The following is a 144,179-nucleotide window of genomic DNA, read 5'->3' on the forward strand; positions in this document are numbered from 1 at the left end:
AGACGCCGCCGAGGACTCCTCCGCGCACCGTTTCCTTCGTCGAGTACGCTTCTCCACCAAGGCTCCGCGCCTCACACTGCGTTACATACGCTTGAACTACGTTCTAACCTGATCCCACGCACGGGTACGTAGGCAGCTGACACCCAAGGCACAGTCACTCCTCCTCCTCACCCCCTACCTCTCCCGAGAGGCGGGTTGAATGGAGAGAACCTAGCTTGAGACTTTCGAGTTCACACTTTTGGCCCGGGTGCAATCACTTGGTCCGGCCTTGGATCGAACCGCCCGAGGTTTTCAATAGTTGTTCATTTTCGTGCGACAACACTACGCACTTGACGTGTTCATCATCTGCGTACTAGCATTCTCAATCTTCCCCGGTTTCTTAGCCAAAGACACGGGATCTCATAGCTTGGACACATGTTTCACGATCGATATCTCAGAGAGAAGAAGAGATGAAACAAGGGAATCTCGGAAAAGAGTACTGTTTCATTAATTTGAAAAGAAGGGAAGATTACAATATATAATTCCCAGATTACAATAAAAGGAAAAGATATAAAACGCCCTTGTTTAACCTATTTAATGAAGGGCAGAAAATTAAAACAACATAAAAACATAAAGCAGTTTAACGAAGCTAACGTACACTCTAAGCAACTAAACGAAAACTGATAAAACCGTCTAAACTAAACCCTAATTCTCAATATTCCCCCTCAAGGTGGACGAAAGATGTCCTTGAGAGACAGCTTGGATAGGATAAATCTCAAAGCCGGAGTAGGAAGAGGCTTAGTAAAAACATCTACCAGTTGATGGTGAGTACGAATTGGTAACAGCTTCAAAGTCCCACGCTGCACATGGTCACAAACAAAATACAGATTGATTTCGATGTGCTTTGTTCGTTCATGGAAAGCAAGGTTGGAGGCGATGTAGATAGCGGCTTGATTGTCGCAGAACAACACTGTAGGACTTGACTGAACAATGTGAAAGTCACTCAACAGCTGTTGCAACCAAATCAGCTCACTTGTTGCAGATGCCAATGCCCGATATTCTGACTCTGCCGACGATCTTGAGACTGTTTGCTGCTTCTTCGACTTCCATGCCACTAAGGAGTCGCCAATGAACATGCAGAATCCAGTGATTGATCGCCTTGTGTCTGAACATGCTGCCCAGTCAGCATCTGAGAAACCTTTCAAATGTGTTGAAGATTGAGCTGAGAAGAAAAGGCCTTGTCCTGGAGCAGCCTTGATGTACCTGAGAAGACGATGCACTGCCTGTAAGTGAATGTCACAAGGTGATTGTAGAAATTGACTCAATATGTTGACAGTGCAGGTGATATCAGGACGAGAGATGCTCAAATATAACAAACGACCAATGAGGCTCCGATAATGAGTCTTATCAGCCAAGGAAATCCCAGTATCATAATACAATTTCACGTTAGAAGACATATGAGTAGATACAGGTTTTGAATCTAAAAAGCCATAATCCTCAAGTAATTGAAGAGCATATTGCCTCTGGCTAATGACAATGCCAGAAGCAGACCATGCAATTTCAATCCCAAGAAAAAACTTTAGGGGACCTAAATCACAAAGCTTGAATTTGGAATGTAAGAATTTCTTTACATGTCCAATTTCAACCATATTAGGACCAGCAATAATAATGTCATCGACATATAAAAGAATAGCTATAAAATTATTTCCACTGCCATGAGTAAACAAAGAATAATCTGAATGTGATTGTGAAAAACCAAAAGAAAGAATAGCCTGTGTAAAAGTGATGTTCCATTGCCGTGAAGCTTGCTTGAGTCCATAGATTGACTTATGCAGCTTGCAAACCCGTTTAGGAGCCTTCACTTATTGCTCTCCCTGACTATCATAACCCAAGGGTAAGTCCATATAAGCCTCTTCAAATAATTCACCATTTGAAAAAGCATTGTTTATATCCAATTGTGCAAGAAACCAATTTTGAGTGGCAGATAAGGCAAGCAGGACTTTAACAGTAGTGAGTTTAGCCACATGAGAGAAGGTGTCAATGAAATCAACCCCTTCTCTCTGGTTATAACCCTTTGCTACCAGTCGGGCTTTGTGCCTAGCTAAGGATCCATCAGAGTTGAACTTGTTTGTATAGATCCAACGGCAACCAATGGATTTTTTTCCATGTGGTAGGTCGACTATAGACCAGGTTTGAAACAGATAGAATATAGTTTTGAAAGGAACTAGATAAACTATCATAACTGCAAACATGGGATATATGATGTGGGGAAGGAAGTTTTACACCTGGTACTTGTGCAATGATAGTCTTTTAGTCTGGTTGGTGCTACTCTTGTCCTGTCTGATCTCCTGACAAGAATAGAAAGAGTGAGTGAGATGTCTTGATTAGTAGCAGGGCTAACTTCCTCATTTCCATGTGGTAAATCCTCAGCTTGTTGTTGATCCCTCAAATGATATGTACCTGTCTCATCATTGTGATCACTATGTATAACATCTGTGAGATCAAGGTTAGGTAATGGAAGGACAGTGTGAGGAAAAGGGATCTGTAGAGTTAAAATGTGACTGAGTGTCCTGGAAAAGAAATATATTTTCATGAAAAACAACATCTCTAGAGTTGAAGACCTCATAGGTATTCAAATCTACGAGTTTATATCCCTTGACTCCTTGTGGATAGCCAATCATAACACACTTGCATGCTCGTGGCATGAACTTAGTTATGTGTCCCTGCAAGGTAGATGCAAAAGAAAGACATCCAAACACCCTCATAAAGCCATAATCCACATCCTTTTGATACAAAATCTCATAAGGACACTTGTTACGTAAAAGAGGAGTAGGAGTGCGGTTTATAAGATACACAACAGTCATAATGCATTCAGTCCAATATGCAATAGGAATTTGTGATTGAAAATAGAGGTATCTAGCAACATTCAATAAATGTTGATGTTTCCTTTCAACAACAGAGTTTTGTTGAGGGGTTTCAACACAGGAAAACTGATGCAACACTCCCAGTTTTGAAAAAAATTAGTAAAAACTAATTCCTTTGCATTATCAGATCTGAAATGTTTAATGAAACATGAAAATTGATTAGTCACTAAGGCACAAAAATGAGGAATAATATTGTGAACATCATTCTTATTTCTCATGAGGAAAACCCAGCAAAACCTACTACAATCATCAACCAAGGTAAGGAAGTATCTAAAACCTGTGTATGAGGGTACATAATAGGGTCCCCAAACATCACAGTGAACAAGGTCAAAAATCTTATCAGATAGATGATTTTGACTATGAAAAGGAAGTCTTCGTTGCTTGGCAAGAGGACAAATATAGCAGGGTGTGTTTTTATCACAAGAAGAGTAAGACAACTTATTCTTTAAGATTTCCAATCTTTTCAAGGAAAGGTGACCAAGCATGTTATGCCATGTGCGAGCTCTGATCAAATTGACTGTAGAGGTTGATCCATTTGTGAGCACATATAGGCCATTGACGCTATTATCCCTGCCAATCATCTTCTTGGTCAAGACATCCTGTATTATAAAGGAATCATGTGAGAAAGATACCACAATGGATGAGTCTAGTGTCAAAGCATGAACTGACATCAAATTAAACTTGAAATCAGAAACTAGAAGAACATCTTTGATCACTAGACTCTCATTGACACATATGTCACCACTAAAAAACATAGGTATCACCGTATGATTAGGTAAGGTTACAGTAGAATGTTGTAAAGCCTTCAGATTCTTGAAAAGAGATTTATGAGCACATATATGCCGAGTGGCTCCTGAGTCTAAAATCCATATGTTTCTAGAATTAGAAGTACAACCTGAAATGTTGTTAAAACAACAAGAACCTGCATGGAAGGATGTCATGTTGATATCATGATGACCTTCAGAGGCTATTGGAGCCGTGAGTTGAGTCGAAAGTATGTTGATGATCTAGTGAATCTGATCATTGGTCAAGCTTGTTGTAGCTGCAATGCCTGATTCTGATTTGCCTTCTTGATGGTTGACTAATCCCTCAGCCATGTTTGCCTGATTCTTTGACCTTGGTTTGTAACCAATCGGAAAACCATGAAGTTTGTAACACCTGTCCACAGTGTGTCCAGCAATTTTGCAATGAGTGCATATTGGCCGATCCTTCTTGTTGGATTTCCTTTGGTCATTCACAGCCATCGCCATGGGATTGGACTGATCTTGACCACCAATTGAGTCTAGGCTGACAGATCTCTGCTTCTCATCTTGGCACACCATAGAGAAGACCTTGTTGATAGGTGGTAGAGGATCCATGAGGAGGATCTGGCCACGTAGTGTTGAAGGAATCATTGAGTCCGTGATAAACTTCATGACGTACTCACTCAACATATAATTGAGTAGTTCTTTTGATCCTCCACAAGAACCACTGCAGATAGACTTGTAGTTGCTCAATTCTTCCCAGAGGATCTTGAGCTTGGTGTAGTATACGCCCACACTCATCTGCTCTTGAACAAGGCTCATGATCTCGTGTCTGAGCTCGAAGATTCTTGGACCATTGCTCTATTCATACCTTTCTTGTAGGTCTTTCTAGATCTCCACATCAGAATCTCCAAAAGCCACGCTTGAAGCTATCTCCTTAGTGCACGAGTTCAAGATCCACGCGATGACGGTATTGTTGTTCCTTGTCCAGGAAACCACGCGATGACGGTATTGTTGTAACCCTAACTTGTTCTTGATCTACAACGCCATCTTCATCGATCTGCTCCACGAGTGGCAATTCTCTCCATTCATCTGCTGCGTCACCAAGATCATTCCTGGTGAATCTGTGTGATGCAAGAAAAAAGGATCGACCACATCGTCGATCGGAGCCTTTTGCGACCTAATTCCAGTCGCAGACATATCTCCAGTCAATGCTTCTTCGGACGACATATTGAGCACGCCGATTCAGGAAATTGAGAAAGGAGAAGAAAAGAAACTTCAATGGAGATTCGATCAGAAGCGATTAGCGAAAATTCGCTCTGATACCATTTCACGATCGATATCTCAGAGAGAAGAAGAGATGAAACAAGGGAATCTCGGAAAAGAGTACTGTTTCATTAATTTGAAAAGAAGGGAAGATTACAATATATAATTCCCAGATTACAATAAAAGGAAAAGACAGAAAATGCCCTTGTTTAACCTATTTAATGAAGGGCAGAAAAGTAAAACAACATAAAAACAAAAAGCTGTTTAACGAAGCTAACGTACACTCTAAGCAACTAAACCAAAACTGATAAAGCCGTCTAAACTAAACCCCAATTCTCAATAACATGGGGTACGCAAATTTACTTATGTGTATTCACACATAATCTAGAGTCTCGTACCGGCGTTCTACATTAAGGCTCGATGCGGAGGCCAGGGGTGGATAAATATTGCTTACCTCGTTTTGAGGCCTAATTACGACCGGCTATCTCACTCACCGTGTTTGTCCTCACTTCATTTGCTAAAACAACTTACCTGCCCCAGAGAAACATGCGTTGGGAAATCTGCTTCTGTTGTTTCTACTTGGAGCTGTATTTGCTGGAGTATATAGACTACTTGTGTCTTATTGGTAAAGGCTGGTGATATCGTTAGATTTTTTTTTCTCCGGAATCAATGTGTAGATAACGTCGTAACAAATATATATATATATATATATATATATATAAAAAAGAATAATAAAATAATAAAGGCAAAAAAATAGCAGTGGGTTCACGTAAATGCGTTGATTGGGCCGGTAATCGACCTTCAACCCATTATTCAGAGCTTATAGGGAGTTGTATTGACTTTGACGTACCCCCGACTTTGAGCCTGTTATTAATCCTGTTTTTTTTTTTTGGCAATTTGGCCATGCATTGTGATCCAAGTTTTTAAAACAAAATGACGAATTCTAGAAAACGATTAAAACATAATAATGTTTATTTTATACACTTAATGAAGATAAAATACATATTTTCTCGTTAAAAATCGTTCCAAGTAAAATTCTGATGATCGGGGATCAAACCTTAGCAAGGAAACAATTGCGATTCCAAATATAAAAAAAAATGGATTACTCCTAAATTAATACCTCCTCAATATTTTTGGACCAAAATTTAATATGTCAAAATTAATCTAAAAGTATAATTTTCTTATATTTGTTAGTACAAAACTACCCTCAATAAAATATCATTTTTATTTTATATTTCGTCTATCTAATTTATTCAAATGATCGTCAATAATCTAAATAATTTATTGAGACTGTCGACATTATGATACTTTTTTTGGTAAACTTGGAAAATCTGGGAAAAAAAATATTCAAGCAAACCAAACGAAAATCAACAACTACACATGAAATCAATCTCGTTTCGAGCCTCTCTCCATTTATCAGAGATGATTTAGATTTATTTGTCATGGCTTTAATTAACTTTAGCCTTTGGGTTTGAGTTTTGGTGTTTCTTTGTCATTTTGGGTGGAGAAGAACAAAATAAGAAGAAGAAGAAGAAGAAGAAGAAGAAGAAGAAGAAGAAGAAGAAGAAGAAGAAATCATTATGGAGAAGAAGAGGAATTGACGTGGAGAGAGAGAGAGAGAGAGAGAGAGAGAGAGAGAGAGATTTATATCCACATCGACGTATTTCATGATTCCACTCCCTCCAAAGCTTCGTATATATCTAATAATTTGGGAAATCTGAATATATATATATATATATATATATAAATATATATAAATATATATATATATATATTAATTTTAAGAATCTAGAAATTCGTTCGAAGATTTATTGACATCAATATCAATAAATCTTCAAACAATTCTGGAAAATTCTTTGAAGATTTATTGACATCGATGTCAATAAATTTTTTGGATGTCAATAAATCTTCAAACAATTCTGGAAAATTCTTTGAAGATTTATTGACATCGATGTCAATAAATTTTTTGGATGTCAATAAATCTTCAAAGAATTTGGCATGTTGAAGATTTATTAACATGCATAAAATTTATTGACAACGATGTCAATAAATCTTCAAAGATTTTTTCAGAATTATCGTTTGAAGATTTATTGATATTCATGTCAATAGAAAGACAAAATGTCAATAAATCTTCAAACGAATTTTCAAAAATTTTCAAAACAGTTTTATTTTTTCCTTTAGATTTTCAAATTTTCCAAAAAAATTTTAACTGCACATAACAAATGAAAAATGATCTCTAAGTTTGCTTTTGTGACTATTAAGTAAATAACAAAATCAAATACAAGGAAAAAAAAGATATTTCAATTTAGGGTATTTTTGTACTTAATGTTGATGTGAGAAATCACACCAAAGCAGTCACGACAATATGAAAAATTAAATGGGTCGATTTTGATTTGTAAATGGGCCTCAATTCTCCGTTGCAAGACCAAATTAAGGCAGGAATAAAATAAGCTCGGGGTGCTTTTATTATAATCGCTCGAAGTAGTACAAAGATTTGAATGGGAAGGCAAGGATTGCAAGATCGTAGAGTAAAAATGGGAATAAAGTAACGTGTCCGATATAGACTTCATTATTTTATATTTATAGTACTAGAGACGAGGCGCGAGCTCTTGGTTACGAGTGACATATCGTATGCCAGTTGAAACTCACTACTACGTTCGAGACAGCTGTCGTTTGAATACTTGTTCATACGAGGAGTGGTTATGGATCGTCCGGGTTGACTGGCTTTACATCTGCGAGTCTTCAGGGAGTGGTTATCTCGAGCAGATATTTGAATCTCCTATAAGGACGGCGGCTTTCTGTTGGAATAGATCTAGGATTAAGAAAAGTTTTATCGTTTCTAGCAAGCGGCGGAATATAAAATATTTCTATAAAGCGCATGAGCATATAATTTTAAAATTTTAAAACTACATTTAGTTTTTACTCGGTACCAACCTCGAATAGAGCTTGAACGTCGAGAAGCCTTCGGAAGGTTGAAACGTTTGTCTCCGCATGCAGCACGCCTCTCCCACTAGTCTTCTTGAACCTGTTGAGCAACCACGAAAGTTTCTACCACTAGAGTCTTTGAGTGTGGTTAGGATTTAGTGTGTGGGAACTTTTAAACACGATGACTCAAGAACAAGTCTTGGAGCCGAAGAGCTAAAACAAATTATAGGTATAATGAGGACCTAGGTGCCAAAACAAAAGAACAAGAAGGGTTTGAGAGAGAGAGAGAGAGGCGGCCAACAAGTCTAGAGGGAGAAGCTCTAAATCTCTAAAATTGTGTGTTGTGAATTGTGAATGAGGTGGAGTATTTATAGGAGGAGGATTACCTTCAAAAGGTAGTTTCCTATTTTCTATAGAATATAACATATTCATGAGAAAATCTTATTTCCTCTTCTCCCCTTGCTTTAACGTCTAACATGCTTCTAGAAACCCTTGAATTTTTTTCTCATTTGTCTTGCTTCTCTCCTTGGCCGTGTGACTTATTTCCTTCTAGAGGAAATTTGTTTCCTTTTTTCTTTTGGCAAGTATCTTCATACATCAATGCACAAAATAAACTCTATTTCCCTCTCTTGTATGGACGGTTTGGAGCTTCTAGATGTTTCTTTATTTGTTCATGACAACATAAGAAAAGCCCATTAAGAATTTTCACATGAAATTCCATGAAATGAAATTAATTCTCAAGGCCCAAAATCTCATTATGGCCGATTGACATAATCGACAATGTCAAAAAACTTATTTATTGACATTCATACCATCCCATGTCCAAAAGAACCAAATTACCCTTTAAATGTACATAAGTAAATACTACTTTTGTACATAAGCAAGAGTCTTCTGAGACTTAATTATATCAAATGTACATAAGTAAAGACTACTACTCTTCTTGTAGGCACCATTGACAACAAACTCTCACTTGACTAAAAGAAGATGTGAGTAGTCCTTCATGCCTAATCCATCCCGATGCTGGTCGAAGACCTTGTTGGCTAGGGCATTGATGAATGGATCTGCCAAGTTGTCCACCGTTGAGATCTTCTTCACCTCCACATCTCCGCGCTGCACGATCTCTCGAATCAAACGGTATTTCCTCTCAATATACTTCGAGAGTTTATGGCTTCGAGGTTCCTTTGAGTTAGCGACAGCCCCACTGTTATCACAATAAATGGTCATGGGCTCGTCGACGTTTGGAACGACTTCTAAATACTTGAGGAATTTTCTAAGCCATACAGCCTCCTTGGATGTTTCACAAGCAGCCACATATCTGCGTCCATTGTGGAGTCAGCGATGCAAGATTGCTTGATTTTCCTCCACAGAACAGATCCACCATTAAAGATGAACAAAGATCCTGAAGTGGATTTCTTGGTGTCCTTATCCGCTTGAAAATCAGATTCGGTATATTCCGTCATAGTCAGGTCAGTACATGAATATGTAAGCATCAAGTTCCTAGTTCTTCGAAGATACTTAAGAACATGCTTAACAGCAATCAAGTGCCCGGGTCCAGGGTTAGATTGAAAACGGCTAACTACGCCAACTGCAAAGCAGATATCTGGCTTAGTGCAAAGCATAGCATACATGAGACTTCCTGCGGCTGAGGCGAAAGGAATTATTCACATGTCCTCGATCTCTTGTGCAGTCTTGGGAGACTGGTCCTTAGAGAGTGAGACTCCTAAGTATCTAGATGTCAATGATATATTACTCATAGGTAATGATGTTGGTAAGGATCTAGGAGAAGCCGCGTACATTGTGGGGATCCAAATCGGTCGAGATCGGAAGAACCGGACTTTGTTGCTCTCTCAAGCATCTTATATTGATAAGGTGATGGATCGCTTCTCGATGCAAGACTACAAGATGGGCCAAACACCCTTTAGGCATGAAGTCTCACTCTCTAAGGACTAGTCTTCCAAGACTGCACAAGAGATTGTGGACATGTGAATAATTCCTTTCGCCTCAGCCGCAGGAAGTCTCATGTATGCTATGCTTTGCACTAAGCCAGATATCTGCTTTGCAGTTGGCGTAGTTAGCCGTTTTCAATCTAACCCTGGACCCGGGCACTTGATTGCTGTTAAGCATGTTCTTAAGTATCTTCAGAGAACTAGGAACTTGATGCTTACATATTCAGATACTGACCTGATTATGACATGATATACCGACTCTGATTTTCAAGCGCATAAGGACACCAGGAAATCCACTTCAGGATCTTTGTTCATATTTAATGGTGGAGCTGTTGTGTGGAGGAGTATTAAGAAATCTTGCATTGCTGACTCCACAATGGAAGCAGAATATGTGGCTGCTTGTGAAGCATCCAAGGAGGATGTATGGCTTAGAAAATTCCTTAAGTATTTGGAAGTCATTCCAAACGTCGACGAGCACATGACCCTTAATTGTGATAACAGTGGGGCTGTCGCTAACTCAAAGGAACATCGAAACGATAAACGCTCTAAACATATTGAGGGGAAATACCATTTGATTCGAGAGATCGTCCAGTGCAGAGACGTGGAGGTGAAGAAGAGATCAACGGTGGACAACCTGGCAGATCCATTAACCAAGGCCCTAGCGAACAAGGTCCTCTACCAGCATCGGGTGGGATTAGGCATGAAGGACTACTTACATCATCTTTGAGTCAAGTGGGAGTTTGTTGTCAATGGTGCCCGCAAGAAGAGTAGTAGTCTTTCTTTATTTATGTACATTTGATGTAATAAAGTCTCACGAAGACACTTGCTTGTAACTGTTAAATTATTAATAAACGTTGAAACGTTCATTCATTCTTCCTTGTCTGTTTGAAGCTTTAGGATAAACTAAAGTCTTAGTCCTTAAAAAAACCTAACAACAAATGAAGAGTCAAATATAGATTTGCATGAACAAACTCTTCATGATTTGCTTAAAATAGTATGTTCGCAATTTGAGGGTCAAAATGCTATTGATCCCAGTATGATTTTTAGGAGAATATATGATGTCTGGTTATGAGACATTGAGAGTTGGAGACTCTATAGTTCTTCAAGGTATCTTCTGAGGTACTGAATTGACCAGTACACTTCTAGAGACAGAATAAGAACGAACCATTTAACCTCTTTTGTCTCGAAGTCACTACGTATGAATCGCATCGTGCTTACCTCAATCCTGAAATGAGACATGTCATTTCATAGCTTACGTATTCTCATTTGAGAAAGTCATAGTTCTAGATTCATTATGTGATATAGACATGACATATTGGTGAAATACTAAGTTATGAAGACGTCATGAGTAACTTTGTGAAAATCTCATAGATATGGAATTCATGTACAACATTGCTGAAATGCAATGTATATCACCTCATGCTTTGTTCATTGGAATGTGAATAAATGAACTGGCCATTGTCCAAATTGAGTCATGACTCTTTTAGATGAATCAATGTGACTTGTTAGCTCCTCGTCAATACATTGTTTCTAACTTATTCACAAGCGAAAAAGGAGTTGAGGAAATAAAAGCTAGAAGGGTAAAATGGTAATTTTTTAAATCCCAAATAGTTGATGATATTCATGAAGGTTAAACATAGATAATATTCAGTGGATCCACTCATCATAATTAAGTTGAATTGTTGAGTAGAAAATAAATTCATTTGAACCGAGAGATTCTCAGTGTCAACTCTTTAGTGGAGTCAGCTGACATTAAGCTAAACTTGGAAAAGGTTTGTGACTTTTTGAGTCCATGTATGCTAGCTCAAGCTTTATTCATTTGGATCCATGAGGTCACTACCACAAGTCATTAGAGTAGGATTAGTTAAACTAGAAGCTAAGTCAAAACAAGAACGAGACAAGTTTTACGAAAATTGTCAAAAGGGTATTTTTATCTTTTTGGACATTGGATGGTATGAATGTCAATAAATAAGTTTTTTGACATTGTCATATGATGACAATTAATTTGATTCACTCGGCTATAATGATGCATTGGGACTTGAGGATTAATTTCATTTCATGGAATTTTACTTGAAAATTCGTGATGGGATTTTCTTATGTTGTGATGAACAAATGAAGAAACATCTAGAAGCCCCTCTAGTAGCTCCAAACCGTCCATGCAAGAGGAGAGAAAGAGATTTATTTTGTGCATTGATGTATGAAGATATTTGCCAAAAGAAAAAGAGAAAACAAATTTCCTCTACAAGGAAATGGTTTGGGCGGCCAAGGAAAGAGAGCAAACAAAAGAGGAAACAAATCCAAAGCCTTCTAGAAGATGTCTTGGACGTGTGAGATGAGGAAGGGGGAGCAAATATTTACTCATGACTATGTGATATTCTATAGAAAAGAGGAAACTACCTTTTGAAGGTAATCATTCTCCTATAAATAGAGCTCTCATTTTCGTTGTTTCTCATCCCAAATTTTCGAGCTCTCTCTCTCTCTCTAGATAGCCGAAATTCCTCTCCTTCTCTCTCTAGTTGCTCGGTTTTTTTTGGCACCTAGGTCCACATTTTACCTAGCTTTGTGTTTTAGCTCTTCTACTCTAAGACTTGTTCTTGAGTCGTCGTGTTTAAAAGTGCCCACACACTAAATCCTTCTTCTCTCGAGTGATTCATGTGATAGAAACTTTCGTGGTTACTCAAATTCCCGAAGAACGAAAAAATGCGAGCTACGTGGGGAGACGAGTGATTCAACTGTTGTTAATGGTGACCACAAGAAGAGTTGTAATCTTTATATTGTACGTTTGATGTAATAAAGTCTCATGAAGACTCTTGCTTGTAATTGCTTATTCATTAATAAAAAGTTGAAACGTTCATTCATTCTTCCGTGTCTGTTTGAAGCTTTATGATAAAACATTAGTCTTTAGTCCATAAACAAACTAAACAACTTACGAAAAGAAAAATGTAGATTTGCATGAACAAACTCTTCGTAGTTTGCTTAAAACGATATATTCGCAATCTAAGGGTCAAAGGACTATTGACCTCAGTACGATTGTTAGAAGAATCTATGATGTCTGGTTATGAGGCATTGAGAGTTGGAGACTCTATAGTTCTTCTAGGTATCTTCCGAAGGTACTGAATTGACCAGTGCACTTCTAGAGACAAGATAAGAACAAACCATTTAACCTCTTATGTCTCGAAGTCACTACGTATGAATTGCATCGTGCTTACCTTAATCCTGAAATGAGACATGTCATTTCACACCTTAGTATTCTCATTTGAGAAAGTCAGAGTTCGGACTCACTATGTGATTCCGGACAAGGCCTATTGGTGAAGTACTAAGTGGTGATAATGTCATGAGTAACTTTGTGAAGTTCTCATAGATATGGAATTCATGTACAAGATTGCTGAAATGCAATGTATATCACCTCATGCTTTTTTCCTTGGAGTGTGAATAAATGAACTGGCCAGTGTCCAAATTGAGTCTTGACTCTTTTGGATGAAACAGTGTGACTTGTTAGCTCCTCGTCAATACATTGTTTCTAACTTATTCACAAGCGACAAAGGAGTTGAGGAAATAACAGCTAGAAGGGTAAAATGGTAATTTTGTAAATCCCGACTAGCTTATGATATTCATGAAGGGTAAGCACTGATAATATTCTGTGGATCCACTCATTACAATTAGGTTGAATTCTTGAGTAGAGAAAAAATTCATTTGAACCGAGAGATTTTCAGGGTCAACTCTTTAGTGGAGTCAGTTGACATTAAGCTAAACTTGGAAAAGGTTTGTGAACTTTTGAGTCCAAGTATTTTAGCTCAAGATTTGTTCATTTGGATCCATGAGGTCACTGTCACGAATCACATCGAGTAGGAATAGTTAAACTGGAAGCTAAGTCAAAACAAGAACGAAAATTGTCAAAAGGGTATTTTTGTCTTTTGAGACATAGGATGAAATGAATGTCAATAAATTTTTTGACAAGTTCATTTGATGAGTTAATGTCACTCGGCCATATTAAAATAATTGGGACTTGTGAATTAATTTCATTTCATAAGAATTTTATTGAAAATTCTTAATGGGCCTTTTCCATGTTGTCATGAACAAATGGAAAAGCTTCTAGAAGGCCTTTCTAGAGTGTAATAGGCGCCCAACATACCCAAGAGAAAGAGAGAATATTTTGTGCATAAATGTATAAAGATACTTGCCAAAAGAAAAAGAGGAAACAAATTTCCTCTAAGGGAAATGAGGTAGGCGCCCAAGTTGAGAAAGAAGCAAGGCAAGGAACAAAAAAGGAAACAAATCCAAGCCTCTAGAAGGCTGCCTTGGCCGACCAAATGGAATGGGAAATAAGGGATTTTTGCTCATGAATATGTGATATTCTATAGAAGAGGAAACTACCTTATTGAAGGTGAGACCTCTCCTATAAATAGGAGCCTCATTCCACACATTTCATTCATCCAAGTTTAAGAGATTTGAGAGACTTTCTCTCTAGAACTTGGCTGCCCCTCTCCTCTCTCTCTCTCTAGTCAATTTCGTTTTATTATTTTAGCACCTAGATCCTCATTTGGCCTAGAGTTTAGCTCTGCGACTTCAAGACTCGTTCTTAAGTCGTAGTGTTTAAAAGTGTCCACTCACTAATTCCTTTTATTTCGAGTGATTTAGTGATAGAAACTTTCGTGGTTGCTCGAGGTGTCAAGGAAAGAAAGAGAGACGTGCTGCGAGGGAGACGAGCGTTGCAACTTTCCAAAAGCTTCTCAAAGTTCAAGCTTCAAGAAAGGTTAGTAAACTTCTATGCTCATAATAGTTTTTTATATTCTGCCGCTTGAAGAAGCGTTAACCTTTTGTTAATCCTAGATCTATTCCAACATAGTGTCTGCGAAGGTTGTGGGATCCGTGACGCTATTTTTTGAAGACCGCACTTTAAATTTGAATAATGTTTATTATGTTCCTTCATTTAGGAAAAACATAATATCTGTTGCTCGCCTTCGTGAACAAGATTATTATTTGAAGTTTATGAAGAATGGGATTAGAATTTCTTTTCCTGATAACTCTTTTGTCACTGATACATGTATGAAGAATGCTCTTTTTTACATTTATCCCACACAACCTTCGCGTTTAGACACTGAAATATATAACGATCTAGTTAGGCAGCTAAAGAGGATCAAACTTTCTGATTCCTCCGATCTATTAAAATAACCATATCTATGGCCCTTAAGACTGGGTCATATCAGTCTAGATAGCATTAAGAGACTTGTGAGGGACGGTCCACTCCAAGCCTCTGCAATAGGTTAATTACATACTTATGAATCTTGTATAGAAGGAAATATGACTAAGTGATCTTTCTCAGATAAGGGTCGAAGATCCACTGAAATGCTGGAACTTGTACATTCTGATGTATGTGGTGCGCTCAGTACACGGGCACAGAGAGGATACGAATACTTCGTTACCTTCACCGACGATTACTCAAGATACGGTTTTGTCTATTTGCTCAAACACAAATCTGAGACCTTTAATGTATTTAAGGTCTTTCGGGCTTTAGTGGAATAACAAATTGGCAAACATATCAAAACCCTTCGATCTGATCGAGGTGGTGAGTATATGTTTGGATAGTTCGATGACTTTCTTAAAGAAGAAGGTATCGCTTCTCAGCTTATAGCACCTGGCACATCTCAACAAAACGGAGTGTTAGAGAGAAGGAACCGAACTCTAATGGAGATGGTTAGATCAATGATGAGTTACTCATCACTCCTCTTTCCTTTTGGGGATATGCCCTCAAAACAGCAGCTTACATTCTGAACCAAGTTCCGTCTAAAACGATTCCTGGTACTCCTTATGAACGATGGACTGACCGTAAAGTAAATCTAGGCCACATCCGAATTTGGGGTTGCCCTGCACATGTGCTAAGGCAAAAGACTAGCAAGTTGGCTAGTAGGTCAGAATTGTGCCTGTTTATGGGATATCCAAAGGAAATCAAAGGTTTCACATTCTATAGTCCCGATGACGACAAGACTTTCGTTAGCACGAACGTTTGTTTCCTTGAGGAGGACTTCATGAAAGATGTAAAACCTAGAAGCAAAATTGTGCTTGAAGAAAATTTTTGGGTGAGGATGCTTCTACCTCATCTGTAAGAACTCTTCTTACCCCAACTGAAACACAACCTAACTCATCATAACCTACTAAATCCTAATAGGTACATGTCTTACGGAGATACTCTCGTAACCGTCTCTGACATGGATGACCCTGCTTACTACGACCATGCAATGGCTGGTTCTAAATCAAACTGTTGGCTTTACGCCATGAAAGTTGAAATGCACTCGATGTATGTCAACAAAGTCTGTAAACTTGTAGACCTTCCCGAATGGATTGAACCCGTAGGGTGTAAGTGGATATACAAGAAGAAAAGGGGTCTGGATTGGAATGTCGAGACATTCAAAGCACGACTAGTGATTAAGGGTTACACCCAAAAAGAAGCGATTAACTATGAAGAAACCTTCTCGCCAGTCACAATGCTTAATGGCAATCTTGACAAGCGCATTTATATGGCTCAACCATACGGTTTCATGGATGAAGGTCAAGAGACCAAGGTTTGTGAGTTGCTTAAGTCCATTTATGGATTAAAGTAAGCGTCTAGGTCATCGAATATTAGATTCGATGAAATTGTGAAGAGCTTCGGCTTTGAGCAGTCAATAGATGAGCCATCTGTTTACAAGTTAATACACGAAGGCAAAGTTGTGTCTCTGGTACTGTATGTCGATGATATATTACTCATAGTTAATGATGTTGGTAAGTTATATGAGGTTAAGATCTGGCTTGCAAAGCAATTCGATATAAAAGATCTAGGAAAAGCCGCGTACATTCTGGGGATCCAAATCTTTCGAGATTGGAAGAACCGGACTTTGTCGCTCTCAAGCATCTTATATTGATAAGGTGATGGATCACTTCTCGATGCAAGACTCCAAGAAGGGCCAAAAACTTTTTAGGCATGGAGTCTCACTCTCTAAGGACCAGTCTCCCAAGACTGCACAAGTGATTGAGGACATGAGAAAAATTCCTTACGCCTCAGCCGTAGGACGTCTCATGTATGCTACGCTTTGCAGTTGGTGTAGTTAGCCGTTTTCAATCTAACCCTGGACCCGATAACTAGATTGTTGTTAAGCATGTTCTTAAGTGTCTTTGGAGAACTAGGAACTTGATGCTTACATATTCAGGTACATACCTGACTATGAAGGGATATATCGACTCCGATTTTCAAGCGGATAAGGATTCCAAGAAATCAACTTCAGGATCTGTGTTCATCCTTAATGGTGGAGCTCTTGTGTGGAAAGGTATTAAGCAATCTTGCATTGCTAACTCCACAATGGAAGCGGAATATGTTGCTTCTTGTGAAGTATCCAAGGAGGCTGTATCGCTTAGAAAATTCCTTAAGTATTTGGAAGTCGTTCCAAACGTCGACAAGCCGATGACCCTTTATTGTGAAACAGTGGGGCTGTCGCTAACTCAAAGGAACCTCGAAGCCATAAGCGGTCTAAACATATTGAGAGGAAATAACATTTGATTCGAGATATCGTGCATCGCGGAGACGTGGAGGTGAAGAAGATCTCAACGGTGGAAAATCTGGAAGATCCATTCACCAAGGCCGTAGCGAACTCTTTGACCACCATCGGGAGGTATTAGGCATGAAGGACTACTCACATCTTCTTTGTGTCAAGAGGGAGTTTGTTTTCAATGGTGCCCACAAGAAGAGTAGTAGTCTTTCTTTATTTATGCACATTTGATGTAATATAGTCTCACGAAGACTCTTGCTGGTAACTGTTGAATCATTAATAAAAGTTGAAACGTTCATTCATTACTCCTTGTCAGTTTGTAGCTTTATGATAAACTAAAGTCTTAGTCCTTAAAAGAACCTAACAACAAATGAAGAGTCAAATATAGATTTGCATGAACAAATTCTTCATGATTTGCTTAAAATAGTATGTTCGCAATTTGAGGGTCAAAGGGCTATTGATCCTAGTATGATTTTTAGGAGAATCTATGATGTCTGGTTATGGGACATTGAGAGTTGGAGACTCTATAGTTCTTCTAGGTATCTTCTGAAGGTACTGAATTGACCAGTGCACTTTTAGAGACAGAATAAGAACAAACCATTTAACCACTTTTGTCTCAAAGTCACTACCTATGAATCGAATCGTGCTTACCTCAATCCTGAAATTAGACATGTCATTTCATAGCTTACGTATTCTCATTTGAGAAAGTCAGAGTTCGGACTCACTATGTGATTCTAAACAGGATCTATTGGTGAAGTAATAAGTTATGAAGGTGTCATGAGTAACTTTGTGAAGATCTTAGAGATATGGAATTCATGTACAAGATTGCTGAAATGCAATGTATATCACCTCATGCTTTGTTCCTTGGAATGTGAATAAATGAACTGGCAAGGGTCCAAATTGAATCGTGATGATTCTGGATGAATCAATGTGACTTGTTAGCTCATCGCCAATACATTGTTTCTAACTTATTCACAAGCGACAAAGGAGGTTAGAAAATAACAGCTAGAATGGTAAAATGGTAATTTTGTAAATCCCGACTAGCTGATGATATTCATGAAGGGTAAACATAGATAATATTCAATGGATCCACTCATCACAATTAAGTTGAATTCTTGAGTAGAAAATAAATTCATTTGAACTGAGAGATTCTCAGTGTCAACTCTTTAGTGGAGACAGTTGACATTAAGCTAAACTTGGAAAAGGTTTGTGACTTTTTGAGTCCATGTATGCTAGCTCAAGCTTTATTCATTTGGATCCATGAGGTCACTACCACAAGTCATTAGAGTAGGATTAGTTAAACTAGAAGCTAAGTCAAAACAAGAACTAGACAAGTTTTACGAAAATTGTCTAAAGGGTAATTTGGTCCTTTTGGACATAGGATGGTATGAATGTCAATAAATAAGTTTTTTGACATTGTCATATGATGACAATGAGATTACGTCACTCGGCCATAAATAAATTTTTGGACTTTGATGATTAATTTCATTTCATGGAATTTTATGTGAAAATTCTTAATGGGCTTTTCTTATGTTGTCATGAACAAATAAAGAAACATCTAGAAGCTACTTCTAGAAGCTTCAAACCGTCCATACAAGAGAGGAAAATAGAGTTTATTTTGTGCATTTATGTATGAAGATACTTGCCGAAAGAAAAAAGGGGAAACAAATTTCCTCTAAAAGGAAAGCATATTGGGCGGCCAAGAGTGAAGCAAACAAATGAGGAAACAAATCCAAGGCCTTCTAGAAGGAAGCTTGGACGTGTGACATAAGGTAAGGGGAAGCAAATATTTGCTCATGAATATGTGATATCCTATGGAAAAGAGGAAACTACCTTTTGAAGTTAATCCTCCTCCTATAAATACCTCACCTCATTCACAACCACTAGTACAATTGATAGCAACAGGTGCGAGATGCGACAAAGTCGCATCTGAAAGTCCGCACCTGATGATATCAGATGCGACTTGTTGCACCTGAAAGTCATTACTATCAGGTGCGACTAGTCGCACCAAACGCCGCACTTAAATATCCTCCAAAATAAGATATTAAAGCGGGAATTATAGTATCAGATGCGACTAGTCGCATTTGATACCTTCGCGCAAAACGTATCAGATGCGACTAGTCGCATCTGATAGTAATTCTCCGCCTAATATTTTGGCGAGTTACAGTACAATCAGATGCGACTAGTAGCATCTGATACTTTTCCCGCGAAGGTATCAGATGCGACTAGTCGCATCTGATTGTCTGCAGTTTTTTTTTTTAAATTCTGATTCTAATAGAATCAGCCTATTAATTATTTAAAAATTATTATTCAAAAATTATTTAAAAATTAATTAAATAATTTTTTTGTTAAATTTAATAAATAATTTGAATAATATTAATTAGAATAATTATATAAATAATTTAATAGAAATTCTAATATTAAATTCATAAAATTTGATAATTTACGTTCAATAAATTAAAAAAATTACAATCTATTCTTTTTGTTTCCCTTTTTCACTCGAAGTCTGCCAATTCTGGAATGCACGGCCTCCTCTTCCGCCAGATCTTCCTCGTGCGCCTTGGCGGCCTGGTGCGCTGCCGCTCGAACGATGTCGCTGAAATTCTACCGAACCTGGCGTCTGATCAGCATTTGGCATTGAAGCGGATGGCGGCGTCTGAACATTTGGCATTGAAGCGGATGGCGGCGTCTGAACATTCGGCATTGAAGCTGATGGCGGCGTCGTCCCAGGGTGCAGCATCGCGGGGGATGTCTGCATGGGAGACGGATGTTGCTGTGTGTAGGCAAAGAACTGTCGATGAAACGCCTCCATCTGAGCTCGTTGCTCACGCCTCATCTCTTCCATTGCAGCCTGTTGTGCGGCCAACGCTGCTTGTAGTTCGCTAACCACTGGATCTGGAACGCGCTTCGATGAAGAACTTGAGGACGAGTTGTCGTCCTGAGCCTGAGCCAAGAGATACGAGGATCTCGGGATCGAGGGACCTATCCCGACATACCAATCTCGACGTTGCCCGAGAACAGTATCCATCGCGTACTGCTCCGCCTGGTCTATGTCAAACGTTTGGCCTGACTCCGCTGCTTGTCGCTGCATATCCTCGACTTGAGTCATAATTCGCGCCTTCAAACATATGTTAAAAAAATTATTAAGATTATCGAAACTTGATTATTAAGTAATTAACACAAGTAACTTACAAATGCTTGTTGCGCCCAAGCTGTCGTCCAATTGCCTTGATCATCTTGATGATTTTTCTCCCACGTGTTTAACGCCGAGGCCAAAGTCCCATCTTCCATACTCTGCAGTTCTTATGAAAATATGAGTAATGTATTTATTGCAAAAAAAATATTACAAAATTAGAATAAACTTACGTTCAAATCTCGATGAGCCAAAAAAGAAATCGACCCTTGTGTGGACTTCGTTTTCTTGTTCTTTGAATTGTCTCTGTTGCGAGTAGACTTTTTCTGCACATATTAAATTGCGTTATAATTCGATTTCATAGAAGATAACATAATTTTTTTGAATTATACATTACCTTCCAATCGTCAGTTGCGAACTCCTCTATCACCTTCTCCCAATCGTCTTTTTGATATCCTTTTGGGATTTCTTTCTTGGCGATATTCATTTGCCCACAACATTTGCCTAAGAAAGTCCCTGATAATCTAGACTTTTGGTTGCGCCTCATTCGCTTTGCATCGCGAATGATAGTTTGGTCAATCTGATGACGATAGCAATCCGCCGGAAGCAGCTCCTCAGTCTCATCATCCTTGTACACGAAAGTGTACTCGGAATGAAGTGCGCTTAGAATATTGCCCAACATCTGGGGCGTCACTTCGTTCCAATCACGAAGTGTGACCGGGATATGGACTTTCACCAAAGCGCCAACGCGGTTGTTGAATACTCCTACCTTTTTTATTGTTTTCCTTACGTCCTGGTAGAAGGTTTGGTTGATTGGGTTATACCTAACAACTTTCGCATCGGGTACCCCAAGCGCTGCTTTTGCCGAAGTAGAGCCGGTTGTTGGTCCCCTTGTTTTCTTAGGACCTTGGGATCCCGGTGTCTCTAGCGGAGACTCATCTCCACCTGCTCCTGAACGGTGTAGCGGAGACTCATCTCCACCTGCATCTGACATCCTGTATGATGTGAACAATATTAGTAAATAAATATTAGTTTTCTGTTTAAAAAAAAAACGTGGACGGCACCACGGATTTTATTATTAACAAACCTCACATATGGCGGAGGAAAACCGTGGTTACATTATATAGTAAATAAACATACAAAAAAGATATTACTCATTCATCGTCATCTATGCCTATAATGTTAATATCATCTTCTATATCGACATCAACATCTTCTCCCTCAAAAACGACCCGTCTCTCATTTTCATCATTGTCTTCTTCATCATCGTCAACGAGAGTCACTAACTCAGCTTCATCGGTTTCGTGTCGATGATTCAAACGCTCGAGGTTTGACAACTCTATAGTCAACGGGATCGAGGCTGAGTTGGAGGGGTCAACTTCAGGAATGTCCCAAATCCCTCGATGATTGCATTCCTGGACGATTTCCCAGTCGCCGCCTTTAACAAGATCGTCGATGTAAAAAACTTGTTTGACTTGAGTCGCGAGTACGCACGGCTCCTCTTTAAACCACTGTTTCGCAGTATAAGCACTCGTTTCTCCAGTAGTCTTATCGGTGTGCACCAGTCGGTTTGCATGATACTTGTCACCGTACCAAATGCATTTGAACAATACAACACTACAGTTATGCCTATAGTTCACGACGATGACGTCTTCCATTCGACCATAGTAAGTGAAATCATCCACAAGTACACATACACCGCTATTTTGAGTGACTCGTTGATCATCGCGACGACGAGTGATGAACTTCACACCATTTACAAAGCAGCTCGGATATTGATAGGCGACTTGAAGGGAACCGATAGAAAGCGAATAGAGCTCGTCAGACACGTCAGAACCACTAGCTTTCATATCAAAAATCTGATTACGAAAGAAAGCATTGATTAGCACTTGTGCATTTATCAAAAAATTGCATTGATATTGTATTATTACCTTCTTCTCAAACCAAATTTTGAACCTCTTTCTATGCTCCGCTTCAATATCGCGAACTCCAGATTCGCTCAAGAGATCCAAATGCTCGCTGTTATTAAAAACATTACTTCAATAGAAATATATAAAAAGAATGAATTGAAACAGATTCCCAACGATAACTTACGTCAAATATGGATCCACTTCAAGACAGTTGGTATAGATGTACCACTCCGCGTTCTCTTTCTGTTCATCGTCTAATACTATCGGTTTCATCCTCCCATAAGGCACACACATCTCGGATCGAAAAACAGAGAGCTCTCGCACTTGAACTTCATCTACACTTTTTTTTATCTTCAAGATACCTTGCAACGAACGTCAGAGCTTCTTCTACAACATAAGCTTCCGCAATAGAGCCTTCTGGTCTAGCTCTATTTTTGACAAAATGTTTTAACGTCCCAAGGTATCTCTCAAATGGATACATCCACCGCATATGCACCGGGCCGCCATACAACGCTTCCTCTGGTAGATGAATCGCCACGTGAATCATGATCGTGAAAAAAGCTGGTGGAAATATCATCTCAATCTTACACAAGATCTCGATGATAGACTCTTGCGCATTTTCAAGATCTTCTACTCTCAAGGTTCTCGAGCTTATCAGCTTAAAAAAGTTGCAAAGCTCAGAGATCGTCTGATGTATTTCTTTTGGCACAAAAGGACGAATACCAACAGCCAACAACCTCTGCAAGATCACGTGGCAATTGTACGACTTCAAACCTGTGAGCTTTCCATCAGTAGTCACATTTTTCTTCAAATTCCCAGCGACCCCATCTGGGAATTTGACAGATTGGAGGAACTCGGTAAATCGCTGCCTCTGATCAAGGGTTAAGGTGTACGATGCTCGCGGTTTGTACCACGAATCCCCTTGTTTTTTCAAGTGGAGAGCGGTCTTGATGCCCAAGTCCATCAAATCAAACCTCGCCTTATCTGTGTCGTAGTAGACGATCCTGTTTCTGACTTTCAAATACGGCGTGTCAAGGTTGCACGTCGGGCAAGCGAGATACCCTTGGCCACTCCATCCCGATAAATAGGATCGAGCTGGAAAATCGTTAATCGTCCAGAGTAGCGCGGCACACAATCGAAACACTTCATCGTTGGCGCCATCTCGAACGCGGAATCCGGTCTCCCACAGTTCTTTCAGCTCTTCGACAATTGGCTGCAAGAACACGTCCATGTCATTTCCTGGTGAGTGAGGCCCCGGGATCAAAAGCGTCAGCATCAAGTACTCTTTCTTCATGCACAACCAAGGCGGCAAGTTGTACGAAGTTAGTACCACATGCCACATGCTGTACGATAAACTCATTTCTCCGAACGGATTGAATCCATCCGCAGCTAGTCCAAGCCGCACGTTTCGAGGCTCTGCAGCAAAGCCTGGGTATCTCTCGTCCAGGTTTTTCCAAGTCGTACCATCTGCAGGATGTCGTAGAACACCAACTTCTCTGACGCGATCTCTTTCGTGCCACTGCATCAGAAGCGACGTGTGTCGAGACGCGTACAACCGCTTCAATCGATCTTTCAGGGGAAAATATCGCAAAATCTTTTGCGGTATCATTTTCCCAGTTGGCTTCCATCTGCTCTCGTTGCATACTGGGCACACGTCGACTTCCGTGAGATCTTTTCGAAATAGGACACAGTCGTTAATACACGCATCGATCATCTCGTATCCCATGCCAAAACGCTTCAGCTTCGCCTTTGCCTCGTAATGCTTCTCCGGAATTCGATTACCAGCTGGATGAGACTTCTTCAAGAGTTGCAAAAGTTCTGTGAACGACTTGTTCGTCCAATGGTTCGTGACTTTGAGGTGCATCAACGAAACTAAGAAGGACAAAGAAGAAAACTCTTTGCATCCAGGGTACAATTCTGCTTCCAACTCGGCGAAGAGGTCTTCCACTTGCTCCTCTGCACACACCTCGCTTTGGGTCGGCTCCGTAGCATCGTCGAAATCCTTGTTATCCCTGATATCCTCCACGGCACCGTGCAATCCTCCTATTCCTCTCTGATCTGTTCCTCCGATGGAATCTTCTTCATGAGGAAGGACGACACGCTCAAGCTCGCCGTGATGATACCATTTTGTGTAGCCTGGGGTAAACCCCTTGTTCAGCAAATGATTCCTAACAACCCCGATGTCGTGCCATCTCACGTTGTTGCAAGGTTTGCAAGGACACCGATATTTGGCTTTTTCGTTAGGGAATCTTCTTGCAGCGCGAATAAACTCGTTAACACTGGTTTTGTACTGCAATGTCACCCGATTATTCTCCGTGATCCAATCTCTACTTGGATTGGACATTTCGCTGAATGAGAGCGAGAAATGAAAGTTTGGAAGAGTTATTGATAAAGGACGACGAAGAACAAAATGAAAGAGAGATTATGAATTCTATGTTATTTTGAGCTCGGATTGAAAATTGGGAGTTTTTAAACTAATTAATTCGAAACTCTACCGAAATTTCGGCAGAGTTTCCCCTATTATACTGACAAACCAAAAACCTGCAAAATTATTTAAAAACATACACAAACCATGCAGAACTATCCTATAAATTAGCTCAGCCCTAAACCGAACGTCTGTTGTTTGATCACAACATTTATAAATGAAAAATCGAAATAAACAAAATATCACAAACTATCAAAACATGTCACAAACTATCAAAGCATGTCACAAAACTATTTTTCTTATTTAAATTACAATTTCATTACATGTTAAATCAACTACACAAACGAATAACAAATTAATTAACTAATTATAAACTAAGCAACATAAATGTAATTATTAAAGTAATTACAATTTCTAGGTAATAATTTACTTACAATTAATCTAAATTAATTAAAAGCAAAAAATTTAAAAATGTCACAAACTATATATCAAAACATGTCAAAAAACAATTAAAACTTAATTTTAACCTAATTAATTTACAATCATTTTAAACTTTTAACCTAAAATAATAGAATTATTAAACTTAACCAAATCACTAAACCTGTAAAATTATCAAATTAATACTAATTAAGTTACACATTAAATCTTATCTAATCTAATTAAAACTACTTAACACAATATATAAATTATTTATACATATATTATTACACAAATGTATGTAAACTAAACACAAATATATCTAAACTAAACATACACATATATATCTAAACTAAACACAAATATATCTAAACTAAACATACACATATATACATATATTATTACACAAATATACCATATTAATACAAAACATATATATATATATATACACAATACTTATGAAACAGGGAAAAAAATCAGACTAACCTTGCGTCGCGCGTCGGAGATTGAGCAGGGGACGGCGGAGACGGTGAGGTCCAGTGGCTGAGGCGTTGTCGGAGATGGAGCAGCGACGGCGGAGACGGTGGCGGAGCTCCGGCTGATGAAACATAGAAAATTAGTGAGAGAAAGAGAGAGCCAGAGATAGAGTGAAAGAGAGAGAGAGAGAGAGAGAGAGAGAGAGAGAGAGAGAGAGATAACCTGGTGGTCCGATGACTGAGGATGTCGGAGCGGTAGCTTGTGGTGGTCCGGTGGCCGGCTGAGGCAGAGTAACCTGAGACGGGCGCTTGTGGTGGTCGGCGAAGTGTTCTCAGCCAAAGGAAGAGTCGGAGAAGAGAGGGATATGGAGGAGATGGATGTGGAGTCGGCTACTGAGTTTACAACCGGAGAAGAGAAATTAGCAGAGAGGGGGAGAGAAAAACGAGTTTAAAACTTTGTTTCAGCGGCTACTGAGAAGAAGAGTCGACCTGGGTTTTTAAACAAAACCCTAATAATCAGGTGCGACATTATCGCACCTGATAACTCTTCAGGTGCGACTAGTCGCACCGGATTATAATTAAAAAAAATAAAAATTTCATTCGCCACGTCAGATTAATGAAATAAAAGAGGGGGAGATGAGGCCCGCCTAAAATTTTAAAACTATCTGATGCGACACAGTCGCACCTGAAAGTTTCAACATATTTTCAGGTGCGACTAGTCGCATCGGATTGTCAAAATCAAAAGACAATTTGAGCAAATTTTTTCGGCTTCTGATTAACTATCCGATGCGACTAATCGCATCTAAAAGTTATTTAGATGCGACTTTTAGATGCGAATAGTCGCATCTGATAGTCTTGCGCATCAGAAAATCAATTTTGTAGTAGTGAACTCACAACACACAATTTTAGAGATTGAGAGCTTCTCTCTCTAGAATAGTTGACCGCCCTTCTCTCTCTCTCTCTCTCTCTCTCTCTCTCACTCTAACCCATCTTGTTTTTTTGTTTTGGCACCTAGGTCCTCATTAGACATAGCATTTATTTTAGCTCTTTGGCTCCAAGACTTGTTCTTGAGCCATCGTGTTTAAAAGTGCCCACACACTAAATCCAACCATTCTCTTGAGACTCTTGTGGTAGAAGCTTTCTTGGTTGCTCACAGGTTCAAGAAGACTAGTGGGAGATGTGTACTGCATGGGGAGATGAACGTTTCAACCTACCGAAGGTTTCTCAACGTTCAAGCTCCATTCGAGGTTGGTACCGAGTAAAAACTAAATGTAGTTTTGAAAATTTTAAATTATATGTTCATGCACTTTGTCTAGGTTGTAAAAATGTTTTATGTGTTTTAAAGAAATTTTTTATATTCCGCCGCTTGCTAGAAGCGATAAAACTTTTCTTAAACCTAGATCTATTCAAACAGTGTTCGGGTTGGATTCCGCCTACGGGAGACCTACCGCATCGCAATTCCAACGCTCGATTCCTAGAAGTCAGCGTGGAAACTTCTCCCATTACGGTCTAGTATGACAGTTCCTGGACCGCGGCCCTCTCGATTAGAGCCTGCAGCATTGACTTCAGTTCCAGGTTCAGTTCCAAACCGGACGCGGGGGTTGTTGGAGACGATGATGCCATGGGATTAGAAAGATGAAAAAGGAGAGATGATTTTCCCATAGACGGCGCCAAATTGTTGATGTGAGAAATCACACCAAAGCAGTCACGACAACTTGAACAAGTAAATGTGTCGATTTAGATTTATAACTGGGCCTCTAATCTCCGTCGCAAGACCAAATAGAAAAATTGGGCAAATATTATGTATGGTAAAAGTTAACTAAAAGAAAGAACTAAACACAAAACGAGCTCAGGGCTGTTCATTATAATCACTGAAAATAATACAACGATTTGAATTGGAAGATCGCAGAGTCAAGGATAGGAGAATCAAAAGTAACGTGCCATACATAGGCTATATTTTTTTATATTTATAATGCTAGAGTTTAGGTTACGAGCTCCGGGTTGACTGGTGACACGTCTTATGTCAATTGGAGTTTACTACTTTGTTCTAGGACATCTGCCATTCAAAGACTTATTTGTATGGGGAGCGATTGCAGATTGTTTGTGCCGACTGGCTCTGTTCCTGCGAGTCTTCGGGGAGCGGTTATCTCGAACTGATGTTTGAATCTTCCATTGGGCTGGCGCTTTTTCCTGGGCATGTTATCAAAAATTTATGGGCTTGGGCCCAACTTCCTTATGTTGGGCTGAATCCATGTCTTGTTATCTTGAGGACGAAGTCCAACATCAACAATTCATTGTGCTATTTTTCCTGGGTGGGGCAGCACGGTGTTAGTAATTTTCTTTGATATATTCTCATGTGTTATTTTTGTGTGGTGAGCTCGTTTGAGCATAATTTTTTATCTTTGTCAAAAATCTTTGCGGGACAAGACCCGGCTTCCATGTGTGCGAACGAATGGATTTGGCTTTAAGATTCCTAAGTCCCTTTGTCTGGTGATGCGAACTGCGGAGATCGGCTTTGTCTATGCAAAAGGTTCATCTTACAAGAGTGCGGACGTATGACGAATTTGCACTTCAAAGCCTCAAGACGACAAAGTGAAATGGACTTAGGAGAGTTTCGACATGAATAAGGCGGGTTGAGGAACGGGGCGACTGTGCCCTTGCGGGCTGCCTACGTACCCACATAGTGGGATCAAGTCATGACGTAGTTCGATGGGCTGCCAATTAGCAGAAGTACTTCCTTAAATTTGGGCGTTTCAAGAGCGCAATACCGCGATGCTGTTTATTGTTTCTAGCTCATAAACTCCAGGCCTAACCATGCAAGTGACCATGTATAGCCCTTCCCAGTTCGTTCTAAGTTTGCCGGAGTTAGGTTTGGCCGTGCTTTGAAACACGCGCCTAAGGACGAACTTTCCCTCTGAGAATCACTTTTCCCTAAATTTCGAATTGTAGTACCGGGCTACGGCCCATTAGTACCTTGGACGCAGATTAATGCCAGGTCGCGCCTTTCTTCGATGAAATCCAGCTCACCTCGGAGCATTTCACCACTCGTTGGTTGGTTTTGCCAAGCTGATTCTCTCCTTAGGCTTGGCACTTCTATTTCAGCCGGTATTACGGCCTCTATGCCGTATATCAGGGAAAAAGGGGATTCGTCGGTGGCTCGACGGGGACTTGTTCTATATGTCGATAGTGCTCCATGGAGATCATCTTCCCACCGTCCTTTTTTTTCTCTTGGAGCCGCTTTTTGAGATTGCTAATGATGGTTATGTTTGCAGCCTCTGCATGTCCATTCTCTTACGGATAGTGCGTGGTGGACTTGCTTAGCCTTATTCCCCATCTTTTGCCGAATCCTTTGAAGTGGGTTGAGATAAACAGGGATCCATTGTCCCCCACTATCTCCCTCGAGACTCTGTGGCGTGAAATGATATTTTTCCAGATGAAGCCTTCCACGTAAACGTCTTTCCGATTTGGGAAGGCTTCGACTTTGATCCACTTAGAGAAATAATCGGTGAGAATAAGTAGGAACCTCTTCCCACATGGGGCTAGGGGCATAGGTGCTACTATATCCATCGACCATTTTGTAAAGGGATAAGGTGCGGATACGGAAGATAGTTCTTCCGCGGGTTGTCGGACTATGGATGCGTACATTTGGCATTTATCGCATTTCATAGACCATTGCAACGTGTCGGCTAGCATTGTGGACCAAAAATACCCTTGTTATTTGGTTTTAAGAGCGAGGGATCGGCCTCCCGTGTGATTTCCACATTCATCGTCGTGGATTTCACTAAGGACCTGGTCTGCTTCATCTAGCCCTAGGCATCTCATGTATGGTCCGAAGGTACTCCTTTTAAAGAGCTTCCTGTTTATGAGGCAATATCTCGTGCTGATGGATTTCAGTTTGCGAGCTTCTTGCTTATCGTGTGGTAGTTCTCCGTGTAATATGTACCTCGTGATTGGTGTTCGCCAATCTGTTTCTTCTAGTGCTGTGAAATTAACTTCCATAGGTATGTTGGGTGATTCTATCGCTTCCACATGGATAACCCTTTTCACGCCTAGGTCTAATGTGGAGGCAAGCGCGGCTAAGGCGTCAGCGGTTATGTTCTCTCCTCTGGGAATTCTGATGAGTTCAAACTTGTCGAACTGGTCAGCTAGATCTCGGACGATAGTCATGTAGTTCTTCATATGTTCTTCGCGCGCGTCGAACTAGCCACTAAATTGGTTGGATACGAGCTGGGAGTCGCATAATGCTTTTATGTTCTTTGCTCTGATGCCTTTTGTAAGACGTAATCCGTTGATTAGGGCTTCGTATACGGCCTCGCTGTTTGAGGCGGTAAATCCCAATTGGATGGATTATTCCAGTACTTCTCTTGTGGGTGAAATAAGCCGAAGTCCGATTCCGGCACCTTGTTTCGAGGATGCCCTCATCTCCACCACTACCAGAAATATGGGATACAACTACAGTTTTTTTTTTTTTTTTAACTTCAGTTTAGCCTTTTAATGGAGTCTTTGAATACAGACTACGGTCACCTTTTTTTTGGCCTATATTAGACTCTAATCGAATATAAAACTGTAGATAATGGTCTACTTTTCTCTACAGCTTATATAAAAAAGTAGTGGTTTTACTAAAAAAATTAAAAATGATCAAAGTTTCACCATTTTAAAATGGAGGGAAATTTCCCACAAAATTTTGGCACATTTACACTACAGTCAAAGGTAAAGATGGAGTTGTACTACTTAAAATATAAAAAATTAACAAAATTTTACTATTTAAGTGTGGAGGGAAATTTCCCACTAATAATTTTGTTTAACACAGTGTATGAAATCTTCAAATTTGACTAAGTATAGAAACAACACTATATTCACTTAGACAAATTGAATAGTTTCTTTATTTTCTTTGCTTCACCGTAAAAACATCAAAAAGAATAAAAAGAAAAAGAAAGAGAGCTAGAGGGAGCGAGCCAGAGAGATTCTGAGAGTGAGAGCTAGAGAGAGCGAGCAAGTAAGTGAGGGTTGAGCGTCGCCGGACTTGTGTTGGTGAGATCTCGTCCTTCCTCTGTTCTTCGTCTTTCTCTTTCCTTCGTTCATCTTCGTTTCTTTAGTTGAATCGCGTCTAATCTTAGTCTATGGCTCCGTATCATTTCTTTACAAGGTCTTGAGCGCGGATTTCTGGTTAAGGAGAGACAAAGAGTCCGTGGTTCGTTCATTAATAAGAGGTATGAGTTTCTATTTGAAATTTTCTTCGTTCTTTTAGTTCGATTTAGGTTTAGAAATTAGGGGTTTTGGATTTCTCTTGCTTGTTCTGTGATTTTTCGTGGTATATGGGTTAGATTGGGCTCGATTTGTTGTTGTTCTTGATCTGAAATTCTTTGACTTAGGGTTCCTGAATTCGTGGTGTATGTGTAGTTCGTGGCACTTCTGTTTTTACTTTCCTTCTTCGTCATTCTCGGTTTAATTATCATCACATCCCTTGATAATTTGGGGAAGGAAAAAAACTTATTGAATAAAATGAATTTAAATGACCTATGGTTAGTTGAGATTGCTCTGGCATTGTGAGATAATATTTGTTTTTGGGTTCGGTGTGGGTTTTGGATTCGAAGGGTATTTGGTTATAATCAAATTAAGATTGATTTTGACGAAGCTTTGTTGGGTATAGTAAAGTAGGTAGCTTGGAAATGCGCTAATTGGGGGATTCAAATTACACTAACCAAATTCTTGTTCTTTACTTGCGCGTCGCTAAACTGGTGTGTTCTTTCTATAGCTGCATTTATGTACTTGGTTCTTTTGGGTAAAATAAATAAAGAAATAATTTAGGGCACATCATTATAAGTTGTAGAAGTTCAAAACTCGTGTTGAGTTTTGAGTATTTTGATTAAGGGTTGGGTGTTTTTAAGGCTGTTGTGCTGATACTTTCTCCATTGTTACCGGTCCATCTCGGCCTGGTAGAGCAGCGACGGCCGCGATAGCGACCACCCCGGGACTCCCCCGACCCATGGCCGACCCAAGGCCGGCCTCCAGCTCCTTGGCCGACCTCCGGTCTCATGAGCTCGGCCTCCAGCTCCTTGGCCGACCTCGGCCTGATGAGCTCGGCCTCAGCTCGACCTCGGCCTGATGAGCTCGACCTCGGCCTCAGCTCGACCTCGGCCTGATGAGCTCGGCTTCAGCTCGGCCTCCTTAGCTCGGCCCCAGCTTGAGCTCGGCCTCAACTCGGCCTCAGCTCGGCCTCCTTAGCTCGGCCTCAACTCGGTCTCCTAAGCTCGGCCTCAGCTCGACCTCGGCCTCAGCTCAACCTGACGAGCTTGACCTCAGCTCGACCTCTACCTGACGAGCTCGACCTCGGCCTCAGCTCGACCTCGGCATGACGAGCTCGACCTCGCCCTCAGCTCGACCTCAGCTCGACCTCGGCCTGATGAGCTCGACCTCGGCCTCAACTCGACCTCGGCTCATGAGGTCGACCTCGGCCTCAGCTCGACCTGACGAGCTCGACCTCGGCCTCAGCTCGACCTTGGCCTGACGAGCTCAACCTCGGCCTCAGCTCGACCTCGGTGTGACGAGCTCAGCTCGACCTCAGCTCGACCTCGGCCTAACGAGCTCGACCTCGGCCTCAGCTCGACCTCAGCTCGGCCTCCACGTCTCAGAGGCGTCCCTCGCCTCCATGGCCGACTCCGAGCCGGCCTTCCTCCATGGCCGACTCAGAGCCGGCCTTCCTCCATGGCCGACTCAAAGCCGGCCTTCCTCCATGGCCGACTCAGACCCAGCCTTCCTCCATGGCCGACTCAGACCCGGCCTTCCTTCATGGCCGACTCAGGCCCGGCCTTCCTCCATGGCCGACTCAGACCCGGCCTTCCTCCATGGCCGACTCAGACGCGGCCTTCCTCCATGGCCGACTCAGACCCGGCCTTCCTCCATGGCCGACTCAGACCCGGCCTTCGGCCAAGGGGATGCCCAAAATGCTCCTTTGGTCGCGTATAAATACCACGGCCCCTCCCTTGGTCCACGTAATCCAATTTTGAGTCCCGAAACGCTGTTGAACTCGTACTTCACTCATTTCGCTCATCTTTGGCCTCTCACCACCTCTAAAACCTCTATACTCCACCTCAATCCTACTAATGTTAAGCGTCGGAGAGGTAAACAGAGGAACCCCCTCTGTTTTCCCTTCCTAGTTAACCTGTTCTTTACTCCTTTTCAGGTACTCTTACAAACTCAAGGGACATTCACAGATAAGGGACGACTTGGGATACCAAGTCCGACACGCTCGAGCCGAAGTGAGACCACTTGGTCTGGCCTTGGGTCTAACCACTTTGGGCTCCTAAATTGTTGTCCGAAAATCAGCGACAACATTTTGGCGCTAGAAGGAGGGGATCTCTCGACCTTGGCGACGCATTCCCTCTACCCCTCTTCTTCATCCTTTAACGGCAAAACTCTCGAGAGATGAGTCAATTGTCCGTCACCCCCGCGGCCAACCGAGCGACGAGCTCGAGGCACGGCCTCCAAAGCCCCGTGCACCGTCTCGAAGGGCAACCTCATGATAATGAGAGCCAGCCCCGAGACCCGACGAATGACCCCGCGGCCGCAGTCCGAGAGGACACGGCCCGAAGGCTCGCCGAGCTCCTAGACCGCCCCGGCGTCACCGGCGCGCTCATCGCCGACCTCCTCGACTCCAACGACGTCGACGATGTCTACCACGACGAGAAAGACCCCGATTACGTGGCAAAGCCAAGAACCAACGAGACCGACCCCCACCACGCTCTTCATGAAAAGGGACGCACGCGCACGCTTCCAAGGGGACACCCTCGAGCGACTGCGTCTAGACGTCAACTTTCTAATGAGCACGCGCACGCGCCCTCGAGGGGACACCCTCGGGCGACCACGCCGAGGCGTCAAGTGTCGAGTAACACTCGGGGACGCTCGGCCTCTAGGTCCCGAAAGGGACCCTCCAAGCTCACCATCCGCGTCCAAAACCCCCAGGGAGGTGACGACGTCAATGGCCGTGGCGTCTGTCGAGGACGTCACTCGAATGATACCCCCTCGCCTAAAGTAATAGGGATGGCCGCCGGAGACTTGAGAGATCGCCTCAATTCCCGAAGGGAATCTCATGGGAGCGACTTGAGAGAAAAACTCAACGCCCAACGCGGGATCGAGAGAGAAGTCGTCTTGGGACGTCAACCACCCAACGTTGCCGACCGCGCATCCGACAAGAAACGCGCCGCCACACTCATGGCACCGTCCACCGGTCTCGGCTCGCGAAGGAAGAGGCGTAGAAATGGTCGAGTCGCTAACGACCATCCTTCTCCGGCCCCGAAGCAATCCTTCGACCCACTCAACGCGACGCCCGACCGGATCCTGAGCTTACATATGGAGAAGCTAGGCTCGCCGGCCCCCTTAAAGATGGACCCCGCGACGAGAGACAGGAGCAAACAATGCGAATATCATCGAGACCACGGGCACGCAACGACAAAATGCTACCAGCTTAGGAAGCAAATTGATTCCCTAATTCAAAGTGGGCACTTCAAGGAATTCGTCGCATCTGCTAGCAAGCCATGATTGTCGCAGCTTCCACCCTCAAGCTCACGCCCGAGCTCGATCGACTTCGTGATCGCTTTTATTTCAAAAATGTAATTTTCTTTTTTCAAAAAAGGCCAAGTGCCATGACTACCTGTAACGACCCCCTTTATTGCAATAAAGAATTATTCTACACACACTGTTGTATACCTCCAACACGAGAATTTCTTGGCCTTCGTCTCACAAACGCAAGAAACTCGGGGGGCTAATGGGGATCAATGCTTAGGGATCAATGCTTAATAAAAAACAACTAAAAAAAACAAAATAATAATAGAAGCATAACAAAGTCTCAAGGGGCCGGTGGTTAGGCCGGAGGTCCCAAAGAGAGACTCTTCACATAACTCCTCGTGCAGGCTCTACATGAGTCCTCGAGTTGAGTCTGAGTCCACGAGTCGACTGATACTCCTCGTGCCGACCCCTCATGTAACTCCTCGAGATGAGTTCATTCCTCGAGTCGATTTCGAGTCCAAGAGTCGGCCGATACTCCTCGTGCCGACTCTTCACGTAACTTCTCGTGCAGGCTCTACATGAGTCCTCGAGTTGAGTCTGAGTCCACGAGTCGACTGATACTCCTCGTGCCAACCCTTCACGCAACTCCTCGTGCAGGCTCCACATGAGTCCTCGAGTTGAGTCCCGAGTCCACGAGTCGACTGATACTCCTCGTGCCGACTCTACATGTCTCCTCGAGATGAGTTCAGTCCTCGAGTTGAGTTTTGAGTCCGCGAGTCGACTGATACTCCTCGTGCCGACTCTTCACGTAACTCCTCGTGCAGGCTCTACATGAGTCCTCGAGTTGAGTCCCGAGTCCGTGAGTCGACTGATACTCCTCGTGCCGACTCTTCACGTAACTCCTTGTGCAGGCTCTACATGAGTCCTCGAGTTGAGTCCCGAGTCCGCGCTCGCCGCCCAGCTCGTGAGCCGAAAGGCAGCGAGTTTCAAATGGGTTTCAAAGGCTTGCGTCCGCCGGGCGTATCTGGTCTAGCCAGCGTCCACGGGAAACCCCGCCATGCTAAATTTTGCGAATAACTTGAAAAAAAGTGTATAATTTGAGGCTTTAGTTATGTATCTTCATTGTATTATTATACTGCAAGTTTTGGACATATTATTGGAAAAGCTTAGAGGAGATTAGTTGTCAACTTTGTCATTCTCTAGGCTGACCCACCAGAAGACTGAACCAATGATATCATATTTTAAATAATCAAATCTTACAGCATAAGATTCCGACACTCTTAGAAACCGTACACAAAATCAATGACAGTGCAAAGCTGCATTAGTTTTTGCTACTATGTTTTTAAATGCTACTATGTTTAAATTTATCATATTAGTATAAATACTACTATGTTTAAGCTACAAGGTTTGAATGATAAATTGGAACCCCATGGACACTCATATATGAGTCTTTGTTTGTATAAATATGGCCTCTTTAAATTTTATATGGTCAACGCATAATAACAAACGTTCCCCTAATATGCATGTTTATACAAACTGACAACTCTGTTTGTGCTTATCATTTCTTTCCTTCCTTTAGGCCTTCATAAAGGAATTCTGCAAAAACCTGGAAATCATAGGAGTTCTACTAGTTTTTTTTCTTTGATGTCTACTTTTCTTCTCATTCTTGCACTAATTAGTTAATGATTTCTACTCATATGTGTGAGAAGGATCTGATTGTTGTTAGGTTGGGCAGTTATGAGAAGTTGTTGATCTTTATGAGGTAATTCTGAACCTCATATGCCTTTCTTACTGTAATCATGATGCTGAGGCTGTGTATTGCTCTATTGCTTGCTTTGAAGTTGGTATGGGATTTTGGTTTGGTTTGTATTAAATATTATTGAATGATTGCTATAGTGATATTAGTGTTGAGATATTGATATTTATCCAACTATAGTGTGTATATATATTTCCTTAATTTGTTAAGTCCTATCAAGTGTGTAGATTTTATTTTATTGAAAAAGGTCGTTACTTTGCTTACTTCAATTGCTTAGTTTATGTGTATCTTTGCCTTGATTGACTGATTCTTTCAGGCGATGACTCTCTATGCACGTGTTTGGAATCAGAACATTATAGCAGAGCTGCTGGCCTCCTACTAATGGCCGCCACCTCCGACATCGTGTCCTCCATCTCCCGCCATTATTTATTTTTGTGGATGATGTTTTTGTCATTTTCTTGTATAAACAGAGAAGTAAAAGTTGTGACTCCGACTGGGATTTTCGCACGAACTCATTCAAGGTAATTCCTCCGGGTTATTCGACTTAAGACTCCGACTGGGATTTTCGCACGAACTCATGTCTCCCCGGCAGCGTCGCTGTGAAATCTCTGATAAATAACGAGCTCCGAGAAGGTGAGGTCTCCAATTCCATAATGATTTGGTACATTTTGTGAACGTCTTGACTTTTGAATGCCATACTTGTAATTTGTTGTGGAAGTTTTGGAATTTGTTGTGTGTTTGACATACTTGTAATGAAATGAGATTTATGATTGATTTATTGAAATATGAGTTTTTTTTTTTTGGAAATTATTAGGTGTTTTTTGGATATTTATTTATTATAAATGTATTTTATTTATATTTATTTAAATATATATTTTTAGTAAAAAAAATTCTCTACATAAATAAGATGAAGTCTATATTGTTAAAATATAACTTCATGAATATAAATTACACCTAAAAGATGTAGTCTTCAACATAAAAGACTGAAGTTATAGACAAATAGATAAGACTCCAGTGTAATAGATGCCACAAAAACACAGTAGTCTGTCAAATTCAATTAATTAAAACTACTTTCTAAAGCTGTAGTGTTTATACACTCTTAACTTCAACAACTACATTTTACAGATGTAGTCTTCAATAGAAAAGAATGGAGTCATAGGCAAAGAGATAAGACTCCAGTGCAATAGATGCCACAAAAACGCCGTAGTCTGTCTAATTGACTCAATTAAGACTACTTGCTAAAACTGTAGTTTTTTTATCTTATGTAATTGAGTTCTATATAACTACAACATAACGTTGTAGTATTTATAGATGCCACTAGTAAGACTACATCTAAACAATGTAGTTATATATTTTAACTACAGTCTTATAAAACAGATATACTACGGCCAAACACTAGAGTCATAATCAAAGAGATAAGACTCCAGTGCAATAGATGACAGTCAGTAAACTGTAGTGGATTTAAAATGACTACAGCGTTCGGCAGTAGTTAGAGGCCAAATTTCTAGTAGTGCACGTTGAGTGTCCAAACTTTGTATGGCCTTAGGTCTTCCTCATGGTCGGTCGGGAGCTCGATGAGAAAGTCGGCGAGGACTTGTGACTTCGCGCAAGTTCTCATCCAATATTCTATATCGTATTCTGACAGCTCGATCGCCCATTTTGTCAACCTTTAGAACTGGTTTGGACTGTGGAGGATAGTTGGTAATTACGACTATAGGGTGCGACTGAAAGTATGGTCGCAACTTCCTTGCTAATACCACCATGGCCAGTGTCAATTTCTCGATGGCAAGGTATCGAGTTTCCACGTGTTCGAATGTTTTACTGATGTAGAAGATAGGTTTTTGGGTCCTTACTTCTTCCCTTACCAGTACGCCACTAACAGCGGCGGGTGACACATCAACGTAATGATATAAGGGTTCTCCTTCCACGGGCTTCGCCAGCACGGGAGAAGCCACATATTCTTTCAGCTGCTGAAAATATTTTTTAACAAGCATCGTCCCATTTGAAGTCATTCCTGGTATTTTTCTTGATACATTTTGAGAATGGAAGAAACTTATCTGTTGATTTCGAGATGAACCATTTAATGTCGCCACTCTCCCGGTCAATCTTTGTACTTCTCGCTTGTTCCTAGGCGAAGGCATCCCTGTCAGTGCTAAGATCTGGTTGGGGTTCGCCTCGATGCCTCGCTGGGTTATTAGGTAGCCTAGGAATTTTCCTAATGATACCCTGAATGAACACTTCGCATGATTTAGTTTCATCTGATATTGGTTTAGTACCTTGAACCGGACTTCACCAACATATCGTTGATGTAGACCTCCATGGTCTTATCTAGTTTCTGCTCGAACATCTTATTCACGAGTCTTTGGTAAGTGGCGCCCGCGTTTTTTAGACCGAATAGCATCACCCTGTAGCAATAGATTCCTCTATCGGTGATGAAGGTGATTTTATCTTGATCATCGGGGTGCATCAAGATCTGGTTATATCCGGAGAATGCATCCATTAAAGATTACATCTTGTGTCGGCGGTTGGTTCAACCAACCGATCGGTGTGCAGAAGGGGAAAACTGTCTTTCGGGCATGTTTTATTGAGATCTTTGAAATCTATGCACACTCTCCATTTCCTATTCTTTTTCTTTCGAACGACTGTTTTGGCTAACCAGTCTAGGTATTTGATTTCCCGGATTGATCCTGTCTTCAGGAGCCGTTCTACTTCATCGTTGACTGCTTTTGGCCCTGCCCAGGCCGAGCTTGCGTCTCTTCTGCTCTACCAGTTTAAAACTTGGATCGACATTCAGCTGGTGGGATGTGATGTTAACTTCAATCATCGGCATGTCTTCGGTGGTCTAAGAAAAGGCCGACTTATTCGCTTTTAGGAAACGAATGAGCTGACGCCTTATCTCGCCCTTCAGTTATGAATCTATCCTTACTACTCGCTTTGAGTCTGACCCGTCGACTTGAATCGAGGTAGTAAGTTTGAGACGTGGGTGATCTTGAGTCCCACGCTTGTTATCCCCTTCGTCATGCTCAATCGGTGCGCTGGGTTCACTGACAACCATTAATTGCTATTGATTGGGCTGGTGTCCTAGTTTTTACCGCTTAGGTAGCACGATCACGCTACCGATTGATTCCCTTTATTTTCCCTTCACCCCTTTCGAAGTCGGAAAACAAATGCACTGGTAGGACGTTGATGGGACAGCTCTCATGGAGTGAATCCACAGCCTCCCAAAGATCATGTTGAATGCTGAGGGGCAGTTCAACACGACAAATTCCACGAGCTTGTTTTTGCTGCTTGCGTAGACGACCAGCTTTATGGATTCGATTGTAGAAGTTGACATCTCATCGAATCCGGTGAATTCCACCGAATTCGTTTATCCATCTTTTGGAAGGTTCTCACCTAGATGACGTCGACAAAACTTCCATTGTAGATGAGAATTAGAGAGACTCTACAGTTCAATACGTCTAAGGTCAAGACAAGCGCGTCATCATGGGGGCCATCCAACGACCAAGACTCATTATCCTTGAACTCGATCAGGTCGTCGAGCCTGTTTGTGGGATATTTTACGGTACTTGCGATGGCTCGACGTTGGTGAGCCTGTATAGAATTCATTGACTCTTTGCATAGCCAGGATCTCTTTTCTTCGGGGCTTCTGTCGGGGGAGATGATCCTTCCTCGGGGCGTTCACGCTTTCCAAGTGATGGCCCACCTTGAGGAGAGGGAAGCTCATTTAAGCTCACATTTCCTACCTCTCATCAGGTAAACATGGCGGCAAGATAGTCACGTACCGGTCTGCAATCTTCCATTTTGTGTCCCCAATTTTTGTGATGGTTGCAGTAGGCGGACATGTCTTGTGTCCATGTGTTGGTCCTCAGGGCAGTTTCTGGTCATTTGTTTCCCCATGCAACAACATATGCGAACTATGAGGGGAACCTCGGCCTTCCCCCTTGACTTTGGGGGTGATTCCCTTATGGTTGTCTGGGCCCGTCGTGGCGCTTTTTAGGCGCGAATGGGCAACGGTTCTGGTTTGAAGGATTTGTTGTGTTCAAGGTCAACTTCGCGACCGCAAACTTTCTTTCCAGCGCCGCCTTTTCCTCCTCGGAAATGGCCCATTTCGTTGCCCGATGCATAGCATCTTCTATTGTGACGGGCTGGTTTACGATTAGTTCTTCCGGAAACCGTGATTCATGCCAGAGCGTATTCTTACGGCCGCAATCGCTCCCGCGCTGTTGATGGCACTGATTTTTGGCATGACATCTTTGAGTCTATGCATAAAAGTACTCAGTGAGTCTTGAGCCCCTTGCTGAAGCGACCACAGGTCGGCATCTAAAGCACTGGATTCCAGATACATGGAATAATGCTTCAAGAAAACCATCGACAATTGGTCAAAATTATCGATAGATTCTTCTTCAAACTTCGAGAACCATTCCAGGGCAGGGCCAATCAAATGTTCTGCAAAGAGGCGGCAGTGACCTATGTCTCTTTCGTCGTCTTTTAGGTAAGCCCATCTGACAGCGATTCTGAACGCGGTCATATGTGCCTCGGGGTCAGTCTTACTCTTGTAAAAATGGAGTTTGAGTTTACCTGCATCCCTGATCCGAACGCTCGTAATCCGTTCAATGAACAGGGTACGATAAGTTTCTTCGATCAGGCGATCGATTTCGGGGGCTGCGCTCATGGCGTTCTGAACTTGCGTCTGCTACCCTGCATTGGTTTCGACCATGGTCCGTCGTAACAAGGCAATTTCATCACGGTCTTATCGGGTCTCAAGCGGGGTTAGCTCGCGAGCTTTGGCGGACTCAATGTTTGGCTGGTCAGGCCAAAACGGGTTTCAAATTTCTCCGGCTCGATTGGGCGGGATTTGGCGTCCCGCGTTCATGGGCGAGTTAGGTCGACTCATAAAGCGTTCCGCTCACGGGACGCGGGCTCGGTTGAACTCGCGAGTTCTCGACGGGGTAGGAACACCTCCAGGGGTCCTCATGTGTTGCGGGATTTTGCAAGGCGGAGGTGGAAGATCAGTTGGAATTTCCCCTCAGTTAGGGTTGGGAGTCATTTCTATTCCAGAAAAATCCAACTAAATTAAAGGTAGGAATTTCCTTCCCGGCCTGCTGGATCCTGTGGCGTTCGGATTGGATTCAGCCGACGGGAGACCTACCGCGTCGCTACGGAATTCCAATACTCTGTACCTAAGGAAAGTGTTGATACTTCTTGTGTCACGGTCTGGTACGACTGCTCCTGAGTCGCGTCTCTCTCGATTAGGGACTCACGGTCTGGAATCAGTTTGAAGCCGAACGCGGGAGTTGTCGGAGATGACGATAACATGGGGTCGGAAATATAAGAAATAAGGTGTTGTAAGAATTTGGCCTTGAAGTGTAAGGAAAATTGATATGATTCTCACAGACGGCGCCAAACTGTTGATGTGATAAATCACACCAAAGCAGTCACGATAATTTGGAAAATTAAATGGGTCGATTTAGATTTGTAAATGGGCCTCAATTCTCCGTTGCAAGACCAAAACGAAAAGCTAGACGAATTCAGCAATAAATAAAGGCAAGAAAATAATATGTAAATTAAGCTCGTGGCTACTTTATTACAATCGCTCAAAGTATTACAAAGATTTAAATTGGAAGACAAGCATTGCAAGATTGTAGAGTAAAAATGGGAATAAAGTAATCGTGTCCAACATAGACTTGATTATCTTATATTTATAGTACTAGAAATGAGGTCGCAAGCTCCAGATTACGGGTGACACGTCGTATGTGTTGTCAATGATGCCCACAAGAAGAGTAGTAGTTTCTATTTATGTACATTTGATGTAATATAGTCTCACGATGTCTCTTGCTTGTAAATGCTAAATCACTAATAAAAGTTTAAACGTTCATTCATTCTTCCTTGTCTGTTTGAAGCTTTAAGACAATCTATAGTCTTTAGTCCTTAAACAAACCTAACAACATATGAAGAGACAAATGTAGATTTGCATGAACAAGCTCTTCATGGTTTGCTTAAAACTGCATATTCACAATCTAAGGATCAAAGGACTATTGATCTCAGTACGATTGTTATGAGAGTCTATGATGTCTGGTTATGGGACATTGAGAGTTTGAGACTCTATAGTTATTCTAGGTATCTTCTGAAGGTACTGAATTCACTAGTGCACTTCTAGAGACAGAATAAGAACAAACCATTTAACCTCTTATGTCTCAAAGTCACTATGTATGAATTGCATCATGCCTACCTCAATCCTGAAATGAGACATGTCATTTCATAGCTTACATAATCTCATTTGAGAAAGTCACAGTTTGGATTCATTATGTGATTCTAAACATGACCTATTGGTGAAGTACTAAGTTATGAAGATGTCATGAGTAACTTTGTGAAGATCTCATAGATATGGAATTCATGTACAAGATTGTTGAAATGCAATGTATATCACCTCATGCTTTGTTCCTTGGAATGTGAATAAATGAACCTGCCAGTGTCCAAATTGAGTCATGACTCTTTTGGATGAATCAATGTGAGTTGTTAGCTCCTAATCAATACATTGTTTCTAACTTATTCACAAGCGACAAAGGAGTTGAGGAAATAAAAGCTAGAAGGGTAAAATAGTAATTTTGTAAATCCCGATTAGCTGATGATATTCATGAAGGGTAAACATATATAATATTCAGTGGATCCACTCATCACAATTAAGTTGTATTCTTGAGTGGAAAATAAATTCATTTGAACCGAGAGATTCTCAGTGTCAACTCTTTAGTGGAGTCAGTTGACATTAAGCTAAACTTGGACAAGGTTTGTAAATGTTTGAGTCCAAGTATGTTAGCTCAAGCTTTGATTATTTGGATTCATGAAGTCACTGTCACAAATCATATCGAGTAGGATTAGTTAAACTAGAAGCTAAGTCAAAACAAGAACGAGACAAGTTTTACGAAAATTGTCTAAAGGGTATTTTTGTCTTTTTGGACATAGGATGAAATGAATGTCAATAAATTTTTTGACATTGTCATATGATGACAAATAAACCACTCGGGCATGATAAGTTTTTGGGCCTTGAGGATTAATTTCATTTCATGGAATTTTACATGAAAATTATTAATGGGCTTTTCTTATGTTGTCATGAACATATGAAGAAAAATCTAGAAGACACTTCTAGAAGATGTTGCACACCCAAACCCAAGAGAAAGAGAGTTTATTTTGTGCATTGATGTATGAAGATACTTGCCAAAAGAAAAAAAGGAAACAAATTTCCTCTAGAAGGAAATCCATTTGGGCGGCCAAGGCTAAGGGAGAAGAAAGAAGAGGAAACAAATCCAAGGCCTTCTAGAAGGACTTGGCCGTGTGACTTAAAGGGAAGCAGAGCAAATATTTCTCATGAATATGTGATATTCTATAAAAGAGGAAACTACTTTGTTAAAGGTAATTTCTCTCCTATAAATAGAGCGCTCTTTCCTCTCATTTTATTCATCCAAAGTTTTAGAGATTGAGAGCTTCTCTCTCTAGACTTGGCCGCCCCTCTCCCTCTCTCTCTCTCTCTTTCTTGTTCTTTTCATTTTTGTTTTAGCACCTAGGTCCACATTTGACCTAGTGTTTTAGCTCTTCGACTCTTAGACTTGTTCTTGAGTCGTCGTGTTTAAAAGTGTCCACACACTAATTCCTTCTTTTCTCGAGTGATTCATGTGATAGAAACTTTCATGGTTACTCGAGTTCCCGAAGAACGAAGAAAGACGAGCTGCGCGGGGAGGCGAACGCTTCAGCCTTCCTAAGGCTTCTCAACGTTCAAGCTTCACAAAGGTTAGTAAACGAGTAATGCTCTTTAATAGTTTTAATTTAAATATAAACATGTGCTTGCTATTTGTCTAGGCTAGTAAAATCGTTTTACTTGTTTAAAAGAAAAAAAAATTTCCGCCGCTTGCTCGAAGCGTTAATTCCAACAGTATGTCAGTTGAAACTCACTACTACGTCTCGGGACACATGTCGTTTGAAGACTTGTTCATATGAGGAGCGGTTACGGATCGTCCAGGCTGACCGGCTTCGCATCTACGAGTATTCAGGGAGCGGTTATCTCGAGCTGATATTTGAATATCTTATCGGGCTGGCGCCGTTGTTATCACAAATATGTGGGCTTGAGCCCAATTTCCTAGTATTGGCCCGAATCACTCTCTTGTTATCTTGAGGACGAAGCTCAACATCAACACTAAACATATATAGAAGTCATACTTTTAGATTAATTTTGACTTATTGTATTTTGGTTCTAAAGTATTGAGGAGATTATAGTTAAAGAATAATCCTTACTAAAATTATGCCTTACACATGCCAGAAGACATGACATAATCTTTTGTAATTTATGGTTAAAAATAAGGTATAATAGAATCGTAATAACAATTTTTTTTACTATCCTCTCAATATTTTAAATACATTAGGCCTTCCATAATTTTTTTTATTGCATTCTTAATCTTATTTATGGAGTTTCAAGAGCAATGGCGAACAAAAGTCAGTTTTTGCAAAGCATCAAAATTTGCCACAATGGGACTTACTTTGACAGAGAAAGTTAAGTAGATGTTTCTTGAGAATGTCTTTCGTGTTGGCAGCAATCTTTGTAAACGGTTAGTGCCTCGACTATTTCGGGTTCAAGCTCTATCTTTGATCGTCAATGATGCGACCTGAGTTCCTAAATATTGATTCCGATAAAATCGTTGAAACCGGGATCGAATGTACATTTCGGGCCATTGTTGATGCGATTAAAATGGGTCGATTTAGATTTATAGATGGGCCTCAACTCTCTGTAACAAGACTAAATTCGATCTCTAGAAAAACTAGAGATTAAATGCGTAATTTAAATAAAGATGAAAACATAATGTAAGAATAGCCCGGGGCTTTTTGTATTAAGATCGCATGTGAACTGTACAAAGATTGGATTTCGATAACAATGATAATAGCTGGAAAGTATCGTTCCAAAAATGGGCCTAATTGTTGCATATTTATAGTATGAGAAGACGACATTTGATCTCCGGGTTGTTCGGGACACGTCATGTGTCAGTTAGAACTCACTACTGCATATTTGGACACCTGTTTAGGGAGACCTATTCGTGCGAGGGGCAGTTACGGATTGATCTGGCTGACGAGCTCTGGATATTCGGGTCTCAGGAGGCAGTTATCTCGAGCTGGAAATCGATCCTGCCATCGGCTGGTGCGCTGACTAAACCTCCTAAAGCCCATAAGCATAGGCTTGGCCCAATTAACTTGTATTTGGCCAAATTCCTTGTGCGTTAGATGGAGGACGAAGCCCAACATCAACAGTTAGACCCCAGTTTATTTGAAATATAATAATAGATAACCTAAAGACGAAAAGCATATACGAGGTTGTCAAGAAGCGAACTAACTAATTTTCTAGTCTGGAATGGATTACTAGTTATGAATGGAGTACTAGAAATCATTTGAATTTAAGGAACTAAATAATGCACAAATCTACCAAATCCTACATCTTTTACATGTGAAAATGCTTGGTCGGTAGAAACTATATATTTAACAAGTTCTTTTCTAAATTCCAAAGGATCATGTGTACTTACCTGAGAAGAAGACCCGGCCTGGACACACATCCTGTAGTGGTGGTGCAGTCCAGAAGTCCATTGACCCATATCGTCAGCGTTGATGATCTCCCCACATTTTTTCATTTCCACATTTCAAAATGAGATTTTCTTGTTCTCCTTTGTTGTGTAGGTTGGGGATTTTCTTCGGGATTGACTTGTGGATTTTCTTCAGGATTGGCTTGTGGATTTTCTTCGGGTGGAGGAGGTGACTCTCGTTGAAATCTACTAAGTCTTTCTTGATATGTCATATACGTGTCTTCGTAAACTGGAGATCGAGGTGGTTGTGAGGTAGAGGCATGTTGTTGTGGTAGTGGTCGTAGTGGTTGTTGTTGTGTATAATATTGTGGTCGTTTTGGAATGCAAGGGATGATCTGGGCAAATCGGTTTAATTGGGTCATCTCTTCTTGAGTGAAGTTGAATGTTGGTGCTTGATATGAATATGTTGGAGGGATTTCAGTGTCCTCAAAATTGGGATATTGAGAAAGATTCAATCATATAATATGATGACTCAAACTTTGACGAGAGCCTCGGTGATATGATGACTCGCTAGACATGTTATAAAATCAAAACTATATAATATAAAATTGCAATAAAAACTTTAAGTATATATGTTTTTAGAAAATCAAAACTATATAATACAAATTGTAATAAATACGGTATATAATTCTTAAAAAATCAAAGCTATATAATATAAATTGTAATAAATACTTAGGTATATAATTTTTTTTATAAATCTAAGTATATAATATAAATTGTATAACAAAATTTAAGTATATAATTTATATAGAGAGATTTAGTTGTAGATAATTGTAGAGGTAATTGTAGAGAGAATTGATGAGAGTGTTGTGAAAATTGTATTGAAATGAGTTGTATTTAAAAGTGTAAAAAAAACTTGTTATTTTTTAGCTCAAACGGTAAAAAAAAAACGGCCATATTTTTTCAGCCATTGATTTTAAAAAACGGGAACATTTTGGACGGCTGAGATTGAAAGACCAAAAAAAATTAATTGCACGCCATCAATGGTAGCAAACGGCTACCAATATCGCTATACTTGGGTATATGGGACGCGACTTGGTGCTAATTGCTGTGAGATTATGAGGTTGAGAGAGTTTGTTAGGAAGTTAGTTAGAGGAGAGAGAATGAACGAGACTGTAGAAGATTCTCATTAACTATCAATACAGTTGCAACAGGGTATTTATAGCCTAAGTAGAGAATAGTGACGTGGCTAAGTTATATTATCTATATACTCTAACATCCCCCCGCAAGCTCAAGGGCGGTTGAGCACGTAGAGCTTGGTTCGCATCTAAGTGAATAGCTGAGTCGATAATGGCTTAGTGAGTCCATCAGCTAGTTGATTTGCAGAAGGAATGAAGGCAACTCAGAGTGACTTGTTTATGACTTTATCTCTAACAAAAAAGGAAATCAACTTCCACATGTTTTGTGCGAGAATGAAGTACTGGATTGTCTGCTAGATATGTTGCTGAGACATTATCACAGAAGATTGTTGGTGTAGCCGTGCTAGTCACACCAATATCATGAAGTAGTGATTGAATCCACATGATCTCACAGGTCGTTGTAGCAACAGACCTGTATTCTGACGCTGCACTTGAGCGTGAGACCACTCGTTGTTTGTTTGAGGCCCAAGCAACCAGATTTGAAATAAGGAATATACATTGTCCACCAGTACTTTTCCTGTCATCAGGACATCATGCCCAATCTGCGTCTGAGTAGGCATGAAGAGATCAGTCCCTGGTTGAGCTTGAAGTGTGAGCTCATGTGATGACGTTCCTTTCAAGTAACGAAGGAGACGTTTTACAGCCTGCCAGTGAGTATCAGTTGGAGCATGCATGAACTGACATAGCCTGTTTACAACAAAGGCTATATCAGGTCGTGTCATTGTGTAGTATTGAAGACTTCCGACGATGCTTCTATAAGGTGTAGGATCGGAGAGAGGCTTGCCATCTGAGACTGACAACAATGGGCTTGACACCATAGGGGTTGCACTAGGCTTTGAGTCTGCCAGATCTGCCATGTGAAGGAGATCCACAATATGCTTCATTTGAGTGAGATGGAGCTAAGACTTAGTTCTGGTTACTTCAATTCCAAGGAAATACTTCAGTTGACCAAGATCTTTTAGAGCAAACGTCTTCTGAAGGTCATGGACCAATATGTTTATGAGACGATCATTGTTGCCAGTGATGATGATGTTATCTACATATGCCAACAAGATAAGCTTCGTTGTAGCAGACGTATAGATAAACATTGACGTGTCTGCTCTAGATTGATTGAAGCCCCACTGAAGCTAAGACTTAGTTCTGGTTACTTCAATTCCAAGGAAATACTTCAGTTGACCAATATCTTTTAGAGCAAATGTCTTCTGAAGGTCATGGACCAATATGTTTATGAGACGATTATTGTTGCCACTGATGATGATGTCATCTACATATGCCAACAAGATAAGCTTCGTTGTAGTAGAGGTATAGACAAACATTGACGTGTCTGCTCTAGATTGAGTGAAGCCCCATTGAAGTAAAGATGAGCTGAGTTTTTGAAACCACGCTCTTGGTGCCTATTTCAAGCCATATAGTGCCTTCTTCAGTAAGCAAACGTGATATGGGCACTGAGTATTCACAAAGCCTTGTGGCTGACTCGTATATACTGTCTCAGTGAGGTCTCCATTAAGAAAGGCATTGTTTACATCAATTTGACGTAATTGCCAGTTGTTTGTCATAGCCAGAGATAGCACTATACAAATTGTGACTTGCTTGACAACTGGACTGAACGTTTCAAAGTAATCCAACCCATATGTTTGATGAAAACCTTTGGCTACTAACTCGCTTTAAATCTGCCAACTGAGCCATCTAGTCGCTGTTTGGTTTTATACACCCATTTACAGCCAATCACCGTTCCATCTATCGGTGGAGGCACTAGAACCCATGTGTCATTGTCCATAAGCGCGTCATGTTCCTTGATCATAGCATCTTCCCAATGATTGTGTTTGGAAACCTCGGAGAAAGCTGTAGTGTCTAGAATATAGGTAGGGATTTTGGCAATGAAGACCTTGGGTTTAGAGTTGCCAGTTTTCGATCTTGTAAGCATTTTGTGTATTGTGGTGGGTAGCTCAGGATGCGCTATATGTATATTCTTAGTATTGGAGTTTGGATTGGGTATGGGACTTGAGTTGGGTGTGGGACTTTATATCGAGAGGCTAGGTTCAGTGTTTTGATAGGTTGTAGTTGTTGGTATCGACTGTTGTGATTGAGGTATAATTGGTGTATCTGAGACTGGTTGTCGGTCTTGTGAAGGTATCTTGATGTGGTTGTATAGCAGTTGTGGTAGCTGGATTTATGGGAGTAATGGATGTCATTGTAGGTAGGGTAATGAGTGTACTTACAGTTGAGGTTTGTGCGGAAGCTGTTCGAGTAAATGACTCTGTGGACTAGAAAGGAAAAGCCTTTTGTTGAAGATAACATGACGCTAAATGTATATCATGCTCGTGGTAGCATCAAGGCAGAGATACCCTTTATGCTTGTTGTTGTACCCAATAATTGCGTAGTGTATTGATCTTGATTCCAACTTGTGTTTGTTGAACGGCCGTGTGAATGGAAAACACGAGCAACCAAACACCTTGAGATGCTCATATGATGGCAACTTCTGATACAACACTTGATATGGAGACTTGAGATTTGACACCACTGAGGGCATAGAAGCAATAAGTTCATGGCATGTGTGCCTCTGTAAGCATCGTCAATCCCATCTCCACAATATGTCTATTTTTGTGTTCAACTTTCCCATTTTGTTGTGGCGTAGCAGGACACGAGACTCGATGAATTACACCCATCTTCTCTAGGATTGGAGTGAGTGACCTATACTCACCACCCCCCCCCCCCCCCCGTGGCAGTCAGTCTGTAGAGCTTTGATTGATGCATTGAATTGGGTGGCAATTAAAGTTTTGAACTTCAGAAAATTGTTGAGACATTCATCTCTGGTTTTTAACACATACAGCCAAGTAAACTGAGAGTGATCATCAATGAACAACAAATATCTCAATCCATAGTTGTGGTCACTGGACATGGACCCCATATATCAATCCATAGTTCTGTTCTAGAGTTGGACCGAGAAAGGGAAGTCTATGACTTTTAGCTAGTTTACATGAGTTACAAAATTCAGACTCAGTGTCAGACTTGATCTTGCACTCTTGTAACACTTTGTTGACTACGAGGGAGTTAGGATGACCCAACCTTGAATGCCATAAGCTTGTATCTCATGCTGGTGCGCTTTCAGGAAAACACTTCATTATTGAACTTGATTGAGAAACTGGAAACCTGTAGAGTCCATTACTAGTTGCTCCTCAAAGTAGTACATATCTCGTAGTTTTTTCCTTCACAAGAAAGAACTTCTCATGAAATTCAACCATTACATTATTGTTTCCACAGAATCTTTAAACACTAATTAGGTTATGAGACAATTCTAGAACTAATAGTACTTTTTCCAAATTGAATTTACTGAGCTGGCTTTTATCACTATTTTTAAGCACAATTTTTCCAACAATTGATATAGGTAAGTAATTACCATTGCCGAGCATAACGTGGTCTGATCCTGTGAACGGAGAAGCATCTTGAATGTGAGAGCCATCATTGGTGAGATGTTGGTTAGCTCTAGAATCTATATACCAGGCTCCATCGGAGGAGAAGTTGTTTTGTCCAGAGTAGCTGGAGTAGAGAGCTAGATTGTTTTCTGAGTAGTTCTGATAAAATTTGTGATAGCACTTTAGTGCCGTGTGACCAAACTTTCCACATACTTGGCATTGTGGTTTATTCTGACCATTGTTGTTGTAGGCACGTCCTCCAAGGAGGTCCAGAATTTATACGCGGTCTTGAGTCCGATGATCTGAGACATCACACTTTCGGTGAGAGACGAGTAGATCCACGCGCCATGAGAAGACGATTCTGCCTTTGCCAGAGAATATACTCTGGATTCACCGTGACTCCATCCTCAAATTGCATCGCTGGACATGAATATCCTTCATTGAGGTAATTCAATCCATTTGCAATGATAACATTCTCAAGCTGAGTTTTCCAGAGAAGATATTTTGTTCGATCGAGTTTAAAAGACAGGGTTTAATTGAGAGAAGGCATTTGGAGATTTTGATAGAAGGTAACCATTGTTGCGAGACAAGAGTTTGAGGTTTGAGTTGTGTTTGACGAATCTGTAGTTTGTGTGGTTGTGTGAGCTGAATTGATATTGTTGAGATTTTCAGGTTCCGCCATTGTTGAATCTAGAGCTCAAATACCATGTGCGATTATGAGGTTGAGAGAGTTTGTTAGGAAGTTAGCTAGAGGCGAGAGAATGAACGAGACGGTAGAAGATTCTCATTAACTATCAATACCTTACAACAGGGTATTTATAGCCTAAGTAGAGAATAGTGACATGGCTGAGTTATATTATCTATATACTCTTAACAATTGTGAACTGCGTATGGGGTCTTACAGGGAGATACATTCTGGTCTTTAAGATTCTCATGTTCCAGTTTTGAAGAGGACTAAAATTCACAATCTCCTCGGCCTTGTTGGATTATTTGCTCACCTCATTCTTGGGCCTCGCGGTGAGCCAAGTTCATGTGTTTGTTTTCTGTTCATAGGAAATGTTTTGATTAAACTTTATTTAAAAATAAATTATTTAAATTATCATGCTCCGCAGCAAAATGCGCGTTGAGAAATCTGCTGGTGTTGTTTCTAATTGGAGGTTTATTGCTTGACTGGTTTTGGCTGGTTATTCCCCAAAACAAACAAAAACATTACTATCTTATAGTTTTAGAACAATTATTGTTTCTATCTAGACTGGAATCAGTTTTGCTGTTGTTTTTTTTTTTTTTTTTTTGTTACACATTATCTATCCTGTACAAAATATTTGTCACGACTTTGGTGTTTTGCTGTTTATATGCTCTTTTGTCCGACCGAGTTTTCAAACCGAATCCAATCCATTATTAGATGACGACACGAACCTACACAGCTCCTCAGAGGATATTTACAATTAAATAAAATCAACATAAGCGCTTAAATCCTCTACAGCTCACATTTAACAATGGCTTCACGAGAACTTCGAGATTAGACAAAGATTCAACCGCGATTCTCTCCTCTCAAACTGTGAACCCGAATGTACATACTACATATTACATACACATTAAGCCAAGCAATTATATTATTATACTCCCAATGTTGCAAGGGCCGAGAAAACAAGTATACTTCATAGGCCTAGGCTAGCCCTGAAATCTCTCCTTTGTCAACCAACCAATATTTTTTTCCCATCACCCAATAAAAGTTACTTTTGCCCCTTTTATCGTTGATTAAGCAGTTTGGAAAACTGTGGCAAAAGCACAACATTTTTCAGTCATATAGTCAACGGCATCAGTGTCATCGAGTTACAGCTTAGGTTTTTGGTATGGTCCCAAACAATAAACAAATCATTTTAAATGTGCCATTTTAGTTTCTCTCCGGATCAGAAATGAATAATAAAAAATGCAAAACCAAAACATGTTAATATTTGTATTCCTAAATTCGTCAAAAAAAAAAAATGCTGAAAAGATGAGACGAGAGATTTACAGAGGCGGTTGAGGAAAAAAAAAATAAGACAAAAGAAAAAGCAGAGCCCCTAAAAAAGCCCGGATTTCTTTTTTTCCTTTGTCTAGTAGCGTCACGTGACTCGACAGTACACGGCTACGAATCAAAAAAAGGGCAAAAAGGGAATTGTAATCACTACAGGAATAGGCCCCGATGAGGGGTGAGGGAAAAGAGGAGAATGATTAGGGGCAAAAAGGGAAAAGAGAAAAGGAACGTTGAGGGTGAGGACGAGGAGTGATCGGACTTTTCGAACTGGAGCGAGTCAACGGCGAGAGGCATGTTTTCTTGGTCGGGGCTGCAGCGAGACTGGTGAGGCGGGTGAGCGCTGTACATTATGGCTCGGAGGACGGCGGAGACGGTTGGAATGTACGCCGTCTTGTTGCGGGCCAGCAGCCACGTCAGCCCCATGAGCTGGCAGTCCCTGTCGAACATCTTGCTCGCTCTCTCGCTCTGCCCTTTCTCCGTTCCCTTCTTGCCGTACCCTCCTCTCACCTGTCACATCACATCTCACCACACCCATTACTTTTTTTACATACATCAAAGTTAAATATTCAAATAAATAGGATAAAGATAAAGTAAGCTACAATATAAACAAAAATACAAAAAACGCAGCTTTATGAATTATGATGATCATACGATTAAATTACTATTTAAGTTAGTCTCATAAATATTTGTCTTGAATACTAATTTGCTCTCAAAATAAAATAAAATAAAATAAAATAATGGAAGGTTATTTTGTATACAAATATTTTGTATACGTTAGCTTCATATAATATAACCTTTATTATTTAATTACTCTTAAAATAATAAAACTACAATAAACGGTTTTTTATTTTTTAATTTATTAGATCTCAACTTTACAAATCTGCATACTCATAATTATGATATAATTTCACGATAAAGTTGGGTTCGTAGCTGGGAGATTTAATATATTAAAATAAAATGAAAGGGAGTATGTGAATTAGAAACATACTTTGTGGAGGGCGGAGAGGCATTTAGTGCAGCCGGAGTAAGAGGAGTTCCGGCAGTTCCGCTCAAGGTTGCGTACGTCAGCAGTGGGAGTGGCGTTGTGATGAGAGGAGAGGTTAAAGGCGGCGGGGCAGGAGAGGGAAGCGATCTGGTGCAGCCGGATTCCGCAGAAGCACAGCACCGCGTCACACGTGGCGTTCGGCTGGGGGATCCTGATGTTGCGGGTGAGCAGGGAGGTCTGCAGAGAGTTGACGCACTTCTGCGAGTCGTCGGGCCTCATGGGAAGCTCCGAAAGAGAGGATGAGGGTGCGGCGGCGGGTGACGTGGCAGGGAGCTGGAGGGCGGAGCGGGCGTGGGCGGCGAAGAGCCAGGCGGCGAGGACTGGGCAGCAGCGGCTTCGGTCGAGGCTGTGCGAGCAGGCCTCTCTGACTCCGCCGAAGAGCTCGTCGGAGAGGTCGAGGCGGCAGAGTTGGGCCTGGGTTTGGACCGGAAATGCCGGCACTGTGTTTGGGCCTGTGAACTCCCCTGGGTTTACTGGCTGGGCCAGAAGGCTGGCTTCCCCGCGGCGGAGGATAAGGATTACCACCACGGCGTGTATTAGCATTGTTGGTTATGGGGGAAGGAAAGGCAGAGATAGAGAGAGAGAGAGAGGGTTTTAAAGTGGACGACTTTGAGTGTGCATTTTCAAAGGGGAACACTAATCATGAAGAGGAAAGAATAAGAAGAAGAAAGATGTTGTTGGATGTTTGATTGGAATTCCTCTCTTTTTTCTCTCTATAGAACGAGAGAGAGATGAAAGCCGGTTCACGAAGCTAAGCAAGGACTAATCAATGGTTACATTATTTGCTTGTGTATTATGAGAGAGATGGATAAATAAAGTAATAGGGTATGATGTAGAGGATTAGGGGGTCCAGTATAAGGTGAATCAGAGGACAAGAGATTCGTTTGGTTGTTTTGATGAGAGAGAGAGAGAGAGAGGTCTGTTTTGCATGATAGAGGACTCTGTCTCAGGATTTGGCTCCATCTGCCGTCCTTTTCCTTTTCATTCTCTATCTTAGTCACCCTTCTGTTTTAAGCAATTATTCTGTACATGCTGGTCCATCTTAGTCACCCTACTCCCTCCCTATCACTCCAATAGGAATATCTTAATGAGTGAGGAGCCATGAGATTGTTTCATGATTCCATCCTATGTAAGATATTCTTGGCTATTGATTACTGGAATGTGGAAATTGTCATATGTTTTATTTTTTTCCGCTTTATGGGTCAAGGGATTTGAAAATTGTAACCCATACAGCTCGATAAATAATTCGTAATGCATCAGTGTCACAATTGTCCGCTAATAATAATCAACCTTTTTTCTATTAAACCTTTACATATTTATTTGTCAATTTAATGCGCAACTTGTTCAAAGAATTACTAAATGAAGCCACGACAAGTGCAAACCTATGACGTTATAAGGAAAATGGTGTTTACAATTATTCACATGTTTTGAACTCCAAGTCTAACATTCAGACTACGGCACACGAAATCCGTGTAGCTCTACGCATTAGTTTCTTTGTAGATCATTGGCGTTCTTTTATGGCGCCGTAAACCTATCATGATCCCAAGAGCATCTCTTGCTAGTACTATTCATGTCAATGTACTAAAATAATTCCAATTTTTTGCTCAGATTTGATTCCAGTATTTCCACTTTGAAAAACAAAATGCAATATTCTGTAAGTCCATATAATGTTTCACCTTTTAACCGAAAATTAAAAAAAAAAAAAAAAAAAAAAAAAAAATTGGCGACGAAAATACTTAAATGTTTTCGTTTTGATACATTTAAGTACTTTATTTTTACGGCGAAAATACATCATGTTAATAATCGTTTGCACTGCGGATACTCAGGATGTGAAGTCTAGGAATGGACGGTTGAGATTAAATGGACTTATTTAAGCTTCCATAAATTGTTTATAAATCAGTTTTAATTGTTTAAAAATTGAATACTAATTATTTTTCAATTGTTTGTAAATTGATATTCAATTTTAAATCGGTTATATGAAATAAATACCCAAAATCCGTAAAACTTAAATATCGAAGTCTGTAGAATCCCACAAGCAGTCGTCGAAGATGGAAGAAAGTCAACAAGGTGATGAAGAGCAGTGTTGTTTTGAAGAGGAAGAGTACCAAGAGGATGGACAATACAAAGAAGACGTTCAGAACACGAGCGACGAGAACTGACGGTCTGTGGTGACTGAAGCTTTTAACAACGAAGAAGCTCTTGATGATGAATCTGGATGAGTTACGGAGGATAGCGACCTAGATAGTCTCTATAGTGACGATGAGGAGCAGTCGATTAAGAAGACTAGGCGAGAGTACAATCCACGCTCGAATTCATACAATTTCATATTCAAATTAGGTATGGAATTTCCCACGATGGGGCATTTAAGGCATGCGTTGATTGAAGAATTTATAAACACAAGACAGAGAGTTCAAATATGTCGTGAATGACCAAATCAGAGTTAGAGCTAAATGTGAAGGAAAATGATGCAATTGGATTTTGTACGCGAAAGTTCAGAACTCGGACAATAAAACTATCGAGTGAAGACATTGGTCGACGAGCACAGTTGTGGGATTGTGTTTAACAATAGGCTTTTGACTGCTCCATGACTAGCCAACCACTTCATAGAAAAGAATTGAGGTTGAAAAATGGAAACTCTAAGTCGGACAAAGAATATTGGAGCTGATTGAGAAACACCAAAATATTGCCAGGTATTGTCAGAGTACATTAGCATGTGATGGTAAGTTTCAAGCCACTTTTCTTGGAGTTGAGTAGTTTGTTGTAGACCTGAGGACTATGGTTTGTACTTGTAGAGTTTTTGAATTAACTGGAATACCTTGCGGCCATGCACTATCTTTTATTTAGATATTAGATCTAGAAGTCATGGATTTCGTTGATGATTGCTACAAAAAGAGGCACACATGGCTGCCTACATTGGGATAGTTGAGCCTATGACAACTCCAGACAAGTGGCCACAAGCAGGTCTAAATCTGATTATGCCACCAGCTAAGCAAACGCTTCCTGGAAGGCCAAAGAAAAAGCGGAACAAGAGCAATGACGAGCCAACACCGAGTTTTGGTCGATATCCAGATCACAGGACAAAAGCTTTCTAGACGAGGACAAGTCAATCGCTGCAACACGTGTAAGCATATTTATTTATAGTATTATCAGGTTTGTAATTATTGTTCTCAGTTTCTAATTTTGTACTATTGATAAGTTAAACCAGAAAAGAAAAGAGGAAGACCAGCTAAGACTAATCATAATCCCGAGACAATTAAAAGAAAGGAAATGAGGCAGAAGCAACTACGCAAGGAGGGATCTGCAAGTCATGCAACTGAAAGTGAAAGTCAAGCACCATGACAGTTAGGGATTTCAGTTTCAAGACTTAGTTTTGTTATTTTGGGATGAGCAAAACAATATTTTATGCTCTTATTTTGGCAAGTGAATGTTGTTATTTTAGGATGAGCAAAACAATAAATTTACGCTCTTATTTTGGCACATAATCAGTCGATAATGAATGGTTTTTTTATTGTTATGTTCAGACCATTTGAGTACCAAGTAAATGTTTCATACCATTTCATTACCAACCATAAATGCAGTGTTGGAATTGATCTAGGGTAAAGAAAAGATTTATCGCTTCTAGTAAGCGGCGGAAAATAAAAATTTTCTTTAAACAAGTAAAGCGATTTTTACTAACCTAGACAAAGAGCAAGCACATATTATATCAAATTAAAACTATCTAAAAGCAATTACTCATTTACTAACCTTTACGTGGTTTGATCGTTGAGAAGCTTGTGGAGGTTGAATCGCTCGTCTCCCTAAGCAGCTCATCTTTCTTCGTTCTTCGGGAACTCGAGTAACCACGAAAGTTTCTATCACATAAATCACTCAAGGTAAGAAGGAATAAGTGTGTGGGCACTTTTTAAACACAAAGACTAAAGAACAAGTGTTAGAGTCGAAGAGCTAAAGTAAATGCTAGGTCAAATGTCGACCTAGGTGCCAAACAAAACCGAAAAGAGTTAGAGAGAGAGAGAGGGGCGGCCACAAGGTCTAGAGAGAGAAGCTCTCAATCTCTAAATTGTGAGGGATGAGAAACAATGAGAATGAAGGCCCTATTTATAGAAGAGGGATTAACTTCAAAATGTAGTTTTCTCTTCTATAGAATATCACATATTCATGAGCAAATATTGCCCTTCCTTCTCTCCCTTTGGACGTGCAAGGTAGTCTTCATGACACCTTGGATTTGTTTCCTCTTTTGTTTGCCTTCTCTCTTGCCGCCCATGTTGATTCATCATATAGGAAATTTGTTTCCTCTTTTTCTTTTGGCAAGTATCTTCATACATTAATGCACAAAATAATTCTCTCTTTCCTTGCTATGTTGGAGGGCCAAGGGCTTCTAGAAGGTGTTTCTAGATTTTTCTTCATTTTTTCATGACAACATAAGAAAAGCCCATCAAGAATTTTCAAGTAAAATTCCATGAAATGAAATTAATCCTCAAGGCCAAAATACCTAGACTCGGCCGTGTGGATCAATTGCTTATCATCATATGAAAATTTCAAAAAAATTATTTATTGACATTCATTTCATCACATGTCCAAAAAGACAAAAATACCCTTTAGACAATTTTCGTAAAACTTGTCTAGTTCTTGTTTTGACTTAGCTTCTAGTTTAACAATTTCTACTCGATATGACTTTTGACAGTGACCTCATGGATCCAAATGAAACAAAGCTTGAGCTAACATACTTGGACTCAAAAGTTCACAAACCTTTTCCAAGTTTAGCTTAATGTCAACTGACTCCACTAAAGAGTTGACACAGAGAATCTCTCGGTTCAAATGAATTTGTTTTCTACTCAAGAATTCAACTTAATTGTGATGAGTGGATCCACTGAATATTATCTTTGTTTACCCTTCATGAATATCCTCAGCTACACGGGATTTACAAAAATTACCATTTTACCCTTCTAGCCGTTATTTCCTCAACTCATTTGTCGCTTGTGAATAAGTTAGAAACAATGTATTGACGATGAGCTAACAAGTCACATTGATTCATCCAAAAGATCATGACTCAATTTGGACACTGACCAGTTCATTTATACACATTCCAAGGAACAAAGCATGATGTGATATACATTGCATTTCGGCAATCTTGTACATGAATTCCATATCTATAAGATCTTCACAAACTTACTCATGACATCTTCATAACTTAGTACTTCACCAATAGGTCCTATTCAGAATCACATAGTGAATCCGAACTCTGACTTTCTCAAATGAGAATACGTAAGCTATGAAATGACATGTCTCATTTCAGGATTGAGGTAAGCATAATGCAATTCATACGTAGTGACTTTGAGATATAAGAGGTTAAATGGTTTGTTCTTATTCTGTCTCTAGAAGTGCATTGGTCAATTCAGTACCTTTAGAAAATACCTAGAAGAACTATAGAGTCTCCAACTCTCAATTTCCCATAACCAGACGTCATAGATTCTCCTAACAATCGTACTGAGATTTATAGTCCCCTGATCCTTAGATTGCGAATATATTGTTTTAACCAAACCATGAAGAGTTTGTTCATGCAAATCTACATTTGTCTCTTCATATGTTTTTAGGTTTGTTTAAGGACCGAAGACTATAGATTATCATAAAGCTTCAGACAGACAAGGAAGAATGAATGAACGTTTCAACTTTTATAAATAATTCAGCAGTTACAAGCAAGAGTCTTCGTGAGACTATATTACATCAAATGTACATAAATAGAGACTTCTACTCTTCTTGTGGGCACCATTGACAACAAACTCGCACTTGACTCAAAGAAGATGTGAGTAGTCCTTCATACTTAATCCTTCTCGATGCTGATCGAAGACCTTGTTCGTTAGGGCCTTGGTGAACGGATCTGCTAGGTTGTCCACCGTTGAGATCTTCTTCATTTTTACGTCTCCGCGCTGCACGATCTCTCGAATCGAACGGTATTTCCTCTCAATATGTTTAGAGTGCTTATGGCTTCGAGGTTCCTTTGAGTTAGCGACAACCCCACTGTTATCACAATAAAGGGTCATGGGCTCGTCGACGTTTGGAACGACTTCCAAATACTTAAAGAAATTTTCTAAGCCATATATTCTGTTTCCATTGTGGAGTCAGCAATGCAAGATTGCTTAATACTCCTCCACACAACAGCTCCATCATTTAGGATGAACATAGATCCCGAAGTTGATTTCCTGGAATCCTTATCCGCTTGAAAATCGGAGTCGATATATCCCGTCATAGTCAGGTCTATACCTGAATATGTAAGTATCAAGTTCCTAGTTCTCCGAAGATACGAAAGAACATGCTTAACAGAAATCCAGTGCTCGGGTCTTGGGTTGGATTGAAACGGCTAACTACGCTAACGGTAAAGCAGATATCTGGCCAAGTGCAAAGCATAGCATACATGAGACTTCCAACGGCTGAGGCGGAAGGAATTTTTCTCATGTCCTCAATCTCTTGTGCAGCCTTGGGAGACTAGTCCTTAGAGAGTGAGACTCCATGCCTAAAGGGTGTTTGGCCCTTCTTGGAGTCTTGCATCAAGAAGCGATCCATCACCTTATCAATATAAGATGCTTGAGAGAGCGACAAAGTCCGGTTCTTCCGATCTCGAAAGATTTGGATCCCCAGAATGTACACGGCTTCTCCTAGATCCTTCATATGGAATTGCTTTGCAAGCCAGATCTTAACCTCAAATAACTTACCCACATTACCTATGAGTAATATATCATCGACATACAGTACCAGAACCACAACTTTGCCTTCGTCTATTGACTGCGCAAAACCGAAGCTCTTCACAGTTTCATCGAATCTAATATTCCATGACCTAGATGCTTACTTTAATCCATAAATGGACTTAAGCAACTCAAAAACCTTGATCTCTTAACCTTCTTCCACGAAACCGTCTATTTGAGCCATATAAATGTGCTCGTCAAGATTGCCATTCAGGAAGGCAGTCTTGACATCCATTTGCTAGATCTCATAATTGAGAGATGCAGCTATGGATAGAAGTATGCGGATGGATCAAGCATTGCAACTGGCGAGAAAGTTTCTTCATATTCAATCCCTTCTTTATGGATATAACCCTTAGCCACTAGTCATGCTTTGAACGTCTCAACGTTCCCAACTGGACCATTTTTCTTCTTGTATATCCACGTACACCCTACGGGTTTAATCCCTTCGGGAAGGTCTATAAGTTTCCAGACTTTGTTGACATACATCGAGTACATTTCAACTTTCATGGCGTCAAGCCAAAGGTTTGATTCAGAACCAACCATCGCTTGGCTATAGGAAGCAGGGTCATCCATGTCAGAGACGGCTACGAGAGTATCTCCGTAAGACATGTACCTGTCAGGCTTCTGAGTAGCCCTCCCACTACGTCAAAGTACTACTTGACGAGGTTCTAATGAGTTAGGTTGTGTTTTAGTTGGGGTAAGAATAGTTCTTGCAGATGAGGTAGAAGCTTTTGTTGTCAATGGTGCCCACAAGAAGAGTAGTAGTGTCTATTTATATACATTTGATGTAATATAGTCTCACGAAGACTCTTGCTTGTAATTGCTTATTTATTAATAAAAGATGAAACGTTCATTCATTCTTCTTTGTATGTTTGAAGTTTTGATAAAACCTTAGTCTTTATTCCATAAACAAACTTAACAACTAACGAAGCAAATGTAGATTTGCATGAACAAACTCTTCATAGTTTGCTTAAAACGATATATTCGCAATCTAAGTGTCAAAGGACTATTGACCTCAGTATGATTGTTAGGAGAATCTATGATGTCTGGTTATGAGACATTGAGAGTTGGAGACTCTATAGTTCTTCTAGGTATCTTCCGAAGGTACTGAATTGACCAGTACACTTCAAGAGACAAGATAAGAACAAACCATTTAACCCCTTATGTCTCGAAGTCACTGCGTATGAATTGCATCATGCTTACCTTAATCCTGAAATGAGACATGCCATTTCACAGCTTACGTATTCTCATTTGAGAAAGTCAGAGTTCGGACTCACTATGTGATTATGAACATGACCTATTGGTGAAGTACTGAGTTGTGAAGATGTCATGAGTAACTTTGTGAAATTCTCATAGATATGGAATTCATGTACAAGATTGCTGAAATGCAATATATAACATCATGCTTTGTTCCTTGAAATATGAATAAATGAACTGGCCAGTGTCCAAATCGAGTCTTAACTCTTTTGGATGTAACATTATGACTTATTAGCTCCTCGTCAATACATTGTTTTTAACTTATTCACAAGCGACAAAGGAGTTGAGGAAATAACAGCTAGAATGGTAAAATGGTAATTTTGTAAATCCCGACTAGCTGATGATATTCATGAAGGGTAAACATAGATAATATTCAGTTGATCCACACATTACAATTAGGTTGAATTCTTGAGTAGAAAATAAATTTATTTGAACCGAGAGATTTTCAGTGTTAACTCTTTAGCGGAGTCAGTTGACATTAAGCTAAACTTGGAAAAGGTTTGTGAACTTTTGAGTCCAAGTATTTAGCTCAAGCTTTGTTCATTTAGATCCATAAGGTCACTGTCACTAACCATATTAAGTAGGAATAGTTAAACTAGAAGCTATGTTAAAACAAGAACGAGACAAGTTTTACGAAAATTGTCAAAAAGGGTAATTTTATCTTTTTGGACATAACATGAAATGAATGTCAATAAATTTTTTGACATGGTCATATTATGACCTAAATCACTCGGCCATGATGTGTTTAATGGGCCTTGTGGATTAATTTCATTTCAAAGAATTTTACATGAAAATTCTTAATGGGCTTTTCTTATGTTGTCATGAACAAGTGAAGAAAATCTAGAAGGCCTTCTTGGCCGCCCAACCCAAAGGAGAAAAAGGGAGATTATTTTGTGCATAAATGTATCAAGGTACTTGCCAAAAGAAAAAGAGGAAACAAATTTCCTCTATGAGGAAAGAGGGAAATCGGCCAAGCAAGGCAAGGGAGCAAAAGAGGAAACAAATACAAGCCTTCTAGAAGCTCCATTGGCCGCCCAAATGAGGAAGAGAAAGAGGCAATTTTGCTCATTAATATGTGATCTATAGAAGAGGAAACTACCTTATTGAAGGTAAAGCATGTCCTATAAATAGAGTCCTCATTCTTCTCATTTCATTCATCCTAAGTTTTAGAGATTGAGAGCTTCTCTCTCTAGCTTGGCCGCCCCTTCCTTCCCTCTCTCTCTCTCTCTCTCTCTCTCTCTCTCTCTCTCTCTCTCTCTCTCTCTAAGTTTTCTTTCGTTTTTGTGTTGGCACCTATTTCCTCATTTGACCTAGTAGTTTTAGCTCTTCAACTTTGAGACATGTTCTCGAGTCGTCGTGTTTAAAAGTGCCCACTCACTAATTCCTTTTCTCTCGAGTGATTTTAGTGATAGAAATTTTCGTGGTTACTCGAGTTGCCGGGGAAAGAAGAGAGACGTGCTGCGAGGGGCGACGAACGCTTCAACCTTCCGAAGGCTCATCAACGTTCAAGCTTCTCAAAGGTTAGTAAATTATTTAATGCTCATAATAGTTTTTATTTACATGTACTTGCCCTTTGTCTAGGTTAGTAAAATCGTTTTACTCATTTTTAAGAAATTTTTTAAATTTTGCCGCTTGCTCGAAGCGTTAAACTTTTTTTTAACCCTAGATCAATTCCAACAAATGGTATCAGAGCTATGGTCAAAGATATGCATGTACATGTAATTAAAATTATGAGCTTGAAAATTGTTTTCGAAAGTTTACTAATTTTGTGACAAGTTATAATTGTTTTCTTAGATTTTTTTTTTAATTTATTGCTCTTGCCTTTAAATTAAAAATCATGTTGATTTTCTATGAGTTTGGGATGTTATTAAAACACATTAGAATCGGTTCTAAAAGTTTTTAATTTTTTATATTGAAAACGTGTTTATAAGTTTGAGAAATTTTCGAGTAAATTTTGTGACTAGTTTTCTTGGCTTAACAGTTTTTTTTTATTTACTTGAATCGTTTTATGCTTGTTGTTATTTCTTTTATACCATGTTGTTACCATGTTAATAAAACACAAATAAAAGCTTTAACAACTTTCTAGAACGTTCCGTTACACTCAATTCTTTTTTCGCACTCAAAGTTAGACCTTTAATTATTTCACACTCCAGAAAACCCGCAGTAAAAGTGGTATAACTCTCAGCTCCGAATTAGAAATTTAAAGATTCTTGAATCAAATTAAAGGTCTGTTTGTTCTCTTTCCAATTCAATTGGTTTTGGGTCAAAATGACATCGGAGCCGCCAGTTATGGAGATTTTACTCCGAGGTGCGCGGCTGTTCCGAAAGTCCAGTTTTAGAGAATTCCGGATTTTCAGCCCCACTACCATGAGTTATAGAACTCTAATGAGAAATTTTTTTTGAGAAAAAATGTTTTTTTATAAGATTATAAACATAATGTGAAAGATTAAAATGTTTTGATTTTTGAAAGTTTAATTTGAATTGAATTTTTACAAAACTAGTTTGAATTTTGAAAATCCGTTTTCGTTTTCAAACTTGAAAATACTTTGTCATCCAAATCAAATAAGTTTTCAAAATGTTTTCAAAACTATATCCATATCACATATGTTCAAAATCTATATTCTCTTGAAAATTTTTAGTGGGAGGTCTCCTCGTAGACAAGTCGAAAAAAGAAAGATGTGTAATCTCAAACTTTCAAGTGTTCGAGTGAGTTGAAGTTCACACTTCCCTCATGCACTTTCTCGAATAGAAAATAGGAAAAGATCCGAGTATGTAGCTTGTGCCTTTATGCACTAACACTGCTCTAAACATGAACCTCTAGGATTCTTTTCTAGTTGTCCGCTCTATCGCTCTATAACTAGGAAATCCGTTTCCGAACTTATAAGAGTCGATGTACCAACTCCAAAAACTAAGTGGGAGGGTTATACTTGTTGTTTGTAACCCACGATCCCCCAACACTAATGAAAGAAGCAATTAACGTGAGACTAAGAGTCACTCTTGTGACCCTCTCTTCAATGGGAGTACTCTATGGCGTTTTTGCTTCGATCATTGCTCAATGAGTTACGTCCGAGAGTGAGACGATGAAGACAAGGTCTCCTCTTGGGGGAGATTTTTTCAAAGTTGATCTTTCGGACTAAGTGGTTGGTAGCACACTTAGACTCAATCCCTAGTAATCCTCCCTTGAGGCTCTGCGAAAGGATATGAGTGATCAAACCAATTTAAAATGTGGCTAGTCAAAATTGGTGTATTGACATCTTGGCTAAGCATTAATGATGTGTCATTTACTTATAAATTGAGATTTTTTGCGGCCTTCTCTTGAGGGAGTAAATTATCGTTTGGTTTATAACACCTTTGGACTTTATCAAGTCTTAAACAAACGTAAATCCTAAACTAAAGACTAATCATAAACTTGTTTCAAATCTTATAGGCAATATGTCTCTCAACCCTCTCTCAACCATTCTTTCCTCGAATAAACTCGAAGGCGACAATTACGTCGACTGAAAACGTAACCTCGACATAGTCCTTACTGTTGACAAGCACAAATGGGTTCTCACCACCCCTTGTCCTCCTCAAACGAATGAAGATTCGACACAAGAGGAAAAAGACGCCTTGGCGGCCTAGCTTCGATCCGATGAGATTGCGAGGTGCTATATTTTGGCATCTATGAACAATATGTTGTAACAACAACATCGTGACATCGAGACTGCCACTGATATGCTCTACAATCTCCATGAGATGTTTGGAGGGCAAGGACGTCAAGCTAGGCAACAAGCGGTCCGAAGTAACATTGTTAGCTCCTCGTCAATACATTGTTTTTAACTTATTCACAAGCGACAAAGGAGTTGAGGAAATAACAGCTAGAAGGGTAAAATGGTAATTTTGTAAATCCCGACTAGCTGATGATATTCATGAAGGGTAAACATAGATAATATTCAGTTGATCCACTCATTACAATTAGGTTGAATTCTTGAGTAGAAAATAAATTTATTTGAACCTAGAGATTTTCAGTGTTAACTCTTTAGCGGAGTCAGGTTACATTATGCTAAACTTGGAAAAGGTTTGTGAACTTTTGAGTCCAAGTATTTAGCTCAAGCTTTGTTCATTTGGATCCATGGGGTCACTATCACTAATCATATCGAGTAGGAATAGTTAAACTAGAAGCTAAGTCAAAACAAGAACGAGACAAGTTTTGTGAAAATTGTCAAAAGGGTATTTTTGTCTTTTGAGACATAGGATGAAATGAATGTCAATAAATTTTTTGACATGGTCATTTGATGACATACATCACTCGGCCAATATTAGTTTTATTGGGCCTTGTGGATTAATTTCATTTCATAATAATTTTATTGAAAAATCTTTATGGGCCTTTTTCATGTTGTCATGAACAAATGGAAAAGCTTCTAGAAGCCCTTTCTAGAAGTGTTTTAGGCGCCCACTACCCAAGAGAAAGAGAGAATATTTTGTGCATAAATGTATCAAGATATTTGCCAAAAGAAAAAGAGGAAATAAATTTCCTCTAAGAGGCATAAGGGGATTTCGGCCATAAGGGTCAAGGGAGAAGCAAATAAAAGAGGAAACAAATCCAATGACTTGCTTGGCAAGTCTTGGCCGTGTGACTCTAGGCCAATTTGTTTCCTCTTTTTATTTTGGCAAGTATCTTGATACATTCATGCACAAAATAATTCCCTTTCTCTCTTTATGTTGGGCGCCCGAGCGTTCTCTAGAAGGAGCTTCTAGAAGCTTCTTCATTTGTTCATGACAACATGAGAAAGGCCCATTAAGAATTTTCAATAAAATTCTTATGAAATGAAATTAATCCACAAGGCCCAATTAAGCTAACCTGGCCGAGTGGATGCATGTCATCAAATGACCATGTCAAAATATTTATTGACATTCATTTCATCCTATGTCTCAAAAGACAAAAATACCCTTTTGACAATTTTTGTAAAACTTGTCTCGTTCTTGTTTTGACTTAGCTTCTAGTTTAACTATTCCTACTCGATGTGATTCGTGACAGTGACCTCATGGATCCAAATGAACAAAGCTTCAGCTAAATACTTGGACTCAAAAGTTCACAAACCTTTTCCAAGTTTAGCTTAATGTAAGTCCGTATCGAGTACGAAATGCTGTCTTGGGAACATCTTCTTCTCTGATCCTCAATTGGTGATACCCTGATCGTAAGTCAATCTTCGAGAAAAATCGAGAACCACCAAGTTGATCAAACAACTCATCGATACGTGGTAGCGGGTACTTGTTCTTGATGGTTACACGGTTTAATTGGCGGTAATCGACACATAACCTCAATGACCCATCTTGTTTCTTCGCAAATAAGACCGGAGCTCCCCAGGGAGAGACACTCGGGCGTATGAACCCTTTACCCATCAACTCTTCTATTTGCTTCCTCAATTCTGACAACTCGGCAGGTGCCATCCGATATGGAGGGATGGAGATCGGCGATGTCCCGGGCATGAGCTCTATATGGAAATCAATCTCGCGGCTAGGAGGGAGTCCTGGAAGCTCGTCAGGGAAAACGTCAATAAATTCTTTGACAACAAGATTAGACATAGAATGCCCAAATGATCCTTGTGATGAGCCCAAATGATCCGACTTCGGCCGAGCTTTTCTGGCGAACGGCAGCGACTCCACGGGCAAAGTTTGTACTCAAAATGATCCTTGTGATGAGCTCTTGTCGATGGAGGTGGAGGTGTATCTCACCTCCCGTTGGTTTGGTCGGAAACCCGCCGGAGAGAAAGAGAGAGAGAGAGAGAGAGAGAGAGAGAGAGAGAGAGAGAGAGAGAGAGAGAGAGTGACGGGAAGTGGAGGGAAATAATTTTTTTTTAAACCCAACCTGGTCAAAGCTTGACCAAGAAAAGAAAAGAAAATAAATCAATAAACAAAATATATATAAAAAAAAACAGGGTTTTACAGAAATAAACATTATTCAAGTTTAAAGTGCGGTCTTCGAAAGACAGTATCACAGATCCCACAGCCTTCGCAGACACCAAGCTCCCATCACCCCACTTGAAGCAGAAGTCGCCTTCCTCTAAGCTTTTGGTTTTCTTGAAACCAGTCAAGAACAACAAATATTGTCTGTAGCAGCAGAGTCAAGAATCAACGTTGATATATTATCAGCTACTAAGCATGCTTCGGTAATTAGTACAATACTATGTTCCTTTGCTTTGAGGTAGGTAGGACAGTTCTTCTTATTGGCCTTGTGAGGTCTCTTCTTAGTTCCAGAGGTGGAGGCGTTGTGCTCAGTAGCATATGCCTCTCCTCGGTTCCTCTTTTTCTTAGTGAGATCTTCAGCAGTGTGAAGCTCCTTCATTAGCTCGGTAACAGTTTACTCTAGCTTGTTCATGGAGTAGTTCAACTTGAAGGCATCAAAAGATTCAGGGAGAGTTTCCAAGATCATATCTATTTTAGCCTCCTCGTCAATCTCAGATCCTAGGATTTTAAACTCATTCGGGTAACTAATGATCAGCATCATATGGTCCCTGATAGGAGGCTCAGCCTTCATACGACAGTTCATAAACTGTCTGACTGATTGCTGTCTGGCCTGATGCCCTTGCCCTCCAAACATCTCATGGAGATTGTACAGCATGTCAGTGGCTCTTTCAATTTCACGATGTTGCTGTTTTAGCACATTATTCATAGATGCTAAGATATAGCACCCCACAATCTCATTGGAGCGGAGCCAGGCCGCCAAGGCATCTTTGTCCTCTTGAGTCGAATTAACATTCGTTTGAGGAGGACACGGGATGGTTAGTACCCATTTGTGCTTATTAACAGTAAGGACAATGTCGAGGTTACGTTTCCAATCTATGTAGTTCTCGCTTAAGAGTTTATTTGAGGAAAGGATGATTGAGAAATGGTTGAGAGACATTTTGCTGAAGTTAAGTTGAAACAAGTTTATGATTAGTCTTTTAGTTTAGGATTTAAGTTTGTTTAAGTTTTTAGGATGAACAAGAAAGGAAAAATCCAAAGGTGTTATTAACGAAATGACACTTTACTCCTTCGAGGGAACGCCGCAACGAGTCTCCTTTCATAAGTAAATGACTCATCATTAATGCATAGCCAGGATGTCAATACATCATGTTTGACTAGCCACCTTATAAAAAAGTTTGATCACTCACATTCTTTCGCAGGGCCTTGAGGGAGGATTACTAGGGATGGAGTCTAAGTGTGTAACCAACCACTTAGTCTAAAAAATCGACTTTTAAAAACAATCCACCGAGGGGATGCCTTGTCTCATTGTCTCACTCTCGGACGTAGCTCATTGAGAAATGATGAGAGAAAAGCGCCGTTGAGTACTCTCATTTAAGAGAGGGCCACAAGGGTGACTATAAGTCTGGCGAAAATTGCACTTTTCATTAGTGTTGGGGATCGTGGGTTGTAAACAACAAGTATAACCCTCCCACTTAGTTTTTAGAAAAGGCACATCGTCTCTAATACATTTCGGAAACATGTTTTCCGAGTGTTTAGAGAGATAGAGTGGACTTGTAGAAATGAATCCTAGATCTTCATGTTCAAGGAAGAGCAGTGTTAGTGCATAAAGGCACAATATACATACTCGGACATTTTCCTATTTTCTATTTTGGGAAAGTGCATGAGGGAAGTGTAAACTTCAACTCACTCGAACACTAGAAAGTTTGAGATTACACATCTTTATTTTTCGGTTCGTCTTCGAAGAGACCTCCCACTCAAATTTTCAAGAGCATATAGATTTTGAACATATGTGATATAGATATAGTATTGAAAACATTTTGAAAACTTATTTGATTTGTATGACAAAATATTTTCAAGTTTGAAAGTGAAACGGTTTTTCAAAATTCAAACTAGTTTTGTAATAAAATTAATTTCAATTAAATTTTCAAAAATCAAAACATTTTAATCTTTCACATTATGTTTATTATCTTCTAAAAAAAATTTTGCTCAAGAAAATTTTCTCATTAGAGTTCTATAACTCATGGAGTGGGGTCCGAAATCCGGAATTAAAAAAAAAACTCGAATTTCGGAACAGCCGCGTACCTCGGAGTAAAATCACCATAACAGGCAGCTCCGACGTCCTTTTGACCTAAAACCAATTGCATTAGAAAGAGGACAAACAGACCTTTAATATGATTCAAGAATAATTAAATTTCAAATTCTGAGAAGAGACTTATGCCACTTTTACCACGGGTTTTTCTCGAGCTTGAAGAAAACTGGAAATAATTAAAGTTTGGACTTGAGGACAAAAGAATCGAGTGTAACGGAACAGTTTAGAGAGTTTTTAAAGCTTTTATATGTGTTTTATTAACATGGAAATAGCATAGTATAAAAGTGAATAACAACAAACATAAAACGAATCGAGTAAATAAACGAAACTAGCAAGACAATATAACTAGTCACAAAATTACCCGAAATTTCTCAAACTTTAAAAACACGTTTTTCATTATAAAAATTAAAAAATTTTGGAACTGATTCTAATGTGTTTTAATAACATCCCAAAGTCATAGAAAATCAACATGATCTTTAATTTAAAGGCAGGAGCAATAAATTAAAAAAATCTAAGGTAACAATCCTAACTTGTCAAAAAACGAGTAATCTTTCGAAAACGATTTTAAAGCTCATAGTTTTAATCACAAGTACATGCTTAACTTTGACCATAGCTCTGATACCATTTGTTTGAATTGATCTAGGGTTACAAAAAGATTTATCGCTTCTAGCAAGCGGCGGAAAATAAATATTTTCTTTAAACACGTAAAACGATTTTTACTAACCTAGACAAATAGCAAGCACATGTTATATCAAATTAAAACTATCTAAAAGCAATTACTCATTTATTGCCTTTACGTAGCTTGATCGTTGAGAAGCTTGTGGAGATTGAATCGCTCGTCTCCCCACGCAGCTCATCTTTCTTCGTTCTTCGGGAACTCGAGTAACCACGAAAGTTTCTATCACATAAATCACTCGAGGTAAGAAGAAATAAGTGTGTGGGCACTTTTTAAACACAACGACTCAAGAACAAGTCTTAGAGTCGAAGATCTAAAATAAACGCTAGGTCAAATGTAGACCTAGGTGCCAAAACAAAACCGAAAAGAGTTAGAGATAGAGAGAGGGGCGGCCACAAGGTCTAGAGAGAGAAGCTCTCAATCTCTAAATTGTGTGGGATAAGAAACAATGAGAATGAGGGCCCTATTTATAGGAGAGGGATTACCTTCAAAAGGTAGTTTCCTCTTCTATAGAATATCACATATTCATGAGCAAATATTACCCATCCTTCTCTCCCTTTGGACGTGCAAGGTAGTCTTTATGACACCTTGAATTTGTTTCCTCTTTTGTTTGCCTTCTCTCTTGCCACCCATGTTGATTCCTCATATAGGAAATTTGTTTCCTCTTTTTCTTTTGGCAAGTATCTTCATACATCAATGCGCAAAATAATTCTCTCTTTCCTTCCTATGTTGGACGGCCAAGGGCTTCTAGAAGGTGTTTCTACATTTTTCTTCATTTGTTCATGACAACATAAGAAAAGCCAATTAAGAATTTTCAAGTAAAATTCCATGAAATGAAATTAATCATCAAGGCCCAAATACTTAGACTTGGCCATGTGGATCAATTGCTTATCATATATGACAATGTCAAAAAAATTATTAATTGACATTCGTTTTATCACATGTCCAAAAAGACAAAAATACCCTTTAGACAATTTTCGTAAAACTTGTCTAGTTCTTGTTTTGACTTAGCTTCTAGTTTAATAATTCCTACTCGATATGACTTGTGACAGTGACCTCATGGATCCAAATGAACAAAGCTTGAGCTAACATACTTGGACTCAAAAGTTCACAAACCTTTTCCAAGTTTAGCTTAATGTCAACTGACTACACTAAAGAGTTGACACTGAGAATCTCTCGGCTCAAATGAATTTGTTTTCTACTCAAGAATTCAACTTAATTGTGATGAGTGGATCCTCTGAATATTATCTATGTGTACCCTTCATGAATATCATCAGCTACACGGGATTTACAAAAATTACCATTTTACCTTTCCAGCTGTTATTTCCTCAACTCCTATGTCGCTTGTGAATAAGTTAGAAACAATGTATTGACGAGGAGCTAACAAGTCACATTGATTCATCCAAAAGAGTCATGACTCAATTTGGACACTAGCCAGTTCATTTATTCACATTCCAAGGAACAAAGCATGAGGTGATATGCATTGCATTTCAGCAATCTTTTACATGAATTCCATATCTATGAGATCTTCACAAAGTTACTCATGACATCTTCATAACTTAGTACTTCACCAATAGGTCCTGTCCAGAATCACATAGTGAATCCGAACTCTGACATTCTCAAATGAGAATACGCAGGCTATGAAATGACAAGTCTCATTTAAGGATTGAGGTAAGCATGATGCAACTCATACGTAGTGACTTCGAGACATAAGCGGTTAAATGGTTTGTTCTTATTCTGTCTCTAGGAGTGCACTGGTCAATTCAGTACCTTCAGAAGATACCTAGAAGAACTATAGAGTCTCTAACTCTGAATGTCCCATAACCAGACATCATAGATTCTCCTAACAATCGTACTGAGATCAATAGTCCTTTGATCCTTAGATTGCGAATATATTGTCTAAAGCAAACCATGAAGAGTTTGTTCATGCAAATCTACATTTGTCTCTTCATATGTTGTTAGGTTTGTTTAAGGACTAAAGACTATAGATTATCATAAAGCTTCAAACAGACAAGGAAGAATGAATGAACGTTTCAACTTTTATTAATAATTCGGTAATTACAAGCAAGAGTCTTCGTGAGACTATATTACATCAAATGTACATAAATAGACACTACTACTCTTCTTGTGGGCACCATTGACAACATGCAGATAATTTCAGTACCAAGTAAATGTTTCAGAATGTTGAAATCGAGCTCGTCAGATCGCCATTCCGCGTCGAGCTCGTCAGCTCGCCCTTCCGCGTCGAGCTCGTCAGCTCGCCCTTCCGCGTCGAGCTTGCCTCAGAAGTCCTCTCCTTGAACTCATTCCTCATGGGAAATTGTCGCATCTATTTCTCATGTTATTTCCGATGTCTTGCTCTCTGTGTATATTTATTATTCTCTTTTTCCTAGAAGTAGTTTTTACACATGTATTTATTACACTCTCTCTTGTACCCACCTGATGTATAAATAGGTGATACAAATTAATATTAAATATAAGAAATATTCAAAGTCTCGGAACACTCTCTCTCTTCTCCGATTCTCTCTTTCTTTATCTTCTCTCTCTAAACTTCAACATGGTATCAGAGCAGGGAAAATCAACCATCATGAACACCACTCAGACCATGCCCACTCAGTCACAATCTGAATCCTTCTCCCAACATATCACGAGCCACAAACTCAATGGCCACAACTTCCTACAGTGGTCCCAATCTGTGCTCATGTTCATATCGGGACGAGGTAAAGATGACTACCTCACAGGCGTGGCCACATCTCCTGTGATCGAAGATCCAACGTTCAAGAGTTGGAAGGCCGAAAACAGCATGGTGATGTCCTGGCTCATAAACTCTATGCTCCCCGAAATCGGAGAAACCTTCCTCCTTTACTGAACGGCAGCAGAAATCTGGCAAGTAGCTAGAGAAATCTTCTCCAACTCAGAAGATATGTCCGAGCTGTTTGAAACTGAGAACACTCTCCACGACCTACGTCAAGGAGAGATGTCTGTTACTCAGTTCTTCAGCTCGCTCACACATCTATGGCAGAAGATCGACCTCTACGAACAGCACCAGTGGACCAGCTCCGTAGACTAAAAAATCTACCCCAGGATAGTGGAGACCAAACGTGTGTTTAAGCTACTATCCGGCCTCAACCAAGACCTTGATGAGGTCAGAGGTCGGATACTTAGTACAAAACCACTACCATCTCTCCGTGAAGCCTTCTCCGCGGTCAGACACGAGGAAAGCATGAGGAAACTCATGCTGGGAGTTATCAAATCGAGCTCACTTCCGGGCTCATCCTCAGACTCGTCCGCCCTCACCACGCATGGAGACGAAGTACTTGCAGCCCGCGTCTCAACAGAGAGACCTCGCAAACCTCGCCCCTACTGCGATCATTGCAGACGACCTAGACACCTCCGAGAAACCTGCTGGAAGCTGCATGGAAAACCACCGAGCTCGAAGTCTACCCAAGATACTAAGGATCCTAACTCAGTCGGAAACTTAGTATCCACCTCGTCCGCTGCCTCGACCTCGACCTCAGACTCCTCTCCTTTCAGCAACGACCAGCTCGCTATTCTCCAGAAGCTTCTTCAACAAGTCCAACTCAGTGGAGAACACTCGGGCATTGGCCCTCTAGGTAACTCTCCTAGAGCCCTCAATGTAAGCTCAGAGAATCCAACAGCATGGATTGTCGACTCCGGTGCCACTGATCACATGACTGGTAATCGAAATCTATTCACAACTTACTCCGCTTGCAATAAAAGCATATCAGTCACCATCGCCAACGGAGCCAAAACTCAAGTCACTGGTATTGGCACCGTTGTCTTGACGAAGTCCATGAGGCTAAACTCGGTGTTCTTTGTGCCTCAACTACAATGCAATCTCGTATCTGTGCATAAGATCAACCAAGACTCTAAGTGCCGAACTATTTTTGATGGAAGTTCATGTGTGTTTCAGGAACAGGTCACGGGGAGACAGATTGGTAATGCCGAGCTGAGTACCGGACTCTATGTCATCAAGCCAGATCAGCCCGCCATGTGTCAGCTCGCCCAACATTCACCCCAGTACAAAGAGATCATGCTCAATCACCTTAGACTAGGGCATCCAAATTTCATGTATCTCAAAAGAATGTTTCCTTCTTTGTTTATCAATAAAAATATCAATTCCATTCAGTGTGACATGTGTGAGTTCGCCAAACATTCTCGAAGCTCGTATCACCCCACCTCGTACAAACCATCTCGTCCTTTTGCCACAATTCACAGTGATATATGGGGGCCCTCAAAAGTTCCCAATATCACTGGAGTTCGATGGTTCCTTCTCTTTGTTGACGACCACACTAGACTCAGTTGGATATACATGATGAAACAAAAATCTGAAACATCCAATCTATTCAAAACAGTTCATAAAATGATCCAAACACAGTTCGACACATCCATTCAAATTATCCACACTGACAACGCTTGAGATTACTTTAATTCTGAGCTCGGCAATTTCTTCAAAACACATGGCATAATTCACTCCAGCTCATGCGTTCATACCCCGCAACAAAATGGGGTAGCCGAGCGGAAAAATCGACACATTCTCGAGGTCGCCCGAGCCATCATGTTCTCCTCAAACGTCCCATCTCATTTTTGGGGAGAAGCTGTCCTCACAGCCACCTACCTCATAAACAGAATGCCATCTCGTGTCCTTGGATATAAAATCCCATCTCAAGTCGTTCTAGAGACATACCCTCACCGTCGACTCATCTCAACCCTACCTGCGAAAGTGTTCGGCTGTTCAGTCTTCACCCATTCTTATGGCCAAGGTAAACTTGAACCAAAATCGCTCAAATGCATCTTCCCTGGCTATTCAGCAACCCAGAAAGGCTACAAATGCTATGAACCCCGATCACAAAAATTCATAGTCTCAATGGATGTATCTTTTCATGAGTTCAGTCCTTACTTCGCCAATTCAGCTCGTCAGGGGGAAAATGACGAAAATGACTTCCCAAATTGGCTCATCATAAACCCAGAATTCAGCTCGCCTCAAAATCCGACCTCGCCTGTTCCAGAAATTCTCAGCTCGCCCAGCTCGCCTCAAAATCTGACCTCACCTGTTCAAGAAATTCCCAGCTCGCCGACCTCACCTGTTCAAGAAATTCCCAGCTCGCAATCCTCTGAACCATCTCCATGCGAACTGAATATCACCCAGAGTCCGGTACAAGCTCGCGACCAAGATGTCTCTCCGAACCTGAACCACGACACTATTGAACAAGGTAACATCGAATCTCCAGACTTACCCATTGCATTGAGAAAACCTCCTCGGTCGTGTGCTCAATACAGGATGGCAGATTACGTGTACTATGGGAATTTATCTACGAGCTACCAAGCCTATGTGGCGAAGTTAGATGAAGGAAAAGTGCCGAACTCTATCGAGGAAGCCCTTCAAAGTTCTGAGTGGCGAGATGCAAGTCATGCTGAGATCCAAGCCCTCGAAAAGAATGATACGTGGGATATCGTCGAGCTACCATCAGGTAAGCGAACTGTTGGATGTAGATGGCTCTTCACCATCAAACACAATCCAGATGGGACAGTGGAGAGATACAAAGCCCGACTTGTCGCAAAAGGGTACACGCAGGCGTATGGCATTGACTATCAAGAAACATTCGCTCCAGTTGCAAAGTTCAATACCATCAGAATCCTCCTTTCACTAGCAGCCAACTTAGATTGGCCTCTCATCCAGCTCGATGTAAAGAATGCTTTTCTAAACGGCGAACTGGAGGAGGAAGTCTACATGCAACTCCCACTAGGATTTGACAAAGATCAAGGAGCCAATAAAGTTTGCAAACTCAAGAAGTCACTATATGGACTAAAACAGTCCCCTCGAGCATGGTTTGGAAAATTCACCAACGTGCTCAAACGTTGTGACTACGAGCAGAGTCAAGCTGATCCAACACTCTTCTCAAAAATCTCCACACAAGGCAAGCACACCATTCTTAGTGTGTATGTGGACGATATATTCATCACCGGAGACGACCTGGAAGAGATCAGGAGGCTGAAGCAAACTTTGTCATCTGAGTTCGAAGTCAAGGACCCCGGCAGCCTACGATACTTCCTCGGCATGGAGGTAGCTCGATCAGAAAAGGGCATCTCTGTTTCCCAGCGCAAGTACACGTTGGATCTCCTCAAAGAAACTGGCATGCTTGGCTGCAAACCAGTTGACACTCTGATGGATGCCAATGTGAAACTTCTAGCTCGCACCAACGAGGCCGCCACCGACAAAGAAAGATTTCAGCAGCTCGTAGGAAAACTCATCTACCTAACTCACACGAGACCAGATATTGGATTCGCAGTGAGTATGGTAAGTCGATTCATGAGTAATCCTTCGACAACTCACATGGACGCAGTTATGAGGATTCTCCAATACCTCAAAGCTGCCCCGGGGACTGGTCTCTCCTTTAAGAAAAGACGAAGTCGAGGTGTCGAAGTGTTCACAGATGCAGACTGGGACGGACATGTTCCAGACAGACGATCAACTTCAGGCATGTGCACATACGTCTGGGGAAATCTTGTTACATGGCAAAGCAAGAAGCAGTCTGTTGTCTCAAAGAGTAGTGCTGAAGCCGAGCTCAGGTCTTTAGCAAGCGGAGTATGTGAAGGCATCTGGCTGAAGAGAGTTCTCGACGACCTCAAGATCATCACCGAAGTTCCAATCAAGCTTTTTTGCGATAATCAAGCTGCTCTCAGCATAGCTAAAAATCCAGTCCATCATGACAGAACAAAACATATCGAGATCGACCGATACTTCATCAGTGAAAGGATTGAAGAAAAAATAATCGATATGGAATACATTCCATCAGGTCATCAGCTCGCCGACATTCTCACCAAAGCCCTTCTGCGAGCAACCTTTTCCGAGCTATGTAGCAAGCTTGACCTCCTCAACATATACAGTCAAGCTTGAGGGGGAGTGTTGAAATCGAGCTCGTCAGATCGCCCTTCCGCGTCGAGCTCGTCAGCTCGCCCTTCCGCGTCGAGCTTGCCTCAGAAGTCCTCTCCTTGGAACTCATTCCTCATGGGAAATTGTCGCATCTATTTCTCATGTTATTTCCGATGTCTTGCTCTCTGTGTATATTTATTATTCTCTTTTTCCTAGAAGTAGTTTTTACACATGTATTTATTACACTCTCTCTTGTACCCACCTGATGTATAAATAGGTGATACAAATTAATATTAAATATAAGAAATATTCAAAGTCTCGGAACACTCTCTCTCTTCTCCGATTCTCTCTTTCTTTATCTTCTCTCTCTAAACTTCAACACAGACCATTTCATTACCATCTAAAAAGCACACCATTTCATGAAGCACACCATTTCATTTCAGAAGCAGATGTCGAGGAGAAGAAGAAATCAATTTACGGATTTCAGAATATAGGGGTGGTGATTGTATTCATCTTCGACTCAACTATATTGTTTTATAGCGTTATTATTGTTATATGAGGAATTTTATTTTAATATTCAATTGTTTTGTTCTTACAATCAATTGTATTTTATTATCTTTAATAAAAAAAAAAACACATGTTTTAAAATGTCTTTCGCATCTCATCCTTCCACGTGTCTTTCCGTTTGGACTAACGTCCCGAGTATCCGCAGTGCAAACGATTGTTAACATGAGGTATTTTCGCTGTAAAAAAAAGATTAAGTACTTAAGTGTATCAAATACGAAAACATTAAGTATTTTTGTCCCCAATTCCTCTTTTAAAAAAATGATTTGATTTAAGATACGTCAAATCAAATTTTTTAATTCCGTCAAATGTTCATCATGTGAAATATGAAGCCCGATTCGAAGATTAGTTAATAATTCTTCGTGTTCCCAACTCGAGGGCTTGGAAGCATTAATTGATGCCATTGTGCTGCGATAAGCAACCAATATCTCTTTCTCGGGATTTGGAAAATGTTATTTCTCTTCTTTCTCTAGAAATCCAGATGCCATCGCTTTGGTTTAACCAGTGGTGAGGCTCAAACCCGAGGGGGGGGGGGGGGGGACATTTTACCTCCATGGCATTGGATTTTTCCGACTATTTTCCCTTTCACGCACCTCATCTCTCCTTTGTTTCTTCGGTGTCGTTCCTCATGGCTGAGCCCAAGAACGTGACTTGTTGGTGGGTTTTTTTGCAGGTCGACATGGTGGAGCTTGTTGATGTTCCCTGCGGTGGACGTTGCCTGCATTGGGTGTTCACCGGTGGTCAGCCTGCTTTCACCGGCATATTTTATGGCACCACTCACTCTGGAAGATTTCTAGTGGACAACCCGATACCCATAGGAGGAAATCTGAGCGTAGTGGTCAGCCATGTCTTCTTCAGACTCAATTATCACCTCTCTCGACGATGACCGGATTCTCGGGCGCTTTGTCGTTGGCGGCGGTTTTCGTTGGTTGTGGTTGGAGAAAAATCACAAATGGTTAGATCTGGCTGGAGAATGAGGGTTATTTTACTTGTTATTCTATTTGTGTTATGTTGTTTTGGAATATAATTAAAGTAACTTGGGTGTATGTCATCTTAGTGTCCACGGACCACAGTTGTCTTGTGGTATTTTTGTTCCGGAGATGAATTTGTCACCTCCCCGGTTAACCTTTTGGGTAATCTGTTGGAATTTTGGGGAGACATGTATGCGCTCGTCTCTTGTCAAGGTTGACGTTCTTTAGGTGTTTTGGTTCATCCACTAGCTTCTGAGAATTTTGTGAAAGAACTAATGAATTGCTCGATATTTAGTGTAATCGTTTTTCGGTTGTCGGAAAGTTATACACAATTTGCTTTCATCCCATGCCAGTTTTGAATCAATTGTATCTGGAAGTCTCATCTTTTGTTGCTAGAAGATGTATGATATTTGATAGAAAAGCCTCTTTCAAAAACAAAAAATTATTTCTCAAGAATAGTTTTTGGGACGTGACAATGATACCCTTGGAGTGCATGTACATGCCAATGAATGAATGATTATCCTGATCATTCAACGGCCCTTTTCCGTCACCTTTCTTAGTACATTTTACTCTTGTTTGTTAAAACTATGTTTACTTTAATATTACATAGGTGACTGAAATTTAAATAAGGTTGGCACTTTTTTTGTTTGCGAGGCTAATCTAAAGTTTGTTAAGCTCTTTCAGAATAAATTGAAAAATTCAGTTTGTAGGGGGCATTGGCATAAATTAAAAAAAAAAAAATTAATTAAAACCTATGACTACACGTTGAAAAGTTAGAAAACAAAGTGAGAATATAACGGAAAACGATACTGTTTTCTCTAATAAGAATTTGAATAATAGTTTTGAGAAACTAAACAGCTTTTGGTGACAGAGAAATATCATCTGCTTTGATAATTTTTTTCTATTTTTTTACTATCCAAATATTTTACTTTGTATAATTATAAACAATGCAAATATTTGAAAATGAATACGAAGTAATAGAAAACAGAGCAGGAGAAAAAAAAGGTCCAAACGGCTAAAAGACGGAAAAGATAAAAAGAAAAAAGAGAATTGGGAAATGAAACGTTGGTGAATTGGAAAGCTGGAATGTGAGGGCATCTTTGGGATTTGACTGTATCTTTGTGGAACTCTTTTGAGCAAATATCATCCGTATGTCTTGAGCGCGTGGAGTCTTAGAGCATCTTTAATGGTCATTTGTTTAACAATTTGAAAGATTTGCTAGTAAATAACAAAAGTTTTAAGTTATTTGCTTATTATTGTTTTGCATATTAGCTATTGATTTAGCTTAGCAAATTAGTTTTATAGAGCAAATTGCTTAACCATTAGCTTAGCAAAACATGGACCCCATTTTTTTTCAACCAATGAGAACTATGTATCATGATAAGCTAATATGACATTTAGCTTACCATTAAAGATGCTCTATGGCTATATTTTGTGTTTCACGATTTTTTATATATTTTTAATGCTGTTAACTTAAAATAAAATAATGCTACAGCTTAGATTACTTTTGTCCTTGGTTTAAGTTTAGACAATAAGTCATGCGTGTGCTTGACAGCAAAACCGGTGCACTTTCTATGAATTGTTTTCATTTCAGTCGATGGTCCTATAAAAACTAATAGTATTAATATCAAGTAAAAGGCAAAATTATTGCTCAGAAAGAAAAAGAGAGAAAATAATAGATTGAATATGATCGTCACATGAAAATGGGCAACCAGCCTCTTACGTACAACAAGCCTTTTTAAGTTTTTATGAGACATTCGGCAGCATATTATTTGTCACGCACATATTGTTAACAATATTAATAATAATAATAATTACAGAAATAATTTGTGAAAATAAATAAATAACTAAATAATTAAGAAGATTATTAAAGTTGAAACTAAAATCGATATAAACCTTAACGGGTAAGAACAAGCACATAAGGAAACAAAGCCCTCTCACTAATCATGGGCATTAGACAATAATGGAAGAACCGTCTCCGATGGCGCGGACTTCTTGTCTTTTTGTCTTTTACTGTTGAAGTCGAAAATTCCAGATTATCGGAAATAGTATTTCCGCTAAAGTTATTGGAAATATTATTTCCGACAGTTTCTGATCGTTACTGCTTCAGGTGTCCATGTTTCAAACATTCGACGTAAAATAAACGAAAACAAAAATAACAATGTTTGTAGCGGAAACTGTAAAAAAACAAGATTTGGACTTTTGGATTTAAATCCCAACGGCCCATAATTAATTTAAAAAATGTTGAAAATCCAAAAATTATCGGAAGTGATTCTCTTCTTGGATGTCCTTCCGTACGGTGACTCCATCGGTAGCTCATCTTTCGATGCCGCCCCGCCACCGAAACTTATGGTGACGTAAAGTTAAGCATCCGAATCGAAATTTTCTGTTAGGAATATTGTACACTGAAGATAATAAAGCAAAGAGTAATGATTAATGAATATAATAAAAAATTTACTTTATTAACATTATTCATTAGTTGGTTGTTTTATAGTTAGAATCAATAACTATCATCCATATTCTCATGGAATATTGTACATATTGAGTGTTTTCAACAGAGCAAGCGTCGGCCTGGTGACCCTGATAGTTCCTCGGAGCCAAGGAAAGTGATCACTCGTCCGTACCTATCCATGGGACGCACGTCACAAATGTTTATGCGATAAAACTGCATTAACAGGTACCAAGCAGTAAACCGACACAGATTCCATTATAATTTTGAAGAGATTGATAATATAAAAAAAATAAAAAATGACAGAAACAAATTCCTTATATAATTCTGTATTCGTTGTCTTATTATCTTTTGCAACCAAAGAAGCTCCATATAAACGACACTAGTGGAATCTTAGTCCATGTTTAATATCACGCCTACCATATATGGTGAAAAGGTACTAAAAAGCTAAAACCGCATATAATAAACATTGCACCGCGATAAACTGTTTGCGACCGGTTAAAAAAGTTCAGACTTAGGATGTTTTCTCTCCGTACTGCTTCGCTTCCGTACAACTGAGAGAAAGTGGGATAATCGCTAGATTGGTCCTTGGAGTGAAGTCCCTGGTACTTTAGCTCTGTTTCATCATGAGTTCGTCTGGTTCCGGTCCCCTGTTGCCGGTGGTGGGGGGGAATGTGGACCAAGAGGATGTGATGGAGTTTACAACGTCTATTTCCGCCTCAGAGGTGTCACTTTTTGAAGCTTCTTCGGCTCAGACCACTCGTGATGAGGAGGTCTTATTGGCAAAAATCCTTTCCAAGAAGCAGGTTACCAAGTCAACCATTATCGGCGGTCTTGCCCAAGGTGTGGAGGAGTTCGGGTAAGTTGTCGGTGAAGGAGATCAAACTGGGAATTTTTATGTTCCAGTTTTCCCGGAAAGCCGACAGAGAGGTGTTCCTTGCGAGAAGGCCTTGGACGATCAAGGGAGCCCTTATGGTGGTACAGGAATGGCCAAAGAATCTGAATATTGACGAGATCGACTTCACTTCCACCCCCTTCTGGATCAGGCTCTCAGGTCTCCCACCGGACTGTATCCACTCCCTGAGCATTCAACGCTACGCAAGCCTGTTTGGGAGAGGTCTGGATTGTAGGCTAAACCAGGACCGGTTTGGCTCGGCGGTTCGCTTCCAGGTGGAGATTTCTACGACAAAGCCCATGTTCCCGGGGTTTTTTCTAGACCGAAAGGATAAACCGACCCTCTGGATACATGCTAAGTATGAGAATCTGGGTTCGTTCTGTTTTCGTTGTGGATACCTGGGACATAACACCTCGGAGTGCCACCGGAAAATGAATCGTCTGGTTCAGAAGGAGGGGTTTGCAGCGGTTCCGATCTACGGCGCCTGGCTTGATGCGAGGTCTAGAGTTGCGAGCTGCTTCTCTGATGGAGGAAGGGCAAGGACTGAGGCTGGGAACGAGCGGCCTGAGACTGAGGGGCAGTCCGACGATCCGGCCATGGGAGCTGGGGGGAGGGGCAAACACGCGCTGGAGGTTCTGCTGAAACCCTAACTCGCGACAATCAAGGTGGGGGGATTTCGAGGGGAAGTGGTTGCACGGAGCTGGCAGACCTTCAGGATCGGAGAAAGACAAAAATTCGCCTTACCGCTGATTTGACTAAGGAACCTCGACTGAAACGGGGAAAGGGGAACAATCAGACTTTCCTTCCTGAGAATCCCTTTCTTTCGGATTCAGCTCTGCGCAGTTCCCAGGCTTTGACGCGTGTGGCTCGAGGTGAAGCAACAGGGAGAACAGGTCATATAGTGGATAAGCCAGACGAGTTGGGCCTGGGCCCAGTAGCGAACCCAAAGGATAATAAGGGGACTTCCCAATCCCTTTCTTTGGGCCCGAACTCAAGCTTGCTTTCTAGACTGGGCCTGTCCTCCTTTGGTCACCAGGAGGAGTTGGGCCACTCAGGAGCTGGGCTTCGGCTTGTAGGTGGGCCTGTCCCGGACCCAGCAGAGCTAGCAAAGGTGCAGGATTCTTTTCGGCTGGCCTTTTCCCCGACTGGCCTGGGTCCTTCCCTGACTAAGTGCAGTCCCACGATCAAGAAGACTAGTAGAAGCGTCTGACCCAAGTCCACGCGGAATTCCCCTGCGAAGCGACGCAGGGTCACGGCCTCTGACAAACCCTCTCCTGAGACATCTGTGGAGGTCGGAGGGGGCTCCCCTACTGTTTTTCTTGTCCCGCCGCCAGTATTTTCTCCTCATGGGGATTCACTCGACGGCACTCCTTCAAATGTATCGGCGGCCGGCCAGGGGCGGGCTGTCCGAGACCAATGAAGATTATATGTTGGAACGTCCGGGGATTGGGAAATCCCCGGGCGATGGGCCGCCTGCGGAGACTCATTCGCGAGCGGCGTCCGGACCTCCTTTTTCTTTCAGAAATGAAATTGAAAGGAGGCAGGATGATGAGACTAAAGCGGAGGCTTGGCTTTACTAATGGGTTTGGAGTCAATGCGGCGGGTTTGAGCGGAGGCCTATACATGGCCTGGTCAGAGGATGTTGAGGTGACTATTCGAAGTTCCAATAAGGGGCACATTGATGCGGGAGTTCGGGATGCGGAAGGTAGGCACTGGAGATTTACGGGTTTCTACGGGGAGGCCCATGAGTCCCGACGCCATCTCTAATGGGAACTGCTGAGAAGACTTCGTGATGACGGTAGTATGGCGTGGCTGTGTGGGGGGGATTTTAATGAGGTCCTGTTCGACTTTGAGTACGCCAGCTCTACGAGGCGTAAGGCCACCGATATGGCACATTTTACGGAGGCTCTTGAGGAGTGTGGGTTGAACGATCTTGGTTTCAAGGGAGAGCTCTTGACCTGGAACAATAGGAGGAGTTGGGATGGAAATGTTCAGTGCCGGCTAGACCGGGCTTGTGCTAACTTGGCCTGGAAATCCCTTTTTCCCGCTGGGTTCGTTGAGGTACTAGACTTCTGGGGGTCGGACCATCGGGTTCTATTGATTGATACCGAAGAAAGACCACCTACGTACCCGTCTTTTCCGCTATCCAGGAAGCGTTGGGCCTTCGAACCGGGATGGTTGACGAACGCCGAATGCGAGGGTATTATCCAAAGGGCGTGGAACGGTAATCCGGGTCGGCAGTGGGGCGAGACGTGCATGGCGAGGTTGAACGCGTGCCGTGGGGCGTTGAGAAGGTGGGCGAGGTCCTCGTTCGGGCACCGGGAATCCCGAATAAAAGAGCTTTCAGCGAGGCTGGCGGATCTGAACAATAAGGTATGTACCCCTTCCGTTTGTAGGGAAATCAAGCGTGTGGGTGGGGAGCTGGAGTCCCTTATTCTCATCGATGAATATTATTGGAAGCAAAGAGCCCGAGCGGACTGGCTCAAGGGTGGGGAAAAGAACTCGGCTTACTTCCACTCGAGAGCGTCAAGGAGGAAGAGTCGAAATACCATCCGTGGGGTCTTGAACGAGAACGAAGAGTGGGTTTCGGCTGAGGAAGAGGTGAGGGGGGGTTTTTGAGCGTTACTTCTCCACAATTTTTAGGTCGAATGGTGCTACGGAGGAGGAGTTCCGTTTGATTACTAGGGAAGATGTGAGCTGCCTTTCACCCCCGCTCCGGGAGGCAGCCGAAGAACCCTTCACTGGTGACGACGTGAACCAGGCCCTTCTCTCCATGGGTCCGAGGAAGGCCCCGGGACCCGATGGCTTCCATGCGCTCTTTTTTCAGAGGAATTGGGGTGTGGTGGGTCCGGTGGTGCGGGAGGAGTGCCTAGAGGTGCTTAACAATCGGGGGAGTGTGCGACACTGGAATGAGACTAACATCGTGCTCATCCCGAAAGTTAAGAATCCGAGACGGGTTGTGGACTTCCGACCGATAAGCTTATGCAACGTGGTCCTCAAGATAGTTACGAAGACGATCGCCAATAGAATCAAGGGGCTGCTCCCTTTTATCATTTCCGAGTCACAAAGTGCCTTCGTCCCGGGTTGGCTCATCTCGGATAATTTTGCGATCGCGTACGAGCTCCTTCATTCCATACGGATGAGGACAAAAGGGAGGCGGGGGGTTCTTTCTCTCAAGTTGGATATGAGCAAAGCCTACGACCGTGTGGAATGGGGCTTTGTCGTGGCTATGTTGAAGAGGGTCGGTTTCGGGCCAAAGCTTGTGTCGGTGATCTCCGAGTGTATCTCGACCCCCGTCTTCTCCGTGGTCATAAATGGGAGGGTGGGAGGCTCGATCCGGCCGAGTCGGGGCCTCTGCCAAGGTTGTCCGCTATCTCCCTATCTCTTTCTCCTTTGCGCGGAGGGGTTCTCCGCTCTTATCCGTGGGCAAGAACGTTTGGGTCTTTTGAGGGGTTTCTCGTGCTCTACCTCGGCTCCTCCGGTCTCCCATGTTCTCTTCGCCGATGATAGTCTCCTTTTTTGTGGTGCCAACGGGAGTAGTTGCGAGGCGATTCGAACGGTCTTGTCGGTCTATGAGAGAGGATCGGGGCAAATGGTCAACCTAGAGAAGTCGGTCTTCACTTGTTCGAGCAACGTTTTGGAGGAGGACAAAGCGGGTTTGGCGGATGTGCTTGGTATGGTGTATACGCCGGAGCTAGAAACCTATCTTGGTCTTCCCACCCGGGTAGGGGGGAACAAAAGGATCTCTTTTAGCAACATCACGGTCCGTGTTCAAAAGCAACTCCGATCTTGGCGAGCTAGGACTTTCTCGGCGGGGGGACGGGAAGTGCTTATAAAGGCGGTAGTCCAAGCTATTCCCACCTATACCATGAGCCTCTTCAAACTCCCTAAGGTCCTTATCGACGAGCTTCATGGCATGATTGCGAAGTTTTGGTGGGGAGGTTCGGAGGACAAGAAGAAGATTCATTGGAAAAGTTGGGAGTTCGCTACGATTCCGAAGAGCGAAGGGGGGTTGGGCTTCAAGGATCTTGGAGACTTAAACCAAGCCTTAGTGGGAAAGCAAGTGTGGCGCATCCTTCACTCTCCGGAGTGCCTCATGGCTCGGGTTCTCAAGGCGAAATATTTTCCTCACTCCGGGATTACCGATCTCCAAAGCAAAGATCATTTCTCCTTCTTGGGAAAGAGTCTATGTTGGGGGTTGGAGCTTGTGCGATTGGGGATTAGATGGCAAGTAGGTCCCGGGAATTTACGACCCTTCGCAGCCCCGTGGGTCCCTAGACCGGGCGCGTTCAAACTTACGTCGGAGGAGCCGGACGATGGGTTCCCGTGGCGAGTAGCGGATTTCACGGATGAAGGAGGGGGCTGGAACCGTGACGTGGTCAATGCTCTTCTAAGTCCATCTGATGCCGAGGCTGTTTTGAGGTTGTCGGTGGGAGATGGGACCGGGATGGATCGACTCGTGTGGCATTTCGAAGAGAACGGTACTTACACGGTCCGCTCGGGCTATCGGCTGGCTAGATCTAGGGGCCATAGCGGCCCGTCGTGCTCGTATAACTCGGTCTCTCCTTGGTGGAAGAAACTGTGGAATTTAGCTATCCCTCCCAAGTTGAAACACCTTTTGTGGCGGTGTTGGTTCGAGACCCTCCCCACTATGGGGAATCTCAGGCGAAAAGGGATTCCGTGCCTCCCTTTCTGTGTGTTATGTGGAACGCTCCCGGAGGATGTGCTCCATGCTACGTGGTCTTGTGAGCGAGCTAAAGCGATTTGGGAGGGATCGTCCTTAGGGAAGTGGGTGGAGAAGACCGGTGAGCTTCCTTTCAAGGAAGTTTGCCTCCGTGCCCTCCGGTGCCTCTCGACGACGGACCTTGAGTTGTTTTGCGGGTTGGTCTGGGCTACGTGGTCGGACAGAAATCTGCGTATGTTTGAGAACGTGGTGAAAAGCCCCGACGCGTGGGTTACCGATACGGCGAATTGGCTCTCGAGTTTTAAGTCCGTCTCAGCCAAGCTTGATCCGAGACCGGGTCCCGCTGTGTCCTCTTCGATGTCTTGGGAGAGACCATGTGCGGGGCTGCTGAAGTTAAACGTCGACGCGGCTTGGGACGTCGAATCGCTCCGGGCTGCGATTGGAGCGGTGGTTCGTGATCACCTAGGTGGGGTGGTGGGGGTTTTGGCGTTGGAAGTCTTTGGCGTGGAATCGGCGCTGACGGCGGAGTGCCGTGCGATCCGGGAAGGTCTCCGCTTTGTGCGCGAGAACGGCTGGCAAATCACTGCGGTGGAATCGGACTGCCTTCGGGCAGTCCAACTGGTCGGGAACTCCCAGACTCTCGGCCTCCAAGGACCCATTGTCGCTGACATTTGCGTCGAGCTCCGGATCTCCTCTACTCCGACGATCTGCTCCTGGATTCCCCGGCGGTGTAACACTACTGCCCATCGGGTTGCAAAAAATCGTCTTAACCGTGTAATTTTGGATTGTTCTCTTAACTCTTGCCCTGAGTGGTTAACTGGTTGTAATATCGGGGATTTTCCCCCTCCTGTTGCTGGTTAATGAAGCTTTCTTTTCCCTCAAAAAAAAAAAAAAACATTGCACCGCGATCACAAGATTCTATGAATGAGATAGTTTAATTGAATTTATTATACCAAGTTTATATCAAGCTTTCTATTACCATTCTAAGTGGGTTTCCAAACAACAGATTTTACATATCGATAGTTATTAGTAACCACGAACGATTATATTCACACCCATTTATTTATTAGAAAATACTATCTGTTAACAGACAAAAATGTTATAAGAATTGTCATATAAAAAACACTATGTATTGTTAAGGTGTCTTTTTCCGACACTGAAAAATGACCCGTCATACAGCAAAAGCACACGTGGCATAGAGATACAACGTTCTTGCCATATGTCTTGCCGTGCTTTCTGCCGTGTACCTTGACCATGGTTCGCTGGCCCTTGCCACACCTTGACCGTGGTCTGGTGCCCCATGCAACACCTTGACCATGGTCCGAAGACCCTTGCCGTACTTTCACCATGGTCGGGTGACTTTGACTAGTCGACCCCAACAAAGAACGTTTTTGGGCCAGACAAGCACCTTGCCGGGCCAGTGACCTCAAGAAAGAGTGTTTTCAACAGAGCAAGCGTCGGCCTGGTGACCCTGATAGTTCCTCGGAGCCAAGGAAGGGATCACTCATCCGTACCTATCCATGGGACCCACGTCACAAATGTTTATGCGATAAAACTGCATTAACAGGTACCAAGCAGCAAACCGACACAGATTCCATTATAATTTTGAAGAGATTGATAATATAAAAAAAAATAAAAAATAAAAATGACAGAAACAAATTCCTTATATAATTCCGTATTCGTCGTCTTATTATCTTTTGCAACCAAAGAAGCTCCATATAAACGATACTAGTGGAATCTCAGTTCATGTTTAATATCACGCCTACCATATATGGTGAAAAGGTACTAAAAAGCTAAAACCGCATATAATAAACATTGCACCGCGATCACAAGATTCTATGAATGAGATAATTTAATTGAATTTATTGTACCAAGTTTATATCAAGCTTTCTATTACCATTCTAAGTGGGTTTCCAAACAACAGATTTTACATATCGATAGTTATTAGTAACCACGAACGATTATATTCACACCCGTTTATTTATTTTCCAAGTAGAAGGGTGTGTTTTAAACCTAATCATATTAATGTTGTTAATTTAAATATCAAATGGAAAATGAATATCATCGTACGTGGGTCCTAAGTTAACTAACAATACCCAGCAAGTTAGGCCCCTCAGTTTCTTAAAAAATAAATAAATAAATAAAAAAAGTTGAATTGCATTTTAGGTCACTCCTAACACCATGATTACACCTTTTCACTTCCTTTTATTTACATAATGCTTCGCCGAGCTCAATTACCAACGACTTTTCCCTTTTCAACCTAACTTTCAAATTTTCTATATACATAGTCTTTTTTGGTCGACGAGGACAAATAAAAGCCAAGGTGTAAAATGTTAAAAAGGCTTTTGATCTTTTAGGTACACATCTGATTATTTATTCAAAAGAATAACATAAACCAGCGTTCATCCCAAAACTAATAGAGAATAAAGTAATATGTAATGAACAGAAGCGAAATGCATGTGTATATATATATATATGTATATATATATATATATATATATGTATATTTGCATGGATTTATGGAAAAAGCGTTTTCTCCCTTTTATTTTTCATCCGAAACAACTTTTAAATAAATGATGCTTGCTTGATTGACGCTTTATGTTTGTCTTTATAAATCACGCACATATGGTGCACTTGTGAGTTGTGACCACTATTTTTCTTCTATAATGTGTCTTATTATAAGAAAGAGAATATAATATCCAATCCATGATACAATTTCTTTGTTTCTAATAGAAAGGAAAACCTGTTTCAAGCCAGGATGCTTTAGTAGTTGCCAATAGTTAAAAAGAAAGATAAACACTATATATATATATATATATATATATAAACATATATGAAAACTCAAATTTTATCGTATAACTAACTTATAATAAATTTTAAATAAATAGCCACAAAATTTTATTAACAAAACCAAAAAAATATTAATAACTATAAATATTCGTTAATAATTATAAATAATCATCAGACTCTAAGTGCATAAATGTACTGCTAAAAGCGTTCAAACAATGTCACATCATCATAATGATTATTTATTTAAAATTTACAAAAGATTGACTATTTAGCAAATCTTCAAGTTATGGTGTATTCCCTCCCTCATTATCTTTATTATATTATTAGAAGAAAGAAAACGGATACAACGTTTTGATGTTCATTACAACAATACGAATTAGCAAAAGTTACTTAGAAGATCGGTTAAAATTTTAAATTTTGAACAATCATTATTCTAAGTAAAATTATAAACAATAAAATTTAAAAAAAGTTAACACAGTAAAACAAAATGTAAACATCAATGTAAAATCAAATTTGATGGTATAATATGTTACTCTCAAAATTAGCCCATACCAAGCAGTATGCTCGGAGGTGTCGAAAACGGCATAAATCGAGTACAAGAGTGTGAGTAAAATAGACTCTGAGATTGTTGAAATAAGGAACTACTCGCTCATGAGGTAAGAGCAAACTCTACCGAACAAAACTTTAAAGCAAAATTAGTAGGTCAAAGAGTAGTCAAATAATAAAACATGTAGCCACATAAACATAGGTACCGTCTAAGAAACGCACATTTGGAGTCCAAAATATAACTACCCATAACCACGACAAGTTATTTGGAGTAGCACAGTGACGTGGGTCTGATCAACTGACGTACCTCAAGAGCAGACACTTATAAATACATGATGAAGCAACAAAAGAAGGGACGTATCATTCAGCACCCTTAATTTATCTACTCTCTTTTACTAGATTCGTTTGTATATAAAGACAATACTGCCTAGAAATTATTATTATTTGGCACTGAGCCTTTGTCCGAATTTACTCGGCATGAAAATTAAAGGGATATTGACACTTATAATATTAAGGGTATATTTGGAAAATATATAATTTAAATGTTTGATATTCCTAAATAGCCAACGTTTAGTAAATTTTAGGTAAATAGTCGTTTTTGTTAGGAATATTGCCCACTAGAAGATGATGATTACTAAATAAAATAAGAAGTTACTTTATTAGCATTATATGATTAGTTGGTTGGTGTATGATAACATTCAGAATCAATAACTATCATCCATAGTCTCCGTATCAAACTGAATCGCATGATGGGCATCCGAGATCGGGCGGTGAACTAAAACTTGGTCGATGACTGATATGCGCCTGAAAAGCCTTATCTAAAGTCATATATGTGGAACATGAGTGAGTGTTGATCACTCAGTGGGAGCGTTATACACTTGCAGAAGGTGTACGACCTGGACAGGCTTTGGTTTGGATAGACGCGTCGTTTAAGGGCCGTTACGATGCACTAGCCGAGGCCGCTTATGATGGTCACAGTGACGCTTGATCTAATATCCTGAAGTAATGATGGACTTCTAGATCATGTTACCGGCTTCTTTGACTCACCACGTTAAAGGGTAGTTATACGCTGATCAAATAGGTGTCTTGGGAAGTCGGGACATGATTGTAGAAGAAAGTGTTTTACAGATACGGAATCCAGCCTTCTTGAAAGAAGGTTAATGTTCTCTCACCTAAGGGTTGATTCCAGAACCGATTGATTGTGCACACTTCCGAAGTTGGCTTAAGTTCGGTTGAATCTTTCGTTGGGGAAGCAACGATGCTTAGGGCTTATATGTAACGAGAAAGGTATAACAGAACAAATTGACCTATCTCGATACGGGCAGAACCTGGAGGTTCATGATCACGTACTCACTAAATCAGTGGACACTCGTTACAATGAGTAAATATAATTCTAGTATCAAAGTTGGGTTTGGAATTTTGATTAGTCGCAAAGACAAGATGTCGTACACAATGTGTTGACAATGTGTCCGACAACTTGCTTGAACACAAATTATGGATAAACAGTGCAGTAAAAGAAATACACATGATATGGTTACCCAGTTCGGTGAACAACACCTACGTCTGGGGGCACGCTGCCAGTGGAAATGATTTCACTATCTTGTAGTCAATAGTACACACAAGGTTTATATCTGATAACAATAAACAAATCAATAAAACCTAGAGACTATTACCACTAGTGATCACCTAGTCAGGGACTCCCCCTAAATTTGAGCTCCGTCTCAATTCCACCCTTCGAGCAACCTCCTGGCTCGGATGACCTTTAGTCTTCAGCTGTTCGTGAACCTTCAATCACGAGAACATAAAACCCAACTCTCACAGACACTCAATCTTTGTGGAATAGTGTTTGAGAGAAAAAACCGCTATCAACAAAACACACAGCCTCCTAGTCCGCCGGTCTTGCACGTCTAAGAGCTCTGAGTGTTTTATCAAAAGCGTCAAGGCTGCTAAAGGGAAGCGCATGTCTTTTATAGCAGCTTTACAATCCCGGAAGGTATCTCGGGTTTCCTTACCCGGCCTCAAGCAAATATCACATAGTTAAGTCACCAGCAGGGCAAATATCGTGTAATGAAGACAGCAGCGAGAGATATCTTGCAATGAAGGCAGCAGCGAGAGATATCTTGCAATGAAGACAACAGCGAGGCAATATCTCAGAATTAAGACACCAGCGAAGCAATCTGCCAAAACTGGAAACTTGCCTGAAAAAGAGTCTGCACATAGGAAGAAAGATGTCACACCAGAAGTAGAGACATAATGACCGACATCTTTCCACACAACTTGCACTAAAAAATAAAGCCAACAACAAACGAATCAACAATCTCCCCCTTTGGCTATTTTTTAGGCAAGCACTTCCAGGAATAGTTCTCATACAAGCGTCATGACCAGAGAAGAGAGTCAAAATAAATGACCTCATGTGACGCCTCTCCCCTTGATTGCCTCAAAATAATACCAAACGCAAGGATCGACCAACACAGAGGGAGGAACAAACATCCTAAAGGAAGATGAGAAGTTGAACAAACATCATTACATAAACCATCAAGAGTATGAGTATCTTGTCTTACAAACCAACCAGAGAACACCTCAGACTGAAACATACACATAACTGTAGCACATTCAAAAGAAGTCTAAAAAGTTGAATAATACAGACCAGAACTAGAGAAAAAGATAGAGAGATTTAAGCCAAATCACTGTTGTCACCATCATCCCGGTCACTATCACTGCCTTCTTCACCATCTTCAGACTTGTCAGCATCCTCAGTGTCTTCAACAGCATCAGAAACATCAGACACAGTGGCTTGGCCCGGCTGAGATGAGGTAGCTGAACTAGGAGCAGTGAGATCTTTGACAAGAGCTTCGCACTTGGACTTCCTGTTCGAGAGAGTCTCGATGGTCCTTTTAAGAGTCTCAATCTCCTCTCGAAGTTCTCTCAACACAGTTCTCTGAACTTCCTCTGTCATTGTCCCCAAACGAAGTTTGCTTCCTGAGATGTCAGATGTCTCGACAGAAGGTCTGACAAGATCTTGAGCATGTTTCCCTTCAAATAATTTGGGACTGAAGCTGAGAGCACCAGGTCGTTTGCCCACCACATCTGAAGTTCTCAAGATGTTCTTGTTTTGTTCGAGCAGGATGCCAGTGATGAGGGAATGGAAACCTATGGGAAGCTTCACTGCAAAAGACTTGGCATGCTTTGCCAAGTGATCAAGCACAAAATCACCAAAATCAAATGAGGATCAGGTACCTATCTAGTAGATTAGGCGAGCCAGGTCCGCCTTGATACTCGACCCATGAGAAGAAGGAGCCCAATTGGCGATGCCGATGCGGTAGAGGATATAGTATTTGGCAGTGAGCTCGGCAGAAGGCAAAGTTTCCTTGGAAGGCCAGACTTTGGTTTCATCACCAGTGATTTCTTGAGCAATGATGTCCAGGGGAGGAACCCTATCGGCAGTGATGATCTTCCCCCGACCAAGGAACTTGTTGATAACATCAGGAGAGATCTCAAAACAATGTCCTCTGACAAAAACCTTCCTGAACTTTGCGTCGTTTGGAGTATCGAAGGATGGGGAGAGATTGACAATAAATTCCTTCACCAGAGCCGGATAGAAAACCCCAATGCTTGTGACAGTCCTGAGCATCTCAGCGTCGTGGAGGAGCTACATGACGGCATCAATCTTGAGTGCCTCAGCGGACAATTCCTTTTCAGGAAAAATGGCTCGATGATACACATACCTCCATTTGAGAACACCATCTTCTTTATGGAAAGACACATTGTACATGGGGGCAGCAATGACATTCTTCAGGAGCTTTTGCCCTCCCACAGATCTCTTGTTTCCCAAACCAAGAGAAATCACAGGTTCTTTTTCTTCAATCTCATGGTCCTCAGCAATAGGAGACAAGGGAGTCTGTGCCGACTTCTTTACACGCTTCTTTATCATACCCACCTTTTCTTTCTTTCTTCTTCTTGGCAGGGATGGGAGCATCAGGAGAGCTTTCTTCCAGAGACTTTCTCTTATTCTTTCTCTTCTCCGACAAAAGAGTGGCGATACAGACGTCATCATCTTTCTGAACCTTCTTTTTCAGAGAAGCAAGAATATCCTCTCCATCGTCCTGGACTTGATCAGTCTTCCTTTCTTGCCCCAGAGAAGATGTTGGAACATCTTTCGCGACTTCTTTATTTAAACCCAGAATGCCACCAATGGCATCAACATGAGGAGGCTCTTGAACATGGAGGGGTGAATCTAACATTTCACTATCCCTAGGATTATCAACATGGGTAACAGAGGCTACAGGGTTACCTTGAACAACCTTGTGAGGGCTCTCAATGGGAGATCCTTCAGGAGCCGCCTCATCTTCTCTTCCAACTTCAGAAGAACTGCTAGAGCTTGCTTTTCTGGTGATGTCTGTGATCGAGATGGCGGCTTTCTTGAGTATTGCACTTCTAGCGGCGGAGAAAGATGGATTCTTAGGAGGAATTGATGACCCAGTGATTGCACCTCCGGCCTGACCATCGGCGCGTTCACTGGATCGCAATCCTCGTACCCTGACACCGTGCTTGTTGCTCTCCGGTCCAGGTTTCCTTGTCTTGACATCTTTCACCTTCATTGAGGTTTTCTCTTTCTTAGAAGGAATGGTTGTGTTAATCCCGCTTCTGGTACCAACCATTTTGAAGAGAATTTCAAGAAAACTGCCACACAAGTAACCGTCGAGAGGGGTGAAAGCGCAAATATGAGAAATAAAGCTCTAGAACAGCGAAGAAAAACATGAAATTTCAAAGTTCAAACATGAAGTAACTTCCCTTTCTTTCTCGAGAATGGAACCGTCTGCGTGTCTGAGAAACTGACAAGTATCAACACGACATCGTGGCATGTAGTGGGCTTTGATCCATCTTAAGCCCAAGGAAATAACAAGTGGCATTTTAGCCCGGCAATTCAATCGAATGGGCCAACCAGAAAAATGGGCCCATGATAAAACTTCCAAGACAAGAACGCGAATAAGAAACAGAGAATTATCAGCTTTGACAACACAGATGATAAAACCCAAAATCCCTCCGATAAACAGTAATTGCTATTGCTCAATGATGCACAATCCTAGAGAGGATCTGAGATTTCAAACCGGTTAGCATCCAAAGCCTTGGTGAAAATATCTGCGAGCTATTTTTCGGTGTGAATGTATTCGAGTTTGATCTTTTTATCTTCCACAAGATCTCGAATGAAGTGATGTCTGATCTCAATATGCTTGGTGTTACTGTGTTGAACAGGATTCTTTGAGATATTGATGGCGCTGATGTTGTCGCAGAATAATGTCATGACATCTTGTCCAACATCATATTCAGCGAGCATCTATTTCATTCAGAGGAGCTGTGTGCAACTGATCCCTGCAGCGATGTATTTAGCCTCAGTTGTGGATAAGGAAATGCAGTTCTGTTTCTTGCTGAACCAGGAGATGAGATTGTTTCCAAGGTAGAAACATCCACCAGAGGTACTTCTTCTATCGACCGTGCTACCTGCCCAATCAGCATCACAGTATCCCACAAGCGTAGAGGAAGTATCATAGGTATATAAGAGACCAAAATTGGCAGTTCCGGAGATGTACCTTATGATTCGCTTAGCTTGAGCTAGATGGCTAGCTTTGGGATTGGCTTGATATCGCTCACACACACCTACAGAGTAGGCTATGTCTGGTCGGCTGGCAGTGAGATAGAGAAGACTACCAATAATACTCCTGTAGAGGCTTTGACCAACATATTCTCCATGCTCATCCTTAGTGAGTTTAATGTGAGTAGCGGCAGGGGTCCGCTTGTGAGAAGATTTTTCCAACCCAAACTTCTTCACTAAGTTTTTGGCATACTTACTTTGGGAGATAAAGATACCATCATTCATTTGCTTGATCTGAAAGCCCAGAAAATAATTAAGCTCGCCGACCATACTCATTTCAAATTCAGACTGCATTTGTCGAACAAAAAGATCCACCATCTTGTCCGACATTCCTCCAAAGACGATATCATCAACATAGATTTGCGCTATCATGAGATTGCCATCCTCTTTCTTTATGAACAGAGTTTTATCAATGCCACCTCTGGTATAACCATTCTACACAAGAAACTGAGTTAGTCTTTTATACCATGCCCGAGGAGCGTGCTTAAGGCCGTAGAGAGCTTTTCTGAGTTTGTAGACATGTTGTGGTGAGCTGGGATCTACAAACCCTTTGGGTTGGGTCACATAGACTTCCTCATTCAAGTACCCATTGAGAAATGCACTTTTAACATCCATCTGAAAGAGTTTGAAGTGGAGATGACAGGAGATGCCAAGCAAGAGTCTGATGGCTTCAAGTCTCGCAACAGGGGCAAAAGTTTCATCAAAGTCTACGCCTTCCACCTGTGTATAACCCTGCGCCACAAGTCTAGCTTTGTTTCGAGTTATATTACCATGCTCATCAGATTTATTCTTAAAAATCCACTTAGTTCCAATGGCATTCACATTGTCAGGTTTAGGAACTAGCTCCCAGACTTCATTTCTTTCAAACTGAACAAGTTCCTCTTGCATAACATTAACCCTATATTCATCATCAATAGCCTCATTTACATTCTTAGGTTCAATCTTAGAAACAAAGCAGAGATTACCAATCATCTGCCCATAGTTTACAGGAGGTTTTGGGCGAGTCCTGATTCCTTCACTGATTTCGCAAATCACCTCACGAGCAGGGTGATTTTTCTCAGGAGGAGTTTCTTCATCCGGAACAATGTCGCTCACTTTGTCATCAGCATATGTCCTGACATTAGAGCCTTCACTGTTAGTAACATCATGATCATCGTTTACCACCACATTTTTAGATTCCATCTTAGTCTTAGTTCGTTTGTTAAAGACACGATAGGCCCGACTATTTCTAGAGTACCCAAGAAATATACCTTCATCACTTTTAGTGTCAAATTTAAGTCGAGGATCCCTGTCAGCAAGGATATAACAAACAGAACCAAAGACATGGAAGTATTTCACATTTGGCTTTCTCCCCCTCCATATTTCATAATGAGTGATGGAAGTACCTGGACGAATAGTAACTCTATTGTGAATATGGCAGGCAGTGTTTAGAGCTTCAGCCCAGAAATGTGGTGGAATGTCTTTGGCCAACATCATCACTCTGGCCATTTCTTGAAGGGTTCGATTTTTCCTTTCAACAATTCCATTTTGTTGTGGTGTGAGGGGAGCAGAGAATTCACGGGCTATTCCTTCTGCAGTATAGAACTTAGCAAAACTCATATTCTCAAACTCCCTCCCATGATCACTCCGAATTCTGATCACTTTGCCTATGCTTTCTCTTTTTTCTCTCTGAACCTTCTTGCACAAGGCTTCAAAAACAGCAAAAGTGTCAGATTTCTCATGAATAAAATCAACCCAAGTATATCTGGAGTAGTCATCCACACACACAAACACGTATCTCTTCCCTCCAAGACTCTCGACCTGCATCGGTCGCATCAGATCCATGTGGAGAAGTTCCAGAACACGAGATGTGGTAAGATGTTGCACCATCTTGTGAGACTTCTTGACTTGTTTTCCAATCTGGCATTCACCACAGATTTTTCCTTCAACAATCTTTAGATTGGGGACACCGATAATGGCTTTCTCAGAAACAATTTTCTGCATGCTCCTGAGATTCAGGTGACCAAGCTTTTGATGCCACAGCTTGGTTTCGTCAACCTTGGTCATGAGGCAATTGTTGTTTGGTACGGGAGACCACATGTAGCAGTTGTCACGAGATCTGGTTCCTCGCATAAGTTCATCCTGTTCCTTATTAACCACCACACACTTATCACGAGTAAAATTGACACGTAAGTTCAGATCACAAAGCTGAGTAATACTGATAAGATTAGCAGTAAGTCCTTCTACCAACAAAGCCTCAGTCAAGCAAGACATACCAGGATAGTTTAACTGACCTTTACCCACAATTTTGGCTTTTACTCCATCTCCAAAGGTAACATGACAATTAGAGTAAGGTTTCACGTTGGTCAGGAAGGTGTGATCACCTGTCATGTGGCGTGAGCAACCATTGTCGAAATACCAGTCACTCCCGGTGGACGCACTCAGAGATGTGTAGGCAATATTGGCATGATTGGACGTATTTTTTACTCTCCATTCTAGCCGAGTAAAAGGTTATCGGCGAGGTAGGGCATTCCTATGAATGGATTTTTGCTGTCGGACATTTCTCCCGTATAGCCGATAGCAAAAGGGTCGTATATGGCCCTTTCTACCACAATAATGGCAGACCCAACGAGGTCTGTTGACAAGAGACCCGGTTGATCCAGAGGGATGTTGCTGATGTAGATCAGGGTATTTGTCATTACGAGATGGTTGAGGCATGTTTCGCGACATCTGGCTAGTCTGCTGTTGGGGTACAAAAGTGGTGTGGGATGATGAAGCACCTTGAGTAAATCCAAGACCCTTCATGTTCTTTGCAGGTTTGCCAATGGTGAGGATTTTGTCAAGACTGTCAGTCCCGGAATTCAGCATCCTGACAGATTTAGTCATCTGATCAAGTTCTCCATTCAACCGACTGACTTCCTTCTTCAGATCTACAATGGTCTCTAGAAGGCTTGCCTTGTCTTCAGTCAAAGTGAGGATAAGAGCACTCTGTTTGTCTAGAATCTGGGATTCCTCAACCCATTTGGTGTGCAGAGTATTGTATGCATCATTCATGGCGTCGTCAGAAAGTTCTTCCTCTAGAACAAATTTCTGGGAGCATTCACCAAATTCATTAGTAGATTCATGTGCATGAATAGAAGCAGTAAATGCCACAAAGTTACTTATCTGATCGGAGTCGCTATCTTCATCTTCTTCATCCGATAGAGTAGCATTGTACCCCTTTTTCTGTTTCTTGAGGAAGTTGGGACACTCCTTCTGAATGTGACCGAAACCTTCACATTCATGACACTGAATACCTTTCCCTTTTCCGGAGCGTTCACCAATTTTACCATTCCTGTGAGGGTTAATATTCTTCTGGAATCTTTGTTGGAAATTGTCCTTGACATCTTGCGAGACATTTTTCCCATTCATCTGATTTAGTCTCTTCATAACCCTGCTATAATTTTTTTCCAGCATAGCTATAGTATCTGTTGTCGGTCGTTTTCGGAAAACCCGAGACGCCAAGAAGGCACGTCGCTCAAAGGGCCGATGGTCAGGCCGGAGGTCCTGAAGAGCGGCAGGTCTTCAAGCCCTCGCCCAAACTCTTGACTCCTCGAGTCGAGCTTCGCTCCTCGAGTCGAGCCTTGAGTCAATCTCCTCGAGTCGAGCTTCGCTCCTCGAGTCGAGCCTTGAGTCAATCTCCCCGAGTCGAGCTTCACTCCTCGAGTCGAGTCTTGAGTCAATCTCCTCGAGTCGAGCTTCGCTCCTCGAGTCGAGCCTTGAGTCAATCTCCCCGAGTCGAGCTTCGCTCCTCGAGTCGAGTCTTGAGTCAATCTCCTCGAGTCGAGCTTCGCTCCTCGAGTCGAGCCTTGAATTGTTTCTCGAGTCGAGCCTCAAGTCATTCTCGAGTCGAGCCTCGAGTTATTCTCGAGTCACTCCTCGAGTCAAGTCGCTAGTCGCTTTCGTTGAGTTGAGCCTTGCTCCTCGAATCGAGTCACTCTCGTCAAGTGGAAATCTTCATATTTCACGTGGGAAGAATGATATTCGAAGGCCCGCAAGAGCCCGGCAAGACGAGCCGTTCATCACGCACACAACGCGCTACGCTGGTCAGCCGTGCAGCAGACGGCGCGCCGCGCCAGTCAGGCGCGCGCCGCGCGCTCTATGCGCCGCGTGACCTGCGCCGCGCCCGGTGACCTGCGCGCCGCGCCCCCTGCGCCGCGCGCCGCGCGTTGTGCGCCGCGCTTTGTGCGCCGCACGCGCCGTGCGCCTCCACTCGATGGCATGCGCGTTCCTAGTCCCACATGGACGAAAAAGGGACCTTCTAAGGCTCCCAAACACCTATATAAACCCCCTCCCATTGAGGGGAAAGCAACCCCGAAATATCCAATAATTTCTATTCATCTCTGATCGACACGCTCGATTTCTTACTCACCTCTGCTTCTCTGGATGCCATTTTTGGCCTGAAGCAGATTCTCTTCTCTCTCCCGTTCCCAAAGGTTCCGAAGCACTCACGGGGACTTCCCGGACGTCGCTCCCTTTGACCGAACGTTCTCCGGTGCTCAAGCGCGCCCCTAGGGTTCTCGCCTAGAGTTCCCCTTTGCGCGTCTAACACGCTAGACGCGTACGCGATCTCCGAAGTTCTGAGACGCTGCCGAGGACTCCTCGCGCCCCGTCTCCTTCGTCGAGCACGATTCTCCACCACGGCTCCGCGCCTCATTCTGCGTCTTTCACGCTTGAACTACGTTCTGACCTGATCCCACGCACGGGTACGTAGGCAGCCGACAACCAAGGCACGGTCACTCCTCCTCCTCACCCCCTACCTCTCCCGAGAGGCGGGTTGATCAGAGAAAACCCTAGCTCGAGACTATCGAGTTCACACTCTTGGCCAGGGTGCGATCACTTGGTCCGGCCTTGGATCGAACCGCCCGAGGTTTTAAATAGTTGTTCATTTTCGTGCGACAACATTTTGGCGCTAGAAGAAGGGGGCTTCCCGACCTATTCAGCCCGAAATCCCTTCTATTCATCTTCTTCTTTTCTTCTGCGAACACAACCTTCTCGAACTTGAGAAACGATGAGTAGCCAACCACCCGTACGTTCTGAGGGCGTGAACAACCCCGAAAACGTCGCTAGGACCAAGAAATACTTCTTGCGCTCCCGAGCGCATGGTGACGAAGAGTCGCTCCACGAAGAGAGCTCGACCCGCTCACCATCTCCATCTCCTGATAGCAGGGACGACTGCATTGTGGAGTTAGAGGAGAGTATCCGCCGACTGAAGGCGAGGAACGCAAGGTACCACAGCCGACTGGCTGCAAAGCAACCTATGCGTGACACGACGATCCCCAACGGGGATCCTGAGAACCACAACGAGGAAAGCCGCGACCCTGATTACGAGGGTACTGGTGAGTCGGAGGATATCGAGACTTCTCTCATGAAGGACAGGGGACTCCCCGCCGTGTTTGAAGCCGGTCCGTCGAATCCCTTACCCCGAACAGGCGATGCGCCGGAAGCTTCTCAAGAGGGGAATTCCCGACGTTCAGCTCTCGACCGACTAGGTCCGAGGGAGAATGTTACGGAAAGTCAAGGCACGCAGAGAGCGCACCGCCGCAAGCAAAGCCGGCGCCTCCGTACGGCCAGCCCTGACCTTAGGGACCACCTCACTGCTCAACCCATTGGGCGTGGCAATGATCTGAGAGAGCGACTAAGCTCTAGACCCAATATCCCGCTGGCAGCCCCAACTAACGGGAACCGCCGCGCAGGACAAGGGTCTAACGAGAGGCTACAGGTGACTCCTCCCGATCAAGGGGTTACTCCAACGACCGGTCTCGATGTGGTCACTATGATCCACAACCTTCGAAATGAGGTACGAGATCTCCGAGAATACGGAATAGGTGGAAGTGCCTACGGAGTCGTTGAGGAGAACTTATCGCCTTTCACTACTCAGATACTGGCTGAGGTTTGTACGGGGAATTTCAAGCTCCCGAACCTCGCTCCCTATGATGGGAAAGCAGATCCTGCCTACCACATCCAGCATTATGAAACCTTGATGACGATGCAGGGTGTTTCTCCTGGCGCCATGTGCCAAGCTTTTAGTTTGACCCTCGCCGGACCCGGCTTTGAGTGGTTCAAAAACTTAAGGCCATGAAGCATCCACTCGTTCAAAGACCTGAAGGACATGTTCCTAGCACGGTTCGCTACGTCTATGGTCCAAAAGAAGACCAAGATGTACCTGTGGTCAATCAGGCAAGAGAGTGGCGAGTCTCTTAGACGATACCTCGCCCGATTCACTGAAGAGTCAAACAAGGTCGACCGCTTTGACGACAGTGACGCAATTGCCGCTATCATAGAAGGCTTGCGCACGAGTGACTTCCTCAAGTCTGTCGTCGGCCGTGTCCCTTCTACAATGGCCGAGTTAATGACTCGAGCTAAGACCTTCATGGGAGTCGAAGACTACCTCGACGGCCGCAAGAGCACTAATCAAAGCTCTCGCCGTCGGGAAGAACCTATCCGCGAGCAGAACGAACCTCGTAAAAGGCGAAACAAGGGGAACCAGGTTCCTAGCAACCAACCCCCTGTACCTCAGAAACCGCGACTTGCGGAAAACTTCAAAGGGTACTCGTCATTCACGCCGCTGAACACAGCGCCGGAAAGGATCTTGGCTCTGGCACGTGACAAGTTCACGCCCCCGGCTCCAATGAAGAAGGATCCCGCAACTCGCGATCGATCCAGGTATTGTGAGTTCCATCGGGAATACGGTCATTTGACCTCGGAATGCTACAACCTCAAAAGGCAAATCGAGGCTTTGATCCAACGGGGTGAGCTGAAGGAGTTCGTGTTGCGCATGATTGGCGCTGCGGGCCCCACCGCGAACAGACAACAGTCTGGTCAAGGAGGAGGAACAGCCGCTTCTGCCGACCGAACCACGGCTACTGCCAACGCCAACCCACAACTGCACGTGGTAACCAGCATACTGGGAGGTCCACAAGACGGAGATTCAGCCCGACAACGGAAGAAGCTCCTTAGGGCCGTGTCTCAGGAAGACGCTGCTATGCACGTCAACTTCACGTATGAAGAACCTCCGTCTGTGCCTCACGAGACGATGTATTTCACCAATGAAGAGGCCAGGCGAGTTGTGTATCCACACAATGACGCGATCGTGCTCAAGGCCCAAGTGGCCAATAACTTGGTGAAAAGGGTTCTCATCGATAACGGCAGCGCTGCCGATATAATTTTCAAGTCTACCCTAGAGCGCATGAAGCTCGGGGGGCTGCGCCCGACTCCGACCCAAACACCATTGTTTGGGTTCACTGGGGAAAGGGTTATGACCGAGGGCATCATCGACCTGCCGGTCACCTTTGGGACCCCTGGAGGAATCGAAGCCGTTCACATGGTCCCATTCCTAGTGGTCGATCAAGAGTCGCCCTACAACTTAATCATCGGGCGACCCACGTTGAACCGGCTAAGGGCAATCACTTCCACGTATCACCTACTGGTGAAGTTCCCCACCGAAGAGGGAATTGGCATTATGGCTGGAGACCAATCCCAAGCCAGAATATGCTACGTGCAAGGAGTTGATGGCAAATCCGCGGGAAAAGCGGTCAACACAATCTTCCAACTGGAAGACGATTACCCATGCAACCCAAGGGATGCAAGGAAGTTCGGAGAACTTGATCCCCGTGATGAAATCGGAAGACTTAAGGTGGAAACCTCCGATGATCTTGTGCCAATCGTCCTGGACGAATCTAAGCCTGATCAGGTTGTAAAAATCGGCACCCGACTTCCGCTCGCCATCAAAACTCAGCTTACCGCCTTCCTTAAGGAGTTCAAGGATGTTTTTGCATGGACTCATGCGGACATGCCCGGAATCGATCCCGAGGTAATAGTGCACCGATTGAACGACGACCCAAAGGTCGCCGAAAAAGTGCAGGCTAGACGAACGTTCAACCCAGAACGATAACTGGCCATAAATGAAGAGGTCGAGAAACTCCTCACCGCAAACTTCATTCGAGAGGCTAAGTACCCCAAGTGGGTCGCCAACGTGGTAATGGTAAAAAAGCCCAACGGGAAGTGGCGAATTTGTATAGACTACAAAGACCTTAACAAAGCCTGCCCTAAGGACTGCTTTCCACTCCCGCGCATCGAACAACTGGTGGACGCCACGGCCGGCCATGAACTTCTAAGCTTCATGGACGCCTATTCAGGCTACAACCAAATTCGAATGCACGAGCCCGATCAAATTAAGATGACCTTTGTCACCGATCGAGGTCTCTACTGTTACAAGGTCATGCCTTTCGGCCTTAAGAACGCGGGAGCAACATACCAACGCTTGGTAAATCGGATCTTCGCCAATCAAATCGGCAAGACGATGGAAGTGTACGTGGACGACATGCTCGTTAAAAGCCTACTGGCAACCAATCACGTACGCGACCTAAGGGAGATGTTCACAATCCTCCGCCGATATAAAATGAAGCTCAACCCCAACAAATGCGTATTCGGGGTTGAATCCGGGAAGTTCCTCGGTTATATCGTCAGCCGACGAGGCATAGAGGCAAACCCAGAAAAAATCAAGGCACTCCTTGAAATGAAGTCGCCAAGACGAGTCAAAGAGATACAAAGCCTGACCGGTTGGATTGCCGCTCTGACACGCTTCGTGTCTAAAGCCACCGACAAGTGTCAACCGTTCTTCAAAGCTCTGAAGAAGACGGACGGCTTTGAGTGGACGGACGAATGCGAAAATGCCTTCCAAGAAATGAAGGCTTACTTTGGGTCCCCACCATTCCTCTCTAAACCGAGAGAGGGCGAGATGATATACGTGTATCTCGCCGTCTCTGAAAGAGCTGTAAGTGCTGTCCTTGTCCGCGAGGAAAACAAGGTCCAGTGGCCGATCTACTACGTAAGCAAAGCCTTACTCGACGCGGAAACGCGCTACACCGAGATTGAGAAAGTTTCTCTGGCTCTCGTAACGGCAGCAAAGAAGCTACGACCGTACTTCCAAGCTCACCCAATTGCGGTGCGAACTGAGCATCCAATCGGTAAAGCTCTTCAAAAGGGAACATCGACTCGCATGGCGATCTGGTCCCAAGAATTGAGCGAGTACGGGATTGAGTTCCACCCAAGAACGGCTATAAAGGGGCAGGCCTTAGCCGACTTCGTGGCGGAATTCTCCTATGCTCCCGATATGGGAAGGGCGGAAGCTGACCTAAGCGGCAATGAGCTAACTCGAAAAAGGAAGGTAGACCCAACGGGTCCCATCTGGGAGTTATACGTAGACGGAGCATCTAATGCTCGGGGGGCTGGCGCCGGAATAATCCTGATTAACCCCGACGGGAAAAAGCTGCGATACGCCCTTCACTACGGTTTCCAAACCTCCAACAATGAGGCTGAATACGAGGCGCTCATTGTAGGGATAGAGCTGGCACAGAAACTCGGCTCCCATAACCTGCAAATACACTGCGACTCGCAGTTGATCGTAAACCAGGTTAAAGGAGATTACATCGCCAAGGAGCCTAACATGGTCGCGTACCTGGCTAAGACGAATTCCAAACTCGATGCCTTCTCTTGGTTCGAGATTCACCAAATCCCGAGAGAACAAAATTCGGAGGCTGACGCGCTTGCTCGCCTCGGATCTGGCATCGACGAAGACGGATTGGGGACCGTACCCATTGAATCTCTCCCACGACCATCCGTCTCCCGAGACGAAATCGGGACCATAGAGGTGGAATCTCTGCCCACTTGGATGGACTCAATTGTCGAGTTTTTGCGAAGAGGGGAACTCCCCGAAGACCGCAAGGAAGCCGATAAACTGAGGGCCTTAGCATCCAAATACACGCTCCGTGAGGGCATACTCTATAAGCGCGGTTACTCGACACCGCTGCTCCGATGCCTCGATAGCGTTGAGTCGACCAAGGTCCTCCGCGAAATCCATGAGGGCATCTGCGGAAACCACGCCGCTGGAACTTCCCTTGCGCTCAAAGCGCTTAAGCAAGGCTATTTCTGGCCTACCATGAAGCGAGATGCTTGCGAATGGGCAAGGCGTTGCGATAAATGCCAGCGCTTCGTGGAAATTCCGCGACAGCCCCCGACCCCGTTAAGCAGCATCGTTGTCCCGCGTCCCTTTGCTAAGTGGGGCGTGGACATCATTGGCAAGCTCCCTAGAGCGCCAAGGCAATACGAGTACGCCATTATGGCCATCGACTACTTTACTAAGTGGGTAGAGGCCGAGCCACTTGCCAGAATAACTGAAGCAAACACGACAAACTTCATCTGGAAGAATATCATATGCAGACACGGTATCCCCGCCTCGATTGTGACCGACAACGGAGCACAATTTGACAACGCGCGAGTAAGAGATATCTGCGATCAACTGAAGATCAGCAAGACCTTCTACTCGCCGCGTCATCCTCAGGCCAACAGCCAAGTCGAGGCAGTCAACAAGACTATCAAAAGCAACCTGAAAAAGAAGCTCGAAGACAAGAAAGGCGCCTGGGCCGAGGAATTGCCATTCGTCCTATGGGCATATAGGACAACCGCGCGAAACGCCACCGGCGAGACGCCATTCTCCCTTGCATATGGGGTCGAGGCCGTGGTTCCAATTGAAACCGAGGTACCCACGTTCCGAGTCGATACATTCGACGAAGCGGACAATGACAAGGCCATGCGCCTTGAGTTGGACCTGATCGATGAAAAGAGAGCGGAAGCATTCAGACGCCTCGCCGCACAGAAGCGCAAGGTCGAAAGATACTACAACTCCAAGATCAAAAGGCGAACCTTTGCCGTCGGAAGCCTCGTCCTCAGACGAGTATTCCGGAACACACAAGTCCAAGGCGCCGGCATCCTAGGCCCGAACTGGGAAGGCCCTTACAGAGTCCGCAAAGTCATTCACGACGGGACATACTACATCGAGCACACGGACAGAACTCCAATTCGCCACCCGTGGAACGCGGAGCACTTGAGGCAGTACTATCAGTAGCTAGCGTCCCCCGCTTTTTTATTGCTTTTATTTCCCATTTTCAATAAAGCCTACGAGACAATGTTTTAGGATTTAAATTTTCTCGCAAGTTTTTCGCAAAAGTAATAAAACTCGAGTTCTCCGTTTCAAATTCCGCTATATGCAAGTTTTCTGGTTATCAACAGTTAACTTATAACCCAAAAAACTTGGGGGGGCTAGCTATGGTAAGGAAACTCTCAAAAGAACACGCTCCACCAAAAAAAAAAATCTTAAGACGCCTACATGGCGCATGTAAGACGCCTACATGGCGCAACCTAAGACGCCTACATGGCGCACTTAAGACGCCTACATGGCGCACTTAAGACGCCTACATGGCGCAATCCATAAGACGCCTACATGGCGCAACCCATAAGACGCCTACAAGGCGCAACCCGTAAGACGCCTACATGGCACAACTTAAGACGCCTACATGGCGCACATAAGACGCCTACATGGCGCAACCCGTAAGACGCCTACATGGCGCAACTTAAGACGCCTACATGGCGCACTTAAGATGCCTACATGGCGCAAACCAAAGACGCCTACATGGCCCAACCCGTAAGACGCCTACATGGCGCAACTTAAGACGCCTACATGGCGCAACTTAAGACGCCTACATGGCGCACGTAAGACGCGTAAAGGCGCACGTAAGACGCGTAAAGGTGCAGCCCGTAAGACGCCTACATGGCGCAACCAAAGACGCCTACATGGCGCACGTAAGACGCGTAAAGGCGCAGCCCATAAGACGCCTACATGGCGCAACCTAAGACGCCTACATGGTGCACGTAAGACGCGTAAAGGCGCAACCCGTAAGATGCCTACATGGCGCAACCTAAGACGCCTACATGGCGCACGTAAGATGCGTAAAGACGCAGCCCGTAAGATGCCTACATGGCGCAACCTAAGACGCCTACATGGCGCACGTAAGACGCGTAAAGGCGCAGCCCGTAAGACGCCTACATGGCGCAACCAAAGACGCCTACATGGCCCACGTAAGACGCGTAAAGGCGCAACCCGTAAGACGCCTACATGGCGCAACCTAAGACGCCTACATGGCGCACTTAAGACGCCTACATAGCGCAACCTAAGACGCCTACATGGCGCACTTAAGACATCTACATGGCGCAACCTAAGACGCCTACATGGCGCAATCCAAGACGCCTGCATGGCGCGCTTAAAATGCCTGCCTGGCGCGGCCTGATACATCCACTTGGCGCAATCCGGCACACGTAATGCGCCTACGTGGCATGGCTGACTCGCAGTTGAAAATACTTAAGAACGCAAACCATCCAAGTGACTGGCATGTTTGAAAAGGTATCCTGCTGAGGTAAAAGGATGGCCAAAACCATTGACACAAACAATCGACCATTTAAGCACGCCGTAAAAGATGGATGTGCGAAAACATTCATAAGAATAAATGAATAATGTCTCATAAAAGAAAGGGGCAACCGCCTCAAATCCTAGAAAGCATGCGCTAAGACAAGTGCGCTAAAAGGAAAAATCCTAGTAAGCAAGCGCTAAAACAGGTGCGCTGAAAGGAAAAACCTAAAAAGCATGCGCTAAACACTTGCGCGAGAAAAATAAAGAAAAGAAAAGTCACTCGGCGGGATCGCCGCCTACAGGATCGGCCCCGTCGAGTGGTGGGAACAGCGAGTCGAAAAAGTGGAAGGCGACCCCCCGAGAAACATTCTCGGTAGCTGTGGCGTCCCGACACTCCACCGCCGCCGCATGTCTTGCCTCCTCGACTCTGACATCAAAGTCATCTTGAAGGTCGGACGCAAGCTGTTCTGCCGCGGCTTTCTCCTCGGTAACCCGAGTCACATCCTCCACCAAGGAGTCGCGCTTACGCTCCGCACGAACACGGGCAGCCTCGCTCGATGTAAGCTGGCCTTGGAGAATGCCAACTTCTTCTGTGCGCGACTCCAACTGACGTCGAAGGTCCCGCGCTTCGCTCCGGAAGACCTCCGTCGATCGAGTCGCCACTTCGAGGGCTTGACGTTCCGTCGTTAGCTCCTCAGCCATCTTCGCCACCGCCGCCTGAGCACGGTCGCACTTGCCGCGGGTAACTCCTAATTCCACGCGAGCCTCCTGAAGCTGCTCGCGGAGACTCGCAAACTCCGCCTTTGAGTGAGAACCTTGCTCGGCGTGGGCCAGCTGAGACTTCGCTTGAGCATGCTCTTCCTGGGCACGGCTCATCCGCCTGATGAGGTCGTGAAGGATCTTCTCGCCCCGGGTCTCTCGAGCAAGCACCTGAGAAGGAAAAAAGATAATTTAGCAAAAGATAGTTTCATCACAAACGAGGCAAGGGAAACTTACTCTCTGTGCATCGGAAACGCCGTGACGAAAGAACTCCACGTCGCTGCTGGCCACGACGCTCTTCCACATCTTCATCGAAGATTGAGCAAGGCCCAGGGAACATTCCCCCCTAACCTCCGTAGCCTCCACATCGACCATCGAGTTTACATGCTTGGAGTCCGAAGACGTGTCGGGTAAAGCCGAGGAGGAGAGTCGCTTCAAAGAAGCGCGAGGACTGCTCCCCGTCCGATGATCGGTGTCGGGTTTCTCCCGACCGTTCCAAGCGGCAATCCGACAACGGACCGCCGCCAACGACTTCGGGTCCCGAGAAGCCTTCGCTAAGCGCGCTCGAGCCCTCGCCCTGGCCGAAGAGACTACAAAAGCAATAAAAGTAAAAAACCTAAGCTAAAAACAAGATCAAGAAGTGTGAAACATCGACATACCTTGAAGATCGCCACTCGAGAGAGATGATGCGGCACTGGGGACACTCTCGGTCCGCTGGCTAGGTGGAAATGGCGGGAACCACCCGGTGGAAGCCATCAGCTCAGGGGAACGAAATCGTTCGACGGCTTTCCGAGCCTCCGACATTCCCCGGATCTCCTTCACAAAGTCGAGGTCATCGGCCCCCACGTTAGCAGAAAACTCGGCCAAGGGGCCGAACCGAAGCGGCGCATCGCCAAAAGCCTCCGCCGAGACCCACACCCAGGGTCGTCGATTATACTTCTCTGAATCGACGATCAGCTTAGTATTCCAGAGATCACGGGCCACAAAGAAACTGGGTTGCCCGGGCGCAGGGAAGACCGCGATGAGATTGCGAAAATCACTCACGGTCATTACCCGCTCAGTCTGGCAATGCCACTCCATGTGGCACATCGCCACTATGCGGTAGAATGCCGGGCTCATCTGACATGCGTGCACCCCCAGATGGGCGAGAAGCTGCTGAATGATGGGTTGAAACGACAGCCGCAACCCGCAGTTGAGACTTGCAACTGAAACTACGGCAAATCCACGACGAGGCCGGAAAGGACGGTCGCCCTGTAAAGGACGGAGAAGCGCCACGGACGACGGAATGGCGAATGCCTCCCGGAGACCGACGAATGTCCGGTAGGTGAGCGAGCTCGAAGCATCGACCCCCGAACAATCGAAGTCCTCGGGAGAAGCAAGGCCCTCCTCGGGATACCACTCCGTCCTAGCAAGCGACCTCGCCAATACTAACGCCTCTGCGTCAGGGGTCTCGGGCTGAGAACCCCCTGGCTCGACGGAAGGGTCCCTGCCCTCCGACACGACCGCGGCAGCTGTCGACGGTACCTCGGGACGCTCCGATGCGAGGCCTTTGGTCCCCGGACATGTCTCTGACTCACCTCCGGGATCTTCAGACTCGGGACCAAAGTCGTCCACGCAGTCTATCTCGTCGAGAACCGACTCTAGCGGAGTCACCGCATCCGCGTCCGTAACATCTCCCGGCACGCCTTGAAAGTCCAAGTCGGACTGCGGCACGTCGAGGCAGACTTTGTCACGAACCCCCTCGCCAACTAAGTTGATCACGAGGCGAGGGGCAGGCTCCCCGGACGCGGGATGATCAAACTCCCCACCTGTTTCGCGCCCAGTTGGCGCGCACTCTTCAAGAGGCTGAGCAGCGGGCACGGTCGCACCCAGCTCGCCTTCCTCCAGCCACTGCTCTACTCCGCTTGGATTTTCTTCCACGTGCAGAGGAACTTCCCTTAATCCCGCGAAGAGATCATCCTCTGCATGTTCAGAACCCTGAAACAAGAGAGAGAAATCAATCTCGGGACTCTCAGCTGAGAAAAGGGGAGGGACACCCATAATGCAAGCGTAAAAAAAAAGAGAAAACAAGCGTAGAGAAGAGGAAAAAATAAAGTGAGGAATAAAGAGAAGGGGGAGGCCTATTTATAGACTTCTAGGGGGGTAGGAGTCGAAATCCTACTCCCACAAGGAGCAAATTCGGAGAAAAAGCTCCAAAAAGTCGGAGTTCTCCCGCGCAAGGCGAACCAGCCCCGTGCACGGGGCGCGCCGCGCGCCGTGCGCGTCACGCTGCACAGACCACGCGCCGCGCCGCGCGGGTCACGCTGCACAGACCGCGCGCCGCGCGGCCCCCTACAACAAAAAAAAAAAAGAGAAGGGGAAAAGATTTTTCCTCGGGGTCACAAGACACGGGAAATATTTTCCTCAAACACCCAACTAGAAGAACAAAAAGTTCATCGCTGGGACGCCTCCCGAGCGACGAACTTGGGGGGCTAATGTTGTCGGTCGTTTTCGGAAAACCCGAGACGCCAAGAAGGCACGTCGCTTAAAGGGCCGATGGTCAGGCCGGAGGTCCTGAAGAGCGGCAGGTCTTCAAGCCTTCGCCCAAACTATTGACTCCTCGAGTCGAGCTTCGCTCCTCGAGTCGAGCCTTGAGTCAATCTCCTCGAGTAGAGCTTCGCTCCTCGAGTCGAGCCTTGAGTCAATCTCCCCGAGTCGAGCTTCGCTCCTCGAGTCGAGTCTTGAGTCAATCTCCTCGAGTCGAGCCTTGAGTCAATCTCCCCGAGTCGAGCTTCACTCCTCGAGTCGAGTCTTGAGTCAATCTCCTCGAGTCGAGCTTCGCTCCTCGAGTCGAGCCTTGAATTGTTCCTCGAGTCGAGCCTCGAGTCATTCTCGAGTCGAGCCTCGAGTTATTCTTGAGTCACTCCTCGAGTCAAGTCGCTAGTCGCTTTCGTTGAGTTGAGCCTTGCTCCTCGAATCGAGTCACTCTCGTCAAGTGGAAATCTTCATATTTCACGTGGGAAGAATGATATTCGAAGGCCCGCAAGAGCCCGGCAAGACGAGCCGTTCATCACGCACACAACGCGCTACGCTGGTCAGCCGTGCAGCAGACGGCGCGCCGCGCCAGTCAGGCGCGCGCCGCGCGCTCTATGCGCCGCGTGACCTGCGCCGCGCCCGGTGACCTGCGCGCCGTGCCCCCTGCGCCGCGCGCCGCGCGTTGTGCGCCGCGCTTTGTGCGCCGCACGCGCCGTGCGCCTCCACTCGATGGCATGCGCGTTCCTAGTCCCACATGGACGAAAAAGGGACCTTCTAAGGCTCCCAAACACCTATATAAACCCCCTCCCATTGAGGGGAAAGCAACCCCGAAATATCCAATAATTTCTATTCATCTCTGATCGACACGCTCGATTTCTTACTCACCTCTGCTTCTCTGGATGCCATTTTTGGCCTGAAGCAGATTCTCTTCTCTCTCCCGTTCCCAAAGGTTCCGAAGCACTCACGAGGACTTCCCGGACGTCGCTCCCTTTGACCAAACGTTCTCCGGTGCTCAAGCGCGCCCCTAGGGTTCTCGCCTAGAGTTCCCCTTTGCGCGTCTAACACGCTAGACGCGTACGCGATCTCCGAAGTTCTGAGACACTGTCGAGGACTCCTCGCGCCCCGTCTCCTTCGTCGAGCACGCTTCTCCACCAAGGCTCCGCGCCTCATTCTGCGTCTTTCACGCTTGAACTACGTTCTGACCTGATCCTACGCACGGGTACGTAGGCAGCCGACAACCAAGGCACGGTCACTCCTCCTCCTCACCCCCTACCTCTCCCGAGAGGCGGGTTGATCGGAGAAAACCCTAGCTCGAGACTATCGAGTTCACACTCTTGGCCCGGGTGCGATCACTTGGTCCGGCCTTGGATCGAACCGCCCGAGGTTTTAAATAGTTGTTCATTTTCGTGCGACAACAGTATCGTCAATATCATTGTCAGAATCCGAGTATACCTGTTCCTTTTGTTCATGAAAAGAACTTTTGCCCTTTGTGTTTCTTCTCCGTCTTGGGTAGAGAAAGCTCAAAAGTCATGAGGGATCCCATGAGTTCGTCAAACTTCAGCGTTTTTAGGTCATGAACTTCTTCAATGGCCGTGATCTTCATTTTGAATCTTGGGCTTAAAGCTCTCAGGGTTTTTCGAACAAGATCTTCATCGGTCATGGGTTTCCCGAGAGAGTAGGATTCATTGGCAAGGTCTCGGATGCGAACGTTGAATTCAGCAACTGATTCATCTTCGAGCATAGTGATGGCTTCAAAGTTGGTTGTGAGATATTGTAGCTTCTGCTCACGTACCTTTGTAGTTCCCTCATAGGCAACAACAAGGATTTCCCAGGCCTCTATGGCAATAATGCATGTGTTTATCAACCTGAAAACATTTTTATCGACTCCGTTTAAAATCGCATTAAGAGCACGAGAGTTACCAAGGGCCGCCTCATCTTCAGTGGGGGTCCAGTCCTTTTCGGGTTTTGGACCAATAGAGACTCCTTTGTCATCAACATTAACATGAGCTTCCCACCCTGTATCACAGCTTTCCATGTTCTGCTATCAAGGGGTTTCATGAAGGCGGTCATGCGTGCCTTCCAATAACCATAGTTGGTTCCGTCGAGTACTGGAGGGCGATTGACAGAACCTCCCTCTCGGGAACTATCCATATTAGGTAATCAGAAAAAAATCCAGGAAACCACCAAAATGATCAAGGTGCCTGCTCTGATACCAATTGAAATTCTGATTAGTCGCAAAGACAAGATGTCGTACACAATGTGTTGACAATGTTTCCGACAACTTGCTTGAACACAGATTATGGATAAACAACAAATAGTGCAGTAAAAGAAATACACATGATATGGTTACCCAGTTCGGTGAACAACACCTACGTCTGGGGGCACACTGCCAGTGGAAAGGATTTCACTACCTTGTAGTCAATAGTACACACAAGGTTTATATCTAATTACAATCAACAAATCAATAAAACCTAGAGACTATTACCACCAGTGATCACCTAGTCAGGGACTCCCCCTAAATTTGAGCTTCGTCTCAATTCCACCCTTCGAGCAACCTCCTTGCTCGGATGACCTTTAGTCTTCAGCTGTTCGTGAACCTTCAATCACGAGAACACAAAACCCAAAACTCACAGACACTCAATCTTTGTGGACTAGTGTTTGAGAGAAAACATCGCTATCAACAAAACACACAGCCTCCCAGTCCGCCGGTCTTGCACGTCTAAGAGCTCTGAGTGTTTTATCAAAAGCGTCAAGGCTGCTAAAGGGAAGCGCATGTCTTTTATAGCAGCTTTACAATCCTGGAAGGTATATCGGGTTTCCTTACCCAACCTCAAGCGAATATCACATAGTTAAGTCATTAGCAAGGCAAATATCGTGTAATGAAGACAGCAACGAGAGATATCTTGCAATGAAGGCAGCAACGAGAGATATTTTGCAATGAAGACAGCAGCGAGGCAATATCTCAGAATTAAGACACCAACGAAGCAATCTGCCAAAACTAGAAACTTGCCTGAAAAAGAGTCTGCACACAGGACGAAAGATGTCACACCAGAAGTAGAGACATAATGACCGACATCTTTCCACACAACTTGCACTAAAAAATAAAGCCAACAACAAACGAATCAACAGGGTTCATTCATGGATTACACGGTGGAGTATTGTAAGAGACTAGACAATTCGATTAGAAAAGAAAAAAGGAATATTTTGTCTTTTATCGAGATTGTGAAGCTTCTACTACTAGGTCTATTGTGTCCGATTCGGCTTCGATAAAGGCGGATAAGAACATTAATATAATAGTATGTATTATTATTATAATCTCACTTGCAGTAATAGTGATTGACAACATTAATTCCAAAAAGGGTATTTTGGGATTTAAATAAATATTTATAGTAAAACTGTTTGTTTATTGCTAGATCAAGTAAATAAACTTATTATTTATTGTTGGACAAGTAAATAAGTGTTTAATGGGCTTAAATCTATTGGGCTTTGAAAAAGCAAAGAATCCCCTACCCCCTACGGTGTTGGACGTTTTTCTTAGTGTTGTGGTAACCAGTATTTTTTTTTATGTTTTTCTGTTCCTAAAATATAGGAGAATAAATAGAAGATATATTTTCCTATATTCTCTCTTAATATTTAGGCTAAATATTAGGAGGATATTTAGGAGAAAATCTACGAGAATATATTTTCCTAGATTTTCTCAACAACAAAATATTTTATACTGTTGTATAAAATAAAATCATAGATACTGGTCTGACGAATGAGAGAAAAAATAGGATACACTTGTTGAGATTTAATCCACTAGTGTGAACACAATAAAAGGAAATAATATCTTTTTAGAATATTTTAGAATATTATATAAAGATACCTTTTAAACTGCTATAAATAGAGGGCTGATGTGAATCAAAATTTAACCTAATTGCCAAGGAATTTCGTGACCTCTCTCCCATAGTGTGCCGACGTAATTCATCTACTCCTTCCCCTCGGAATTGCTTCAATTCCATTCTTAGATATAAGAGAGAAAGATCGGAAACACCCCGTTTCCAGATCTAGTGAGGTATAACGAAGCCCGCTATTTTGTCTTATCTTCCTCGAAGATTACGTTTCGGAAGACTTTGGTGTCATCACATCAAGTCCTTGAAGGAGGAGTTCCAGATCTGATCGGGCGAAGGCTTGTACGTTCAAGACGAAGACGGATTGTTAAAGCTTTCGGTTCATGAGCCAAAAACTGTAAGTTTTCTTAAACTTGTCTTTTATCTGATATGGTTGCTTGATGAAGTTTTTTATGATTAATTAATTAAGTAATCTAGATCTTGTTTAATAACCATGTTAATAATTAGCTCTTGTTAGTGTAATTATTCTTTTCCGCATTTAATTGGTTATTTAAGGTTCATTAATCACCAATAGTTTTCATATATTTACAGACGTAAACATTAGATAAATAGCCACCTCCATATATTAGGCCACGCCATTATTTTCGGCTATTTAGCTAAGATTTACCAAATATTGGCTATTTAGCAATATCAAACATTTAACTTGATTATTTTCCTAATTTTCTGTAAAAATAATTTTGTGGCACTTACCAAAAATTAACAAAAAATGAAAATTTGACACATCTATTACAAATAGACATATAAAAAGTCTATTGTACCCTCATTCATTTTCTTTTCATTTTAGGATTTCTTTTAAAAAAAATTCCCTAATATTTTGTTTGGCATCTCTCTCCCTCTTATTTCGCTAGGGCTGATTGCGCGTAGCAAGAAGCGAAGAAGAACGAGAAGAGTGGCCACTGTGGCGAAAAAAGAGAGTTACTCTGCTAGGGTTGATTTCCGTGCAGCAAGGCGCGAAGCAGAGTGAGTTCTCCGACAAGGAGAGTGGCCGTCCGGAATTGTGCGGGCCATTCAAAGGAATAGAGTCTGTCGAGAGAGAGAAGGTCGTTAAAGTTATTTTATTCGATAGGGAAACCTCGATTCTTCTCCTTTATGTCCAAATCTTTTTATTAAAAAATTAGGGTTTGAGAAATTAAATTTCCGAAACTTTATGTCCCGAAAATCTTGCTGAATATTGATCTCTTCTGAATGTTGTCCCGAAAATCATGATCCTACAAGGCTGCAACGATTTCCCATGAATGTTGTTGGTATTGAATGGTATCGAATTTGTATTGTTATTGTTCAATTGGCTGTAATAATTTCATCATGTTTTTTTCTTGTTGAATTGGTATTGAATGTTGTCGTGTCAAGGGGAACTCCTGTGATGGGAGGAGTGTTGGCATTATTGCCCACAAGAAGAGTAGTAGTCATAACTTATATACATTTGATGTAATAAAGTCTTACGAAGACTCTTTCTTGTAACTGCTACATAATTAATTACGACCTAATTCATCTACTCCTTCCCCTCGGAATTGCTTCAATTCCATTCTTAGAAATAAGAGAGAAAGATCGGAAATACCCCGTTTCCAAATCTAGTGAGATATAACGAAGCCATCCTTAGTTTTTATTTTTTTATTTTTTTTAATTTATTATAAGAATGGGAAATAAAGGTTGTGCTCATGAATATTCACTAGGACAAAATATGTCATCCGGTGCGACGATTGTCGCACCGGATACTTAATTTGTCGCACCTAAAAGTTTATTTGGTGCGACATCCGGTACGACAACGTCGCACCGGATAACCCGTCGCAAAAGGCATTAGGTGCGACATGTCTCATCTAATAAGTACACCTTTAGGTGCGACATGTCTCATCTAATAAGTACACCTTTAGGTGCGACACTTTTAGGTGCGACATGTCGCACCAAATACAGAAGCCGTTTTCCTGCCAAATTTAATAAAATTGGCGGGTGAATTTATATCGGGTGCGACATTGTCGCACCCAATGCCGTTCCCGCCACTATATTCGGTGCGACAATGTCGCACTGAATATGTTTTTTAATTAAAAAAAATTACAAAATTAAATAAAAATTAATTGACAAAATTAATTTAGAATTAAAAAAAATTAATTTAGAATTAAATAAAAATTAATTAACAAAATTCTAAATTAATTAGAAATAATATTCTGAAAATAGAATTCTGAATTAAAAATACAAATTCATTCTAAAAAAGCGAAAAAATAAATTCCTAATTTTTTTTCCTATAAAACTTATCGATAGTAGAATTCCCTCTACCGAATAAGTTGCCAGAACTTCGGGAACCGCTTCCGCGTTCTCGTCCACCGCTGCCTGACGCGCTGCCGCTCGCTCCACCGTTTCCGTAAGGACGGTCTCGCAAGAAATCCATAGAACCAGGCGTAGAACCCGGCGTGGAACCTGGCGTCTGCTGATCAGTCCCACTTGGTTGCGATGCAGGCGGAGGTTGAGGAGTTGTGGGAGGCTGGTTGTGCAGCTGGCTGAGGAAGGCGATCTGTTGCCGCATCTCCTGCAGCTTGGCTTGTTGGGCATCCATCAGAGCTCGCATCTCGGCAACCAGTGGATCGGTCTGAGATGACGAACTTGACAAGCCTCTATCTAGAGTTTGGGCAACACCCAATGATGACCTTGGGATCGAAGGCCCTAAACCGACTTCCCAGTCTCCGCGTACTCCCAAAACATCGCGCATCGCGTACATCTCTGCATCTTCTTGGGAGATCACGGCGTTTTGCTCCGCCGCTTGCCGCAAAATATCTATCGTTTGGGCGGTGATTTGATCCTTAAAAAAACCACAAAAACTTATCAGATAAGAAGAAATAAAGTAATTAAATATAGTTAATAAAAAAATTAACTTACGTAATGCGACTTCGCGAAGTCCGTAGTCCACGATCCCTTAGCGTTATGGTGTTTTTCTGACCATATCGCTAAAGCCGAGCCTATACTCCCATCTTCCCTTCGCTGTAATTTTTCAACATTAAAATATGAATCACATATATATTGCATATTAATTTTAAGAGACTTACGTTCCTCCCATCTTCCCTTCTCTATTGCTTTCAACCAGTCTTCCTTGTTGTAGCCTTCGGGTGTTTCATTTTTAGCGAGATCCTTACTCCCGAAAAATGTCTTGAAGAAGAGCTGCGACAACCTCGACTTCTGGCCACGGCGCATCCTCTTCGCATCGCGAATGATAGCCATATCAATCTCGTTGCGAATAGAATCTGCAGGCACAAGCTCGCCACTCTCGGGATGTTCATAAACGAAGTTATACTCGTTATGAATCGAGTTCATAAGAGCCGCCACACTCTGCGCAGGCACATGATTCCAGTCTGAGAGATCGACTGGAATGGTACTCTTGTTCAGGTTTCCTAATCGGTTTTGGAACATCCCGATCAACGGATTTTGCTCCCTGACGTCTTGGTAGAACGCCTGCGCAGTCTGATCGTAGCAAACTGTGTTCGCTCCAGGGGTCCAAACACGAGCTCTCGCAGAAACGACGCCAGTCGTTGGTCACCGCTTCTTCCTCGGCATTTGCGGGGGGTCACACTCTCCTCCTGATGGGTCCTGACCTGAAGTAGACATCCTCCTTTTTGGTCGTTGTCTAAAACTATCGGCTTCATCATCCCGAAAGGCACACAATTTTCAAACCGGAAAACATTAAATTCCCGCACTTGAACTTCATCGACAGCTTTAGAATTCATTTTCTAAGAGTGAATTATTAGGAAATTGAGAGGTAAAATTGAGAGTGAATCGTTAATATTTGAAAATTAGAGTGAATTGTTATGAATTTGAGAGTGAATCGTTAATAGTTATAGAGTGAATTGTTATGAATTTCGACAAATTAATTAATTCGTTAAAATATATTGTCGAAATAGTTAATTTTTCTGACAAATACGTTTTATTCTACCAGAAATTCGTCAGAGTTTCTCATATAATATTGACTAACCAAAATATGCAATTTAAAAAAAACACCACATATATAACCAACCAAGACTATCCTATTCATATATATTACTAATTAATTAATTAATCAAATTTTCAACAAATTACAATCAAATTAAACAACCAATTCAACTCAACATATATCCAGTAAACTAATTAGCCGTTGAAAAATAGTAAATTAACTTAACTAATTAAATAACATAAACATTTAAATTTCAATTCAAATAATTACGATAATCTAAAACTAAACTAAATTAAACATTTCAGTTCAACTTTACTAACGAAATTACTAAGTAACAATCACATAAACATTTCAATTTCAAAGTCAATTCAAATAATTACGATAATCTAAAACTAAACTAAATTAAACATTTCAATTCAACTTTACTAACGAAATTACTAAGTAACAATCACATAGACATTTCAATTTCAATTTCAATTCAAATAATTACGATAATCTAAAACTAAACTAAATTAAACATTTCAATTCTATTTCACATAAACGTAACGAACCTAACCAATCCAAAATCTCACTAATCCAAAATTTATAACCTAACTAATCACGTTCCAAAAAGAAAATCAACGAGAGGAACTCATACCTCCACGGTCGTGGGATGGGCTTGTTGTCAAGGATGGGGTGGGCTCGTCGAGGGCTCAGCTGAGGCGCGCGGCTCGGGGCGGGAAACTGGTCCGGTCGACGGGGCGGGCAAGGCTGGTCCGGGCGGCGGGGCAGACAAGGCAGGTCACGGCCGGCGGGGCTGGAAAAGAGAGAGACAAAGTGAGATTGAGAGACGGTGAGACAGAGAGAGAGAGAGGGGGACGTACCTGAGAGCGTTTGGTTGGGGCGGCGCGGGCGGCCAAGCGGGCGAGGCTGGAAGAGAGAGAGAGATAGAGTGAGATTGAGAGACGGTGAGATAGAGAGAGAGAGAGGGGGGGACGTACCTGAGAGCGTTTGGTCGGGGGGCTGGGAAGGGCGGCGCAGGTTAAGGGAGAGCAGGGAGTGGAGGGGGACGGCGGAGAGCAGGGAGTGGAGGGGGACGGCGGAGAGCAGATTTGAAGGAGAGCGGCGACGGCGACTTCGCGGCGGCGGTGAGAGAGAGTGCAGTGGAGAGGGAGGAGACTCGGGCGGTGAGAGAGAGAAGACTGAGAGTGATAATGAGATTTGACCGAGTGAAAGAGAAGAAGAAGGCTCAGTCGAGTTATAACCCCTTTTCATATTGGGTGCGACATTGTCGCACCTAATAATCATATTGGACTCAAAAGTTCACAAACCTTTTCCAAGTTTCGTTGAATTTCAACTGACTCCACTAAAGAGTTAACACTGAGAATCTCTCGGTTCAAATGAATTTATTTTATACTCAAGAATTCAACTTAATTGTGATGAGTGGATCCACTGAATATTATCTATGTTTACCCTTCATGAATATCATCAGCTAGATGGGATTTACAAAATTACCATTTTACCCTTCTAGCTGTTATTTCCTCAGCTCCTTTGTCGCTTGTGAAGAAGTCAGAAACAATGTATTGACGAGGAGTTAAGAAGTCACATTATTTCATCCAAAAGAGTCATGACTCAATTTGGACACTTGCCAGTTCATTTATTCACATTCCAAGGAACAAAGAATTAGGTGATATGCATTGCATTTCAGCAACCTTGTACTTGAATTTCATATCTATGAGATCTTCTCAAAGTTACTCATGACATCTTCATAACTTAGTACTTCACCAATAGCGCCTGCTTAGAATCACATAGTGAATCCGAACTCTGACTTTCTCAAATGAGAATACGTAAGCTATATAATGACAACGTTCTCAATTCATACGTAGTGACTTCGAGACGTAAGAGGTTAAATGGTTTGTTCTTATTCTATCTCTAGAAGTGCACTGGTCAATTCAGTACCTTCAGAAGATATCTAGAAGAACTATAGAGTCTCCAACTCTCTCTGCCCCATAACTAGACATCATAGATTCTCCTAACAATCATACTGAAATCAATAGTCCTTTGATCCTTAGATTGCGAATGTATTGTTTTAAGCAAACAATGAAGAGTTTGTTCATGCAAATCTTCAATTGTCTCTTTATATGTTGTGAGGTTTATTTATGGACTAAAGACTATAGTTTATCATAAAGCTTCAAACAGACAAGGAAGAATGAATGAACGTTTCAACTTTTATTAATGATTCAACAGTTACAAGCAAGAGTCTTCGTGAGACTTTATTACATAAAATGTACATAAGTAAAGACTACTACTCTTATTGTAGGCACCATTGACAACATTAATTTTTTTTATTATTTACTTGAAATTAAGATTTAACAAAAACTAGTTTGATTTTTGAAAAATTGTTTTCTCTTTCAAACTTGAAAATGTTTTGTCATCCAAACAAATATTTTTTCAAAACTATATCCATATCACTTATGTTCAAAATCTATTTTCCCTTGAAAATTTAATTCGGAGGTCTCCTCGTAGACTAGTCGACAAAAGGATGCAAGAAGATGTGTAATCTTAAACTTCAAGTGTTCAAGTGAGTTAGAAGTTCACACTTCCCCCATACACTTTCCATAGTAGAAAATATGAAAAATATCTCAGTATGTACCTTGTTCCTTTATGCACTAACACTGTTCTCAATGAAACATGTCGATCTAGGATTCAATTTCTAGAATTCCACTCTATCTCTCTCTATATACATGGAAATTTATTTCCGAACATATAAGAGACGGTGCCAACTCTAAAAACTAAGTGGCATGGTTATACTTGTTGTTTGCAATCCACGATCCCCAACACAAATGAAAAGTGCAATTGTCACCAGACTAAGAGTCACCCTCGTGGCCCTCTCTTATATGAGAGTACTCAACGGCGCTTTGCTCTGATCATTGCTCAAAGAGCTACGTCCGAGAGTGAAACGATGAGACAAGGCCTCCCCTTGGTAGATTGTTTTTTCAAAGTCGATCTCTTGGACTAAGTGGTTGGTTACACACTTAGACTCAATCTCTAGTAATCCTCCCTCGAGGCCCTGCGAAAGGATATGAGTGATCAAGCTTTTTGACAAGGTGGCTAGTCAAAATTGATGTATTGACAGCTTGGCTATGCATTAATGATGAGTCATTTACTTATGAAAGGAGACTCTTTTCGGCCTTCCCTCGAAGGAGGAAAGTGCATTTCATTCATAACACCTTTGGATTTTTCCTGTGTTGTTCATCCTAAAAACTTAAACAAACTTAAATCCTAAACCAAAAGACTAATCATAAACTTGTTTCAACTTCAGCAAGATGTCTCTCAACCTTCTCTCAACCATCCTTTCCTCAAACAGACTCGAAGGCGAAAACTACGTTGATTGGAAACGTAAAGTCGACATCGTCCTTACCGTTAACAAGCACAAATGAGTACCCACCACCCCGTGTCCTCAGACAAATACCCCGTGTCCTCAGACGAATAGTGATTCGTCTCAAGAGGACAAAGACGTCTTGGCAGCATGGCTCCGCTCCGATGAGATTGCGAGGTGCTATATATTAGCATCTACGAACAATGTGCTGTAACAACAATATCATGACATTGAGACAGCCGCTGACATGCTCGACAATCTCCATGAGATGTTTGAAGGGGAAGGGCGTCAGGCCAAATAGCAAGCAGTCCGACAGTTTATGAACCGTCACATGAAGGTTGGGACTCCCGTCAAAGACCATATGATGCTGATCATTAGTTATCTGAATGAAATGGAAATCCTAGGATCGGAGATTAATGGGGAGACTAAAATAGATGTGATATTGGAAACTCTCCCTATATCTTTCGATACCTTGAAGCTGAACTACTCCATGAATAAGCTAGAGTACACTGTTACCGAGCTAATGAAGGAGCTTCACAATGCGGAAGGTCTCATTAAGAAAAGAGGAACCAAGGAGAGGCACATGCTACTGAGCATAAAGCCTCCACCTCTAGATCTAAGAAGAGACCTCACAAGGCCGAGAAGAAATACTGTCGTGCGTACCTCAAAGCAGAGGAAAATAGTAATGTACTTATTACCAAAGCATGCTTAGTAGCCGATAATGTATCACCGAGATTCTTGACTTCATTGCTACTAACCATATTTGTTGTTCGATGACTGGTTTCAAGAAAACAAAAAGCTTAATGGAATGTGACTTCTCCTTCAGATGGGGTGATGGAAGCTCGGTGTACGCAAAGGCCGTGGGATCTGTGACGCTATCATTTGAAGATCGAACTTTAAATTTAAATAATATTTATTTTGTTCCTTCCTTCGGGAAAAACTTAATATCTATTGCTCGTCTTTGTGAGCAAGATGATTTTTAAAGTTTATTAAGAATGGAATTCGAATTTCTCTTTCTAATAATTCTTTCGTAAGTGATGCATGTGTGAAGAATGCTTTCTTTTACATTTATCCCACACAACCTTCGCTTTCAGACACTGAAATAGATAACGATCTAGTTAGGGAGCCAAAAAGGGTCAAACTTTCTGATTCCTCCAATATAATAAAATCAACATATCTCCGGAAATTATGAATTGGTCATATCAGTCTAGACAAGATTAAGAGACTTGTAAGGGACGGTCAACTCCAAGCCTTTGCAATAGGTTCATTGCCTAATTGTGAATCTTGTATAGAAGGAAAAATGACTAAACGAACTTTCTCTACTAAGGGTCGAAGAGCCACTGAGTTGTTGGAAGTCGTACATTCTGATGTATGTGGACCGCTCAGTACACAGGCACAGAGACGATACGAATACTTCGTTACCTTCACTGATGATTACTCAAGATACGGTTTTGTCTATTTGCTCAAACACAAATCCGAGACCTTTGATGTATTTAAGGTCTTCCGGGCTTTAGTGAAAAAGAAAACTGGCAAATAGATCAAAACCCTTACACACCTCAGGGAAACAGAGTGTCAGAGAGAAGGAACCGAACTCTAATGGAGATGGTTGGATCGATGATGAGTTACTCATCACTCTCCATCTTTCCTTTTGGGGATATTCCCTTGAAACAGCAGCTTACATTCTGAACCAAGTCCCGTCTAAAATGGTTCTTGGTATTCCTTTTGAAAGATGGACTAGCCGTAAAATAAATCTAGGCCACATTAGAATTTGGGGTTGCCCTGCACATGTGCTAAGGAAAAAGACTAGCAAGTTGGCTAGTAGGTCAGAATTATGTCTGTTTGTTGGATATCTAAAGGAAACCAAAGGTTTCACATTCTATAGTCCCGAGGACAACAAAACATTCGGTAGCTCGAACGCTCGTTTTCTTGAGGAGGACTTTATGAAAGATGTAAAACCTAAAAGCAAAATTGTGTTTGAAGAAAAGTTGGGTGAGGAAGCTTCTACCTCATCTGTAAGAACTGTTCTTACCCCAACTGAAACACAACCAAACTCATCAGAATCTCGTCAAAGTAGTACTTTGACGTAGTGGGATGGTTTCTCAAAAGCCTGACATGTACATGTCTTAAGGCGATACTCTTGTAGCCGTCCTTGAAATGGTTATGAATCAAACTTTTGGTTTGACGCCATGAAAGTTGAAATGCACTCGATGTATGTCAACAAAGTCTGGAAACTTGCAGATCTTCCCGAAGGGATTAAAGCCGTAGGTTGTAAGTGGATATACAAGAAGAAAAGGGGTCCGGAAGGGAACGTCGAGACGTTCAAAGCATGACTAGTGGCTAAGTGTTACACCAAAAACGAAAGGACTATGAAGATACCTTCTCGCCAGCCGCGATGCCTAAATCCATCCGCATACTTCTATCCATAGCTGCGGCTCTTGATTATGAGATCTGGAAAATGGATGTCAAAACTGCCTTCCTGAATGGAAATCTTGACGAGCGCATTTATATCAGACGGTTTCGTAGAAGAAGGTCATGAGACCAAGGTTTGTGAGTTGCTTAAGTGCATTTATGGATTAAAGCAAGCATCTAGGTCATGGAATCATAGATTTGATGAAACCGTAAAAAGCTTCAGTTTTGAGCAGCCGATATATGAGCCTTGCATTTACAAGTTAATACACGAAGGCAAATTTGTGTTCTGGTATTGGATGTCGATGATATATTACTCATAAGAAATGACTTGGGTAAGTTATCTGAGGTCAAAATATGGCTAGCAACGCAATTCGAAATGAAAGGCCTTGGAGAAGCCGAATACATTTTGGGGATTCAAATCTTTTGAGATTAGATGAACCGGACTCTATCACTCTCTCAATCATCTTATATTTATAAGGTGATGGATCGCTTCTCAATGCAAGACTCCTTTAGGCATGGAGTCTCACCCTCTAAGGACCAGTCTACCAAGACTGGACAAGAGACTGAGGACATGAGAAAAATTCCTTATGCCTCAGCCGTGGGATGTCTCATGTATGCTATGCTTTCTACTAGACCAGATATCTGCTTTGCAGTTGGCATAGTAAGCCGTTTTTAGTCCAACCCTTGACCCGTTCATTGGATTGCTGTTAAGCATGTTCTTAAGTATCTTCGGAGAACTAGGAACTTGATGCTTACATATTTAGGTACTGACCTGACTATGACGGGATATACCGACTCTGACTTTCAGGCGGATAAGGATTCTAGGAAATCCACTTCAGGATCTGTGTTCATCCTAAATGGTGGATCTGTTGTATGGAGGAGTATTAAGTAATCTTGCATTGCTGACTCCACAATGGAAGCAGAATATGTGGCTGCTTGTGAAGCATCCAAAGAGGCTGTATGGCTTAGAAAATTCCTTAAGTATTTGGAAGTCGTTCCAAAATTCGACGAGCCCATGACACTTTATTGTGCTAACAGTGGGGCTGTCGCTAACTCAAATGAACCTCAAATCCATAAGTTCTCTAAGCTTATTGAGAGGAAATACATTTAAATCGACAGATCGTGCAGCGCGATGATGTGGGGGTGAAGAAGATCTCGACGGTGGACAACCTGGCAGATCCATTTACCAAAGCTTTAGCCAACAAGGTCTTCGACTAGCATCGGGAGGGATTAGGTATGAAGGACTCCTCACATCTTCTTTGATTCAAGTGGGAGTTTGTTGGCATTGGTGCCCACAAGAAGAGTAGTAGTCATAACTTATATACATTTGATGTAATAAAGTCTTACGAAGACTCTTGCTTGTAAATGCTGAATAATTAATAGAGAGTTGAAACTTTCATTCATTCTTACTTGTTTGTTTGAAGCTTTATGATAAATCTTAGTATTTAGTCCTTAAACAAACCTAACAACAAATGAAGAGTCAAATATAGATTTGCATGAACAAACTCTTCATAGTTTGCTTAAAACAGTATATTCACACTCTGAGGATCAAAGGGGTATTGATCTCACTATGATTGTTAGGAGAATATATGATGTCTGATTATGAGACATAGAGAGTTGGAGACTCTATAGTTCTTCCTAACTATCATCTGAAGATACTAAATTGACCAGTGCACTTCTAGAGACATTGTAAGAACAAACAATTTAACCTCTTCTGCCTCAGAGTCACTATGTATGAATTGCATCATGCTTACCTCAATCCTGAAATTAGACATGTCATTTCATAGCTTACGTATTCTCATTTGAGAAAGTCAATGTTCTAGATTCACTATGTGATATAGACAAGACCCATTGGTGATGTACTAAGTTATGAAGATGTCAGGAAAAACTTTCTGAAGGTCTTATAGATATTTAATTCATGTACAAGATTGCTGAAATGCAATGTATATCACCTCATGCTTTGTTCCTTGGAATGTGAATAAATGAACTGGCCAGTGTCCAAATTGAGTCATGACTCTTTTGGATGAATCAATGTGACTTGTTAGCTCCTCGTCAATACATTGTTTCTAACTTATTCACAAGTGATAAAAGAGTTGAGGAAAAAACTACTAGAAGGGTAAAATGGTAATTTTACAAATCCCATCTAGTTGATGATATTCATGAAGGGTAAATATAGATAATATTCAATGGGTCCACTCATCAGAATTAAGTAAAAAAAATTAGTAGAAAATATATTCATTTCAACCGAGAGATATTCATTGTCCACTCTTTAGTGGAGTCAGTTGACATTAAGCTAGAACTTGGAAAATGTTTGTGAACTTTTGAGTCCAAGTATGCTAGCTCAAGCGTTGTTCATTTGGATCCATGAGGTCACTACCACAAGTCATTTGAGTAGGATTTGTTAAGCTAGTAGCTAAGTCAAAACAAGTTCAAGTGTTGAAGTAGACGAATTTTATGAAAATTGTCTAATGGGTAATTTTTTCCATTAGGACATAAGATGGTATGAATGTCAATAAATAAGTTTTTGACATTTTCATATGATGACAAGGAAATAGTCCACACGGCCACAATGAAGTTATTTGGGCCTTGAGGATTGAATTTCGTTTTATGGAATTTTATGTGAAAATTCCACATGGGCCTTTCTTATATTATCATGAACAAATAAAGAAACATCTAGAAGCATGTTCTAGAAGCTCAAAACCGTCCATCATCATAAGAGAAAACGGGAAATTATTTGTGCATTGATGTATGGAGATACTTGCCTAAAGAAAAAGGAGGAAACAAATTTGTACCATGAAGATACAAAGTGGGCGACCAACATGGAGAAAAGAGGAAACTACTTCCAACCTTTGTATTTTGATAGGAATGGGAAACAAAGATTGTGCGCATGAATATTGGATATTCAATAGAAAAGATGAAACTAGCTCTTCAAGGCAATCCCTCCTCCTATAAATACCACACCTCATTCACAAAGACCTAGCGTTTTGTTTTAACTTTTTGACTCAAACACAAGTTCTTGAGTCATAGTGTTTAAAATTGCCCACACACTAAATCCTAACCAAACTCGAAAGACTCTAGTGGTAGAAACTATCGTGGTTACTCGGATCCAAGAAGACACAAAGGAGACAAGCTAAGTGGGGAGACGAGCGATTCTACCTTTCCAAAGGCTTCTCAACGCTCAAGATTCTAGCGAAGTTGGTACCGAGTGAAAACTCTTTATAGTTTTTAAATTTTAAATTATATACTCATGCACTTTGTCTAGGTAGTAAAATCGTTTTAAGTGTGTTTAAAGAATTTTTATATTCCACCACTTGCTAGAAGTGATAAATTATTCTTGATCCTAGATCTATTCCAACAAGGATATCATGGAATTTGTAATTGATTTGTAATTGCATAAATTGAAAACTCTTGCCAGTGAGACCAGGCTCTAAAAACTTGACATCTTGTTGCCATTTCTCATATTCAAACAAAAATTTATCAAAAGTCTTTCATTCCTGTTTAAGATGTGCTTTACAACTGATTTCATGTGCATGTAGTTTATGACTCTATACTTGTTGATCTAAAGCTTCATATAGACTGCAGAGAGTCTCGCCATGGCAACAGAGAGCTCGTGCGATTAATTCTGAAGGTTGATTGGATATATTAGAAAATGTCATACTCATCCTTGTCCTTTAGACTACGGCGTTTCTAAAAGCCAATGTTATTCTCGGCGCATTACTCGATTGCGGCTCTAACGATGAGGTTCGCGCGATGATCGGACTGTGAGTAACAAGAAAAGAAGGAAAATAATTTTAAAAAAGGAATTAAAGAGTGAAAAGAAACGAAACTATATGAGACTTAGATCGATTCATATGCTGGCTCTCGAATTGGCTCTGTATTGTCTGTTTTTTTTCCTTTTAATTCTTCCTCTTCTATTGCAAATTGAATTGAAAACAATTTACCTCATTCATGTTGCAAACTATACATATTGGTAGATGTGACATTTTAATTGCTCACAGTTCGTTTAATGATCGACCAAAGCTTTGGAAATTCAGAAGATAGAGCAAGGATTCCATGCTTTTGGAAAGTTATTAGTGAAGTGTTTAAGTTTTCTTGTTTGAATACTCAAGTCTAATCGATGTTGCTATTTTTTGAAATTTCATGAACAATCGATCACGAAAATCTCCAATTTTGTGAACCGTCATGAAATTGAGAATTTTGTGACAGATCCGTCATAAAATTGAGAACTTCGTAACCGATTTGTCACAGAATTGAAGAATTTCGTGATTGATTGATGTTGAATTTTTGAATTTCGTAACTAATTGAGCACTAATCTCATTAAAATCTACCACACATAAAAAATTGATCTAAAAAAACTCTAAAATTAGAGAACTTCGTGACAGATCGGTCACGAAATAAAAGAACTTTGTGACAGATCGATCATGAAATCTTGGATTTCGCAACGAATTTTTCATGGAATGTTATCCAATTTCGTGATCAAAGGGTCTTCGTTGTAGTTTTCGGAGCTTTGAGCTCATTAATGGCGTTTCTTGGTCTCCATGGAAATTTGGTGAAGAAGAAGGCTAAGATTTAATTATCGTTTCTCTTCTTTGGAGAAGACCTCGTAGGCACCCAGGAAAACAAAGTGAAAGAGGAAAACAAAGTGAAAGACGAAAATAAATAGGGAAAATAAGAGAAATAAAGTAAAAGGGTATAAAAGTCTTTGCATATGTGGTTTAGTAATACATGTCAAATTTAGAGTTTTTGTTGACTTTTGGTAAGTGACACTCAACTAGTATTATTGCTGTCCATTTCTCATAATTAAAATGAAGATTATTAAAGTTTCTTTAGCAAATGAAAGAAAAGATATGAGTATTATCCTACGTATTATCTTGTACGCTTTGAAAATATTGACAGCCTTTTTTTCTTCAACAATCAGAAAATAAAATCCCACCTCATATTAAACAATCACAGAAAAAAGGAAATCACAACTTTGTTTGAAAAGCTGGGCGTGGACGGCAAAGATTCCGTCAAGTTTCAGCGTCGACATGCATTGTGGGACTCTCTTACATGCATTGTGGGACTCTCTTTCTGATCTATTTCCCACTTATAATTACACTAAAAAGAAAAATGCATTTTGTTGAATCTATTCTACATGCGTGTCTAATCTATAACATGTAAATGATCTTATCATAAGATGGACATCGATGATCAAAATTTTGCTTGCTACGTTTAATGGAGCCGTTTGGTTTAGTATCATAAATTTGTTTTTTGTTTTTAAATTTTATTTTCTGATTCTAATTTTAAATTTAAAAAACAGATTTAGAATTACGTTTCAGAATATTTTAAAATGTTGTTTGGTTATGTTTTACATTTTATTGTTTTAGAGTTTAATTTAAAATATAAGAGAGATAAAATAGAAAACACATTTTCATTGTTTTCTGTTTTCTAAACAAATTTCAAAGAAAAAGAAACATGATTCTAAATTTGTTTTCTACGTACTATAACCAAACATGTTTTCTAAAAGTGTTTTCTAGAATTTAGAGTTAGAAAAAAGAAAACAAATTTGGAATCACAAACTAAACAGCCCTAAAGTTTCTTGACATCCAATAGGCCCCACGTAAAGTTCAGCTACTTATTTTTTCAAAAACAAAGTCGACCCTTAATTAGAATAATTTTTTTTATTATATATATAAAAAAATCGATCATCATTTTTCAAATATTGATAACCTAGAATGGCGGAGAGGTCTAGCTCCTGCTCCGATGCTTAATATAAGTCCGATTTTTATGAGTGAGGTGGGTGCATCATTATTATTTGAGAATATTTGAGAGATTAATGCTCGATTAGAGTGAAATCAAGTGCATAGGGTCCTCGACAGCGTTTCAAGACTTTGGAAATGAGTAGAGAGGGGTTAGAATTATCTACCTTTCCCCTCTGGGTGAATAGTTTATTTATAGTGAAGAGAGGACTGGAAAGAGCCCAAAAATTCAAATTTGGCGGAGGTAAGGGGCATGCAAAAGGCGTACCGCAGAGCATCGGAGGGCGCTCGCGCCTGTTCGAGGGTCAACACGTCGTGCCAGCATTTTTTGGGCAACGCGCTGACGCTTGATGCAGTGCGTGCGCGTGCGTTAGAGTGGCTAGTTTCTTTTGGCCTTATTGTCTTTGTGATCTTGGATCGAGCTTCCTCGTCGGTCTCATATGGGCCTCATTTGGCGTGGCAACTCACAAGCAATTTAGTTATTATGAAAACAACCGATGACACTCCTTATTCATCTGTGGTTCCAAGCCTACGATCCACAACGATCGAATCTCCTCAAAATTATTATGGTGGATCAAATAGGTTGTTGCAGAAAAAAATTATGGTGAATTTGTTCATAATTTTTTTAATGAGCAATATAAGGCCTTATATTTCTCTCTAGAAAATAACAATTAAGAGATTCATGAGATCTCTTGCTTTAAGGGTGATTAGGAAAAAGTAACTACAAAAACAAAAATGATGAAGTAGCCTTACTAGGTCTCCTTTCAAATCATGGTATACCATATGGAGAGTCCTCATCGATACTTGTATGTTATCAAGAATATGAAAAAAAAATTTAATGAACATTATTGATTCTATATTCTTCCCAATATACTGTAGTCATCTAAGATGTGAATCGTTGCTCACTAGGAGAATATGAGAGAGTAAGAGAGAGAAAGCGTGAAGAGTAGAGATAAGAGAATGTTGATGCGATTTTTTGCATCATATTTGTAACACATACACCGCAGAGAGTTTCGACGTGCGTCGTGAGGTAGGTGGACGGTCGCCTTTCTTTTGGTCTCGAAGGAGATATCGCTTATGGGATCTAGTCTCGATAACAGCAACAACTCCTAAGATTCCTTTGGAATGGTCGATCGCGAGGGAAAAGGCCGATTCCTAGTCCTCACGAGAATTCACAGCCATCAAGAAATGGATGCTTGATTCTCGAAAGACTTTGGAATAGGACCATCCTGTTCGGTGAAGAATCTTCTAAGGTCATTTAGGGATGGTCTTTAGGGTTGGTTCTTAGGTCGCAAGGAAATTATGGTGATCAAGCGACAAGTTGCTCGATTCAGGTCGTGATTCTCGTGGGACTTCGGAATAGGACCATCTTCTTTGGTGGAGATTCTCCGGGGTGGTAATTGGCTCCTTCTTTTCTAAGTCCATAGTGTTAGACAAAAGGAAAAAGGATGTATCTCTCTAGTAAGGGAATGGATTTCAAAAAACTCTTGGTCATCATGAGAGAACATTTATATGACATCGAGCCTATGTAAAAGAAAGAAAAAGGTAGAGAATGGGAGTTTGAGAGTAATCTTTCTCTAATTCTAGAGAGAAAGGAAGGAATATGATTCTCAATTGCACTTTTCATTAGTGTTGGGGATCGTGGGTTACAAACAACAAGTATAACCCTTCCACTTAGTTTTTGGAGTTGGTTCATCTACTCTTATAAGTTTGGAAACGGTTTTCCTAGTTATAGAGCGATAGAGCGGACAACTAGAAGAGAATCCTAGATATTCATGTTCAGAGCAGTATTAGTGCATAAAGGCACAAGGTACATACTCGATCTTTTCCTATTTTCTATTTCGGGAAAGTGCGTGAGGGAAGTGTGAACTTCAACTCACTCGAACACTTGAAAGTTTGAGATTACACATCTTTTTATTTTTCGGCTTGTCTACAAGGAGACCTCCCACTTAAATTTTCAAGAGCATATAGATTTTGAACATATGTGATATAGATATAGTTTTGAAAACATTTTGAAAATTTATTTGATTTGGATGACAAAATATTTTTCAAGTTTGAAAGTGAAAACGGTTTTTCAAAATTCAAACTAGTTTCGTAAATATTCAATTTCAATTAAACTTTCAAAATCAAAACATTTTAATCTTACACATCATGTTTATAATCTTATAAAAAACATTTTTGCTCAAGAAATTTTTCTCATTAGAGTTCTATAACTCATGGTAGTGGGGCTGAAAATCCGGAATTCTAAAAAACTGGAGTTTCGGAACAGCCGCGCACCACGGAGTAAAATCGACATAACTGGCGGCTCTGATGTCCTTTTGACCTGAAACCGGTGGCATTGGACAGAGTACAGAGAGAGATTTAATTTGATTTAAGAATCATTAAATTTCGATTTCTGAGCAGAGAGTTATGGCACTTTTACTGCAGGTTTTACTCCAGCTCGAAGAAAAAGAATTAATTAAAGCTTGGTCCTTTTTAGATGCGAAAAAGAATCGAGTGTAACGGAACGTTTTAGGATGTTGTTAAAGCTTTTATTTGTGTTTTATTAGCAAGGTAATAACATGGTATAAAAGAAATAACAACATGCATAAAACGATTCAAGTAAATAAAAGAAACTAGTAAGACAAGAAAAGTAGTCACAAAATTTACTCGAAATTTCTCAAACCTTTAAAACACGTTTTTCAATATAAAAAATTACAAACTTTTAGAACTGATTCTAATGTGTTTTAATAACATCCCAAACTCATAGAAAATCAACATGATTTTTAATTTAAAGGCAAGAGCAATAAATTAAAAAAAAATCTAAGAAAACAATTCTAACTTTTCACAAAATTAGTAAATTTTCGAAAACGATTTTCAAGCTCATATTTTTAAATACATGTACATGCTAATCTTTGACCATAGCTTTGATACCATTTGTTGGAATTGATCTAGGGTTTAAGAAAAAGTTTAACGCTTCGTTAAGCGGCGGAATTTTAAAAATTTTCTTTATCAAGTAAAACGGTTTTTACTAACCTAGACAAAGAGCAAGCACATGTAAATAAAAACTATTATGAGCATAGAAGTTTACTAACCATTCTTGATGCTTGAACTTTGAGAAGCTTTTGAAAAGTTGCAACGCTCGTCTCCCTCGCAGCACGTCTCTCTTTCTTTCCTAGGCATCTCGAGCAACCACGAAAGTTTCTATCACTAAATCACTCGAAATAAAAGGAATTAGTGAGTGGGCACTTTTAAACACTACGACTTAAGAACGAGTCTTGAAGTCGTAGAGCTAAACTCTAGGTCAAATGAGGACCTAGGTGCCAAAACAATAAAACGAAATTGACTAGAGAGAGAGAGAGGAGAGGGGCGGCCAAGTTCTAGAGAGAGAGTCTCTCAAATCTCTTAAACTTGGATGAATGAAATGTGAGGAATGAGGCTCCTATTTATAGGAGAGGCTTTACCTTCAATAAGGTAGTTTCCTCTTCTATAGAATATCACATATTCATGAGCCAATTTCCTCTTTTTCCTCTTGAGATACTCGGCCAACACAAGGCTTCTAGAAGCCTTGATTTGTTTCCTATTTTGTTCCTTTCTAGCCTTGCCTTTTGTCTCTCTCTCTTGGGCGCCTACCTCATTTCCTCTTAGGGGAAATTTATTTCCTCTTTTTCTTTTGGCAAGTATCTTCATACATTTATGCACAAAATATTTTCTCTACCTATGGGTATGTTGGGCGCCGAAGGCTTCTCTAGAAGGAGCTTCTATAAGCTTCTTCATTTGTTCATGACAACATGAGAAAGGCCCATTAAGAATTTTCAATAAAAATTCTATGAAATGAAATTAATTCACAAGACCCAATTATTTTAATATGGCCGAGTGACATTAAGTCATCAAAGAATCTTCGTAATACTATATTACATAAAATGTACATAAATAGAGACTTCTACTCTTCTTGTGGGCACCATTGACAACAAACTCCCACTTGACTCAAAGAAGATGTGAGTAGTCCTTCATGCCTAATCCATCCCGATGTTGGTCGAAGACCTTGTTCGCTAAGGCCTTGGTGAATGGATCTGCCAGGTTGTCCCGTTGAGATCTTCTGCGTGACCACGTCTCCGTGCTGCACAATCTCTCGAATCAAATGGTATTTCCTCTCAATATATTTAGAGCGCTTATTATGGCTTCGAGGTTCCTTTGAGTTAGCTATAGCCCAACTATTATCACAATAAAGGGTCATGGGCTCGTCAACGTTTGGAACGACTTCCAAATACTTAAGGAATTTTCTAAGCCATATAGCCACCTTGGATGCTTCATAAGCAGCTACATATTCTGCTTAGTACTTCTCCACACAACAGCTCCACCATTAAGGATTAACACAGATCCCGAAGCGGATTTCCTGGAATCCTTATCCGCTTGAAAATCGGAGTCACTATATCCCGTCATAGTCAGGTCAGGACCTGAATATGTAAGCATAAATTTCCTAGTTCTCTAAAGATACTTAAGAACATGCTTAACATCAATCCAGTGCTCAGGTCCAGGGTTGGATTTGTTACCGGTCGTTTTCGGAACACCGGAAATTCAAAAACGGTTCAAGGCCGGCCGGGTTTTACCGGCCGGAAGCCCAACGGGCCCCGGCCCACCAAGCCCGAGCGCCCTGGCGCACCCACGACCCGGCATGGCCGGCGCGCGCGCACCTACGCCCCCGGTCCTGAGGCCCCCGGCCCAACGGGCCTCAGCGCGCCCTAGCGCGCATGGCTCGCGCGCACCCTGCGCCCCGGCCTCCCGGCCCGCGCACGCTCCCGCGCCTCGGCCACCCGGCCCGCGCACGCTCCTGCGCCTCGGACACCTCGGCAGAGCAGCTTTACCACCTCGGCCACCTCGGCCAAACAGCTTTGCCACCTCGGCCACCTCGGCCGAGCAGCTTTACCACCTCGGCCACCTCGGCCGAGCAGCTTTGCCACCTCGGCCACCTCGGCCGAGCAGCTTTGCCACCTCGGCCACCTCGGCCGAGCGTCTTCGCCACCTCGGCCACCTCGGTCGAGTGTCCTTACCACCTCGATCGAGCACCTCGGCCACCTCGGCCGAGCATCCTTGCCACCTCGGCCGAGCGTCTTCGCCACCTCGGCCACCTCGGCCGAGCGTCTTTGCCACCTCGGCCACCTCGGCCGAGCGTCCTTGCCACCTCGGTCACCTCGGCCGAGCATTCTTGCCACCTCGGCTGGGCACGCCCACTGCCGGGCACGCCGCGCCCGGCCAAGTCCCGCGTCCAGCACGCCCCGCGCCCATCCAGGCGGCATGTCCTGCGCGCCCTGCGCCCTCTTGGGCGAGAGGCCCCGCGCGCCATGCGCCCTCTTGGGCGTAAAGCCTCGCGCGCCCCGCTCCCGGCCACCCGGTGGGCCTCAAGGGGCCGGCCCAAGGCCTCTCCCCACAACTATAAATACCCCCCCCCCTAGGGGAGGAAAAAAGGGGATCCTGGGTTCACGCGAACACAACACTTTTCTTCTCTTGAGAATTCTCTCTCGCACTCTTGTGATATTCCAAGAGCGCGCACTCCTCCCTCGGCTCAGAAACACGAGGACCCCCCTCCACGGGAGGGAGCGCGCTCCTCTTCTTTGACCCGAGCCTCTGCGGTACACACCGCTCTCCTGCTTCTTGGCCCTTGAGCTCGAACTCTGAGCTACGAGCAAGCGACCCCTCTAAAGTCTTCACTAGAAGCTACGAGCCGGGTCCTACTCTAAAGCCTTGGATTCCCAAAGCCTCTGAGCCCAAGATAGCCCCCGATACACAAATTGATCTACGTTCTGACCTGATCCCGACTAAAGGGTACGTAGGCAGCCAACCCTTGGCACGGTCACACCCCCCAAAACAAACCTCAGGGTCTGGAGGGTGCAGCTCGGTCTACGAGCTCCCATTTTTGGCCCGGGCGCGATCACTTGGTCCGGCCTTGGATCGAACCGCCCGAGGTATTTAATCGTTGTTCATTTTCGTGCGACAACATTTTGGCGCTAGAAGGAGGGGGACTCCCGACTTACATAGCCCGAAATCCCTTCTACAGCTCGACCCCTTTCTTCTCGACTTGAGAGAGACATGAGTGGTCAACCACCCGTTCGTTCCGAGGGCGTGAACAACCCCGAAAACGCAACCGCGGTGAAGAAATACTTCATGCGCTCCCGAGCGCAAGGCGACGAGGAGTCTCTCAACGACGAGAGCCACACTCCCTCGCCCCCTCCTCTTCAGGACAGTCGGGATGACCGCATCCTTGAAATAGAGGAGAAAATCCGCCAACTAAAGATAGCCAATGCAAGGTACCACCGCCAACTGGCGGGCAAGGCACCTGTACACGGCGCCCCCCACGGGGAATCCGTGGACCTCATGGACGAGGGACATGATTATGACCCCGGCTACAAAGGCTTGGAAATTTCGGCGGACGTGTAGACTTCTCTCACCAAGGACGGGGAAGTCCCTATTGAGATCGAAGCCGGTCCGTCGAAAACAAAGGCAATACCGGTCTCCTCTCAAGAAGAGACCTCCCGACGTTCAGCCCATGACCGACTCGGTCAAAGAGGCAACGTTAGGGAAGGTACAACGACTCGGCGAGTAAGGCGTGTGGCTCGAAGCTCACGCCCCCATACCGCCGGGCCGGATCTTAGAGATCGACTTACCGCCCAACGGAACGGCCGTGGCGAAGACTTCCGAGAGAGGCTGAGCGCTCGTAAGGGTAACAACCCTACGGCCCCAATCAATGGGGACCCTCGCACGGCTCAAGGGTCGAACGAAAGGCGACAGGTGATTCCTCCTGAACAAGGAATGACCCCCAAAACTGGCCTCGACGTCCTCACCATGATTCACAACCTTCGTAATGAGGTGCGTGACCTGTGTGAAGGCGGCTTGGCCGGTGATACATGCGGGGCCGTGGAAGAACATTCCTCTCCCTTCACCGCCCAAATCCTTGCTGAGGTGTGCACGGGAAACTTCAAGCTCCCGAATCTACCTCCACAATGGGAAAACTGATCCCACGTATCACATCCAACATTACGAGACTTTGATGATGATGCAGGGCGTCTCACCTGGGGCTCTATGCCAAGCTTTTAGTCTTACCCTCACCGGACCCGGTTTCGAGTGGTTTAAGAATTTAAGGCCAGGAAGCGTCCAGTCATTCGAAGACCTGAAGGACATGTTCCTGGCACGGTTTGCTACATCCATGGTCCAAAAGAAGACCAAGATGGACTTATGGTCGATTAGGCAAGAGAATAACGAGTCCTTGAGACAGTATCTCACCCGATTCACGGCAGAATCAAATAAGGTTGACCGCTTTGACGACAGTGACGCAATTATAGCCATCATCGAGGGCTTGCGCACTGGAGACTTCCTATAGTCCGTCGTCGGCAGAGTCCCTTCTACGATGGCCGAGTTAATGAACCGAGCCAAAACCTTTATGGGGGTAGAAGATTACCTCGACGGCCGCAGGAGCAGCAACTAAAGCTCTCGCCGTCGGGACGAGTCCGGCAACGAGCCTGGCAATCCCCGTAAGAGGATAAACAAGGGAAGAAAAGCTACCGATAGCCGACCCCCTATGTCTCAGAAGCCGTGTCTTGCGAGCAATTTTAGAGACTACTCGGGTTAGACTCCCTTGAACGCCCCGGTAGAGCAAATCTACGCTGTGGCGCGTGACAAGTTCGTCACTCCGGCTCCAATAAGGGGCAGCCTCACATCTCGCGACAGGTCCCGTTATTGCGAGTTCCACCGGGATTACGGTCACACGACCACTCAATGCTTCCATCTTAGGAAACAAATTGAGACGTTAATCCAGAAGGGAGAGCTCAAAGAGTTTGTCCTTCGCCTGGTAGGAGCGGCAGCCCCCACCGACAGCAAGCCACAGCCCGAAAAAGGTGGAGGGACCAACGCAAACACCGACCGCATAGTGGTCACAGCTACGGCTGATGCGCAACTCCACGTCGTCACCACCATACTAGGTGGCTTGTAAGACGGGGACTCGGCCCGGCAAAGGAAAAAGCTCCTCAGAGCTTCCTCTCAAGAAGGCCTTGCCGGGCAGGTTAACCTCACCTACGAGGAACCTCCGTCCGTACCTCACGAGACGATACAATTCACCAATGAAGAGGCCAAGCGAGTTGTGCACCCGCACAATGACGCTATAGTCCTCAATGCCCGGGTGGCCAACAACTTGGTAAAAAGAGTTCTTATTGACAACGGCAGCGCAGCCGATATAATCTTTAAGACCACCCTCGAGCGCATGAAGCTCGGGGGGCTCCGCCCTGTCCCGACTCAGACACCACTGTTTGGGTTCACGGGAGAAAAGGTCATGACTGAAGGAATCATTGATTTACCAGTCACCTTCGGAACTACCGGAGGCATCGAAGTCGTTCACATGGTCCCCTTTCTTGTGGTCGACTAGGAGTCGCCCTACAATGTTATCATTGGGCGACCCACGTTGAACAGATTAAGGGCTATCACGTCCACATACCACCTACTGGTGAAATTCCCCACCGAGGAGGGGATCGGCGTCATGGCTGGTGATCAAACCCAAGCGAGGATATGCTATGTCCAAGGCGTGGACAGCAAGCCCGCTGAAAAAAGGGTTAACACGATCTACCAATTGGAAGACGACTACCCGTGTGATCAGAAAGACGCACGGCAACTCGGGGAATTAGATCCCCGCGACGATATCGAGAGGTTGAAAGTTGACACCCCCGATGATCTCACTTCGATCGTTCTCGACGAAGCTAAACCTGACCAGGTGGTGAAGATCGGTGCACAACTCCCTCTCGCCATCAAAACTCAACTCGCGTCCTTCCTTCGGGAGTTTAAGGATGTCTTTGCATGGACACATGCAGACATGCCCGGCATAGACCCCGATGTGATTGTGCACCGATTGAATGACGATAAAACTATCGCTGAAAAGGTACAAGCTAGACGTGCGTTCAACCCCGAACGATACCTAGCGATAAACGAGGAAGTCGAAAAACTTTTCTCCGCTGGTTTCATACGAGAAGCCAAGTACCCAAAGTGGGTGGCCAATGTGGTCATGGTCAAAAAGCCTAACGGGAAGTGGCGCATTTGCATAGATTACAAAGATCTTAACAAATCCTGCCCGAAAGATTGCTTTCCACTCCCGCGCATCGAACGACTGGTCGACGCCACGGCAAGACATGAACTCCTAAGTTTCATGGACGCCTACTCGGGCTATAACCAGATACGAATGCACGAGCCCGATCATATCAAGACAACCTTTGTCACTGATCGCGGCCTCTACTGCTACAAGGTCATGCCTTTCGGCCTTAAGAATGCAGGAGCTACTTACCAACGGTTGGTAAACCGGATCTTCGCCAACCTAATCGGCAAGACCATGGAAGTATACGTGGACGACATGCTTGTTAAAAGCCTACTGGCCACCAATCACGTAGACAACCTGAGGGAGATGTTCTTAATCCTCCGCCGGTACAAAATGAAGCTCAACCCCAACAAATGCGTGTTCGAGGTCGAGTCCGGGAAGTTCCTAGGCTACATAGTTAGCCGTCGAGGTATCGAAGCGAACCACGAGAAAATCAAGGCATTCCTTGACATGAAGTCTCTGCGACGTGTCAAGGAAGTCTAAAGTCTGACCGATCGGATTGCCGCCCTCTCGCGTTTTGTGGCCAAAGCAACCGACAGGTGTCAACCGTTCTTCAAAGCAATAAAGAAGACGGACGGCTTTGAATGGACGAACGAGTGCGAGAAGGCCTTTCAGGAAATGAAGGCCTACTTCGGGACACCGCCGTTCCTCTCCAAGCCAAAGGAAGGCGAGACGCTCTACGTCTACCTCGCCGTCTCCGAACGGGCTGTAAGCGCTGTGCTAATCTGTGAAGAAGATAGGGCTCAATGGCCCATCTTCTACGTGAGCAAAGCCCTACTTGACGCCGAAAGGCGTTATACAGAGATAGAGAAGCTCTCTCTCGCTCTCATCGTAGCCGCCAAAAAGCTACGCCCTTACTTCCAGGCTCACCCAATCGTTGTCCGAACTGGACACCCAATCGGTAAAGCTCTTCAAAACGGAACATCGACTCGCATGGCGATCTGGTCCCAAGAATTGAGCGAGTACGGGATCGAGTTTCACCCGAGACCAGTAATAAAGGCTCAAGCCTTAGCTGATTTCGTAGCAGAATTCTCCTACACTCCCGACATGGGAAGAGCAGAAGATGACTCGACCGACGACTTGTCGGCTCGAAAGAGAAAGGTCGACCCTACGGGTCCCATCTGGGAACTACACGTAGACGGAGCATCTAATGCCAAAGGAGCAGGCGTCGGCTTGATTCTGAAAAATCCCGACCGGGAAAAGTTACGCTATGCTCTCCACTACGGATTCCAGGCCTCCAACAATGAGGCCGAGTACGAAGCCCTCATAGTAGGGCTAGAGCTCGCTCAAAAGCTCAACGTACAGAATTTACGAATACACTGTGACTCACAGTTGATAGTAAATCAAGTTAAAGGCGACTACGTAGCCAAAGAACCTAACATGATCGCCTACTTGGCAAAGACAAATGCCAAACTAGATGCCTTCTCCTGGTTCGAGATCATCCAGATCCCACGAGAAGAGAACTATCCCAATCGAGTCTCTCTCGCGACCATCCGTCTCACGTGACGAGGTTGGAACGATTGAGAGCGCCGCTCATCCAACTTGGATGACCCCGCTTACGGACTTCTTGCGAAGAGGGGTACTTCCCGAAGACCGCAGAGAAGCCGAAAGGCTGAAAGCCCTCGCATCCAAATACGTGTTGAGAGGCGAAGCCGTATACAAGCGCGGGTATTCAACCCTGCTGCTCCGATGTCTCAATAGCGTCGAGCCGACTAAGGTCCTCCGCGAGATCCACGAAGGCCTCTTCGGGAACCATGCCGCTGGGAGGTCCCTCGCGCTCAAAGCGCTTCGACAAGGCTATTTCTGACCAACGATGAAAAAAGACGCCTACGACTGGGCAAGAAAGTGCGACAAGTGTCAACGTTTCTCCAACGTTCCACGTCAGCCGCCATCTCCCCTGAGTAGCATCGTTGTTCCACGCCCCTTCGCAAAATGGGGCGTAGACATTATCGGCAAGCTTCCCAAATCCCCGAAGCAATACCAACACTACAAACTTCATCTGGAAGTCCATAATATGCCGCCATGGCATGCCCGCGTCGATCGTGACCGATAACGGCGCGCAGTTCGACAACGCGAGGGTTAGAGATATCTGCGCCCAATTAGGGATAAACAAGACATTCTCATCCCCGCGACATCCATAGGCTAATGGCCAAGTGGAAGCCGTCAACAAGACAATTAAAAGCAACCTCAAGAAAGAGCTCGAAGCCAAAAAGGGTGCCTGGGCTGAGGAATTGCCTTTCATCCTATGGGCCTATCGAATGACCGTTCGAAACGCCATCGGAGAGACCCCCTTCTCCCTAGCCTTTGGGATTGAAGCAGTGGTCCCCGTGGAAACGGAAGTCCCCACCTACCGGGTCGACACTTTCGACGAAAAAGAAAATGATGAGGCCATGCGCCTCGAATTGGATCTGATCGACGAGAAAAGATCCGAGGCCCTCACCAGACTCGCTGCACAAAAGCGAAAGGTTGAGAGATACTACAACGCCAAAGTCAAAAGGCGGATCTTCGCCGTCGGCAGCCTTGTACTCAGACGCGTGTTCCAAAACACCCAAATGCAAGGAGCCGAAGTCCTGGGCCCAAATTGGGAAGGACCATATAGGGTTCGACAAGTCATACACGACGGAACCTACTACATCGAACACACGGATGGAACTCCAATCCGGCACCCGTGGGACGCCGAGCACTTGAGGCAGTACCACCAGTGACCAAGTCTCCCCATTTATTGCTCTGATTTCCCTTATTCAAAAAGGATGTTCCCTGTCAGCAAAACTTAATAAGAAATAAAGTTTGAGGTCTTTCCACCCACTTTATCACAGTTTTTAGTCATCATGGCACGACCTGTAAACTAAAAACTCGGGGGGCTATGGGTCCTGAGACGTACACTCGAGAAATTACGGCATAAAAAAAACCTTAAGCCCCCCACTCACGGGATACAAAGGCTTAAGAAGCTCGAATCCCGGCGGCTCGTCAGGCATACGGGTCCGTAAAAAGACGTCGACCTAACCCGACGCAACACACCTGCTCGGTCGCTCAATAGCACGAGCTCAAAGACGCCGGCCTAACCCGGCGCAACAAATAAGTTCGGTTGCTTAACCCACGAGCACTTCGGTCGGTCAACCCACGAGCACTTCGGTCGGTCAACCCACGAGCACTTCGGTCGCTCAACCCACGAGCTCAACCCAGGCCTAAGTCCCCCACGGGGATACAGACTTAGGAAGCTCGGACCCCTACGGCCCTTCGTGCATACGGGTTCGAGTAAAACGTCGGCCTTCCTGGCGTGCCGTAAGACGCGTAAAGGCGTAGGTGAAAGACGGCTTCCGGGACGCATGTAAGTCGCGTAAAGGCGCTGTCTCAAACCCTAAAAAGGCCAAATTTGAGCCAAACAAAGATTTGCCAGCCTCAGGGCGCAAACACCTAAGACGCCGGCCTAACCCGGCGCAATAGGGTTTGAGTAAAAGATGTCGGCCTAACCCGGCGCAAGCGCGTTCGCTTACTCGAGGGTAAGCGGGCCCAAAAGACGTCGGCCTAACCCGACGCACCCGCGTTCGCTCACTCCAGGGTGAGCGGGCCCAAAAGACGTCGGCCTAACCCGACGCAACCGCGTTCGCTTGCTCCAGGGCAAGCGGGCCCAAAAGACGTAGGCCTAACCCGGTGCACCTACGTTCCGACGCTCAAGGGCGCGAACACTAGAAAGATGCCGGCCTAACCCGGCGCACCTACGTTCCGACGCTCCAGGGCGCGAACGCCAAAAAGACGTCGGCCAAACCCGCCGTACCTATGTTCCGACGCTCCAGGGCGCGAACGCTAAAAAGACACCGGCCTAACCCGGCGCAGCTATGTTCCGACGCTTAAGGGCGCGAACACTAGAAAGACGCCGGCCTAACCCGGCGCACCTATGTTTCGACCCCCCAGGGCACGAACGCCAAAAAGACGTCGGCCTAACCCGGCGCACCTACGTTCCGACGCCCCAGGGCGCGAACGCTAGAAAGACGCAGGCCTAACCCGGCGCACCTACGTTCCGACGCTCCTGGGCGCGGACGCCAAAAAGACGTCGGCCTAACCCGGCGCACCTACATTTCGACGTTCCAGGGGGCGAACGCCAAAAAGACGTCGGCCTAACCCGGCGCACCTACATTCCGACGCCCAAGGGCGCGAACACTAAAAAGACGCCGGCCAAACCCGGCGCACCTACGTTCCGACGCTCCAGGGCGCGAATGCCAAAAAGACGTCGGCCTAACCCGGCGCACCTACGTTCCGACGCTCCAGGGCGCGAACGCTAAAAAGACGCCGGCCTAACCCGGCGCACCTACGTTCCGACGCTCAAGGGCGCGAACGCTAAAAAGACGCCGGCCTAACCCGGCGCACCTACGTTATGACGCTCCAGGGCGCGAACGCTAAAAAGACGCCGGCCTAACCCGGCGCACCTACGTTCCGATGCTCAAGGGCGCGAACACTAAAAAGGCGTCGGCCTAATCCGACGCAAAGCGTGTTCGCTTGCTTCAGGGCCTGAACCCAGAAGACGTCAGGCTCAGCCGGCGCACCATAACCGCTCGGTCACTCAACGGCACGAGCTCCTAAGACGCCTGCCTAACACCGGTGCAATTTACGTTCGCTTGCTCCAAAGCGCGAACTCCTAAGACGCCGACCCAACCGACGCAACATACACGTCCAGTCGCCAAAGGCACGGACGCAGAGCCCCCGGGAACTACCCGGTACGACCTCTTCGATCGCCGGAAGGCACGAAGCGAAGTCACTGGGTCACAGCCACATTAGGCACGCTGAATCGTCAGCCTAACCCGACAGGCCGATACCACCGTTCAAACACGGGTCGGCCAATCGCCTAACTGGGCACAAACGCCCCCTCACATCGAACGTTTAAACGACGACGAGTCGTGACGATGAAACGAGCGGAGGACGAACCCCAGTTA

At 42.8% G+C, this 144,179-nt stretch overlaps 2 protein-coding genes across 2 annotated transcripts; both read right to left on the reverse strand.

The window, feature by feature from the left end:
* Positions 1-3,910: 3,910 nt before the first annotated feature.
* LOC149408076 (uncharacterized) lies at positions 3,911-4,468 on the reverse strand. The gene has a single exon (XM_089623711.1). It carries the CDS (start codon positions 4,466-4,468, stop codon positions 3,911-3,913), a length of 558 nt encoding a protein of 185 aa, XP_089479837.1.
* Positions 4,469-52,025: 47,557 nt separating this feature from the next.
* On the reverse strand, positions 52,026-54,088 carry LOC149408077 (putative GPI-anchored protein At4g28100). The gene is made up of 2 exons (XM_089616211.1): positions 53,097-54,088; positions 52,026-52,615 (listed from the first exon to the last, which is right to left on the reverse strand). Exons 1-2 carry the CDS (start codon positions 53,694-53,696, stop codon positions 52,259-52,261), a joined length of 957 nt encoding a protein of 318 aa, XP_089472337.1. The 5' UTR covers positions 53,697-54,088; the 3' UTR covers positions 52,026-52,258.
* Positions 54,089-144,179: the final 90,091 nt, after the last annotated feature.

This window comes from Urtica dioica, chromosome 1, assembly GCF_054948205.1.
Source record: "Urtica dioica subsp. dioica isolate 48M chromosome 1, U.dioica_male_clone48M_v1_H2, whole genome shotgun sequence".
NCBI lineage: Eukaryota > Viridiplantae > Streptophyta > Magnoliopsida > Rosales > Urticaceae > Urtica > Urtica dioica.

What these genes read in the sequence shown, in the direction of transcription:
- LOC149408076 (XM_089623711.1), bottom strand. Translation starts at nt 4,468, where the DNA reads ATGAGCCTTGTTCAAGAGCAGATGAGTGTGGGCGTATACTACACCAAG.
- LOC149408077 (XM_089616211.1), bottom strand. Translation starts at nt 53,696, where the DNA reads ATGCTAATACACGCCGTGGTGGTAATCCTTATCCTCCGCCGCGGGGAA. An exon ending in GCCTCTCCGCCCTCCACAAA is followed by an intron (nt 52,616 to 53,096) that starts GTATGTTTCTAA and finishes GTGATGTGACAG; the next exon opens with GTGAGAGGAGGGTACGGCAA.